The following is a 137,500-nucleotide window of genomic DNA, read 5'->3' on the forward strand; positions in this document are numbered from 1 at the left end:
CCCTAAACCGACCTTTGTAGGGACCCGGAACTTCTTGGATTCGACTTCTAATCCGGCCCCTAAACCAACCTTTATAGGGACCCGGAACTTCTTGGATTCGACTTGTAATACGGCCCCTAAACCGACCTTTGTAGGGACCCGGAACTTCTTGGATTCGACTTCTAATACGGCCCCTAAACCGACCTTTGTAGGAACCCGGAACTTTTTGGATTGGACTTCTAATACGGCCCCTAAACCGACCTTTGTAGGAACCCGGAACTTCTCGGATTCGACTTCTAATACGTCCCCTAGACCTTAAGTTCGTATTCTCAAAAACCTTCGGCTCTCACAGCAAATATGTACCAGGTCAACAAAGGAGATTGGTCAGGTTCTCTTGTGTTTTTCATATTCATAATGCAGAAGCCTGGTCAAATTATCACTAAACTCATCAAACTACTCATGGAAATAGCAACAATCTCCACGAAGCCCTTGTTAAATGTGGAAATACCCTCAACCACGTCTACAAAAGGCCTATCCATCCTCTGACTTTTTCCACTTTTTCCATTCCTCTTAGACTTTTTCCGCCACTTTTCCTTCCCTCCTCCTCCTCCTCTTCCATTTCCTCCTCCAGTCTCTCCCTTCCTCTATAATTATTTCCAAATGAACCATAAAATTGATTCCCTAAAAACTCAGACATGTTAAAATCACTCCCTACCTTTTAAGTCCATAACTATTTTTAACTGAGGTAAAGTTATGATTCCCAAGAAAATTAGTTTGCCCTGTTAAAGAGAGAGAATGAACATAAAAAAAGGTACAAAATAACAGTGGTAACAGAATAGAAGGGCAAGTGGAAAGAAGCGTAAAAAGAGTAAGAAAAGTGATAAAAAGGAATAGAAAGAATATAAGAAAAAACGGAGAGGAAGAAAGAAGAGAAGGGGAGGAGGAAGGAGATAACGAAGGAGAGAAAGAGGGAAGGAGATGAGAAGGAAAAAGATAGAATAAGATAAAAAAGGGAAAAAGTGAGAAAAAGAAGAGAAGAGATAAAGAGGAAGGAAATGAAGAGATGATGGGAATGAAGATAATGGATAACGAAAATGTTTGAAAGAAAAGAAGAAAAGAGAAAAGAAGATGAGGAAGGAAGCAAAGGTAAGAGAGAGAGAGAGAGAGAGAGAGAGAGAACGGAAGGAGTCTATTTCAGGGTTGTGTTACGGTCTGTTCGCCATTAAATCCAGGTTGTGGAGAGGACAGTCAATCTACGCGTCCATATGATTCTCTCTCTCTCTCTCTCTCTCTCTCTCTCTCTCTCTCTCTCTCTCTCTCTCTCTCTCTCTCTCTCTCTCTCTCTCTCTCTCTCTCATATTTCCTGTATCAACGTCTTCCTGTTTTTTTTTCCTTTCCTTTTCCAGTTCATATTTACTTTATTTCCTCTCTCTCTCTCTCTCTCTCTCTCTCTCTCTCTCTCTCTCTCTCTCTCTCTCTCTCTCTCTCTCTCTCTCTCTCTCTCTCGCCCATATTTCCTGTATCAACGTGTCTTCCTTTTTTTTTCCTTTCCCTTTCCTGAGTTTATTTATATTTATTTTATTTCCTATTTTTTTCTTTTTCTCCTTCCTCTGTTCCTCTTTTCGAAATATTTATCTCTTCCTCTTTCCACGATAATTATCTCACCTTTCACTTTTCCCAGTGATTTATCTTCTCTTCCCTCTTTCTCCTCTTCCTTTTTTTTACAGTATTTCTCTCCTCTCCCCTCTTCATCTTTTATTCCAGAATTTCTCTCGTTTTCCCTTTTACCTCCTGCCTTGTCCCCCTTCTTATTTCCTCTTCCTCCTGTCCCTTCTGTCCTTCACTCTCACTTTACCATTTCCCTCTTCACTCTCCTCCTCCTCCTCCTTGTATATCCTTGTATAATTCGCTGGTAAGGCCCCACCTGGAATACGCCGTGCAATTCTGGTCTCCAAATTACAGGAAAGACATTGAATTACTTGAGAGAGTACAGCGCCGCGCCACGAAGATGATACCATCACTGAGGACGAAGCCCTTTGAAGAGCGACTCAAGCGACTCAACCTCTTCACGTTGGAAAAGAGACGACTGCGGGGAGACATGATATAAGTCTTTAAGTACCTGAACAAGCTCAGCAACGTTGATCACTCCAAACTCTTCACGCTACAAACCAACCTGAGAACAAGAAACAACGGAAAAACAATTCAAGCAAAGCGATGCAATACCGACATCGGCAGGAGTTATTTCTCGAATAGAGTTGTTCGCCACTGGAACAGCCTTCCTGCAGAAGTGGTTAGCGCAGAGACCATCAACTCCTTCAAGAAACGCATTGATCGCCACTTTGCTGCATCGGGAGTGAACTGAACGTTCCCAAGAGTAGGTACACAAGTGCTTTAATCCTTCCCTGCAAGCCACTCCTGTGGCAAACGGATTGATTAAATCACTGAACGCAGGCAGCCTAGTAATGAGCCAACAGGCTTTCTGCTGCCTGCTAGTCCATGATTCCATGTTTCCTCCTCCTCCTCCTCCTCCTCCTCCCTCACCTTTCAACCCTTCTAACCTTCCTCTCCCTCTCCTCCTCCTCCATCCTTCTCACCCTTTCTTCCACCCTTTCCCACAGTAGTAGTAGTAGTAGTAGTAGTAGTAGTAGTAGTAGTAGTAATAACAATAATAATAATAATAATAATAATAATAATAATAATAATAATAATAATAATAATAATAATAATAATAATAATAATAATAATAATAATAATAATAATAATAATAATAATAATGGGATTGAAAGCAGCAGTTTGTGGAAAAGATTCTATTAAATATATTCCAAAGTACAGATAACATGGTAATTAAAGCAGGTGTAATTTCCTTATGCAATTAACGTGGATTCATTATTTCCTTTTTCCTCTTTAGCGTCCTTTTTCTCATCTTGTTTTCCTTTTTATCCTTAAGAGTAACATAATTTCTTCCATCTTCCATCCTTCTTCTTCTTCTTATCTTTTATCTCCCTTTTCTCTCTTCCAAAATATACAGATAAAAAAATGGAGACGTGAACCGAAAATAATAATAATAATAATAATAATAATAATAATAATAATAATAATAATAATAATAATAATAATAATAATAATGATGATAATAATAATAATCTTATCCTATGAAAGACGATCTACAATATTCTACAACATCGGGAGTTTTAGCTTAAAAGTACGAGAACACACACACACACACACACACACACACACACACACACACACACACACATACTCACACACACAAACAAACACACACACACAAGACGACAGACAGAACACGAAAAATGATACTCTGATGCGACTTGCTATGTGTGTGTGTGTGAGTGTGGGTGGGTGTGTGTGTGTGTGTATTTGCATGTTAACAAATTATACACACACACACACACACACACACACACACACACACACACACACACACACAACCTTCCTTTCTTATCTCTCATTCTATCCACATTCTATCCACATTCTCTTCCAAGCTTTCTATTTCTAATCAAAAGAAATTTCTCAGCAAGCGAAAGAAGAGACGCATATCCTCCTCCTGCAAGCTCTGGAGACACACTAAACGGAAGCTCAATTAGGCGGTGACATTAAAGTATGAAAAGCACACGAGGACAAAAATAGAGAAGGTAAACAAGACGAGGATGATTATAAAAGTATGAAAAATATACGCGAATTTCTTTGCACTAGGGTATGAGAGGAACGGAAGGACAAAACTGTGGGGGATTGTAAATAAAAAGAAGTTAGGCCATATATAAAAGGTAAGAGAACCACATATAAAAGAGAATGAGAGAAATACGAAGAAACGAAATGAGGCAGAAATGAAAATCAACCGAGAGTATGAAAAGAACAGAAAGACAAAATTTAAGAGGATAATAAAAAGAATCAAAATATACAAATAGAAAAAAGATAAATATGAAATGACGGGGATAGAAAACAGAAATAAACTGAAACACACATAAGAGGTAAAAGATTCAAATACACAAGAGAATGAGAGCAATGGAACGAAACAAAATATAGCAGAAAATAAAAGAAACCGAAAGAGTATGAAAAGAACAGAAAGACAAAATTTAAGGGGATAATAAAAAGAATCAAAATATACAAATAAAAAAGATATATATGAAATGAAGAGGATAGAAAACAGAAATAACCTGAAACACACATAAGAGGTAAGAGATTCAAGTACACAAGAAAACGAGAGAAATGGGACGAAACAAAATATAGAAGAAATTAAAATCAACCGAAAGAGTATGAAAAGAACTAAAGGACAAAATTTAAGGGGATAATAAAAAGAATCAAAATATACAAATAAAAAAGATATATATGAAATGTCACTGTATGAGAAGATAAGGAATAAGAAAGAAAATAATGAAGATTTAATAATTCCAATAAAAAAGTATGAGAAAAACAGAAGGGAAAAATTAAAGAGAATTATTTAAAAGAATCTAAATATACATAAGAAAAAAAGATAGATAGGAAATGTCAATATACGAGAAAAAAACAGAAAAGAAAAATCGAAGAGAATTATTTAAGAGAATCTAAATATACATAAGAAAAAAAAATAGATAGGAAATGTCAATATATGGGAAGGTTAGGAAGAAAAGAAGAAAGAAAATAATAGACACAAAATTCCAATAAAAGGGAGTAAGGGATGAACGAAAGGAAAAAAAGAAGAGGGGAGGAAAAAAAAAAAAACGATAACCAAAATAAAAATATACACATAAAAACATAAACAAAGAGAGTGGAAGAAATACGAGAATAGACAATACAAAAATAGCAAAGTAGTAAACATATATATACACACAAACAAACAAACAAACAAACACAAAAAGAAACTCGTAACGGGCACCGAAGACGAAAACTCCAAAAACCGAAAAATTATTCAAAATCACTCGGGATGAAAAACAGAAAAAAGAAAACAAGAAAAATAATAGTAAAAATAATAACCGGAATTTCAGTATAATGGTTTTTTTTCGGTTATTTTGTTTTTGGCACACACACACACACACACACACACACACACACACACACACACACACAAGGTCCTTCTTCTTCTATACACATTTTTTAATTATGTCACTTTTCCTTCCTTCATTTTCACTCTTACTTCATCTTCTTTTTCCTCCTCCTCCTCCTCCTCTTCTTCTTCCTCCTTCTCCTCCTCTTCCTCTTCCACTCACGATACAGATATCTTTCCTAACACCTTAACGTAACACCATATCCTCCTCCTCTTTCTCCTCCTTCATCACATACCATATCTTCCACATCCTTCTCTCCACTCCACACATCTACTTCCTTCCATTCCTCCACATTCTCCACTCAGCCTCCTCCTCCATAATAATCCTTCACCTTTTCCTTCATTTCTCTTCCTCCTTCTTTCTCTTCATACGAAATTATCTTATTTTCCGATCCTTCTCTTAAAATCCTCTTCCTTCCACTTTTTATAATCCACCTCTTCACTTTTCCTTCATACACTAACCCAGTATTCCAATTCTTTTCTTACGGCTATTTTTCTTCCTCTTCTAATTCCTCCTTTTTTTTCTCTTCATTCGTTCAACTCTTTTTCCACTTCATCCTCTTCTCCCAGTCCAACTCTTCTCCTCATACACTAATCCCATCCTCCACTTCTTTCTCTTAGTCTTCTTCCTTCCTCCTCCTTCTCTAACACTTCTTCCTTCACTCCCTCGCACGCAAACACTCGCCCTCCAAGACACATCCCAGAAGGTCTCAATGCTTCAGTTCTTGCGCCCAAACCGCCTCCGGCCAGCCAGTTCTTCCTCGGCGCTGTTTCTCCATTCCCGTGGCTGCGGCGGCGTCGGCAGGAGTGGTGGTGGGGGCTGCCTGCGTGCTGGGCGTGGTGGAGGTGTTGAGGGTAGCGGTGGTGGTGGTGGAGTGCGCTACGGAGACCCCCCTCTGTTGGTGGAGGCTGGTGGAGTTCGGGGAAGGGTCGGTGTCCATATCGCTGTCGTCCTGGAAATGGGTGGAGTTGTAGTGGTGGTGATGGTGGTGGTGATGGTGATGGTGGTGGTGATGAAAGCAGAAATAGTGAGGATACTGGTGGAGAGAATTAAGTGGTGAGGAAAGAGGTGATGGTGATGATAGTGGAGGGGAAAGTGATGATGAAAATGATGGTGGATGTGGTGATGATGATGGTGGGAGGGGGAAGGGAAAGAGGTATAGTGATGATAGTGGAGGGGAAAGTGATGATGAAAATGATGGTGGATGTTGTGGTGATGATGATGGTGGGAGGGGGAAGGGAAAGAGGTATAGTGATGATAGTGGAGGGGAAAGTGATGATGAAAATGATGGTGGATGTTGTGGTGATGATGATGGTGGGAGGGGGAAGGGAGAGAGGTATAGTGATGAGGGTGATGAGGATGTAAATGCATTATGGTGGAGATGTTGTAATGATGATAGGAATTAGTGGTGATGATAGTGGTGAAGGGGGACAGTAGTTTTTATTTTTTGTTTGTTTGTTTGTTTTTTTACATGGGACAAAAAAAAAAAAAACGCTACTCGCCGCTCCCATAAAAGATAAAATTAATGAGTAGCCAAAAGATAGGTCAATTTCGGGTGATGATGATGGTGGTGGTGAGGTAGGGAGACAGATGGTGATGATAATGGTGATGTGGAAGTAAATGAATTATGATGTGGTGATGATGATAGGAGTTAGTGGTGATGGTGGTGAAGAAGGTGATGATAAGAGATACCAGTTGTCTTAGTGATGATGGTGGTGGTGGTGAGGTTGAGAAAGATGGTGATGATAGTGACTGGGGAAGGTATATGAATCGTGGTAGTATTAGTGGTGATGGTGATGATGGTGACTGGGGAAGGTATATGAATCGTGGTAGTATTAGTGGTGATGGTGATGATGGTGATGAAGGAAAATGAAAGCCGTGACAGTGAGAAAAAAGATAATAGAGTAATGATGATGATGGTGATGATGTCTGTGAGGAAGTGAAAAAAAATGATAGTGAATAAAGGAAGAGTTATATACATGTGATAGTGATATTGAAAGACAGAAAGAGGGAGATAAAAAAAAGAAGAACAAATAACAGAGAACACAGCATAAGAAATATAACATAAAAAAACAAGAGTAAAAAGAAAACAAAGAAAAATAAAAGAACACGAGAGGGTAGAGTTAAAAGGAATTACAGGAAGTGAGAGAGGAAGGGGAGAGAGAGGGAGAGAGGGGGAGAGAGAGAGAGAGAGGAGAGATAAAGTCCAGGAGGATGAAGGTGAGATAAAACAAGAGGGAAGGAAGGGAAGGGATGAGAGAGAGAGAGAGAGAGAGAGAGACGAAGGAACAGATTTGGAAAGAGGTTAGGTTATAGGTTAGGTTAGGTTAGGTTAGGTTGGGTTGTAAATATAAAGAAAGAAAAAAGTTAAAAATATGACTGGAAGATGGATATATATAGAAGGAAGGAAAGAAGGGCATATATAGATAAACAGACGAGAATAAATAATAGATATAAACATAGATAGAAAACAGACTTCCATTGATAGACAGATAGATAGAGATAGATGGATAGATAGAATGACAAATAGATAAACAAAAAGACATGTGCATGGATAGATAAAGTTATATACAAAGACAGATAAAGACATACAGCTCAAGACAGAAAGAAACAGACAGATAGAAAGATTGACAGCTGGATAGATAGACAGATAGATAGACAGGCTTACTGACTAAATATTGCAATTATTCAACTTTACAGGTTAAAAAAAAAAAGTTATATTATACAATGTTGCAAAATTATTACCTAAACAGTTTGGATCAATATAGAAAGCAAACAAATCTGAATCCACACACACACACACACACACACACACACACACACACACACACGGTTTATCTCTGGTCTCGCACCTGCCCCGTTACCTGTAAACACCGAGCAGAAGCATTTATTATTGCTGCCCGACCTGCTGAATGTTACCTGTGTGTGTGTGTGTGTGTGTGTGTGTGTGTGTGTGTGAGTGTATAATACCTCTCTCTTGCTATCTATCTATTTATCTGTGAAAGCAACTACCTACCTGTATATATGTATCTATCCATTATGTTTCTATCTTTGAATTAATGTCTGTGTGTGTGTGTGTGTGTGTGTGTGTGTGTGTGTGTGTGTGTGTGTGTGTGTGTGTATTCGATCTCTTTAACATCAAAATGAACTGTTTACTCCTAGCCTGCCAATTCATTTTCCATACTGTATATAATGTATAAAATGGAAAAATATAGACTTGGATGACGGTGAAAACTTATTATGCTTTTTATTATTATTATTATTATTATTATTACTGTTGTTGTTGTTACTATTATTACTATTATCATTTCCTTTGTATAACAGTCACAAGGGAAATCTACAATGAAACTCTATGGCAGGTAAAAAAATACTTTGCTAACCAGTCATCTTCCGGTGTGTGTGTGTGTGTGTGTGTGTGTGTGTGTGTAGGTAATATGAACGTCATAACAGCTATTAGGCGCGCGCGCAAGCACACACACACACACACACACACACACACACACACACACACACACACACACACACACACTGCACCACCCGCCACACGGGCTCATTCCAATCACCTTGTTTACCTTTCCTTTAAGACCTAGGGAGGATCGATTATGTCCTCTCTCTCTCTCTCTCTCTCTCTCTCTCTCTCTCTCTCTCTCTCTCTCCGCCAATAGTCTTGTGCAGTTTTTCCTCGTCGCCACCATTCAGTGTATAATTGAGTGTCCAAGTGAATTGTTTATTTATGGACACACACACACACACACACACACACACACACACACACACTTGTCACAATATTCTATGCCATTTTTTTCCTGGCTAGTCAACTCACCTTCTCGCCGTGTCCCGCGGCGGGCGTGGCGGTGTTGGTGGCGGCCTGGTGGGCGGAGGAGGCGGCTGCGGGCGGGAAGGGCCCCGGAGGCGGCGGCGGCGCGGGCGCGGCCCCGCCGTCGTCGCCGTGCAGCACCTCCATGAGGTAGGCGATGTAGGAGGTGGCGAGGCGCAGCGTCTTGATCTTGGACAGCTTGGTGTCGGCGGGCACGTTGGGGATGCACTCCCGCAGCTCCGCGAAGGCGTTGTTGATGCTTTGCGTCCGCCGCCGCTCCTTCTTGTTGGCGGAGCTCTTGCGGCGCACCACCCGCCCGCAGCCGTCGTACAGGTTGTCGCCATCCCAGTAGTGCGGCGGGCAGGGCGGCAGCACGGCGCCTGCGTCACCGTAGGACACCAGCGGCGGTGGCGGCGCTGGGGCACTCTGGCCGCCGCAGAAGTCCGGCGGAGTGTGGTGATGGTGGTGGTGGTGAAAGTGATGGTGCGGGTGGTGGTGGTGGTGGTGTGGCGGCCACTGTGGCGGTGGCGGGGGCGGCGGGGGCGGCGGTGCAGGGTAGGCGCAGTAGGGGTAGCCGGGCCAGCCGCCCTCGCACCCTGATGACATTGTCCAGACTCCCGCCGCCGCCACGCACCGCCACACCTGAGCCGCCGCCACCTGGCCCACCCGTGACGTCACGCGGGGCGGAGCGAGTTTCGCGTCACGGCGGGGGTGTGGCTCCCGGGGCGGGGCGGGGCGCTGGGCGGGGCCATGGCGGCGCCGTGGCCACCATGGTGCTGGGGACACACGCCGCCGCCCCCCCACCTGCGTGTCCCCGCCGCGGCCTCCCTGCGGCAGCGGCGGCCTGGGGCGGCTGTGAGCGGCGCGGCGGCAGCCTTCACACGCCGCCAGGCTCCGTGGGTGGCGCCCCCCCCACGTGTGAAGGGCCCCCGGGCACGCTGACTCCCCCAGCGGGCATGTCACCCCCGGGCCGCTACACCTGTCTCCCGCGACACACACACGTCCCCGTAATGACGCCCGCCGCGCCATTACACGCCCGGCCCGTCACGACACGCCTTCCGTAACGACACAGATTCCCTCGCCGAACACTTTACCGTCAACACCTGTCCACTAATTAACAATAAATGGAAACAGCTGTTTATATAGTCTCGATACATCATCCTCCGTAAACAATAAATATATGTATAGTGCTTACCGAACACAAACCAATCCATCAAACGATTAACATTATTCACTGAGCACATGTTCCTTCCCATCTTCCACGCACAGCCTCCACCACTGTACCAGTTTTGTTCCCTGTAACACAACAACCACCCCTGACACACACACACACACACACACACACACACACACACACTAGCGCTATCACCACTATCCGCCATAATTAAGTTCAGGCCTCCCGTGAGTAACTGACTTTATCGACATCCAAACAAACTCTCTCTCTCTCTCTCTCTCTCTCTCTCTCTCTCTCTCTCTCTCTCTCTCTGACCCGCTCTCTTACTCTTCACTTAATCGGTTCTTGTTTGTTTGTTTTGTGGGTTACCAGCTTTGCATCCACCCTGACCTTTGCATCCACCCCCTCACCCTTCCATCCACCCCTCACCCTTCCATCCACTCTGACCCTTCCATCCACCCCTCACCCTTCCATTCACCCCTCACCCTTCCATCCACCCCCCACCCTTCCATCCACCCCCCACCCTTCCATCCACCCCTCACCCTTCCATCCACCCCTCACCCTTCCATCCACTCTGACCCTTCCATCCACCCCTCACCCTTCCATCCACCCCTCACCCTTCCATCCACCCCTCACCCTTCCATCCACCCCTCACCCTTCCATCCACCCCTCACCCTTCCATCCACCCCTCACCCTTCAATCCACTCTGCCCCTTCCATCCACCCTCACCCTTCCATCCACCCTCACCCTTCCATCCACCCCTCACCTTCCCTTCCACTCTGCCCCGTCCATCCACCCCTCACCCTTCCATTCACCCTGACCCTTCCATCCACCCCTCACCCTTCCATCCACCCCTCACCCTTCCATCCACCCCTCACCCTTCCATTCACCCCTCACCCTTCCATCCACTCTTCCATCCACCCTCACCCTTCCATCCACCCCTCACCCTTCCATCCACCCTCACCCTTCCATTCACCCCTCACCCTTCCATTCACCCATCACCCTTCCATCCACCCCTCACCCTTCCATCCACCCTCACCCTTCCATCCACTCTGCCCTTCCATCCACCCTCACCCTTCCATCCACTCTGCTTCCATCCACCCTCACCCTTCTATCCACCCCTCACCTTCCATCCACCCCTCACCCTTCATCCACCCTCACCCTTCCATCCACCCCTCACCCTTCCATCACCCTCACCCTTCCATCCACCCTCACCCTTCCATTCCACCCCTCACCCTTCCATTCACCCCTCACCCTTCCATTCACCCTTCACCCTTCCATCCACCCCTCACCTTCCATCCACCCCTTCACCCTTCAATCCACCCCTCACCTTCCATCCACCCTTCACCCTTCCATCCACCCCTCACCCTTCCATTCACCCCTCACCCTTCCATCCACCCCTCACCCTTCCAACCACCCTCACCTTCCATCCACCTCACCCTTCCATCCACCCTCACCCTTCCATCCACCCTTCACCCTTCCATCCACCCCTCACCTTCCATCCACCCTCACCCTTCAATCCACCCCACCTTCCATCCACCCTCACCCTTCCATCCACCCTCACCCTTCCATCCACCCCTCACCCTTCCATCCACCCCTCACCCTTCCATCCACCCCTCACCCTTCAATCCACCCCTCACCCTTCCATCCACCCTTCACCCTTCCATCCACACCTCCCCCTTCCATTCACCCTCACCCTTCCATCCACCCCTCACCCTTCCATCCACCCCTCACCCTTCCATCCACCCCTCACCCTTCCATCCACCCCTCCCCCTTCCCTCCACCTCACCCTTCCATCCACCCTCACCCTTCCATCCACCCTCACCCTTCCATTCACCCCTCACCCTTCAATCCACCCCTCACCCTTCCATCCACCCCTCACCCTTCCATCCACCCCTCACCCTTCCATCCACCCCTCACCCTTCCATCCACCCCTCACCCTTCCATCCACCCTTCACCCTTCCATCCACCCCTCACCCTTCCATCCACTCTGCCCCTTCCATCCACTCTGACCCTTCCATCCACCCCTCACCCTTCCCTCCACCCCTCACCCTTCTATTCTCCCTGACCCATTCACCCTTACCCTTAAATTCTATCCACCCTTACCCTACCATATTATCTTTCTCCCTTCCACTCTCCCTCTCCCTTCCATTCTACCTTACCCATCCATCCACCCTTCCCTTCCATCAACGCATTTATTTTAGCATGAATTGACCCTATTTCATGATTAGTTTTGCTCTCTCTCTCTCTCTCTCTCTCTCTCTCTCTCTCTCTCTCTCTCTCTCTCTCTCTCTCTCTCTCTCTCTCTCTCTCTCTTGATTTTATCTTAACTATTTTTTTTATTAATTTCTTATCTATACTTTTCTTACTCTTTACCAATCCCCCTTTTCCTCCTCCTTTTCCTCCTCCCATTCTCTTCCTCCTTCTTCTTTTCCTGCTCTCCTCATTTCTGTTCCTCCTTCTTTTCTTGTTTACTCCCGGATCTTTCTCATTCTTCCTTTCCTCTCATTTCTTTCGTCTTACTCTTTCCTCTCCCATTTTCCTCCTCCTCTTATTTATGCTTATTTTCCTCCTCTTCCTCATCCCTCGTTCCCTGCTCCCCTCCCTCTTCGCTTTCTCCTCGTTCTCGGCACTTTTTTCATTTATCTTTTCCTCCTTTCCTTCCTATCCTATTTTCCTCCTCCTCTCCTTTCTGCTCCCTTTACGACTTCTCTTTCTTATCCCTCTTTCCCTCCTTCCCTCATTTATCTACCTCTTTCTCTTCCTCCTTATTCCCGGCTTTTTCTCATCCTTCTTTATCTCCTTTCCTTCCTTTTCTCTTTTTTCTTTCCTACTCTCTTTTCCTCATCCATCCTCTTTCCCAATTCTCCTTATTCATGTATCTCTTTCTTTTCCTCCTCTTCCGTATCCTTCTTTTCCTCCTCTTCCTTTCTTTTCTCTTTTTCTTTCTTACCCTCTTTTCCTCATCCTTCCTCTTTCCGTATTCCTCTTACTCAAGGAACCTCTTTGTTTTCCTCCTCTTTTTCATCCTTCTTTTCCTCCTTTCAGTTCTGCATTTCTGTCTATATAAACCACAAACAAGGTATAAGCAACAAGTATGGACAAATTTACAAACAAAACGGCGCATGCAAAATAAATATAATGTATAGTAATAACAGACTCAGGTGGGTGAATCTTGCTATATATACGTTAAACTTTCAATTGTATCAAGACAAGCCCTTCACTAAAACGTTTTACTTTGTGCCCACCCCAAGAACAAGGAAGGGAAAATAACCTCCTCCTGATACTTTTCTGAATTTCCTTTTAGATATGATTCCCCTCTCAGTGACAACAAGACATTCCTTTTTCTAAAACCTTATATTTGCGCCCACCCCAAGAACAAGGAAGGAAAAATAACCTCCTCCTGATACTTTTCTGAATTTCCTTTTAGATATGATTCCCCTCTCAAGACTTTCCCCTCTCAGTGATAACAAGACATTCCCTTCTCTAAAACCTTATATTTGTGCCCACCCCAAGAACAAGGAAGGAAAAATAACCTCCTCCTGATACTTTTCTGAATTTCCTTTTAGATATGATTCCCCTCTCAGTGACAACAAGACATTCCCTTCTCTAAAACCTTATATTTGTGCTCACCCCAAGAACAAGGAAGGGAAAATAACCTCCTCCTGATACTTTTCTGAATTTCCTTTTAGATATGATTCCCCTCTCAAGACTTTCCCCTCTCAGTGACAACAAGACATTCCCTTTTCTAAAACCTTATATTTGTGCCCAACCCAAGAACAAGGAAGGGAAAATAACCTCCTCCTGATACTTTTCTGAATTTCCTTTTAGATATGATTCCCCTCTCAAGACTTTCCCCTCTCAGTGATAACATGACATTCCCTTCTCTAAAACCTTATATTTGTGCCCACCCCAAGAACAAGGAAGGGAAAATAACCTCCTCCTGATACTTTTCTGAATTTCCTCTTAGATATGATTCCCCTCTCAAGACTTTCCCCTCTCAGTGATATCAAGACATTCCCTTCTCTAAAACCTTATATTTGTGCCCAACCCAAGAACAAGGAAGGGAAAATAACCTGACCTTTTCTCAATTTCCTCTTAGATATTATTCCCCTCTCAAGACTTTCCCCTCTCAGTGATATCAAGACATTCCCTTTTCTAAACCTATTTCTCTGTGCCCACCAAGAAGAATGGAAAAAGAACCTCCTATTAACCCTTTCTTTTACATTTAGTTTTAGACAGTTTCCCCTCTTTCTCTTTTTCTTTCTAACCCTCTTTTCCTCATCCTCCTTCTTTCCCAACTCCTCTTACTCATGAACCTCTTTATTTTCCTCGTCTTTCGCATCCTTCTTTTTCTCCTTTCTTTTCTCATTTTCTTTCCTGCTTTCTTCACTAACCCTTTTCTTTGTGCCCACTGAAAATGAAGTAAAAATAGTCTCCCCTTGACATCCTTTTCGATTGAGTCTCACCTGTCTGACCCCTTTTCAAGACTTCCCCTCTCCGTGATATCAAGACAGCCCCTTCACTAACCCTTTTCTTTGTGCTCACCGAAAATAATGAAGTTAAAAATAGTCTCCCTTTGACCTCCATTTCCATTCAGTCTTAGCTATTTTCCCCTCTTCAAGACTTCCCCTCTCCGTGATATCAAGACAGCCCCTTCACTAACCCTTTTCTTTGTGCCCACCGAAAATAATGAAGTAAATAATAGTCTCCCTTTGACCTCCATTTCGATTTAGTCTTAGCTATTTTCCCCTCTTCAAGACTTCCCCTCTCCGTGATATCAAGACTTTCCCTTTTTACAAACGTTATCTTTGTGCCCATCGAGAACAAGGAAGGGAAAAGAACCTTCCCTTAACCTATTCTCCCTCTCCGCGTTGCCATTTTTCCTCCTCTCTTCTTTATGACTTTATGACTTCTCCCAGTGAATTCTCATTCTTTTCCTCTTTCTCTTTTCCACCTTCCCAAGAAACTGAAAGAAATTTCCCTCTCCCCTTAACCCATTTTCCCTCTCCAAGACACTTTTTTTCCCTCTTCTCCCCTTCCCTTTGATATGATCCCAGTGATATTCAATTCCTTTCTTTCTTCTAAATCGTTAAAAGAAAAGAGGAAGAGGAGAAAGAAAAAGATTTTCAAAGAATCTCTTAACCCATTTTCCTTTCCTCTCACTCCCCTCCCTCTCCCCTCTCCCCTCCCCACTTCTCCCAAGATCTTTCCTTCACTTTCCTTTTCTTTGTGCCTGAGAACGAGAACAAAGAAAAGAACTAATAGATATAACCTTAACCTTTCTTTTCTTTTTTACTTTTTTTCCTTTTTCTTTTTTTCCCTCTCAGATTTTCTCCTCTACTACGTGATATGAAGACATCACCTCTCTCTCTCCTCTTCTTTATGCCATCAAGATCAAAAGGAAGGAAGGAAACCTCCAATTGACCTATTTTTATCGTTTAACTCTTAGCTATTTTTCCTTTCTCAATTAAGACCTTCCCCTCTTCAAGACATTCCCCTCTCTAAAACCTTTTCTTTGAGGCACTGAGAACAAGGAAGGAAAAAGAACCTCTCCTTGACCTTTTATCAATCTCCTCTAAGCTATTTTTCCTTTCTAAATTAAGACCTTCCCCTCTTCAAGACATTCTCCTTTCTAAAACCTGTTCTTTGTGGCACCAAGAAGAAGAAAGGAAAAAGAACCTCTCCTTGACCTTTTATCAATCTCCTCTAAGCTATTTTTCCTTTCTAAATTAAGACCTTCCCCTCATCAAGACATTCTCCTTTCTAAAACCTGTTCTTTGAGGCACTGAGAACAAGGAAGGAAAAAGAACCTCTCCTTGACCTTTTATCAATCTCCTCTAAGCTATTTTTCCTTTCTAAATTAAGACCTTCCCCTCATCAAGACATTCTCCTTTCTAAAACCTGTTCTTTGTGGCACCAAGAAGAAGAAAGGAAAAAGAACCTCTCCTTGACCTTTTATCAATCTCCTCTAAGCTATTTTTCCCCTCTCCGTGATATTAATACATTCTCCTCTCTTCTTTGTGCCCTTCAAGAACAAGGAAGGGAAAAGAACCTCCCCTTGACCTCTCCCCGCCCCGCGCCGTGCCCCAGCTGCGCCGCGGATGACGTCACGTGTCTCCCCCGTCGCCAGCCAATCATAAATAACCTGATAGCGGCCCTTCTGTGACGTCACCGCTATCAGCATTATGGGTGTCGTTGCCAGCGAGGAATTTTTAAAGGGTAATATTCCTTCGGGCGGCGGAGTTATGGTGTCTATTACCAAAGGATGTGATATAGGATGAGGGGTAAGGATGTGTCTGTTAGGGATGCGAGGAGGATGTGAGGAAGGATATGTCTGTTAGGAATAAGAGGAAGGATGTGTCTTTTAGGAATGCGAGGAGGATGTAAAAAAGGATGTGTCTGTTAGGGATGTGAGTAGGATGTGAGGAAGGCTGTGTCTGTTAGGGATGCGAGGAGGATGTGAGGAAGGATATGTCTGTTATAGGGATACGAGAAGGATGGGTGAAAGGATGTGTCTGTTTTAAGGATGTCAGTATAGGATAGGGTGAAAGGATGTGTCTGCTTTAAGGATGCCAGTATAGGATAGGGTGAAGGATGTGTGTTTGTGTTTGTTTTGGGGATGCGAAAAGGATGGGTGGAAGGATGTGTCTGTTTTAGGGATGGGAGAGGATGGGAGGGTGTATGTTTTAAGGGTGCGTGGAGGGCTGTGTGTTTGTATGTCTGTTTTATGTTAGCGTTATTGGTTCAACTAGTTTTTTCCTATGTATCAAAGGAGGAAAGATGTGTTTTGTTCTATATAGCAATCGAGGATGATGTTTTTTCTATATATCAAAGGAGGAAAGAGGAGGGGTTTTTTTCTATACAGCAAAGGAGGAAGGATCTTTTTTTATACAGCAAATGAGGAAGGACTGTTTTTTTCTATACAACAAAGGAGGAAGGATTGTTTTTCCTATACAGCAAAGAGGAAGGATTTTTTTCTATACAGCAAAGGAAGGATTTTTTTCTATACAGCAAAGTGCATGTGTTTTGTATGCCTGATTTAGGATTCCGAGTAGGATGGGAGGAAGCATTTGTTTTTGTATGTCTGTTTTACCCCAGCATTATTAGTTCACTTTTCTTCACATACCAAAGGAGGCCGACAAGAGGCGAGACAAATTAAGGGAAAAAAAAGATAAGCCCGTAACGAGGTCTTCCCACTAAAGGCCAGAAAGGGTTGAAAGAGCAGGATCAATTTAGGCGATGTTGGGTTTCTCTTTAATCTTAAACACACAGCTTTAGTATCATGAATCGTGTTGAAGTGGCGCCGTGTCGTGGGAACTGAGCGAGGTTGTAGCTGTCCCGCGATCTAAGGGTCAGTTTTACAGTCCAGTATAGCAAGTTTGTAAGCTCTCCAACCAAACACAAAATACAATGACCATTCCTTAGTGTTTGGCGTTGATATAAGAAGAAGGAAACTATAGAAAACCACACAGGAAATCTCTTAATAAAGGTCGGTATAATAAGACACTTTGGCCTCTCACATCAGCTATTTCTAAAGGTCAAAGATGGGGTCAGTCGGGTTCTAATGAGTGTTTCTTTAGGTTCACGGTACAGAGGAAGGGTCAAACTACCATCAGGGTCATAAAACTACTCCTGGAAATGCCCACAACTCCTAAGAAAGCCTGGTCAAACGTTTCTTCAGGTTCACGGTACAGAGGAAGGGTCAAACTACCATCAGGGTCATAAAACTACTCCTGGAAATGCTCACAACTCCTAAGAAGGCCTTGTCAAATAGGTGTTCTTGGGCGGCGAAATATCTTACAATACGACCCTAGTGTCTGGTATTGAGTAGAGATTAAGAGCCGATTTCACAGTCCAACACAGTGTCTTCGTAACAGCCCGAACCAAACTATAGAATCCCATACAATCCAAAACGGTAAGGTCTTCCATGCCCCACTAAATACACAAGACTTCCCGTATAGTTTCATCAAATTTGTGAACTTAAATATAAACACCAGACACTATACAAGGAAATTTCGAAGGCTTTGGTATTGGTTTGGGAGCTTACTAACCCATCATGGGGAACTGTGAAACTGGCCTTAAGGATCATTGTGGTGAATATAGTTTGGTTTTGGCGCTTACAATGACTCGGTGTTGGACTGTCGAAGTGGCCCTAAATGTTGGTGGTGAAGCTTCTGTTTTGGACTTTGTGTTGGACTAAATTATATTCCTCGATGTATTTCCTATGTAGTTTTGCAGTTCAGGACTTGCTCTCGTGTTGGGGTATTTTTTTACCTTCGAATGTGTAATGTATTTTTTTTTTTAAATTTGGTGGTGAAGTTTTTGTTTTGGAGTCTGTGTTGGACTAAACTATATTCCTCGATGTATTTCCTATGTAGTTTTGCAGTTCTGGACTTGCTCTCGTGTTGGGGTATTTTTTTATCTTCGAATGTGTAATGTATTTTTTTTATAATGTTGGTGGTGAAGTTTTTGTTTTGGAGTCTGTGTTGGACTAAATTATATTCCTCGATGTATTTCCTATGTAGTTTTGCAGTTCTGGACTTGCTCTCGTGTTGCGCTAATTTTTTCTTCAAATGTGTAATGTATTTTTTTATGTAGTCGATAATCGAACGCACTCCTTCACTCACTATTCATGATTCACTACTCAGCTAATTTATTACGGTGATAAGGTTCGGGATTTCTCTAATGTTAAACTAAACTGTATTCCTCTAATGTATAACGTATTTCCTATGTAGTCGATTATCTAACTCACTCATCCACTCACTATTCATGATTCACTACTCAGCTAATTCATTACGGTGATAAGGTTCAGGATTTCTCTTATGTTAAACTAAACTGTATTCCTCTAATGTATAATGTATTTCCTATGTAGTCAGTAATCTAATTTACTCACTCATTCACTCACTAATCAATGAACTAACTACTTTTCTCTACATGAATGAAGGGCTTCCAAGAGGGTGATGTCAATAGGGTTCTGGTAACGAGAGTAGAAGGGAATGTCACGTAATAAGAACATAAGAACATAAGAACTTAAGGAGTCTGCAAGAGGCCGGTTGGGGATTTAGATAAGTTCAAATCCAACACAGCCGGGAAAGAATCGGCTTACTAATAGAGCGGTGGTGTGGCAGTCATGTGGTGAGTGCCAATGAGATAGACACCTTCAAGAAAAAAGGTTAGGTAAATCCATGTTTGATGAAGCGATAAGTGGTGTTAGGGTTACAGAAGCCGCCCGCTGTGGACCAACTGGCTTCTTGCGGACTCGGAATGCTCTTACGTTTGACCGAACTAACTAACCAGCGAACTAACGCTATCGAAATGAGGTCAGTGTGTGTGTGTGTGTGTGTGTGTGTGTGTGTGTGTGTGTGTCGGGGGGGGGAGGGGGGGGAGGAGGGGGGGGATTCACTTCCTTTCCGTGTTTTTTTATTTTTTTCGTTTTTAAAAATAGATGTTATGTTTGAATGCACATAACGATTTTACTTCTCCATATAGTCCTCCTCCTCCTCCTCCTCCTCGTCGTCCTCCTTATACTCCTTCTCCTCCTCCTCCTTGCCGTCACCCGCGCGTACAATGGGAAGCTTCAACGAATTAGTTTTCTTTTTTTTCCCATGGTAGGATACGTGAGACAGCGAGGAGGGACAAGGCGGCGGGTCTGGTGTTTGTGTGTGTGTGTGTGTGTGTGTGAAGCCGCCACTACCGTATGCCCCTCTACACACACACACACACACACACACACACACACAGAGCAGCCATTCTAATTACAGTGGCCTCGCCTGACACCACCACCACCACCAAAAATACATTGCCACCCCGTCTACCCCGCGTGGGAAATACTTTGCGAGAGAGAGAGAGAGAGAGAGAGAGAGAGAGAGAGAGAGAGAGAGAGAGAGAGAGGGGGGGGAAGGGGAACTGAGAAGGGAGATAGGGAGAGCATAGAGGGAGAAAAGGAAGGGAGGAAGGGGACGTGAGAAAGAGAGATAGAGAGAAAAGAGGGCGAGAGGAGAGATAAAGAGGAGAAAGAGAGAGAAATGAGATAGATGGGAGAGAAGGGAGGGGAGAAGAGTGAGATATGGGGGAGGTAGGAGGGGCGGCAAGAGGGAAGGAGGGAAAGGAGGAGAAGAGAAGGAAGGGAGGAGGAAAGAGGGGAGAGAAACGAGACATGAGAAGGGGGGTGGGGGAGAGGGGAGGTTGGGAAGTAGGTGAGGGAAGGGGGGCGGTAAGAAGGAAGGAGGGATAGGAGAGGGAAGGAAGGGGAAGAAGAGAAGGAAGGGAGGGAAGGAGGAGAGAAACGATACATGAGTGGAGGGAGGGGGGCAGTGGGAGGGGGTGGAAAGGGAGGGAGAAAACGGGGTGGTGGGGGTAACATCCGTGAGGGGGGTGAAAGGAACAGTGTAAAAAAAATATAAAAAAATAAAAATAAAAAAACAAACCACCGCCTCTGCTCGGTGACGCAAGTGGAGAGTAATATTAAACATTGATTGGGTTGTTTGTTACTTCTCCCCCCCCCTCCCCTCCCCCCCCCCTCCTCGTTAACCTCCCCGTATATGGCATTCGGGCTTATAAATAGAAGGTTTGTGTTCTATTTCCGGACTTCCTTGAGCGCTCCCTCTCTCTCTCTCTCTAAATGTCTTACTTGTGATTTAGTGTTATTTTAGTGTAGAGATCTTTGTTTGTTTGTATTTGTGTGTGTGTGTGTGTGTGTGTGTGTGTGTGTGTGTGTGTGTGTGTGTGTGTGTATCAAAAGGCCCATATTCTTACACATTTCGGGTTTTCACACACACACACACACACACACACACACACACACACACACACACACACACACACATTTGATAAGGCCTGCGTAGAGGTTGTGGGTATTTTCATAAGTTAGCTTTCATCATCAACAACAACAACAACAACAACAAATATTATTCACTAACCTCCATATAGCCTCCAAGATAGCCAATAATAAAAAAAATAATAAATAAATAAATAATATGTTGCCTGTTATGGTATTCGATATTTCCGGACTTCCCCGAACGTTACATTATTTTATCTTTCTCAAAACCTCCCAACGCAACGGTCTTATGATGTTTGTGAGTGTCTCAAACAATGGCCTGCTTGTATTCAAACCCGCAATCTAATAAGGGACATCCAACGTTAAAAATAGCCTATCACTATATTTTTAGTTATATATTATGTCTGAACTGTTAAGGAATGTATGGAACAGACTCGGGAATTTTTTTTTTTCTTCTGTTTACATTAATGGGCGCAGCTGCAGGGCATAAAATTAGAAGAAACAAACAGCCCGGCTGGCGCATTCTCTCTAATAAAATTTAAGCTTAATACGATATGATCAAGGTTAAAATAAAGGTTATGATTAATACCTATAACTTTTGAATTTTTAATAGGTCAATAATATGTTAATAACGTGTTTGAAGAAGTGACGCCATGCACTTGTCTTAAAATATATCGTCTATGGTTAAGGTTTAATCAAAATGGCCTCTTACAAGTTGGGTATGATATCTTTTTGATCGAATCTTAATAAATTAAACGATCTTAAGATGATAGTGGGTGTTTTAATGAGTGACTTGCTTGTCTTTAAGAACGTAGCCTAATATATGGTATACAATCAAAATATAAAAATGGCAATACACGTTTTAATTATAATGTTATCCTTCTCGTATACTCATTGAAATCTTGCCTTTACGAACGAACAATCAAGATATAATAATAAATGGCATTACAAGTTTTAATTATAACGTTATCTTTCTCTTGAATCTAGTCTTTGAGGACGTAGCCTAATCTATGGTACAATCAAGATTAGAATTACCATTACAAGTCACTTACAATGTTATCCTTCACGTGAACTCTTACTGCGATAGCCTATTATTTTCAATGTTGGGGGAGTGTGTGAGTGATCTATCATTCAATACAACGCAGCCTATAAAAGGAATACATAATCAGAGTTAAAATAGTATGGTATCCTGTGTGTCAATTCAATATTTCTTAATTGACTGTTAGCGCGTCTGATACAAGGAAGTGGTTGTCTCGGTAACTTAGCCATATTTGGTGTCTCAAGGTTCAAAGATGGCCATTACGAGTTAATTATGCATGCCTTGACTCCGTGTAATCATAATGATGAAGTGTTGTTCATAAAGCCCATCATTATCTCGCTAAATAAACAGAAGGAAGCAACTAATTGGATCACTTTTACTTTTCACACGGATAATATTTGTATAAGCCACTGTTCATTTCATCTTGTTTTCATTCTTGTTTTTTTATTGTTATTGGTGTAGTAGAAGTAGTAGTAGTAGTAGTAGTAGTAGTAGTAGTAGTAGTAGTAGTAGTAGCAGTAATAGTAGTAGTAGTTGTAGAAGTAGTAGTACTAGTAGTAGTAGTAGTAGTAGTAGTAGTAGTAGGAAGAAGAACAACAACAACAACAACAACAACAACAACAACAACAACAACAACAACAGCAACAACAACAACAATAACAACAACAACAGAAAAGGAAGTTATTGCAATAAAAAAAATACCACTTCAACTGTTTTTCAGCTTTCGAATTAACCCAATATAAATCATAAGCATAAGGAAGAGACCAACTTAGCTATCTCCCTTGACAAACACCATTCCGCCCTAGACAAACAAATACTGTAAAAGCTTGTATCAATTTCATTCCATCCCTTCCTTATTTCCTTGTGTTCTGCTTCCACTTTTCCGCATCCGCCTCGAGATAGTTAAAAATCCTGTTTCATTTTATTGTTTTATTCTGTTGTCTATGTTCTATGTTCTATTGTTTTATTCTATCTGTTCTCTATTTCCTTGTGTTCTCCTTCCACCTTTCTACATCCGTCTCAATATAGTTCAGAGTCCTGTTCGCGCGGCGGCTGTCAGAAGTATATGCGAGGTCTTCCCATACTGACAGCCACGCAGCATTATTATCAGTAGAACAAACAGCAGACGCTCTCTCTCTCTCTCTGTTTAACCTCCTCTCCCTCTCCTCTTATTTTCCTTTCCAGTTTATCTTCCTTTCTCCTCTTTTTCTCTTATATAGTCTCTCTCTCTCTCTCTCTCTCTCTCTCTCTCTCTCTCTCTCTCTCTCTCTCTCTCTCTCTCTCTCTCTCTCTTTCTTCTTATATATATCTCTCTCTCTCTCTCTCCTCTCTTATCTCTCTCTCTCTCTCTCTCTCTCTCTCTCTCTCTCTCTCTCTCTCTCTCTCTCTCTCTCTCTCTCTCTCTCTCTCTCTCTCTCTCTCTCTCTCTCATATCAAGTAGCTCATTATACTCTCGTTACAAATCTTGCGTAAATCTGTGCACCTCCACGTCATGTTAAAAGCAAATGGTTAGACATAATATGAAGAGAATAAATAAATATATACAAACAAGCGAAGAAAGAAAGAAAGAGAGAAGAAAGTAAGATATCGATAAATAAAATCATTACCATATAAGTAAATGATATGTTTGCACTAAATATATATAGGCTATGATAAGATAAGTATTTCAGTTATATCTCCTAGTTTTAGTATCATTTGGTAGTTTCACGGCTAATGTCAACTCAAACCTCTTCAATATGGGCCAAAAAAATTTACAGGTACACAAAGAAATATCCATAAAAAATTAAAAAAATAAAAATACGCCACAACTGACAACAAAAAGGAAGAAAAAAATACCATCCCCGCATAATAAGACGCCGAGCATAAATCTTAACTAATGTCTTGCCAAGGCTATAAAGAGCTACACCATCTTTGGCTGTTATGATTACTTATGCATTTACTATACTGAAGCTCATATAATATACCTACACTAAATCACGACTAAAACAACACAGCACCTGATTTAGTGGTGGTGGTTGTGTAGTAGTAATAGTGGTGGTGGTGGTGGTGGTGGTGGTAGTAGTAGTAGTAGTAGTAGTAGTAGTAGTAGTAGTAGTAGTAGTAGTAGTAGTAGTAGTAGTAGTAGTAGTAGTAAGAAGAAGAAGAAGAAGAAGAAGAAGAAGAAGAAGAAGAAGAAGAAGAAGAAGAAGAAGAAGAAGAAGAGAAGAAGAAAAAGAAGAAGAAGAAAGACAAAACTAGTCACACAGCCATAACCTCATACTCTATCGTAGCCTCCTTATTTCTTCTTTTTAATCACAACAGTAACATACCACAAAACACCTCCGCTCAACACACACACACACACACACACACACCAAAACCGGTTCCTTGTAAATTAAATCAACACAATAACAAAACAAAACAACACATCACCTTCGTTCAACACCCTAACCATACAACACAAACACATCATATGTACACAACACACAAATTTAACCCTCATACCAAAACCAAAACGGCTTCCTTACTAATTACATCAAAACAACAAGAAAACAAAACACCACATAATCACCTTCATTCAATACCTTAACCACACAACACATACACATCAGACGTACTACACAACAAATTCAACTCTCACACCAAAACCCAAACCGCATTCTTACTAATTACATCAAAACAACAAGGAAACAAAACAACACATAATCACCTTCATTCAATACCTTAACCACACAACACATACACATCAGACGTACACAACACATTCAACTTTCACACCAAAACCCAAACCGCATTCTTACTAATCAAATCAAAACAACAAGAACACAAAACACCACATAATCACCTTCGTTCAACACCATTACCGAAGCAACACATTAGCGTCAGCGCCGGCGCGGGGCTATTAAGGCAGCAACATTCCGAACTCTCTCATTACAAGGCGGGATCAGCAGGCACCTCACGCCCCGCCAGGCTCAGTGACCAACCCCCTGACGCACCGCAGATCACCCTATTAGCGGCCACAGTGCCCACCCTCACTCTGTTTGTGCCCCGATAGAAAAGGCTCGCCGACTATATGAGCTACTGAGATCGACTGTGAGCAACGTACAGCACTAAATAAAATATATCATAAGGATTTGTTCAGTGTTCTTCCACCTCCTTCCCTCCCTCACCCCTCCTCCTCAAACTCCTCATGAAGATAATTTTATATTCGCCAAAAATGTTTACAGAAGTTCTTAATGTAACAAATTCAGTCTCAACCTGTTTTTGCTCCTGTTTTATATCCCCTGTATGAGTTTCTGGTACCTAGATTCGAGGTAACAACTTAAAGAGGTTTTGACAAGAGACGTTTTGTTTATCTAGTCCCATCCCTTGTCCCTCCCATGTCATAAAACTGAAAAAATCACTATATTTTGATGGTTATTTTGGGTTGCTAATTTGGTAGGGTTGGGTTTTAATTTTGGTGGGGTTAGGTTGCCATTTTGGTGGAGTTACCTTGCTATTATGGTGGGGTTGAGTTTTTATTTTGGTGGGGTTCGGTTGCCATTTGGGTGGGGTTAGCTTGCTATTTTGGCAGGGTTGGGTTGCTAATATGGTTGGGTTGAGTTGGTATTTGGTGGGGTTAGGTTACTATTTTGGTGGCGTTGGGTTGCTAATATGGTTGGGTTTTTATTTTGGTGGGGTTAGGTTGCAAATTGGGTGGGGTTAGGTTACTATTTTGGTGGGTTGCTAATATGGTGGGGTTGAATTGGTATTTGGTGGGGTTGGGTTACTATTATGGTGGGATTAGGATACTATTTTGGTGGAGTTGGGTTACTATTATGGTGGGATTAGGATACTATTTTGGTGGAGTTGGGTTACTATTATGGTGGGATTAGGATACTATTTTGGTGGAGTTGGGTTACTATTTTGTTGGGGTTGGCTAACTATTTTGGTGGAGTTAGGTTGCTCTTTTCTTGGGGTTAGGTTACTATCCACCTCACCCTATTTCGTCTTTTTCTTTTTTATATTTTTTCCTGAGGCAACAGAAGTCCCAGCTAATGTGAACAAGTAATGGTAGTGGGTTAAAAATAAAGGAAATCACTTTTACGTTGAGGTGTTTGTTTCGCGTTAAAATGTAATTCACCCGCCGAACAGTCCTCCCTCACCCTATTACTTCTTTACTTTTTATTTATTTTCTTTGATGCGATGGAAGAGTCCTAGAGCTAATGTGAACCAGAAATACCAATTTTGAGTCACCTAAACTAAAGACAAGTCCCTCACCCTATTCCTTTTTATTTCCTTGACGCAATGGAAGAGTCCCCACTAATCTGAACCAGTAATACCAATTTAGTCACGTAAACTAAAGACAAATCCCTCACCCTATTCCTTTTTATTTCCTTGACGCAATGGGAGAGTCCTTGAGCTAATGTGAACCAGTAATACCAATTCTGAGTCACGTAAACTAAAGACAAGTCCCTCACCCTATTCCTTTTTATTTCCTTGACGCAATGGAAGAGTCCTTGAGCTAATGTGAACCAGTAATACCAATTTTGAGTCACGTAAACTAAAGACAAGTCCCTCACCCTATTCCTTTTTATTTCCTTGACGCAATGGAAGAGTCCTTGAGCTAATGTGAACCAGTAACACCAATTTTGAGTCACGTAAACTAAAGACAATCAAGTCCTTCACCCTATTCCTTTTTATTTCCTTGACGCAATGGAAGAGTCCCTGAGCTAATCTGAACCAGTAATACCAATTTTGAGTCACCTAAACTAAAGACAAGTCCCTCACCCTATTCCTTTTTATTTCCTTGACGCAATGGAAGAGTCCCCACTAATCTAAACCAGTAATACCAATTTTGAATCACGTAAACTAAAGGCAAGTCCCTCACCCTATTCCTATTTTTTTCCCTTAACGCAATGGAAGAGTCCCCACTAATCTGAACCAGTAATACCAATTTTGAGTCACGTAAACTAAAGGCAAGTCCCTCACCCTATTCCTATTTTTTTCCCTTAACGCAATGGAAGAGTCCTTGAGCTAATGTGAACCAGTAATACCAATTTAGTCACGTAAACTAAAAAGTCCCTCACCCTATTCCTTTTTATTTCCTTGACGCAATGGAAGAGTCCAAGAGCTAATGTGAACCAGTAATACCAATTTTGAGTCACCTAAACTAAAGACAAGTCCCTCACCCTATTCCTTTTTTTTTCCTTGACGCAATGGAAGAGTCCAAGAGCTAATGTGAACCAGTAATACCAATTTTGAGTCACCTAAACTAAAGACAAGTCCCTCACCCTATTCCTTTTTATTTCCTTGACGCAATGGAAGAGTCCCCACTAATCTGAACCAGTAATACCAATTTAGTCACGTAAACTAAAGACAATCAAGTCCCTCACCCTATTCCTATTTTTTTCCCTTAACGCAATGGAAGAGTCCCCACTAATCTGAACCAGTAATACCAATTTAGTCACGTAAACTAAAGACAATCAAGTCCCTCACCCTATTCCTATTTTTTTCCCTTAACGCAATGGAAGAGTCCCCACTAATCTGAACCAGTAATACCAATTTAGTCACGTAAACTAAAGACAATCAAGTCCCTCACCCTATTCCTATTTTTTTTCCCTTAACGCAATGGAAGAGTCCCTAATAATCCGAACCAGTAATACCAATTTTGAGTCACGTAAACTAAAGACAAGTCCCTCACCCTATTCTTTTTTTTTCCCTTGACGCAATGGAAGAGTCCCCACTAATCTGAACCAGTAATACCAATATTGAATCACATAAAGCTGTAGACATACACTGCATTTTAAGTTTTGGATCACGTCTACAACAGCTTTTAATCGGTTATTGTTTAGTTAAGCTCCGCCATCATAAGTGCCTACCCTTCATTCTTTTTCTGCAAAGGAAGTTCCCGCTTATTTGAACCAGTAATACCAATTTTGAGTCAGGTAAAGTTTTAGAGGCGAGTTTTGGGTCACGTTTACAAAAGCTAAGTCGGCAATTGTTTGGTTCAGCTCCGCCAATGTTGCTCTTGTCTCGGCGTTGCGGGGATAGGTCAGTATTATATATACACGATATGTTACCAGTTGGCTGTAGGCGGATAATAAATGTCTTATAAAATTAATATTCCTGAACTAATCAAGCAGCGATAGGCTAGTGTTTTGACGATAATATTGGCGAGGCAGAGCGAAAATTTACCCTGAGCGTTTACTCTTCATGCAACTATCCATCAAACTCGTCTAATACTTATAATGCTTAAGTTTTACTAATGCGCCGATATCTCGTCTCCTAATACACTAACTGCTCTTGTGTTGTCATATATGTCTCCTACTAACCCTCAAACCTCAGCAAAACCATAGGAAAGTGTAATATGACCAACAAAACACGTGTGAAGAGCGATAGAAACCGAATTTTTTAAGACAATTTCACATACCGTATCGCCCACGCTTCTCCCAGTCTTTCGTCTTCCTTCCAGTCCCCCATCGGTTCTTGGCACTCCCTTCGTGCGATCACCAGTCACCGATAATCCTTGGCACTCCCTTCGTGTGGTCACCAGTCACCGATAATCCTTGGCACTCCCTTCGTGCGATCACCAGTCACCGATAATCCTTGGCACTCCCTTCGTGCGATCACCAGTCACCGATAATCCTTGGCACTCCCTTCATATAGTCACCAGTCCCCGATAATCCTTGGCACTCCCTTCATATAGTCACCAGTCACCGATAATCCTTGGCACTCCCTTCATATAGTCACCAGTCCCCGATAATCCTTGGCACTCCCTTCATATAGTCACCAGTCCCCGATAATCCTTGGCACTCCCTTCATATAGTCACCAGTCCCCGATAATCCTTGGCACTCCCTTCATATAGTCACCAATCCCGATAATCCTTGGCACTCCTTCATATAGTCACCAGTCCCCGATAATCCTTGGCACTCACTTCTTTTTGTCACCAGTCACCGATAATCCTTGGCACTCCTTCATATAGTCACCATTCCACGATAATCCTTGGCACTCCCTTCATATAGTCACCAGTCACCGATAATCCTTGGCACTCCCTTCATATAGTCACCAGTCCCCGATAATCCTTGGCTCTCCCTTCATATAGTCACCAGTCCCCGATAATCGTTGGCACTCCCTTCATATAGTCACCAGTCCCCGATAAACGTTGGCACTCCCTTCATATAGTCACCAGTCCCCGATAATCCTTGGCACTCCCTTCATATAGTCACCAGTCCCCGATAATCCTTGGCACTCCCTTCATATAGTCACCAGTCCCCGATAATCCTTGGCACTCCCTTCATATAGTCACCAGTCCCCGATAATCCTTGGCACTCCCTTCATATAGTCACCAGTCCCCGATAATCCTAGGCACTCCTTCATATAGTCACCAGTCCCGATAATCCTTGGCTCCCTTCATATAGTCACCAGTCCCCGATAATCCTTGGCACTCCCTTCATATAGTCACCAGTCCCCGATAATCCTTGGCACTCCCTTCATATAGTCACCAGTCCCCGATAATCCTTGGCACTCCCTTCATATAGTCACCAGTCCCCGATAATCCTAGGCACTCCCTTCGTGTAGTCACCAGTCCCCGATAATCCTTGGCACTCCCTTCATATAGTCACCAGTCCCCGATAATCCTTGGCACTCCCTTCGTGTAGTCACCAGTCCCCGACAATCCTTGGCACTCCCTTCATATAGTCACCAGTCCCCGATAATCCTTGGCACTCCCTTCATATAGTCACCAGTCCCCGATAATCCTTGGCACTCCCTTCATATAGTCACCAGTCACCTATAATCCTTGGCACTCCCTTCATATAGTCACCAGTCCCCTATAATCCTTGGCACTCCCTTCATATAGTCACCAGTCCCCGATAATCCTTGGCAATCCCTTCATATAGTCACCAGTCACCGATAATCCTTGGCACTTCCTTCATATAGTCACCAGTCCCCGACAATCCTTGGCAATCCCTTCATATAGTCACCAGTCACCGATAATCCTTGGCACTTCCTTCATATAGTCACCAGTCCCCGATAATCCTTGGCACTCCCTTCATATAGTCACCAGTCACCGATAATCCTTGGCACTCCCTTCATATAGTCACCAGTCACCGATAATCCTTGGCACTCCCTTCATATAGTCACCAGTCACCGATAATCCTTGGCAATCCCTTCGTGTAGTCACCAGTCACCGATAATCCTTGGCACTCCCTTCATATAGTCACCAGTCACCGATAATCCTTGGCACTCCCTTCATATAGTCACCAGTCACCGATAATCCTTGGCACTCCCTTCATATAGTCACCAGTCCCCGATAATCCTTGGCACTCCCTTCATATAGTCACCAGTCCCCGATAATCCTTGGCACTCCCTTCATAGCTATAGTCACCAGTCACCGATAATCCTTGGCACTCCCTTCATATAGTCACCAGTCACCGATAATCCTTGGCACTTCCTTCATATAGTCACCAGTCCCCGATAATCCTTGGCACTCCCTGCATATAGTCACCAGCCACCGATAATCCTTGGCACTCCCTTCGTGCTATCACCAGTCCCCGATAATCCTTGGCACTCCCTTCATATAGTCACCAGTCCCCGATAATCCTTGGCACTCCCTTCATATAGTCACCAGTCCCCGATAATCCTTGGCACTCCCTTCATATAGTCACCAGTCCCCGATAATCCTTGGCACTCCCTTCATATAGTCACCAGTCCCCGATAATCCTTGGCACTCCCTTCATATAGTCACCAGTCACCGATAATCCTTGGCACTCCCTTCATATAGTCACCAGTCCCCGATAATCGTTGGCACTCCCTTCATATAGTCACCAGTCCCCGATAATCCTTGGCACTCCCTTCATATAGTCACCAGTCACCGATAATCCTTGGCACTCCCTGCATATAGTCACCAGCCACCGATAATCCTTGGCACTCCCTTCATATAGTCACCAGTCCCCGATAATCCTTGGCACTCCCTTCATATAGTCACCAGTCCCCGATAATCCTTGGCACTCCCTTCGTGCGATCACCAGTCCCCGATAATCCTTGGCACTCCCTTCATATAGTCACCAGTCACCGATAATCCTTGGCACTCCCTTCATATAGTCACCAGTCCCCGATAATCCTTGGCACTCCCTTCATATAGTCACCAGTCACCGATAGTCTTTGGCACTCCCTTCATATAGTCATCAGTCCCCGATAATCCTTGGCACTCCCTTCGTGCGATCACCAGTCCCCGATAATCCTTGGCACTCCCTTCATATAATCACCAGTCCCCGATAATCCTTGGCACTCCCTTCATATAGTCACCAGTCACCGATAATCCTTGGCACTCCCTTCATATAGTCACCAGTCACCGATAATCCTTGGCACTCCCTTCATATAGTCACCAGTCCCCGATAATCCTTGGCACTCCCTTCATATAGTCACCAGTCACCGATAATCCTTGGCACTCCCTTCATATAGTCACCAGCCCCCGATAATCCTTGGAACTCCTTCATATAGTCACCAGTCCCCGATAATCCTTGGCACTCCCTTCATATAGTCACCAGCCACCGATAATCCTTGGCACTCCCTTCATATAGTCACCAGTCACCGATAATCCTTGGCACTCCCTTCATATAGTCCCTTTCATATAGTCACCAGTCCCCGATAATCCTTGGCACTCCTTTCATATAGTCACCAGTCCCCGATAATCCTTGGCACTCCCTTCATATAGTCACCAGTCCCCGATAATCCTTGGCACTCCCTTCATATAGTCACCAGTCCCCGATAATCCTTGGCACTCCCTTCATATAGTCACCAGCCACCGATAATCCTTGGCACTCCCTTCATATAGTCACCAGTCCCCGATAATCCTTGGCACTCCCTTCATATAGTCACCAGTCCCCGATAATCCTTGGCACTCCCTTCATATAGTCACCAGCCACCGATAATCCTTAATTGGCACTCCCTTCATATAGTCACCAGTCCCCGATAATCCTTAATTGGCACTCCCTTCATATAGTCACCAGTCACCGATAATCCTTGGCACTCCCTTCATATAGTCACCAGTCCCCGATAATCCTTGGCACTCCCTTCATATAGTCACCAGTCCCCGATCTCACTGTGGTATTTTCACCACGCGTGGTTATTTTTTTTTTTTAGAACACGCACCTTTACCTAATACTATACCCGGCCCAAACCTTCACAAAAGCCTTTGGGTATAGGTGCGTGTTCTAAAAAAAAAAAATAACCACGCGTGGTGGACCTGGTCTCACATGCGTGGGCTACTGGCTAACTAAGCGTACCAAAGCTAACCTAGCTTAACACCGCTAACCGGATCGTTGGCAACGCTGCTCACATCGCAATGGCGTCGCCATGTAAACACATCGCGCGTATGTATAATATGCCTTTTCACTACCTTTACCACTTTTTCATTACTTTTAAGTTTTTCCGCCTTCATATTATGGTTAAGGGACATGTATTTCGTCCCTTAAGTACAAAATGGAGGCGTAATATCGTATTTTGGAGGCGGGGGAACAAAGTATCCCAGTCCCCCCAGTGACGCCCCGAGGCGTCCGCAAAAAACTCACTAACTTTTCAAAAATCGCTAGCAGCGATTCTATCAATTTGCGAGGCATATATATGGGGTTCAAAATGCATAGAATTATGAGATCTAACCCATGGTTAGGGTGAGAAGTACCGCAGTGAGATGGGCAACTCTCTGGACATTTACCCTCCCTTCATATAGTCACCAGTCCCCGATAGTCCTTGGCACTCCCTTTATATTGTCACCAGTCCCCGATAATCCTTGGCACTCCCTTTATATAATCTCCAGTCACCGATAATCCTTGGCACTCCCTTCATTTACTCACCAGCCACCGATAATCCTTGGCAGTACCTTTAAATAATCCCCAGTCACCGATAATCCTTGGCAGTACCTTTATATAATCCCCGGTCACCGATAATCACTGAAAACATTAAGACTGACCTCCCTCGGCCGCCCCACGTGGTCGGCAGGTGGTTTGTTTACGTCCGTTCGAGTGAGTGTCCGAGCGAGTGAACCTTCCCGCCCCCTGGTGTAAGCGTCTTGAACTTACTTTTTTAATTATTTTCTTCTCTTGTAACCATATGGTGGTGTTATGGTTGTTCGTATTACCATTATCGTTGTTATATAATTATTTCTTCTTAACCTCCACGTATATGCTGTTTTCCAACACAACTATTTCATGCTATTTTTGCCTTTCGTACTTAATTTTATACGCCAATCAAACTTATACACACATACCACTAATTTCGTTATGTTTTCACCTTTTAACTCGCTTTTATACAAGAATTTAATTTAGCACACACACACACACACACACACAAATACTGTATAACCTGACAGCAAATATGCAAAATAGCCTTTGCATACATTAATTGATGAGGAAATGGTAAAGATAATTCCACTATCAATAATACCGGAATATGCAGCACCAGTATGGGACTTGCACTATGAGAAGCATGTTGAGAGATTGGGAAAGCACAAAGGGCAGCCAAAAGGTGGGTGCCAAGCAAGGAGACTATAGTGATATTATAGTCCCCTTGGTGCCAAGTCTGATGAGAGATTAGACAGAGATATAACCACGATCGACTATTGTAGCCTAGCCTACTTGTTGATGGGTAGACTTCAAGAGAGGGAAGGTTGAGTTGACTGCAATCTTGGTGTCTCCTTGTCCTTGGTACTTATCCAGCAGATCTACAACGATTCCCTGACTCAGTAATGACTTGTTGAAAGTAATGAAAATAAGTTGGAATATGATAAATTGCTGAAATAAATGGAAAATACCTAATCCAATAAACGGCCAGCCAGACGGACTGCGCAGCTACATAAACTTATTTGGTTATGATGTAATTAAAGATCATGACATATTGCGTAAAACTTAACGTCAGGAAGCGTCATGCTATGGGAATAGGAGAGACTAGAAGACCAAGTTGATAAGATTAGATGGCGAATGAAGGAATGAGCAAAACAACAACATAAGACCTGGGAGCAGTAATACAGGAAAACCTATCAAGAGGAAAAAAACATACATAAAATCACAAGGATTAAGAACATGCAAGCTGGTACTGAACATTGAAGTGGTAATGTTATACGGACGAAAATTTGTAAAGAAAAGTGATCAAGGATTCTAGACTCCTTGAAAGTGATAATGTCCAAGGTAAGATCTGAGGTGCAATATACGGCAGAAATTAAGGAGAATCAAGAGTAGCAATACGAATTAAGTCTAGAGAAGCTACCATACAAAGATTGAGGAGACTGAATAGACCAACATATGGGTGGGTGGGTGGGTGAGAGAGAGAGAGAGAGAGAGAGAGAGAGAGAGAGAGAGAGAGAGCATAACAAAATAACAATGCATAAATGAACACATGATTGGGTAGCCATGCAAAACTGAACTAATATTTACGACTTTGAAAAAAAGAAGAGGACACACATTGTTGCAAAAACCTGTCAAAAAATATAGAGGGATTTAGCTTCCCATATAAGTTCCTAATTGAGAGATGTTTCAAGTGAGGAACATTCACAGGTTAAAGAATACACTATTAATATTTATAAGACAAGACAACATAAGCATGACTCAAATCTGAAAGCAACAAGCAAACACAAATATACACATAATATCTCTCTCTCTCTCTCTCTCTCTCTCTCTTGTTTAATGACAGACCGCCAATTTAGTAGCTGGGAATACAGGAGTTAAGTCTGTGTGGTCTGTTTTTGCTTGTAATCTCTCTCTCTCTCTCTCTCTCTCAGGAACTTGGCTGGAAGGACTGTGGAGAGTCTCATAACAAATTTTAACACTCATCTACCATTAACAGGTTTGAGAACACCCTCTTGAGTATCTGTTATCACGATATATTTGCTTTACAACACATCTGGTCACTGGAAAAATATATATATGGGAGTGTTTTACAATGACAATGTGGCATATTTACAATAAAATTTTGTTGGCTTACTACAGCAGACAGATATAATAATAATAATAATAATAATAATAATAATAATAATAATAATAATAATAATAATAATAATAGTAGTAGTAATAATAGTAAATTTTTGAGCTGATAATTAAAAGTTACTCATCATCCAATCCATTGCAAGGCCACTGCTGCCTAGAAAGTGCTGATTGTCTGACTTTCAAATTAATTTCCAGCTATACATAATTCTTTCCTCTATAACGGCACAAACTCTGCGTTACACCAATATATCATAATTTGGGGAGGCGTGTGTGTGTGTGTGTGTGTGTGTGTGTGTGTGTGTGTGTGTGTGTGTGTGTGTGTGTGTGTGTGTGTGTTTGGAAGGTTCCACTAACTAATAAACTAATAAATAATAATTCTTCCTACACATACAGGTGCTTTCTTAATTAAGGGGATGGTAAGGTGCATGTTACAGAACTGTGGCATGTAAAATTTTCTCTTGCATATTTTAATGTTTTTTTTTTTCACTACAAATCAGCCTCCGTGGTGTAGTGGTTAGCATGTCTAGCTACAAATCTGCAAGTCCGGGTTCAAATCTGGCATGATAAGTCAGTGTCCAGTCCACCCAGCTGTTCATCCTTCTATTCAGGCTGAGTAACCCTTAGACGGCAGCAGTATTTGAAGAGCTGCTTCCCCAAAATGAATCGTCTATATATATATAGTCGTTGCCGACCTTAGAACCGTAGCATAAATATAGTTACGCCGCATAATGGATGTTTTAACTATTATCTACATATAGATTCTACCGCAATCTGGAAGTGTTGTTATATTTCTATCATAAAGACTTACTGAATTTTGGACCGTCTATATATAGTTCCACCGACGTCTAAGGGTTGAATTGGTACATACTTGCAGAAATCTGTGGAAGGTAAACTGTGGCAACCTAGATGTCATACTGGCCTGAGTTAATGTTCCAACCAACCACCAGCTCAAGGGTAAATGTGGCTGAGTTGAGCGCGGCCATGTGCAGCTTAGGGAATGCGTTACTTTACTTCTGGATGAACCAGTGACTCCACACCAATCTAAAACCCCTCAAACATGCATCCTCTTCACTGTAATACAAATCAATGTGAACACTTAAATGAAAGATGATTTTTTTATCATTTCTTATTTACGAGAAATGAAAAAAAGAATCAAGTATGACAAATAAATATCACGAGGCTTTTCATGGAACACTAAAACATCAAAGAGTGAATCTACATCATCCTGTGGTCTGTCTGTCCTAGAAATAAGAACTGTTGCTGTGTTCATTCATGTGGACAGCAAGGCAACACATCAGGGGAATAACAATAAAACAAAAGCTATTCAGTACTAACACACAGAAAAACTTATATAACTCGGTAACATTTTATAATTGTTAACAAAAAAGAATATATGGTAACTGTGAAAGTCCTCTGAAATAAATAAAAAAAAAAAGGCCATGGTTTCTTTTTCCCTCCCTCTCTCTCTCTCTCAAAAAATAAAAAAGAGAAGATTTACACTGCAATTGTGTGAAGCGGGACTCAAGTTTTAAAACGGACACAGCTTTGGTTCCGGAGCACACACTGTGAAAAGTACCGGTATCCTGTTTCCTGAAGAGTCCCTAAATGAGAGGTAATGTTCTAGCTGTCTCGTACGGTGTCTTGAAATGTACAGTCACAGAGCAGGCACGGTACAAGACTCCGCTTCTGCTCACACAACACTGTCCTTGAATTCCTTCCTTTTTGCAGTTTCTGTGTTCCCTGATTTGTGGATGTTCTTTTCTACTTCCTTTATTTTTGTTTATTTCCTTTGTTTTGTTGTTCCTTTATTTTCCTTTGCTTTGTTTTTCCTTTATTTTGTTTATTTCCTTTGTGTGTGCATATCACTTTTATCAACTTGAAAACTCTCTATGGGTTATATTTTTCACATATTTGTTCCAGTCTTTTTGGTAAATGTTTCCTGGCTTCTGTTTCTTTCTGTTGCTATGTCAGTGTTAAGTGGATATGTACATTTTACTGTTACTAGGTCAGTGTTCGTTGTAAATGTATGGGGGGTTGTTACCTGTTGTAATGTCCATATCAAATTGAAATGGACACCTTGTTACAGTGTTAGTATTTGGTTAAAATGTCCATCTTTCTATTGCAATGTCATGTCAGGTAGAAATGTAAACTGTCCTGTTGCAATGTCATGTCAGGTAGAAATGTAAACTGTCCTGTTGTAATGTCATGTCAGGCAGAAATGTAAACGTCCTGTTGTAATGTTATGTCAAGTAGAAATGTAAACTGTCCTGTTGTAATGTCATGTCAGGCAGAAATGTAAACGTCCTGTTGCAATGTCATGTCAGGTAGAAATATAAACTGTCCTGTTGTAATGTCATATCAGGTAGAAATGTAAACTGTCCTGTTGTAATGTCATGTCAGGTAGAAATGTAAACTGTCCTGTTGTAATGTCATGTCAGGTAGAAATGTAAACTGTCCTGTTGTAATGTCATGTCAGGTAGAAATGTAAACTGTCCTGTTGTAATGTCATGTCAGGTAGAAATGTAAACTGTCCTGTTGTAATGTCATGTCAGGTAGCAATGTACACCTGCTGCAATGTCATGTTGTAGAAATGTAAAGTGTCTTGTTGTAATGTCATGTCAGGTAGAAATACACACCATCCTGTTACAATCATGTCATGTAGAAGTTTCCTTGTTAACAATGCATGTCTTCATTTCCCATCCTGCGTGCCGCCAGGACAGACAAGGAGGGCCATGCATGTGGTGGAGACAGCCCACTACCGGCATATCACAGGGCGTTACAATATACATATAAACTATGTAAAGGAAAGCTAACAGCAAACACAACCAAAGTAGCCAAGGCAAAGCCATACACAAAAAAAGCCAGTAATTATGACTCACAAGCAATGTAAAAGCAATTCATCCTGACTCAGATAATATGGGGACTCATAAAGATATGCTTCAAATTAGGAAAAAATAATATGACAGAGCATACTGTATCAGGGCAGTGTGGGTAATATTCTGACTACAAACCAACGGAAAGTGTGAAGAGTGCAAAGGTTAAATATAAATAAGGCTATTCTATTACCAGTAACACAATGGTGCATGAAGAGAGACCAGGTGGTGTGGTGAAGGCAGAGCATTGGCTTATCACCTAAAACTGACACACACACTCGAGAGAACACATGTTGGGCTCCTCATGTTACTAACGGAACCTGTGCATCCGCCCCAGCCAGGACCTGCTGCCACCGCTGCTCCCTCACTACACAAGTGCTTTACAATGTCCCAAAGGCTGTGGCTACCCGAACTCAACACCCATCTACAAAAGGTGCAAATGGAAGACTAAATGAGTATTAATTTCTTCTGTGAGATATTTTTTTTTTTTTTTTTACTTTTCCATTTCTCAAGACTTGAAAGCTAAAAACTCATATACAATTTCTTGGAAGGGGTCCAGATTTAATGCTTACTCCTTGTAGTGCACATTAACCCGGTAGCAGCAGGGATCATGTTTCTTAATGGTCCCTCCAAGCGAGAAAAATGAGAAAAAATCACCCCTCACACAAACCATTTCATAATATATATCAAAGCATTTGTGATCAGATTATGTATCGTCTATATTTGGGGGTATAAATCATGGTACAAATTTGGCTCGTCGCTGCTACACGGTAAAGCCACAAATTTGGCCCGTCGCTGCTACACGATAAAGCCACAAATTTGGCCCATTGCTGCTACCGGGTTAATGGAAAAGTAAGAAATAAATTGCATGAATGGAAGATGTAGAAGTTCAAGAGGGGAGTGTCAAGATGCCTCCCCATACAAAATTGACCTCTATTCTGGCCACTCCTGTTTGCTTATATATGAGCAGCGATTAGTGGACCTTTCTGTTTTCTTCTTTGTTCATTGCCCTTAAGCTGTTTACTATAAAAAAAAAAAGTTGGGTACTCCTCCCTCCTGATCAACCTCGCTGGATCAGTCACATCTGGCAATCTGTTAAGGGTTGGCGTCACTGCCCGTAGATTTGTGTCATGCTCCAGAGACGAGGCTTCACTGGTAGGATATGTCCACTAATTAATATGCACAATTCTAATTCATACTCATCAAAAATAAATGTGCTCTGGAAAATGGAGCTAAGGTATGAAAATGAACTTGTTTAGCAATTTCTATGTAGACGAATGCTCACTTTCAAAACTTTGCTCAACTCACCACGGCAGTTTTGTTTCCTTGATATGAGTATTAATAATTGGAGTGGTGCACACCGATGCCAAATTATCGTACTCAGAACATCGTACAGTCATCCCTCAAATAGTACGGTTTCCAATGGTTCGGTTTTGGTTTTATGTGGATTTTCTAAGAAGATTTTTTAGGATTTTTAAATTTCCCGACGAGCGGGAAATTTAAAAATCCTTAAAAGATCTTCTATGACAATCCGTATAAAACCGAAACCAAACTATTGGAAACCGTACTATTTGAGAGACGATTGTATTTACCAGTTTCTGACCCAAGACTAATGCAAAAAAACACCAACAACTAACCATTTCAATGATAACTATAAATGAATCTAGTTATCGGGGTGGAGGTGACAGTTTTGGGGTCGGAAATCAGCAAATATAAAAGCTTGAGTACGACAATCTGGCAACGTTGGCGGTGCATAACAATTGGTGGACATAGGGTCGCATTATAAGACATTTCGACGCTCAAGAACGCATATCTGACAAGGCTTTCGTAGGAGTTGTGGGCATTTCCAGGAATAGTTTTATGACCCTGGTGGTAGTGTGACCCTTCTCCTGTACCATGAACCTGAAGAAACACTCACTAGAACCTGACTGACCCCCTCTTCAGCCTTTAGAAATAGCTCATGTGAGAAACCAAAGTGTCTATGCAAAAGCCAACCAACAGGGCAGGACTTTTTTTTACAGCAAGGGAGGCAGCTCAAGGGCAAAAAATCAAACAAAACAAAAAGACAGTCCACTAGGCACTGCTCAAATAAACGAAGAAAAGGTTAAGTAGCCAGATAAGAGGTCAATTTCAGTGGAACAGGTGTCTTGGTGCTTTCCTCTATAGCTCACTGGAAACACTAACACCTCCCCCTGCCCTTTTGCCTAACTACCTGAGGCAATACGCTGTTACCCCCACACACCCTTTGACACAATGGGCCAGTTTTACACTCCAATACAGCACGTTCGTAAGCTCCCCGGCCGAACAAAATACAACAAAAAAGCCTTGTAGCTCTAGTGTTTGGCGTTGATATAAAAAGAAGGGGGAACTTTTAGGAAACAACAACGGAAATCACTTTATTAGTATCTGGTATTGAGAAGTAACATTTCATTGTGGGGAATATAGTCTGGTATAAGCCAACATTGCCAGATTGTCGTACTCTGCTTCTTATGTTTTCCGATTTCTGCCCCATAAATTGCTTTCAACACCCAAATAACTGCCTTCGTATATGGTTATCGTTTAAATGGTTAATTATTGGTGCTTCTTGGCAACAGTTATGGGCCAGAAACCAGTAAATACGCAGCTCTGAGCACGATAATCTGGAAGCTGTGGTTTGAGCGCTGACCATAGCTCTGTGTTGGACCGTCGAACTGGCCCAATCTCAGGCTTCCTCACACCATGACACTATCCCGTTCCCAAACACCAGCTGACAAATTCCTCGTCTGGCAACCTTCCCAGTTATCTCGCCACAACAATCAACTTAGCTCTCTCACCCCAGCTGCTCGTCTTCCCTTCCTTCAAACCTTCCCAGCTGGCGATCATCCTATTTTTTTTCTTCTTTTTTTCAGTTTATTAATATCTGGTATCGAGTAGAAGTAATGGGTTATTGTGGAGAATACAGTCTGGTTTGAGCGCTGACCATAACTCTGTGTTGGACTGTCGAACTGCCCCAATCTCAGGCTTCCTCACACCATGACACTATCCCGTTCCCAGACAACAGCTGACAAATTCCTCGCCTTCCACCCTTCCCAGTTCTCTCGCCCCAACAATCAACTTAGCTCCCTCTCCCCAGCTGCTCATCTTCCCTGCAACGTTGCCAGATTGTCGTACTCAGCCGATTATATTTCCCGACTTCCTACCCCTAAACTGTCTTCTGGGCTCCAATAACGAAACTCATTTATAGTTATCGTTAAAAGAGATAGATCCTGGTGTTTCTTGGCAATAGATAGGCGTCAGAAACCGGTAAATACTGTGCTCTGAGTACGATGACCTGGCAATGGTGCTTCCCTGCCTTGAAACCTTCCCAGTTGGTGATCTTCATAGTTTTTTTTTTCTCCCCAACTAGTAACCTTCCCAGTTCTCTCACCCCAACAATCAAATTATCTCCCTCTCCCCAGCTGGTCATCTTCCTTGACTTGAAACCTTCCCAGCTCTCTCTCCCCAGTTGGTGATCTTCCTAGTTTTTTTTTTTTTTCTCCCCAACTAGTAACCTTCCCAGTTCTCTCACCCCAACAATCAAATTATCTCCCTCTCCCCAGCTGGTCATCTTCCTTGACTTGAAACCTTCCCAGCTCTCTCTCTCCCCAGCTGGTGATCTTCCTGTTTTTTTTTCTTCTCCCCAGCTTGTAACCTTCCCAGATCTCTCACCCATGTTGGCAACCTTTCCAGTCCTCTCTCCCCAGCTAACAATGTTTCTAGTTCTTTCTCCCCTGCTGGTAACCTTCCCAGCTATAACTCCCCAGCTAGTATACCTCCTCTCCCCCACACTGGGCCTCATTAAAGCTCATTCCCACTCACACTAACTCATTCTGCTTCTTGCCATCACTATCAAGCCAGCGCCAACCCACTCTCTATCTGGCATAATTTTTTTCCCTTGCACTTCACTTGAAACACTCACTAGTCCTCATTAAAGCTGGATTTGTCCCACTAACACTACCTGGCTCTCTGCTTAGCTTTAGGTATGCAAAACAATATGCTCTTCAACTTTCTAACACTACCTGGTACTCTCCACGACTCTCCCACCTTTTACGTACCCCAAATGATACCCTCAAACCCAAGTCTCACATGCCAACCCACCCCTCTTACAAACACTACCTGGCCCTCTGCTTGGGTAAATATATGCAAATCAAGATTCTCCTTAACTTTCTAACACTAGCTGACATCCTCAAAGACTTTTATAACGCTTACCCCAGATGGTGCTCACTAACCTAACTCTCACACGCCAACCCACCCCTCTTACAAACACTACCTGGCTCTCCGCTTGGGTAAATATATGCAAATCAAGACTCTCCTCAACTACCAGACTCTCTCTCCTATCTAGTTTTCATGTGCCAGGCAGCTCCTCCCCCTGACCCTCTCCTCATCAGCTGAGTACACCAATTAACAGCCTCCTTCTCCCTCCCGTTCCTTCACACCAGCTGGTCCTCTGTACAACCCAGCAGATTCTGGCCGGTAAAAGGCACAGAGTAAGCATATTGTTGTTGTTATTGATGTTTTTGTAATGTTATTATTGTTGTTGTTGTTATAGTTATTGTATTGAAGTCTCTCTCCCCTTCTCTCTCAAATACATACACCCTCTTACAAAACAATAATGATAACTATGACAAACTTGCTGTATGATGATGACAACATTGATGATAATAATAATAATAATAATAATAATAATAATAATAATAATAATAATAATAATAATAATAATGATAAGCTACAGCAAAGAACTAATGACAAAGAATGAAATATAGAATAAAAGAGGTTCAAACTTCTTGCTCACAGAAAGCAAACATACATATATCGCATAAGACTTGATAGATGTGTGTGTGTGTGTGTGTGTGTGTGTGTGTGTGTGAAAATTTTAAATGAGAAGGATGGGCTCTGCAGGCTAATAATTCTACTTTCTATACCAGTGTTGTCCAAAGTGGGTGGCGCAGTAATATCCAAGGGGAACGTGAAAAGGTAATGATCAAATAGAATATATATTTCCCACCATTATGTCATCTGGCTTTTTTAATCAGCAACTTAACTATAGTGAAGAGCTGTACACACTCAATGGTCTCCAAAAACTGCAAGAAGTTCAAGAGTTTATAGTTAGGTTTTGGAGTTGCCTAAAGGTGGCTTTACACAGGGCAACTTGCGGCAACTTTTGCAACCGGCTACCATTTTAGGTCTCGGTCTTGGGCAAAAATGGCACTGTTGTCGCTCCATCCGGCAAGTTCAAAATGCTGGTCTTCACCGGCAATACTGGCAATTTTTATTACCGCGTCAACACATTGTTCAGCCTGTGTGCCACATCCTCACCTGTTATCACTGGCCAAATGGAAGTATTATGAATATTCAATTTTTACAATGAGTTGAAGTAGTCAGATGCTGCAGGAGGAACATATCAGTGTGCGCATATTAAAAATAGGGGAAAATGGGCCGCCCAAAACTGCCCAAGGCCTCGACTTGGTGATTCCCTTCTCTGGCATCTCCGTAGTGAGCAGACAAAGGGCACACGTCAGTAAGCTTAAATAAGTTAGGCACAAAAGGAGTTATTGCAGATTTGTTGTAGAGGTAAATACTGTATACTCAGGAACAGCCTGCCTCAGTCATTGGCACTGATGGTCCTCACCGAACATCAAAAATGTATCTCATTCGGTAAAAAATTGACCCTAGGAGTAAGATCGCTGACTGCTGCCTGTCATGAGGGGTGGATGCCTGCTGCCGCCAGCAGTGTGAACAAGTCAATGGTGGTTATGTCTAGGGAGAGGAGTTGGGTGCACAAAGGCACTCGGTGGGAGTGGAAGCGTGGGCAGTGCAGCAGGAGGTGCTCAATGGTCTTGACGGTCCTGCACCAGGGGCAGTGAGGGTCAGGGGACAGACATGAGCGGTGAAGGTGAGCGCTGAGTGTTGTGTGGCCCAGGCGGAGGCGCAAGAGAGCTTCTAAAAAACGATGTGGTTTGTTTGGTTATTCTGGCAAGACCCAGACTAAGACTACCCAGATGCCTTCCCATGAAAATACATTGGCAATATAATTGCCAAAAACTCTAGCCAACTACCTATTGCCAGTGTTTCCAGCTGGAAAAAGTGCCCCATGTAAAGCCACCTTAAGATGAGGACACTGACCAAGGAGACAAAGACTGGAACATCATAATCCTTTTGGATCAGCCTATTTCTGTGGGGCCCAACTCTTTGAAATGTGATATCAAGTCACAGCAGAGCCTGGCACAAAACTTAACACTTGCAGTTGTCACTACCTTCTAGAGCGGCGGAGTTGATCAGTGAATATCAATCTTGCTTTTAAAAGTGAGTTTCAAGAAAGCTTCATACATTTTGTTTGGGTTTATTAGCTCAGTACTGAATCCTTTATTTTCTAGTATGTAACTATATAGTAGAATATCCTTTTCTTTTCTTGACTGGCTCTTCAATCTTTAGTTTACTGATCAAAGGAAAACTTGAAGGTAAAATAAGTTGAGGTGTACAGAAGGGGAAAAAAGTTTGGACAACACTGTTCTATACCGCGAGGGCCGGGCAGGGAAGGGCAGGGATGTGCTGTGAGACAAGGAGGCGACTGTGATGACTACAACTCTAGGGTGGTGACTGGTCCAGTTATTGAGAAGCAGCACTACCACCACCACCACCACCACCACTACCAGCTTTACATTGTCCCCACACACAAAATTCAGATAATTTAATGAAACAAAACTAATAATTGGCTCACCACTAAAGAAACAACTCAAATTAACTCTTCGGACTGCTATCTTTAAGCAACAACTAAAAAGAAACCCTCAGCAATTTTGAACTCTCCAGAACATTGATGTAGTAATTTTTTAAAACCTCTGGAATGGTAACTCAAATAGCATTCACTGGACCAAGAGCTTTCCAAAGTAACCAAACTAAACACTTGGATTTCTTCTCCCACGCCCCGGTGCAGCTCCGGCCACAGCGAGGGAAGTACGTATGGGACGCGGCAACACACACGACACTAGCCATCGCCTTGCTCACCACCCGATGGCAGTTCAACGCATCGTCAACACAATCACCCTGTACAACGGGTTAACCTAAAATATTTTGTAGGGAAGCAGTACTCTTCATTTTTTTTACATCCTCTCCTTCACTCGAATTAATGACCTTTAACTTTACTCTTGCTGCGCGTCATGTATTTGGTGTTGGAACTGCTGCCGTTCTTCTCTGGGGCAGCGACGTGCCCTGAGCATGAGGGTGGGTGAGGAACGATGGTGAAGAGCATGATGTTAAGGTGTTGGCAGATCTCTAGACACACCTGCCGGCAGTACTTGATGAGGTCGTAGATCACGTACACCTGAAAGACAAACACACTCACTGAAAACAGGATTGCCATAGAAAAATAATCCTTACTTCTATAGTTTGAACCGAACCATTTACAAATCCTGGGCCAGAGCTGAAAGGCCGCTGAAGACAGTGAAATATATAGCCGACGTTCGGAGATGAATACCAGCACTACAGACAAATGTTCTCCTGTGTTTTCCTAATGAAGTGTCAACATCTTAACATTTACAATGGTGCAAGCACAGATAAGTATCACACATCTTGCAGTACTTACACACACGACATAGAGCAAGGCTTTCTCTGGGATGGGGCAGTTGAAATATTGGTTGAGGAAGAGAGCACCAGGGCCCAGCAGGGAGGCATCGCTGTACGCCATTTCACTCTTCGTCATGTGAGCCACCTGCACACACACACGAGTAGGAGTAAATTATTACATTAGTGTCACATCATCAGGAAATAGTCCTATTTTTCCACAGCCCAGGTGAGAAGTCAAAATGTCCTCCTTGACAAGCTGTACTGTCAGAGCCTATGAAGGGAAGGAGGAGTCTCACTACACGATGCTCAGGTCACATGCTCACCATTTCACAGCAAAGCAAATTAAACATATCATTCTAAGTTCCTAAATGAGGGTCCTGCCAAGGGTACCATATTATTAACTTGTATTATCTATTTTAATAAGTAATATAAAAATGACAAGTTTGGTATGATAGCATTATGATGGGCTCTGAATTCCTTTGAAAAAAAAAACTATGATATATGTAGGTCAAAGTATATCACTAATGCAACCATGGCATCACCATCAGTGCCTTTGTGGTGCAGTGGTTAGGCTTCCTAACTACAAATCTGTGGGCCTGTGTTTGAATCCCAGGCTGGGGAGTCAGTAAGCAGACAACCCAGCTGTTCATCCTTCTTTTGGGGATGGTCGAAAAATGGGTACCTGGGAAAACCTGGGGCAGGTACACTGTGGTAATCTTTTTTTTTTTTTTTTTTTTTTTTTACAACAAAGGAGGCAGCTCAAGGGCACAAAAAAAGAAAACAATAATAAAAAAAAAGCCCGCTACTTGCTGCTCCCAAAACCTGGACATCACACTGGTTCACAGGCTCAAGGCACAAGGGTGTGGAGACGAGCACTGCCACCACTCCCAGCTACAGCGATGCTCCCAACTTTATCATCACAGTATACATATTTGGGTGATACATTGTGTGCAGTGTACTACTGAGAGACTGTGCCTATATTTATTGTTGAAAAAATGTACTGAAAAATGTAATGCTGTACAACCCATTACAGTCCCCCTACTACTGACGGAGAAAAGCAAAATCTAGGTAGTTATGAGATACTGGCCTTAAAAAGAAAAAATATCCTCTTATATTATACACCTAATGAGTAACTCTAATATGTGGGTATCAATTATAAAGGTAACAATGGGTGCATACACTATAGCTATGTGTGGCTGTGGTGATCATCTCAGATCCGTGGGCCCTTTGAGCCTGTGCTAGGGAAGAACCAGTTACCCCGGGACAAAGGCCAATGTGAGATCCAGAATTGACACCCAGGTAACTATTTATCAACCAGCCCAAAAGGGAGGATGAACTGCTGGGTGAGTTGTACGCCGACTGCCCGGGTCAGGATTCACACCCAAGCCCACAGACTCTTCACCTACCTTTAACAGAACTAAGGAAAATCTCTATATGCAGTTATCAACTAATTATATATAAAAATTGCCACCCATACCGACGTTGCCAGATTGTCGTACTCAGCCGCTTATATTTTCCGACTTCCTACCCCAAAATTGTCTTCTGGGCTCCAATAACGAAACTCATTTATAGTTATCGTTAAAAGTTAGATCCTGCTGTTTCTTGGCAATAGTTAGGCGTCAGAAACCAGTAAATACTATGCTCTGAGTACGACAATCTGGCAACGGTGATCCATACCTTAATATACTCTTTCAAAACCCTTCTCTCAAACCACCACTCCAAAGAATCATCTAAAGGCACACCATACGACCCCCTCACCACACCAAACAACCCCTTCACCACACCAAACAACCCCCTCACCACACCAAACAACCCCCTCACCACACCAAACAACCCCCTCACCACACCAAACAACCCCCTCACCACACCAAACAACCCCCTCACCACACCAAACAACCCCCTCACCACACCAAACAACTCCCTCACCACACCAAACAACTCCCTCACCACACCAAACGACCCCCTCACAACACCAAACAACTCCCTCACCACACCAAACGACTCCCTCACCACACCAAACAACCCCCTCACCGCACCAAACAACCCCCTCACCACGCCAAACTCGCCCCGTTGACTCACCACAAGACGGTTGGTGACCCGGGCCGAGACACAGCCAAAGGTGAGCAAGTAGACGATGGGGTTTTGCAGGTAGAGGTTCTCAGGGCTCTTCCAGGCAATGAGAATAGCTGGTGCCAGGATGTATATGAGAGGCACCACTGGCGACAACACACTGGTGCCCTGCAATGGGGACTCCGCTGATTACTCCGATCACTCGTGTTTATACTCAACTTTGCACTATAGGTCACAGGGATACAAACTCACTCATGCATTACAGGGATATACTTAGTCATATTATAGGGATACACACTCATATATTACAAGGATATATTCAGTCATACATAAGATACATACTCAATCATATGTTACTGGGATACATACTCAATCATATATTACAGGGATACATACTTAATCATACATTACAGATACTTACTCAATCATACAGTACAGGGATACATACTCAGTCATACATTACAGATACATACTCAGTCATACATTACTGGGATACATACTCATTCATACATTACTGGGATACATACTCATTCATACATTACAGGGATACATACTCAATCATACATTACAGATACATACTCAGTCATACATTACTGGGATACATACTCAATCATACATTACAGGGATACATACTCAATCATACATTACTGGGATACATACTCAATCATACATTACAGGGATACATACTCAATCATACATTACAGGGACATACTCAGTCATACATTACAGATACATACTAAATCACATGTTACTGGGATACATAGTCATATATTACAGGGATATATTCAGTCATATGAAAGACACATACTAAATCATACATTACTGGGATACATACTCAATCATACAGTACAGGTATACATACTCAGTCATACTTATTGAATTAACATACATATGCTAACACACACACACACTTTGAAGGATGCATACTCAGATATTTGGACACCTTTGTACTGATATTCAAACATAAATATACTTCAAAAATGTGAACTTCAATATTGTCTTCATCAATGACACATTTATCCTTTCATTCATTCATCTTTAACGCCTGCTCCAAGGGGCTCCCACCACGGGATGGCCACGGCAGAAGAGTTTCCATCTCTCTCTATCCAGACACTCCCTCCTTGCCTGCTCAAAGTTTCTCAAGGACCTTTCAACACTCTGCTTGCACCCTATCTCTCCATTTCACTGGAGGTCGTCCTCTAGCATTCCCTCCCTCTATCTCACTCACATACACCTTTCTGGTCATCTTACTCTCCTCCATTTGCTCCATGTGGCCAAACCACTTTAAAGTCTGTCGCTTCACTTCTTCCACCATTCCACACTTCTTCCCTTCACCCATGAGACATATTCCAAAACACTTGTACACACTTTCATTACTCATTCCATCCATTCTACTCACACCACAAGCACTCCTCAAATAACTCATTACCACTGCCTGCACTCTAGACCTCTGACTTTCATTCCAGGCCCACGCTTCAATTGCATATGTGAGGGTTGGTATTATTATTGTATTTCTCAAATCCCACTTCTGCCATTCATGATTCATCCCAAAGACCCTACCACCCTTCTTCCTTGCAATGCCCTTTCTCTTGTCTCTCCTTCTGTACCACCTTACACACATTTACACACATCCAAAATAAAAATAAAAATAACATACGCTAGTAGGGAGAAAAATTATTACATCCATACAACATACTATTTACGCAATCATTCACTCTATTCCCAAACATACAACATACTCCCATACATACTCATTCAACATATTCTCAAACATACTCATTCACTCTTCCCAAAACATTCCCAAATATACAACATTCTCCTATACATACTCACTCAACATATCCTCAAACATACTCATTCACTCTTCCCAAAACATTCCCAAACATACAACATACTCCTATACATACTCACTCAACATATTCTCAAACATACTCATTCACTCTACTTCCAAAACATTCCCAAACATACAACATACTCCCATACATACTCATTCAATATATTCTCAAACACTCATTCACTCTTCCCAAAACATTCCCAAACATACAACATATTCCCATACATACTTATTCATTCTATTCCCAAACATACAACATACATACAGTCTTCACCATACGCCAAAACACATTCACTATAACCTTCACCATATACCCAAACATAACACAACATACTCTCCCCATCATTCATCACATCCTCAAACACACAATATACAACATACTCTCAACACAACATTTCAACATACTTTCCAAACCATCACCACATACACTTAACTGCACACTCACAATAACTAAAGCAACATATCCCTCATTACACCATGCACACACCAATGCTTACCACTCTACAATCAACAGACAGCACTGAGGAGTCATATACAATTACTGGTACAATCAACAACCACAACAATACAAGCAGGTCTTTACAAATGCCATCACCACACTGCCACAAATGCAATATACACTACACACAACACAAGGCAGATATCATTACACAGTTACTAGAACCAGCCATTCAGGGACACACATACGCTACTGGATAGAAACAGAAGCTAGTCAGGTATCGCACACACGCACACACACACACACTCCCCCCCCTCACACACACACACACACACACGTTACAAAAGACATGCTATTAAACAACATATGAATATGCTCCATGCACAAATAATCTCAGGCATAGTGAAGCAGTATTTCCAAGTGACAACCACCACATGCAAAATTTAAGCATCCACAACCACCAATCTTGTGTGCACTATGAGCAGTAGTAAAAGCAGACTAATTACAAGCAAGAGGAGAAGTAACAAGAAGCGAAAGAGTTCCCAATGTTTCCAAAAAATATTTCCCAAAGTCATGATGTTGCTGTCTTCCTTATGTTGCTCCCTAACAGGCGGCAAAGTCCTCTCCGATGCATCAACAAGCTGCTTGGTCTACGGTTTAGTACATTATAAGCCTCTGATCAAACCTCTGTCCAGCCCTGTAACAGTACTTCAAGGCTTGGGGAATAAGAAAACCAACCCTACTCAAGAGTGAAACCTGTGGCGAGGAAAAGGGCCAAGCCTACTCAGTACACCTTGCATGTGAGGGCCGCTAGGAAGCCCAGACTCACAGCGACAGTGGAGCCGTTCTTGCCTGCTCCCGAGTAGGGGACACCGGACATGTAGGAGTAACCCAAGAGCAGCTGACACACCAGGATTCCATACACTATTACGTATTGTACCGAGACTTCCAGCAGCTGCAAAACACCAAACGGAAGGGGTGGCATTGCGCTCCTGGGACTGACAAGAGCACATGGCTCACTCAGCACATAGGAGACACATTATTGGTGGGGCCAGGGGGGGGTAATACAGAAAACAGGACAATACATGGAGGGAAAAGTTGGAAAGTTTTGTTGAGTCGGCGCAACATCTCTGGTCATATGCCAGAGAGAGACAGAAGGGGAAGGAATTATAGGAGAAGGGAACAGATCCCAGGAGATGGGACACAACCCCCGATTAATACCTGGTACCCATTCACTGCTGGGTGGACAGGGGCGTAGGGTATCGGAAAAGCCACCCAAATTTTTCCACTCCGCCTGGGAATCGAACCCAGGCTCTCTCGGTTGTGAGCCGAGTGCCCCCATAACATATACATGGAGGGAACATTTCTTATAGCCTCTCAGAACCACACCTCTTATAACTTCTTAATACCACACCTATTGAAACCTTTTAGCACCAGATGAAGCACCCTTTTGTAGCTAGCATTCCCCACATAGCTCCTTCATCACACACCAGGTACATTATTGGTGGGTTCAAGGGTGGGTAAGACTCAACATAAGGCCAACACATGGAGGCTACAGAGCACCATATGATAGCATCCCTCTGTAGCCTGCATTTCACGCCTCCATCAACACGCAAGACACATTATTCCTGGGTTCAGAGGGGAGTAAGATTGGACGTGAGGACAACACAGGGATGGAACACCTTAACACAAAATGCCATCCTTCAGCACCCAAGACTGAGACACAGGACAGAGGAAGTCACTTACCCAAAACATACCAATGCAAACTGTTAGCGTAGGGACACTCCACCGAGAGGCTTTAATTCTAATTACACAATGGGTGAGAGTGGAAGCTTTTCGCATCAAAACTGTTACTCTTCCACTATACATGGGAAGAGAAAGGCACTCTCAACATTATACTTTTTCTGTATCTGCCCTTTTTTCCTTAGCGACTGACCCTCTCACACGAAGCAACACACATATGGCCAAACTAAAAAAGATCTTACAGCACCTCATAAGAAAACCCCAAAAGAATTAGAGCTTATTGAATTGAGCTGAACTGAATCATCGTACATCCCAGAACTTACTGAAAAGAACAAGTACACACAGACACACACATACACTCACACACACACACACATATAGAGTGATAGATGTGTGGAATGGGCTAATGGAAGATGTTGTGAGGGAAAAAAGTGTCAAACAGTTTAATGAAAGACTGGACGATTATAGACATGGAGACGAGACCACATGAATGCAGCCCAGGCCCTGTAGTTTTTGTCTTTTTACAGTAAAGGAAGCAGCTGTATACTAGAACCAGGTAAACACACACACACACACACACACACACACACACACACAAGATGCTCCCCACAGGCCTCTACTCCCCACCACAGCCACAGGTGCCGGGTGTCGCTGCCTGCCACTTACAGCAATGGTGGACCCGTTCCTGCCAGCACCCCCCCAGAGGATGATGGGGATGTTGAACCACAATTGGGTGCCCACTTGCAAGAGACCAAAGATTACATAGATCACGATAAATTCAAGCCCTGTACCTGGAATCTAATACAAAAATGCACACTGTTACTGATGGGTTTTAGAGGCATGAAAAAAAAAGAATGGGTTAGGAGGAAGATTATGTGTGACTCTGCAGGCAAGTTTAGCAAAGAAAGATCAAGTGTTGAGAAGCAGTTTGTGGTGAAGCTGAGCAAGATCACACAGGTGAGGGGCCCAGCCTTGCCCTCAGTCAGCGGCCAGCAGTACTCCTGGCCACACAAGCATGGGAAGGTGAGGGACACACGTGCTCACTCAGTGTCATGCGGTCACCAGGAAATCACATGCCAGGGGTCAAGTGCAAATTAATAAAAAGAAAAAAACATAATGCATTAAATAATAGGCTGGAGTGAGGCAAGATGCAGTTCAGCAGCCATGCGGTGAGGCGGTGGTGATCAGCAACGTCGTCTGTGAGAACAGGAAACTTACGGCAACTGTGGAGCCATTGCGGCCCGCGCCTCTCTCGACGAGAATTATCTTAAAATTATTATAGAGAGCCACGGCCGCTGCCACGACCCCGATCAGCGTCGGGACACACTTGAGGGGCAGCCACAGCACAGGCACCTGGGGGCCACACAGCACAGGACTCAGCTCATGGGGAAACACTTGTGAAACACTTCCAATCTTGCACGACCGACTCTACCACACCTTCCTTCCTGCCTCTACTTTATGTACAGCTGCAGACAAAAACACTGATCCAGAAGGTATAACAACTGAGGCATGGAGGTGAAACAGTGGGATGGCTGTTAAAGGGCTAAAGACTCTACAAATAGGCTGGTGCACTCCTAAAAGATGGTAGTGTAGTAGTAAAGAGGAGCGATTGGATTAGTGTGGAGTGAGACAGAGCTGTGTGATGACTCCTTTGCTTCTTGATATATACATGGATGGGTGTATGAGACAGGTGCAAGTGAGGGTAAGGGGTAGTGGTGGAAAACTGAGCATGAATGGTGTGGTGTAGACACTAGTAGCATGTGGAGTGGTGGAATGAGTTAAGTTCATTGAAATATTTAGATATGTTATGAGAATGCAGGGTATGGACTTTGTGGCAAGGGCTTGTGAGTGAAATGGGAAGGTGGGGAGAACCGCTGCCAGATTATCGTACACAGAGCTGCGTGTTTACCGGTTTCTCGCCCATAACTGTTGGCAAGAAGTATAATTAACCATTTAAACGATAACCATATATGAAGTCAGTTATTTGCGTGATGAAAGCAGTTTTTGGGTCGTAAATCAGCAAACATAAGAGGCAGAGTACGACAATCCGGCAATGTTGGTGGAGAGTGGCAGGGAGAGCACTATAGTCAGTTCCACGAGAGCTGGCACAGATTTTCCTTCAGGGGTGGACTCACGGACTTGGTATCATTGCATGGGTGATGGTACTGCGCGCTCATTGGCCAACTCTTAATTTGTTCTGATGCGCATAAAATTGACTTTGTATTCCTACCAAAACCCTTTGTGAGTTGTAAGGTAACAGATTGCACCGATAAAAACTAATGCAATAATGTCTTTATTGATAAGTATGTGCCTTTTGAAGTATTACAAATTAATCTGAAACAACATTCATAACAAAACTATGTCAGAACTGCACATAAACAGACAATGTCCAGCGACTGAAGTTAACTGTTGAGGCTAGACTTATTTTACTACTACAAAGTGCTAGGCTACAGTCCAATTAACTCATTTATTGTAAGATTTCTTGGTATATTTTTAGGCCTAGCTTAGTCATAATGTGCAGTGATGCTATGGAGTCACAACGGAAACATTGGCCCAAAGCCCCGACCACACTGGGCGTCAGGTTGTGGGATGTGTTGCGCAACTCAATTTTGTGCGGAGTAGCCAACCGTATTGTGAGTCAGCCACCACCACCAGGCCCCAAGTTGTGCAATGTTACGCCTCGAGCACCCCTTGCAGAATTGCTGACCCCCAATGACTTGCTAAAAACTCCTAATACTTTATGTTTTGCTCTGATTCAGTTAAATTACGCTACTGCTTTACAAACAAAAAATGAGGCTGAATTACACTACGATTGGCTCAGATCTAGTAAAAAACAGCCAATGAGCGGTGCGGAGACCGTCACTCAAGCATTGACGCCAAGTCCACGAGTTCACCCATGAAGGAAAATCTCCGCCAGCTCTCGTGGAACCAATTACAGTAAAGGGCATCGACAGGAGTGAGGAATATCTTAAGGAGGGAAATGGGGAGGTGTGTGAGTGCTACAAGTGTCTGGACAGGAAGAACTGGAGACTATTCTACAGTGGCCATCCATTGAAGTATGTAGTAAGTTTTTTATTTGTTTTTTTTATATAGGGAAGGAGGCAGCTCAAGGGGAAACAAAAAGAGTCTGCTGATGCTGCTCCTGCAAAAGAGTAGAGGTAGAACAAGAAGAACAAGAACAAGAAGAGGAAGAAGAAGAAAAGCAAGAACAAGAACAAGAAAAAGAAGAGGAAGAAGAAGAAGAAAAGCAAGAAAAACAAGAACAAAAAAAGAAGAGGAAGAAGAAGAAAAGCAAGAAGAACAAGAACAAGAATTAGAAAAAGAACAAGACCAGAACATGAAAAAGGAGAGCAAATAATGATCCACTTTTCTCTAGGCTCATTGTGACTTAGTACCTCCTTTCCACACGGCAAGTCACACAGGGTAGGAGGAGAAAGGAGGGTAAGGGAGGGAGCAAGGGGAGAGGGGGGTGAACTGGCACGGTACAAACATGGGCTGCAAACTCAAGAATATATAAAGTAAGGCAGCTTGATGTTTCTATCCACACAAGGACCTAATTTAACCCGGTAGAAGCGACGGGCCAAATTTGTGGCTTTACCGTGTAGCAGCGACGGGCCAAATTTGTGCCATGATTTAACCCCCCCAAAATAGATGATACATAAACTGATCACAAATGCGTTGATATGTATTATGAAATGGTTTGTGTGAGTGATGATTTTTTCTCATTTTTCTCGCTTAGAGGGACCATTAAGAAACATGATCCCTGCTGCTACTGGGTTAAGACCTACGTTCCTGCTTCTATTATCAGATTTTTGCTCCATTTCTGTTGCATTGAGTCACTATGAGTAATCTTCCACAAGCCTGCTTCTGACAATCACCTGTCTTCTAATCTTCACTATCACCAGACAAATCTATGTTATGCACCCCAGACAGTGCATTGCCTCACAACAACCTTCCAATCCACCCCGAGAGATTCCTTATCACACACTAGATCCCGAGGGAGTGTCACGCCACACCTGCTCGCTATCTTAAAACCACATGCTCAGGTTTTAGGTGAGTGTTTTTGTCCCAGTGAAGGGAGCGGCTCAAGGACACAGAAAAGGATCACTAGTCACTGCTTCTGTAATACATGATAAAACTCTCTTCTTGCCGCTCAGAAAAGAGTTAAAAACTAAAAATGTAATTATGCAATTTTTGGATTCTTTAAAATATTGCATACACTCATGTAATAGATAATCACAAGTAAAAGTCAACCTCCCAAGGGTTTAATATTTTCAGTTGAGGAATAAATTCAATGACAGAAAAGCAGAATCCATGTAAAAGTCAAGCCTATATATCATTTATTTAATGATATATAGATATGTAGATGCCATTCTTGTTTCTATGAGTCAGAGGACTGGCTGTATGTCTTTTTGGTCTCTGCCTGGTGTTGCCATCCTGCTGCTCAACACGATGGCAACACCAGGCAGGCCAATAAGACATACAGCCGGTCCTCTGACTCAGGGAAACAAAAGTGGCAAATACAAGCCAGATTAGGAGAGGCAACAGCACTCACACTTTTTTTAATCATACCAAAAATTCAGATTCTTGCATTTTTCAAGCAACACCTTCCCCTTATGATTGGCAAAATTGAGGGTCCACTGTATTTCAATGATTATGACAGTATTAACAGGAAATGCAATTTACTAATAAACTAATAAAACACTAATAAAGAAAATCATGTGTTGGTTGCAGCAGCAGCAGCCTTACCGTGAGTGACCAGAAATCGGAGCCAAATATGACAGAGATGGCGTGGATGATCATCACGCCAAACTGGGCCTCCGTCACATCCACCAGGCCGAAGCGCAGCGTGCCTGGAACACAACAGATGCATAAATTAATTAATAATCACAAAATAGTAATGGTGAAAACTAAGATAGATAGATAAACAGATAGAGCAGAGGTTCTCAGTCTTTTTTCAGTGCTGGCACCCTGAACTTATATAAACCCTTTGTGGCACCCCTTTCTCCCCCCCCCCTCCTCACATGAATTAACTTCTTATACATAATTGTACCTGTTTTAAATTACTTTGAATAATGAATTAAAATTATTATCCATACTCAAACCAAAATTAACATACGGTGCAGTACATGCCCAAACAGAACTCATCAGTAGAATTAGATTAACTTAAGAGTCATAAATGCAGACTAACATAAAAAGAAGAAAAAAAATGATTCAAAGTTTATGATGGTCTTGTGGCACCCCTAGGCACTGTCCATGGCACCCCTAGGCACTGTCCGTGGCACCCAATTTGAGAACCTCTGAGATAGACCAACACAAAGCTGAGAGATAAATCCACTAACAGGAGCCACAGGGAGATGGATAAATAACAGTACCTCAGACTGCCAACCCAAAGATGAAACAAACTTCCTTCAGTAACCACAAGGAAGTAATTAAACATAAACACTCAAATGACTCCTGCAATACAAGGCTGAGAAACAAACAAATACTTCACTGGCTACTGTAATACAAAGTTGAGAGGCAATACTTTAATGAACACTGTAATATTAAGCTGAAAGAGAAACAAATACTTCACTAACTACTGATGGCTACGAAAAAGATGAGACAAGCAGAAATATGCCACTGATTACAGCAATTCAGACCCGAAAGACAAACCCCTCTCACAGTACGGTAACCACAATCAACACAGAAGCCTTGTCATCCCTGCCCCCCAACACAATGCCCCAGCCCAAACCCCTCTCACAGGAACCATAAGCAACACAGAAGCCTTGCCGTCCCTGCCCCCTCCCCTCGTGCTGCCCCGGCCACTCACCCGACACGTAGGTTTGCCAGTGGGCGCAGTAGAAGAGGGACACCGCCATCATGCACTGGAAGAACATCCAGTACGGCAGCGTCCCCAGTCTCACCGAGCAGCACACGCCCAGCGACACAAACACTGTGGAGACAATCATGATATATCTTGTTAGTGGAGCGGTTTTTTTTATCACGAATTTGTGTTGCTTTCTTTAACCCGGTAGCAGCGGGGATCATGTTTCTTAATGGTCCCTCTAAGCGAAAAAAATGAGAAAAAATCACCCCTCACACAAACCATTTCATAATATGTATCAAAGCATTTGTGATCAGATTATGTATCATCTATTTTTGGGGGTTTATATCATGGCACAAATTTGGCCCGTCGCTGCTGCACGGTAAAGCCACAAATTTGGCCTGTCGCTGCTACACGGTAAAGCCACAAATTTGGCCCATCGCTGCTACACGGTAAAGCCACAAATTTGGCCTGTCGCTGCTACACGGTAAAGCCACAAATTTGGCCCATCGCTGCTACACGGTAAAGCCACAAATTTGGCCCATCGCTGCTACCGGGTTAACTTAATGACTGCAAAACAAACACAAACTATACCTTTAAAATCTACGACTCATACCCCACACTAACACTAATAAACACTAATTATCTTCGGGCCACTCATTCTTTTTTCTATCGGAGCAGTGACTAGCGGGCTTTTTTTTCCCCTTGAACTGCCTCCCTTGCTGTATAAACAAAACAAGACAAAAAAAAAAGTAAGGAGATGAGGATGTGTCTTGTTGGTGCAGCTTCTGTACTTTCCCTCTAGTTTACTGCCATGTTTACCAGCTCATCATTTCAATCAAGTAGTATTTTGTGCTACTTAATTTTGATTTCTATTTTTGTCTGGACACAAAGATTCTTGGTGCAATATTGTACTTGATTATCATAGCTCTTCATTATTTGTTTTTATTTTAATGCATGTGTAAATTATGGAATCTATGGAAACCAAATTAGAAGCTGTACTAAACAATTTTGATAATGAATTCCATATTTCCTGCAGAACTAACAAACAAATGAACCAAGACATCTGTTTAAAAGAATAATGAGAACTTTAGGAAATACAACAGTGTGGGGACCCTCCCTGGCCCTCTCACCACGCCAACATCGGAGTGCAAGACAAGGTGAGCGCCAGCAAGGATGAGGCATGGTTTGGAGCACCACTATTGACAGGTGGTAATTGGGGAGTAAGGCAACACCACTGGCAGGTGTGACAGAGTAGAAATATTTGGCACAGGTTCAGGAATTGGCTGATCACCTCAGTGCCAGCAACATGCGTCAGGGAGGGTGTCATAATGTGTTGCAAAGTTATGTCATCATTAGTGGCACGTGGCAGCCTCAGTGTTGTGAATGGGGAGACATGACTGTGTCCTGGCTATAGACACATTAAAAATTTTAATTTAAATTTAATCTAATAATTTCAAGATTATATACATAGTAACCTCATACGTATTTTCAATGTCTTAAAACCTAAGCACACTCCATTATAACTTGTTTCCCCCACCTCTACAAAAGCTTTCAATTACCAGGCTGTGGTTATGCTTAGCCATTTTGTTTAGTATTTCCAGACACTAGACACTATCATGAGAAGTAAACTAAATTTGCTATAACAAATATATAACTCCAATGTACACTAAACTGTTATGCTACAGAAACTAGTATTCCCCCCTGTACTAGAGGATGAAGGACTGAGAGAGGCCAGGGATGCCTCCCCAAGCCTCTGGCCCAGCAGTGGGGGGTGTGGTGTGGGCCTCACCTGTGGACAGAGAGTCACAGCCATGGTCAAACAGCTCCCCCAGGGGGCCGTCTGTGCCAGTGCGGCGCGCCTGCTTGCCGTCAATGGCATCAAGACTCTGGTAGATGAAGAGCCCCAAGGCACACAGGAAGCACGCCCATCGCGGCACCTGTGTGTGACACCAGTGGTGAGATGAGGGTGATTGTGGTGGGCACCTATGTGTGTGTGTGACACAAGTGTAGGGTGGAGGTGGTGGGCACCTATGTGTGTGTGTGTGACACAAGCGTGAGTTGATAATGATGGGAATAATAAAAACATAAGGAGTCTGCAAGAATTAAGCAAATAGGCCTATAGCAAGGCAGCTCCTGTAAACCTAACTCCACCTAATTGCACTATTTATGAATTTATCTGCTAATTTCTTCTTAAATGTATCTATTGCATACTGGCACTCACAAGGTGGGGTGTTGGTGGTGGGTACCTGTGTGTGACCAGTGGTGGGGTGATGGTAAAGGGAAATGTGAGTGTGACAATCAGTGGTGGGGTGATGGTGATGGCCAGCACAGGTGTGACACAGGGGTGGGGTGATGGTGATGGCCAGCACAGGTGTGACACAGTGGTGGGGTGATGGTGATGGCCAGCACAGGTGTGACACAGTGGTGGGGTGATGGTGATGGACAACACAGGTGTGACACAGTGGTGGATGTGGTGATGACCCAGCAGGTGTGACACAGTGGTGGGGTGATGGTGATGGACAACACAGGTGTGACACAGTGGTGGGGTGATGGTGATGGCCAGCACAGGTGTGACACAGTGGTGGGGTGATGGTGATGGACAACACAGGTGTGACACAGTGGTGGGGTGATGGTGATGGCCAGCACAGGTGTGACACAGTGGTGGGGTGATGGTGATGGCCAGCACAGGTGTGACACAGTGGTGGGGTGATGGTTTATATGACAGTATTTGCTACAATTACATTTCAAGTATAATAAAACTTTTATTTATTTCCATAACTTGTGATGTCTAATTTACTAGTTTCATTTGTTTAAAATACACACACACACACACACACACACACATTTGGTCCCAGCCTATAGTCTGTTTCAGTAGGATATTACAGGCAGCCACACCCCCTCATGTACTTCATTTCTGACTGGCCAAGTGGCAGCCAATCACTGCGCTGGAAAGGTTAATTAAGTTTGTTTGGCCAGGGAAGCTTGCTCTGCGCTCACACTGCTTCATAGTGCTATGGGATCCATCAAACATTAACTTAACGCAATTTCACTATTGAACATGTATAGTGCCTCAAGGATTATGGTGATACCCCCCCAAAAATAGTCATAAGTACACTGTCAGCTTGAATACAAACAGAAACATAAAGTGGCTTTTATCATATATAAAAAAAAATCTCCATTCATCACGTGACATCTACGAGAAAAAATAATGTGTCAATTTGTGTTATAGAATGAATGTTATAGATAATGACTCAAGGATGGTAATCCTACTAAGAAAACACAGATAGGCCTTGTAGTATTCCAGATATCATTAAACTAAAGACATGGTGCTGGGGTTGGTGTGGTGGTGGGTGGTGGTGTGGTGGTGCTAGGGTTGGTGTGGTGGTGGTGCTGGGGTTGGGGTGGTGGTGGGTGGTGGTGCTGGGGTTGGGGTGGTGGTGGGTGGTGGTGCTGGGGTTGGGGTGGTGGAGGGTGGTGGTGCTGGGGTTGGGGTGGTGGTGGTGGTGGTGGGGCTGGTGTGGTGGTGGGGCTGGTGGGGCTGGTGTAGTGGTGGTGCTGGGGTTGGTGTGGTGGTGGGTGGTGGTGGTGAGGGAGGGGTGGTGGTGGTGCTGGGGTTGGTGTGGTGGTGGGTGGTGGTGCTGGGGTTGGTGTGGTGGTGGGTGGTGGTGCTGGGGTTGGTGTGGTGGTGGGTGGTGGTGGTGGGGGTGGTGGTGGGTGGTGGTGGTGAGGGTGGTGGTGGTGGTGTGGTGGTGGGTGGTGGTGGTGGTGGTGTTCGGGTGGTGGTGGTGGTAGGGTGGGGGTGGTGGTAGGGTTGGGGTGGTGGTGGTGGTGGGGTTCAGGTGGTGGTGGTGGTGAGGGAGGGGTGGTGGTGGTGGTGCTGTGGTTGGTGTGGTGGTGGTGGTGAGGGAGGGGTGGTGGTGGGTGGTGGTGCTGGGGTTGGTGTGGTGGTGGGTGGTGGTGCTGAGTGGTGGTGCTGAGGTGGGGGTGGTGGTGCTGGGGTTGGGGTGGTGGTGGGTGGTGGGGTGGTAGGTGGTGGTGGTGGTGGTGCTAGGGAGGTTAGGGGCATGATGACTGATTGATGAGTACCAAGTTGAGAAGCTTTCATACTTGTATCATTAACAAACAGTAATATACCAGTGATCTGTAACATTACTTGGAGCATTCCATAGATCAGTTAAGTGCACCATACACTCTGATAATAGAGATAACATACTGAACTATACCAACAGTTAGACCATTCATAACTTCTCTAGTTGAGTTAAATACGCAGTACCCCAAAATTAAAGGTACTAACCATTGTAAGTAATAGCAACACAATTCCGAACATCATGTAAGACTTGCCTCATGGGTGCCTAGACAAAAAGCAACCACCCGTTATCTTGCAAGCCACAGTGACTCATCAAGCTGAGTGAAATACAGCCAGCTGAGTCAGGGACTAGGTAATGAGGCCTGGAGATAAAATGTTCGATCTCTGGCATACCTATCAAAGCCTGTGATAAGCCTGGCCACCCTACATCAGCTCTACAAGGTCACCTCACCCCACACCTTGGCCCAGGCACGGCTAATCCAAGCCTCACTGACTATTTTATTGCAGTAAAGCTGACAATCCAGCAGGCTTTTTTTTAGTTTTCTCATTTATTTATGCTTTTGAGCTCCTTCCTTTACAGTAAAAAATAAACATTCAAGGATTGAAAAATAAACAAAAAAAATGCAGTTTCTAAAAAATAGAGGATGGCTTTGCTGATAACGTGAATATATTAGTGAAAATACTGCTACTGTAGATACATGCAGTCATCCTTGCTAACCTGGTTCATAAGGTTATCACTGACATACTTTGATAACCAGTACAAACAACAAACAGGACCTTTACACACACACACACACACACACACACACACACACACACACACACAAAGGTTATAGGAAATGGACCTACCAACACTAGAACAAAGAAGAGAAAGGGGAGACCTAACAAAAATTTATAAATTACTGATTAAAATGGAAGAAGTAAATAATTAGGAGTTATTACTAAGAGAAGGAATAAACTCCAGGAATACAAGAGGACACAGTAAAAAAATGAGGAAGGGGAGATGCTTGAGAGACATAGAAATATAGAGGTTTGGAACAGACCAAGTGAGGATGTAGTATTGCCGAGGAGTGTGCAAAACTTTAAGAAAAAGTTGGACAAATACAGATAAGGAGACAGGACCACGTGAGCGTAAGCCGAGGCCCTGTAAAACTACAACTATGTAAACACACACACATACACACACACACACACACACACACAGGTATATAGAGAGGACTTGATGGAGAGAGAGCAAAGGAGAGGATTGAGAGGACAGAACAAGAAGCTGAGAAAGGGAACATGTTTGAGTGACAAGAAGTATAGCTTTCCTCATAGATGTGGACTTGTGGAACAGTTTAGAGGAGGAAGTGGTGGAGGCGAAGAGTGTCCACCAAATGAAAGAAAGATTAGATAAAAATAGACAAGGAGACAGGACTATCCAAGGCTAGATCAGGCCCTGTATGCTACAACTAGGTAAATACACACACACACACACACACACACACACACAAGAAACTCAGCTTTCAATATAGAGCAGTAGATGCATGGAATGGACTGAAGGAAGATGTTGTGATGGCAAAAAATGTCAAACAGTTTAACCTGGTAGCCGCGGGGATCATGTTTCTTAACGGTCCCTCAAAGCGAGAAAATTGAGAAAAAATCATCCCTCACACAAACCATTTCATAATATATATCAAAGCATTTGTGATCAGATTATGCATCATCTATTTTGGGGGGTTTATATCATGGCACAAATTTGGCCCGTCGCTGTTACCAGGTTAGGGAAGGACTGGACAATTATAGATATGACCAGTGATAGGATCAAACAAGAGTAACTCAGACCCTGTATACTACACACACACACACACACACACACACCAGCTCCCCCTCACCTCTTGCTTGGCATCCGGGCTGTAGTAGCAGAGGATCAGGGAGGTGATGATGTTGATGATGAGGCCGGTGATGGTGATGAGGTTGGGGGCGAGGGTGAGGGGGCACTGCTCCACCAGCCAGCGCCACCACTTCTGCATGAGGGGGTCGAAGAGGGAGCTGGAGGAGCAGGAGTACTTGTGCTCCTCCAGTCGCCTAAGTTGTGTCGCCGTCAACTGGCCCATTTTGGCTCTGTTCGCACTTCTCTCCGTCAACTATCACAAACTCCTGAAGAGACACTCCCCTTGGCGTTCCTTGTGTGTTTGTTTGTGTGTGTGTGTGTGTGTATGTGTTTGTGTGCACCAGTGTCTCGTCTGTCTTGTACTCTCCGGTTTTGATCTTAGGAGTCACATGTAAGGGATCAGATGCTCTTTTCCAGCAATGTTTCGGTGGTTTCCGTGGCTTCCAGAGGCATCACCTGCACCTCCCCGCCGGCACCTACAGTCCCCACACCTTCATTTCCTCGGCCACAGTCTTTGTTTTGCTTTTTTTCAACGCACGTACACTCAAAACAACGCGTAAAGAAAAGTATCTGAAATTTCACAGATATCATTATTATTATTACTTATTTCATCACAGAATATATTGGTGGAGAAAAATCCTATATATTCTTTTTTACTTACTTTCAAGGTGAAGTTTTAACCCACTGTGAACTAGACAAATGACTGGAAAGTGACGGGAGAAAAATGAAACAGTACGCAAGTCACCACCAGCGCCAGCAAACAAAGAGGAAATAATCAAAGGATACAAGAGAGAGAGAGAGAGAGAGAGAGAGAGAGAGAGAGAAAGGAAGCGATACAAAGTGCCACAGGTCTACAGAAGAAGAAGAAGACTAACGCAAGGGACGACTTAACACACGGAGATCTACTCTTTAATAACACCGCCGTACATGAATCAAAAATAAGAGAAAAGGTAATGAAAGAGGAAAATAATAATAACAATCAGTGAAAAGTACAACACATATCCTAGACAGCGAGAACACATCAGGGAGTGCCGTTAAAAGGCTATACTCCCAACCTACAACTGAACTAAACCAAGGACTCCCCGTAAGCCCTGAAGCACACTATACTGAGCTGGTAACCTGAAGAAGAAGAAGAAGAAGAAGAAGAAGAAGAAGAAGAAGAAGGAGAAGAAGACTACCAAAGTTGTCTCAAGGGGAATATATGAGAGATGAAGAGGGAGAGGCGAAGGGCACAAGTATGAGCTCATCACCTCACTAAGCACACCTGCCACACCTGCCCATCCCACACCTGTCGAAAATGTCCTGAAGGTGAATAAATGAAATGACTGAATGGGAATAAATGAAGGATGAAGAGGGAGAGGTGAAAAGGATGAGTATGTGCTGATCACCTCACTAAGCACACCTGCCCTTCCCACACCTGCTCATAATGAATAATTAATAAATAAAGGATGAAAAGGGAGAGGTGAAGGGGACGAGTATCAGCTGATCACCTCACTAAGCACACCTGCCCGCCCCACACCTCCCAGACTTGACACACCTGCCCTTCCCAAACCTGCCCTCCCCACACCTGCCTAAGATAATGAATAAACGAATAAATAAAGGATGAAAAGGGAGAGGTGATGGGCACGAGTATCAGGTGATCACCTCACTAAGCACACCTGCCCGCCCCACACCTGACACACCTGCCCTCCCCACACCTCCCACACCTGCCTCACACACCACATACGAGGGGGAGCGAGCTATATGGCAGCCACCCTCACGCCAGCACAGGTCCGCCACACTAACGCTGCTCAGCTGATAAACAACAACGAAAATATGGCCGAACGACTACCGACGTGTTGCGTAGTTCAGACTCTCCAACGGGGTCACTAAACGGCGCCATCAACGTCATTATATGGGGATTATGGTGCGATTGTGTGTTATGGTGAGGCAGGATAGTGTTACGCCGTTAAAGAGTATAGTGTGAGGATAAGTGGATGAGAGGATTAAGAGGAGGAGGGCTCATGAAGCGATACACAGCGATACAGGTCAAAAGAAGAGGAAGAAGAAGATATTTTTTTTATTATCAAGATGAGGAAATAGATCAAATAATTAGGGAATGGATGCATGAAACTCTGGAAAGAAAGAAGAATATACGAGAAATACCAGGTATAATCAGAACGAATGAAGGAGAAAATAGTGAATTCGTTATCAAGGCCAAATTACCTATAAACAGATCTAGTCTTATCTCCACGCACGTACGGGAAGCATGATCCAAAGACATGATTAAGCTTATTATATCAGTTTCATGTCTAAATGGTACGATATATATGCAAAGTACAACAACCTCGATCAACACGCATATATCACCATTCTTCCGTGACGTACCTGCAATCCTTTCTTCCACTCATCCAACCATTCCTTTGTTTCCATACTTTAGAGCCATACATACAGCTGAAGCACAGAACGTCGTAGCAATTGGGTTATGTAAGGCAGGAAATACGCGCCTTGTTCCTCTCAGCTGTTGGCAGGAAGAGTACCTGACTACCTGACTAAAATAGGACAGACAACGGTAGGCTTTAGGCTTGATCCGGCTCCCTCCCCTCCCCTCCCATCCCCTGAGGCCGCATGGTGGAAGATTATACAGCGAGCAAAGATGAATACTGTAACGCCACTAAAAAGAGTAAGTATATGAGTGAACAGAAGAGACAAGAGGAGCTCAACTAAAATAGGACAGAGAGCGGTATAGGCTTCACCCTCCCCTGATGGCCGCATGGTGGAAAATGATATAGTGAGGAAAGATGAATGCTGTAACGCCATTAAAAGAATAAGTATGAGTAAGCAGAAGAGAGGATCAAGAGGAGGAGGACCTACGAAGCGATATACAAAGCGAGACAGGTCAAAAGAAGTAGTATAAGAAGAAGAAGAGGAAGAGAAGTCAAGTGTTCTCTACCTTCCTCTCGCCCTTCGATCCTCTACACCTGACAAAGCTGTTTATTATTTCCTATGCAGTTACATCCATCCACTCGACATTCACCTTAATTGCCCTGTCATGAACCGTGGCATTAATTCTTATCTACTCGGCAAGTTCAGAGGCATTCCTACAAACATTGAGGGCAGCCCGTTGCACACATTCGATAAGGCTTTCGTAGGAGTTTTGGGCATTTGCAGAGGTGGTTTTATGGCCCTTCTGATAGTCTGACTCTTCCTCTGTACCAGGAACGTAAAAACCACTCATAAGAACCCAATTAGTGTACGTCCTTTTCAGCCTTTATATAGAAATAGTTGCGTTAGAGAATATACAGACTCATTAATTTTCTTCTCGATCATGTCCTCATAAATAACTATAGTGCCTCTTGTTTTCCATTAACCATACTCGGTCCATCTACCTTATTATGTGATCCTTATGCTATGCTTAAGTCAAAGCAGCTTACAAAGTTAAATGAAGGAAACGAAAGGATATCGTTACTACCTTCTCCCTATCTTCATTACCACAAGACAAAATGGCTTATGAAGTTTTATGTTGGAGACGAAAGAAAATTATCAGTAGCATATCTTTTCCTTATCTTCATATATTACGTAACAACCGGGTTCTGAGAGCACGTGTGTCTTACCTGGGCAGGTGTGAGGGACTGGAAGCGGCCTGTTGACGTATGTTGCTCTGTTGAGTCCATGACATTAACCTGGTAGCTGCAGGGATCATGTTTCTTAAAGGCCCCTCTAAGCGAGAAAAACGAGAAAAAATCATCACTCACGCAACCTGTTTCATAATATGTATCAACGCATTTGTGATCAGTTTATGCATCATCTATTTTTGTGGGTTTATATCATGGCAAAAATGTGGCCCGTCGCTGCTACACGGTAAAGCCACAAATCTGGCCCGTCGCTGCTACCGGGGTAGCATATTTACGAAAGGTTGTTAGGATTATGTCGCGCGGAGCTTAGCCCCACCCCATGCATTGACGTCACGCGTTGATATCTCCTGATTGCCTGCTGCCTCCCTCCTTCTCTCCTCTCCCCCCCCCCATCCTTGCCCCTCTCTCTGCCTCTCTCTGCCTTTGTCTCTGCCTCTCTGCCTCTTGTCTCTGCCTCAGTCTCTGCTTCTGTCTGCCTCTGCTTCTGTCTCTGTCTCTCTCTCTGCATCTCTTTCTGCCTCGCTCTGCCTCTCTCTCTGCCTTTGTCTCTGCCTCTCGATCGCTGCCTCTGTCTCTGTCTGTCTCTGCCTCTCTCTCTGCCTTTGTCTCTGCCTCTGTCTCTGTCTGTCTCTGCCTCTCTCTGCCTTTGTCTCTGCCTCTGTCTCTGTCTGTCTCTGCCTCTCTCTGCCTTTGTCTCTGCCTCTCTCTACCTCTGCCTCTCTGCCTCTTGTCTCTGCCTCAGTCTCTGCTTCTGTCTGCCTCTTCCTCTGTCTCTGTCTCTCTCTCAGCATCTCTTTCTGCCTCTCTCTGCCTCTCTCTCTGCCTTTGTCTCTGCCTCTCGCTGCCTCTGTCTCTGTCTGTCTCTGCCTCTGTCTCTGCCTCTCGCTGCCTCTGTCTCTGTCTGTCTCTGCCTCTCTCTCTGCCTCTGTCTCTGTCTGTCTCTGCCTCTATCTCTGCCTTTGTCTCTGCCTCTGTCTGCCTCTCTCTACCTTTGTCTCTGCCTGTCTCTGCCTCTCTCTCTCTGCCTTTGTCTCTGCCTCTCTCTACCTTTGTCTCTGCCTGTCTCTGCCTCTCTCTCTTGCTTTCCCAGCAAACAATATCACGTTGCAACAACTTTGTCAAAACGTTACGAATAGGTTCCAGATACGTTGTGTGGGACTTTGTGAAAACGTTGTGGGAACAGAACTTTGTCCACTTCCAGAAAGGTTGTCACAACGTTGTGAAACAACGTACCCATGACCTTTTGAGGACCTTCTTGCTACCTTATTGCAACGTCCTTGCTACCTTTGCAGGACATGCTCTTCACTTTTTAGGACCCTGTACTCACCTGTCCAGAGTATTCCAAACACCAGATTAGGATACTTAACATGTAGTATCTATTTACTGAATATTTCTGAACAATTTCATTAGGATATATTTAAATCTTCTAAATATATATGTCTCTATAGTCTGTTCAGAGCATGAAGTCGGTTCAGGGTGGAGCTGGTATCGTCGTTTACTTCTAGCCATGCTGCCAAATTAACCTTCGTACATGCGTCTCTCTCTTATTTCCCATCCATGTGCTATTTGAAAATGATATTTTATATATTCTGTATATAGTAAAGGAAGTTACATAGTACAACGGGTGTCGATGTTTAGGATTATAACAACGATTTGTACAAATTCTATGACATGTGGCAGCGATTTTTTCCCATGCTGCCACGTTTTGGTGGTGGTGGTGGTGGTGGTCGGCGTGTCCCCTTAGGTCCCTCCCCCGGGTAGAGAGGGAGAGAGAGGGAGAGAGAGATAAACAGGTGGGTTGTGGGTGGGTAGGTAGGGAGACGGTGCTAATCTGATAATTGGCGGTCGAACTGGCAGCGCCGCACCCATGGGAATTCAGGAATCTGCCACACCTTGAACCGACTTCATGCTCTGAACAGACTATAATGAGCCTTAAAACTAGATATATGTAATATACACTGATAATGAAGACTGTCACATAAGCTTTTATATCGACATTGGATTATTAGGAAAGAATAAATTGCACAGTTTTTTTGTTTAAAGTAAGTATAGGCTACGGAATTATTGGAAAAGAATGAAATGCACAGTTCTTGTTTAAAGTAAGTAGGCTACGGAATTATTGGGAAAGAATGAATTGCACAGTTTTTGTTTAAAGTAGGCTACAGATACAAAGGTTATATATTATACAGTAGCCACAAACACTATGATAAATCTTGCTAACTGAAAGAAAAAGAAAAGCCAATTCCCTTGAACAGAGATCCATTGCGCGAAGGGATTGGTTTCTTGCTTACATTTAGTGGATGGCGTGACACCAGGCGCCTGCAGCAAAAGGTTAAGACTATTTGACTTATAAAAGAGGTTAAGGTTATTTGGTATATAAAATTAAACTTTATTAGCATTTATCCATGAAAGTCAAATCACTTATAATAAATAAGTATACAATTTTACATAATTTTTACAATTATATAATCATGAGTTTGGTCAGAAAATCACCAAGAACCTACGTCCCGTAAACGCCACAGTTTGGTCAGAAAATCACAACACAATTATTACGTGCTGACGGCGGAACCCTTAGCTCTCTGCCTCTGCCTGTCTCTGCCTCTCTCTCTGTCTCTGCCGGTCTCTGCCTATCTCTCTCTCTCTACCTCTGTCTCTGCCTCCCTGCCTCTGTCTCTGCCTCTCTCTCTGTCTCTGCCGGTCTCTGCCTATCTCTCTCTCTCTACCTCTGTCTCTGCCTCCCTGCCTCTGTCTCTGCCTCTCTCTCTGGCTCTGCCGGTCTCTGCCTATCTCTCTCTCTCTGCTTCTGTTTCTGCCTCTGTCTCTGCCTCTCTCTCTGTCTCTGCCTGTCTCTGCCTCTCTCTCTGCCCCTGTCTCTGCCTCTGTCTCTGCCTCTCTCTCTGTCTCTGCCTGTCTCTGCCTCTCTCTGCCTCTGTCTCTGCCTCTCTCTGTGCCTCTCTCTCTGCCTCTGTCTCTGCCTCATTCTCTGCCCCTGTCTCTGCCTCTGTCTCTGCCTCTCTCTGTGCCTCTCTCTCTGCCTCTGTCTCTGCTTCTCTCTCTGCCCCTGTCTCTGCCTCTGTCTCTGCCTCTCTCTCTGTCTCTGCCTGTCTCTGCCTCTCTCTCTGCCCCTGTCTCTGCCTCTCTCTCTGTCTCTGCCTGTCTCTGCCTCTCTCTGCCTCTGTCTCTGCCTCTCTCTCTCTCTGCCTCTGTCTCTGCCTCTCTCTGTGCCTCTCTCTCTGCCTCTGTCTCTGCCTCTCTCTCTGCCCCTGTCTCTGCCTCTGTCTCTGCCTCTCTCTCTGCCCCTGTCTCTGCCTCTGTCTCTGCCTCTCTCTCTGTCTCTGCCTGTCTCTGCCCCTGTCTCTGCCTCTGTCTCTGCCTCTCTCTCTCTCTCTCTGCCTCTGTCTCTGCCTCTCTCTCTCTCTCTCTCTCTCTCTCTCTCTCTCTCTCTCTCTCTCTCTCTCTCTCTCTCTCTCTCTCTCTCTCTCTCTCTCTCTCTCTCTTACTAGTGGCGTCCCTCAGGGCTCGGTTCTTGGCCCAATGCTCTTCATTATTTACATCAACGACGTGGATGTTGGACTCAATAACCGCATCAGTAAATTTGCAGACGACACAAAGATTGGTAACTCGGTTCTCACTGACGAAGACAGGCAAAGCCTCCAAGAGGATTTGCACAAAATTTCAGCTTGGTCGGATAGATGGGAGATGCCCTTTAACGTAGACAAGTGCCAGGTCCTTCAAGTTGGAACGAGGAATAAGAAGTTCGATTACGAAATGCGCGGCTTTAAACTCAAAAGCGTTCAATGCGTCAAGGACTTGGGGGTCAAAATCGCGTCAAACCTCAAATTCTCACAGCAATGCATCGATGCAGTAAATAAAGCGAACAGAATGTTGGGCTTCATTAAAAGAAACTTTGTATTCAAGAATAAAGATGTAATACTCCCGCTCTACAACAGTTTAGTCAGACCCCACTTGGAATATGCGGTACAGTTTTGGTCTCCCCACCATGCAAAGGATATAGCTAAATTAGAAGGTGTTCAGCGTCGGGCAACGAAAATGATCCCTTCCTTGCGCAACAAATCCTACGAAGAAAGGCTTTCACCCTTAACATGTTCTCTCTGAGAAACGTCGCCTGAGGAAAACTGATCGAATGTTTTAAAATACTTAATGGTTTCACGAATGTAGACAGATCAACATTGTTTCTGATCGATGACACTTTGCGCACGAGGAACAATGGCGTAAAACTCAGATGTAGACAAGTAAATTCAGACTGCACTAAATTTTTCTTCACCAACGTTGTAGTGCAAGAATGGAATAAGCTTCCACCATCAGTGGTCCAGTGCAACACGATTGACTCCTTCAAAAATAAGCTCGACCGTCACTTCCTTCAACGTAATATTAACTAGAGTAGAAATGCAACGTTTTGGAGTCTTCTGATTAATGTAAAATCACTTAGGTTTAACGACAGACCACCAAGTCTGGACCATGGGGTCTGTGTGGTCTGATTTTCTATGTAAATCTATGTAAATCTCTCTCCCTCTCTCTCTCTCTCTCTCTCTCTCTCTCTCTCTCTCTCTCTCTCTCTCTCTCTCTCTCTCTCTCTCTCTCTCTCTCTCTGCTCTCTCTCTCTCTCTCTCTCTGCCTCTGTCTCTCTCTCTCTCTCTCTCTCTCTCTCTCTCTCTCTCTCTCTCTCTCTCTCTCTCTCTCTCTCTCTCTCTCTCTCTCTCTCTCTCTCTCTGCCTGTCTCTGCCTCTCTCTCTGCGTCTCTCTCTGCCTCTGTCTCTGCCTCTCTCTCTCTCTCTGCCTCTGTCTCTCTCTCTCTCTCTCTCTCTCTCTCTCTCTCTCTCTCTCTCTCTCTCTCTCTCTCTCTCTCTCTCTCTCTCGAATATGCGGTACAGTTTTGGTCTCCCCACCATGTAAAGGATATTGCTAAATTAGAAGGTGTTCAGCGTCGGGCAACGAAAATGATCCCTTCCTTGCGCAACAAATCCTACGAAGAAAGGCTTTCCACCCTTAACATGTTCTCTCTTGAGAAACGTCGCCTCCGAGGAAAACTGATCGAATGTTTTAAAATACTTAATGGTTTCACGAATGTAGACAGAACAAAATTGTTTATGATCGATGACACTTTGCGAACGAGGAACAATGGCACAAAACTCAAATGTAGACAAGTAAATTCAGACTGCACCAAATTTTTCTTCACCAACGTTGTAGTGCGAGAATGGAATAAGCTCCCACCATCAGTGGTCCAGTGTAACACGATTGACTCCTTTAAAAACAAGCTCGACCGTCACTGCCTTGAACTTAATATTAACTAGAGTAGATAAAGCAATGTTTTGGATCCATCTGATTAATGTAAAATCACTTAGGTTTAAGGACAGACCACCTAGTCTGGACCATGGGGTCTGTGTGGTCTGATTTTCTTCTCTCTCTCTCTCTCTCTCTCTCTCTCTCTCTCTCTCTCTCTCTCTCTCTCTATTAGATGCAGAGAGAGAGAGAGAGAGGAGGGGGGGTCATAGGAAAAGGAAAAAGACGGAGGAAATACTTGCTGAATAACAAGCGGGAGGAGGGAAGGAGAGAACGAGAGAGCGAGGTAGAGGGAGAGAGGCAAGGAGGGGGGCTGAGAGGGGAAGGAGGGAGGTAGCCGCCAATCAGGAGATATTAACGAGTGACGTCACTGCAGGGGGTGGGGCTAGGTTCCGCGCGACAAAATCCTAACAACCTTTCGTAAATATGCTACCGGGTTAAGCACTGCAGCGTCTTCAGGTCCATATCATTAATCGTACCGAGCTCTTTTTATTAGTTTCCCAAGTCCACAGAGAAGACGAACCTGGTTTTAATGTGTGACTTTTCCCGTTGAAGGTGCAGAGGCCGTGTAAAACTACCACTATAGGATCACAAAACTAGCCCATGAGAATTCCTGCAACTTCCACGAGAGGCTATTTAAATAGGCGAACTTTTTTTTTTTACAGCAGAGAAGGCAGTTCAAGGGGGTAAAAAAAAAAAAAAATAATGAAAAAAAAAGGCCCGTACTTACTGAGGTGCCGATATATTTTTCCGAAGACCACATAGATTAGTCGGTTTTCATAGGATTGATTGATTGATTGATTGATAGTTTATTGTTGCAAGTAAACAACAAAAGAGAAGGCAGGAGCATGCCATCCCAACCCCCAGGCAGTACAGAGTGTGATTATACAACTAATTAAGGATACATGTGGAAGTAGCACCAGGAAACTAAAAAGATACAATGGTAGGGGATTTCAAAGATGTTATTGTTCATATACATAGTGCAGAAGCCTTGTCGAACTATCCCTAGGCTCGTAAAACTACCCATGGAAATACTAACACAGCCTCTACGAAAGCCTTATCGAATGCGAGTGTGTGAGCTCCGAAATGTGGGCTTTACTATGTTACCTTGCTATTTTTTTACAACAAAGGAGACAGCTCAGGGGAACAAAAAAAAAGGGAAACAATAATATAAAAAAAAAGCCCGCTACTCGTTGCTCCTAAAAATAATCCAAGGAGGTGGCCGAAAGAGCTTAGGGTCAATTTCGGGAGGAGAGGTGTCCTGATATGCCACCCCAATTAACCCCGTGCTCATTCTCTCTCTCTTACTCACTCGCCTCAACGAACCATTTCCTCATGTGTTTGTGCGTTTCCTTTTACCACACTCGTTCTCCTCGCTCACAGTACATACAGGCAGCCACACCGGGCGAAATAAATACAGCAGGTCACAGGGAATAAAAGATTGATTGATTGATAGTTTAGTGTTGCAAGTAAACAAGAAAGGAGAAGGGAGGAGCATGTCATCCCAACCCCCAGGCCAGTACAGTGTGATTATAAAAGAGCAACATATTCGATCACTACCACTCTCCCTCTCTTTCTTTGTCTCTCTTATCTCGGCCAGTTCATCGACCACAGCTATTCGTCTGTTTACCGTTCGAAAGATAATGGCAGTGAAATACGCAATGGTGGCAGTGAATTAATTAACCTTCTTCTATATAATTTTTCCCTACTGGTGTCAGGGTGTAGGTAAGTGCATGTTAGGTAGATGAAAGTTGGAAAGTTTCGTTTAGTCGGCGCAACATCTGAGGTTAGGTAGATGAAAGAGACTGATTGGCTGCACAGTAAACGGGTTTGTATGAACGTACGAACTTAAAAAAATATATAGGATTCAAACAACTTTCGTGTGTGTGTGTGTGTGTGTGTGTAGTTGTGGTATACGGGAGATCAGAGGAGCTTTTTAATCATGAATCGTCTTTACATGGACCGCATATTTTTCCAGGCCGTTCCAGCCCTCTACCGCTCTTTGTGGGAAGCTATTCTTCTTTATGTCTTCTACAGGCTTCATTTTTCATATTCCTTCCATAACCTCTTGATTCTCTCGTATCCCACACTATTACATCTTCTTTGTCCACTTTCTCCATCCCACTCATCACCCTATATACTGTAATCGATCATCTCCTCTCTCCCTCCTCCGTTTTAGTGTCGGTGGGTTCATCTGCTTCAGTCTCCCTTCGTATGTTAAGTCTTCAGTCATATTTGTTGCTGCCCTCTGAATCCTCTCTCCCAACGATGCCAGATTGTCGTACTCTGCCTCTTATGTTTGGCGATTTCCGAACCAAAACTGCTTTCATCACCCAAATAACTGCCTTCGTATATGGTTAGCGTTTAAATGGTGAATTATTGGTGCTTCTTGGCAACAGATATGGGGCAGAAACCAGTAAATACGTGGCTCTGAGTACGATAATCTGGCAACGGTGCTCTCTGCTGACCTTGTACTCGCCAACCGTACTATTGCTGCGTATTCCAACCTTGGACGCACCATCGTTACAATCAGTTTGTTTCAGCATTTCCTCATCCAGATATTGAAGAGAGAGAGAGAGAGAGAGAGAGAGAGAGAGAGAGAGAGAGAGAGAGAGAGAGAGAGAGAGAGAGAGAGAGAGATTCAGTTGCAATATGTCAGATGTAAAAATAAAGAAAGAAGAGAGAGAGAGAGAGAGATGTATTCAATTGCACATGTAAGATGTAAGAATAAAGAGAGAGAGAGAGAGAGAGAGAGAGATTCAGTTGCAATATGTCAGATGTAAAAATAAAGAAAGAAGAGAGAGAGAGAGAGAGAGAGAGAGAGAGAGAGAGAGAGAGAGAGAGAGAGAGAGAGAGAGAGAGAGAGAGAGAGAGAGAGAGATGTATTCAATTGCAATATGTAAGATGTAAAAATAAAGAAATAAATAAGAGAGAGAGAGAGAGAGAGAGAGAGAGAGAGAGAGAGAGAGAGAGAGAGATGGATGATCCGACCTGACAAAAAAAGAACACTTCACCATTTCATAGAGCCGGAAAACATTTATTACTGCGTACATGAATTAAGCCTCGACCGTATCACCGCCACGCCACGCCACGGAGGGACACAAACACAAGCCTCCCCTGATAGCAAAGCGAGGGACGACACTTGGTCAGCGTCTGCGAGCGAGGGGCGAAGGGCAAGGTGATGAGCTGGGTATAGGTGAGTCTAGCGTCCGTAGCCGCCACTGGAAGAATAATGACAAATTGGAAATGATGACAGTAGTAGTAGTAGTAGTAGTAGTAGTAATAATAATAATAATAATAATAATAATAATAATAATAATAATAATAATGCTACTGATAATAACAATAATGAGTACAAGCGCCATAGTGTTGCTTACGAGTTACAAGCAGTCACTAACGATCCTTCACAAAGCAAAACAAATTGGCAGATCATAATACAGACGATAACGCTTCCATAAATGTCAATAGTTCCTTAATGGTAACCTCATGCCCTTCACTTTTATCGTGCGCCAGTCAGCTTGTCCCCAGGGTTGCTTTCCTATGTGGTATTTTGGGCCGCAAGACCTCCCACGGAACAATATATCGTCACCCTCATAAAATAACTGCCCAAGTCATTTTTCAGTGATTTCCAGGTTTTTGTTTACATCAATTTTTCATCAAGTGACGCCCATTTTTGTATAGTTGCCTTCGTCATTCAGGGTTTGAGCGTTCTAGAATTGACCTTTACATTTCTGCATAAATCTTAATCTTTTTTCTTCTTTTTTTTACGTCTATGCCTAGAGCGCCGGTAGGCTTGCTTGAGGGGCCTGGATGGTATTCGACCCCAGCCCGTCGTGGCGCAGGCAAGTGTTTATAGTGGCGCCATCTTCTCCTGGCTCATGCTGCCCCCCGGAACTCCTTTTTGATTCACTTGGACGGTTTTCTCTAGAGTTCCGGGTTGATGGGTGGTCTACAGGACAGCATGTGGGTAGTTTTAAGCCACTCGGCGGTGACTGAAAAATCCGAGGTGGTAGCGTGGGGATTCGAACTTGTGTCGTCCATCACGCGGTGAATGTGGGCCCAGCACGCTACCACTCAGCCACCCCCTACCCCTACTACTGGATCATGAGGAACTGTTGCTTATAGACCCATCCAACAGGAAATACTCGCGTGTAACAAAAGGATCGTGAAGATATGTCGTTTTTAGATCAATCTTATACAAAATTCGGTGATAACCAAGCCATCGTGTGGATATGTTCCTCATACACCCACATGGAAACAAATGTTCGATTAAAACTCTTGCACCGTGAGGAAACATTAGGTTTAATCCCACCAACGACAAATTTAAGATGAGAAACACCGAAGATTGAAAAGTGGTATTTCGGACCCTCAGACTCTAAAAATAAGACGAAGAAATATTTTGGCGTCAAACCACACATATTTGGCAAAGCTTTCGTAGGAGGTGTTAACATTTCCAGGGGTAGTTTTATGGCCCTGGTGGTAGTTTGACCCTTCTTCTGTGCCACGAACCTAGAAACCACTCATTAGAACCCGATTGATCCCATTTTTGGCCTTTGGGAATAGCTGCTGTGAGGGCTGGAAGCGTTTAAAAGAATACCAGTGTTTGATCCAAGGTTTGATCCGCCTACTTATAGCGTCTTCCATTTAGTGTAACCCGTTTCTGGGTCGTGATCTGCAGAGTCCCTTATAGAGTCCCGACAACCTAAGATTTGGACGCCATTATTGGCCCTGTTTTCGCCGCCCTTTTCAAACGCGGCGAAAACAGGGCCAATAATGGCGTCCAAGTCTTAAGTTGTCGGGACTCTATCTATCAAGGGACTCTACAGATCACGACTCAGAAACAGGTTACGCTAAATGGAAGACGCTATTAGAATGCCACCTAATGCTGTTCTTAGAGAAAACATGTCAACTCTTTACGAAATATTGTTTTAACACCCGTCTACCAGACAGAAGATGACAACTGTTGACTTTTGTATAAAAATATGCAATTTCCTCTGTAAACTCGCACTTTACAAACGGAGAACGACTGTTGACTGTTAGTTCTTGAAGTAATAATTATAAATTGGTATTCTTAAGACTCTTCCACCTCTCACCAACTATTTTCAAAGGCCAACAAAGCGATCAATCAGGTTTTCATGAGTACTTTTTTTAGGTTCTTGGTACATAAAGGTTAAACTACCAACAGGGTCATTAAACTACCACTGGAAATGCCCAAAACGGGTCAAATATGTGTGCTTGGGCGCCGAAATGTTTAAGAATACGCCCATACTATCGTGCCCCATACCCGGTTACTATAGATATATGAGCATTATGTTTCCTTACAGCAGAGGAGGGTTATCTAAGAAAGAGAACGGAGAAAAAAGTTGCCTGCTTACCCGTAGTATAGCTGGGGAGCGGAGTAATCAGAGCCGCCGCCCCCATGGCCAAAGCCACTGCCAAAGCCGCTGCCACCGCCATTTCCGTGTCCACCGCCACCGCCACCACCGCCGCCGCCGCCGCTGCCATTGCCACTACCACTGCCAAAGCCGCTGCCAAAGCCGCTGCCACCGCCGTTCCCGTGGCCAAAACCGCCTCCACCGCCGCCGCCGCCGCCGCCCCCGTTGCCATTGCCACTACCGCTGCCAAAGCCACTACCGCTGCCAAAGCCGCCGCCGTTGTAGGGCTGGTAGGCGACGGGGGCCGGGGCGCCGTGCACGGCACCCATACACACCAGTGCCAGCAGCGGCGCCACCACCAGCTGCAGGGGGAGAGAAGAGCACCGTGGCTGAGGGGCGGTTGTTGGCGTGACCGGTGACGAGTAGTAAAGACAAAGCATAATAGCTTTACTGATTGCTCTCAATGCTTTACGCTCGGAAAAAATGTATATATGCATCTACCTATCTAATTATCGATCTATATCTATCAGAGAGAGAGAGAACATTCACAAGGCAATGATAAAAATGCTTACGACAGAGCGAAGGGAGTTCATGGTTCTCCCTGCACGCTGTGGCGAATCTTCTTTCGGCTGAGTTCCTTCTTTTCCTTTTCTTCTGCCTTCCGCTTCGTCTTGGCTGGCAGTGATGCTTCGTGGTCCCGCCGCAGCCTTTTATACCTTCCAGGCAGACGACCCGACGCAGCCTTCAGCGGGGTTGCCAAGGGACTTCCAGGAAACAGGCGCGGATCCAAGAAAAACGTTTGGGGGGAGGGGGGGCCGATTGTTGAAGTGTCTGACGAAATTGCCTACCACACAATTTGGAATATCCCGCGAGTTTTGTTGTTAGCCGCAGCGCGCTTTTGAGCTAGTTTTTCTGTATCCGCTCAGGACCATGGGGGGAGGGGGGTCTTGCCCCCCCCCTTGGATCCGCCAATGCCCTGGCAGCACTAAGCAATCATTCAATTCAATTCAATTCGTATTGGGTATCAGTTCGCAACGGGCCGTTTCACCCTTTGTTTACAATTTTACAGTTTCGGTGTTGCCTACCGCCGCACCGCGCGTGTAAAGGGCTTATTCGAAGACCAGATGCCGAAATAACCACATCTTTTGAAGCAATACCCCTCTAATATTAAATTAAATTATACTAGAGATGCTAGAAAGCAAAATACAGCCATGAACGAAATATTCATGCAAGAGACGAAACATCTCATGTTGCCTCTAGCCAGTGTATGTGGCTTTCAACGAAGTAGATACGGGCCCGCGTATATTTGGCACTCGGTGGCCATATATGACGCAAACCTTAAAACCTTAAATGGGTAAAATACGTTTTTATCGGCGTCGCAGACGCCGATCAACAGATAGTCCATCTTCCTGTTGTTGTTGTTCTCTTCAAATTGTTTTCCTGGCTTACCCATGCATTGTAGACACGACATTGTATAATAACATTTGTTAGCCCTGATGAACCCTACAACTTGGCTTTATAAACAAAGTCAGCTTTTTTTTTTTACGTCTTGGCCTGTGGCGCCGGTAGGCCTTCATAGTAGGGCCTGATGGTCGGCCCCAGCCCGTTGTGGCGCAGGCAAGTTTTTATAGTGGCGCCATCTTTACTTTTCAGCATTTTCCATTTTAGACCCCTAGTTGCATAATATAAATTGTTGGGGGGGTGTTGGAGGGTCATGCGACGCCGATCTAGCAGTTTTTGTGCTATTAACACTTGTTTCCCCACCAACAGGTACCGTGTTTGGACATTTGGCACCAAACAATGACTTGTATTCCGAAATCACAAGTGAAAAAAAGAACCGAGTTCACTAGAAAAAGAACCTCTTTGACAGTTCCCCGAGTGGCCGCCTGTGGTGCTGCATGTACAATCGTGGGCCACAAGTGATGACACACTGTCCACTGAGTTTCGTTCACCGGCCCCGACTTTAGAATATATACACCGCATGGAAAGAGGCTAATGTTCAGATATGTCACTACATATACACTCTCCATAATTTCTTAGATATGAATTTGACAGTTGTGCACACTGATAACAACTTTTAAATTCGCGGACGAAAATGTCTTTTTACATTTCGTTCAGATTTAGTCAGGGACGGCTAAAGTTGTTTACAACGCTAGTATGCATTTGAATAAATGTTATATTCATTCCTGCAACGTCCTCACTAAGAAAATACGAAGAAAACATTGATAACGTGCACAAAAATTCTGAAATGGTTTAAAAATATATAATGATACCAACATTTAACTCTCGCTTGACAATGTTATGCAATGCCGTCATCGACCATGCCAGCCGGCACATTTAAGAAACTAGTAGGTTAAAATGAATTGAAATGAATTACAAAGCTATTACTTTGCATTTGAGAATACTAAGCGACTCGTTTGGATTTATGAAACTAGGCTATTACTTTGCATTTACGAATACCAAGTTATTATTATGCAGTAGGCTATTATTTTGCAGTAACTTTTTTTCTTAAGAGAAATTAATCTCTCTCTCTCTCTCTCTCTCTCTCTCTCTCTCTCTCTCTCTCTCTCTCTCTCTCTCTCTCTCTCTCCAGAATGCACACTGACGACCAAAGCCAAGCAAGTATTTAGCTTATGGAATACAGAAAATCTTATACAGATCGTGCACTAGTGGAAACAAGAGCATTCATAACAGATTTTTTAAAGAAACATAATCGTCGTGCAGTTGATACTCTCAGTTTCGTAAGAAAAATCCTTAAATAATATATCTCTCACACCCACACACGCTCTTTGGTCCTTGCACACACACACACATACGTCACATATAACTCGAATGTAGCACTGCTGGATAGTTGTCGTCTTTCGCTATCGCGTCCGAAACATTTTGGAAACTGTGTCAACACTTATGTCCCACGACTGTACGACCAATACCGTCTATTATAACAATGTTCTGAGATACTATGTTAATACAGAAGCCAATTAATGGTGCCTGTTTAATTCCGGCGGCGTTCGTCCTGCAGCTCACTAACACAAACATCCCGAGCAATCTCTAGAATCCTAACCACCAGCCAGGGATTCACAAGACGCCACAGCCAGCTCCCTACTTGTTAAGTCATGCAACACAGAAAATAACCACAGAAGGACAATGTGCGAGGGGGATGGAAGGGGGAGATGTAAAAGAGGAAAGGGAAGAAGGGGAAGGAGTGAGAAGGGAATGAGGAGAGGGATGGGACTGGGAGGTGGGGAAGGGGAAAGAAGGGGGAAGGAGTGAGAAGAAAAGAAATGAGGAGGGGAGGGATGAGGAAGGGATGAACTGGGGGGGCAAAGACGTGGTCGATGTAGTAATAGACATCAACCCCGAGAAAGGCCTGGCTATACTGTGTGGTGCATTTATTAATCATGACCCTCACCAAAGACCCCGACAACGTGACGAGGGTTGGTTGCTATGTTCACTGACGCCACTCCGTTCATAGCTGACCTTATTTGTGACATGTTGTACAATTAGGACATAGGATCGGCTTAGCATTGCCGCGCCTCCATGACATGCATGATTCAGTGGTTAGCTACGAATTCGAGGGTCTGGGTTCGAATCCCGGCCTGGAAAGTCGGCGCGTAGCCCACCCAGTGTTTAGCAAGGTAAAGAGAAGGGGAGGTAGGTTCACACCGGCCTCTACTCTACTACAACTTTATTTCACGTGACGTCACACCCTGCGCGGAGAGGACGGTGTGAACCTACCTCCCCTTCTCTTTACCTTGGTGTTTAGGTTGGTATTCTCAGACGATACCGCCTCTCGTGTCTACACTTTCCAAAGGTCGAAGAGTAATTGAGTTCTAATGAGTCTTTTTTGAGGTTCATGGTACAGAAAAAGGGTCAGACTACCACCAGGATCATAAAAGCAACCATGGAAATACCCAGAAATCCTACTAAAGGCTTGTAAAATGTGTGTGCTTGGGCGCCGGTACGCTTAATGAATATGGCCCTTAGAGACAAATGTCGTGGCTTCGTGAGTGAATGCATGTGTGTATGTGGTGGCATGATCTAAGAAGTATATACCTCCTTAGACCATTTATGCTGGTACTCGGGAAGGCGTGCGTACCAGGTTTTCATACATCCACCCTTCCCCTCGCTTTCCAGGATCTTTCCTCTCTTACAGCTTCACGTATTATATTACATCCAATTATTACTTAACAAACCTTATATTTCACTTGTTTAGCTTCTCTTGTAGTTCGCAGAGCACGCTATACACTACTATCATTCCGTTTCATTCATTAGTATTTTACATGAGCCTTGCCAGAGCGCTTAACCCTTTGACTACGGATTTCCTACAGTCAGACCTCACCGAGCTACAGAAATGGAACAAAAAGTGTCTGCTACAATTCAATGAAGAGAAATGTAAAGTCATGCACCTTGGGAGGGGATATCCAGCACACCAATACCACATGGGAAACACTCCACTATCCACCAGAGGCAGAGAAAGACCTGGAGTATAGTTACCAGGCTACCAGTGAAAGCCAAATCCGTGCCAATCGCAGCGGATGGGTTAAATGAAAGTGAACGACCTGAAAGATAAGATAAAGCTGGAGCATACACTATAGCTACGTGTGACCTCGGTGCTCATCTCCTTCTCATTGGCTATTGAACCCATCACCCCGGAACACAGGGCAAGTATGACATCCGGGTTACCACAGTTTACCTTCCTCAGGTTTCCCAAGGTATACCCATTTCCTGACCGGCCCGAAAGGGAGGATGAACAGCCACTGCAAGAATACTAGGAAATGTTTGGCCCTCAAAAGTTTTCATGCATGAGTGGGTTATTTTCCTCATTCTAATTCCCTCAAAGTCTGACTGTCCGTTTGTGTTGCTTGTTTGCTTGTTGATTTGCATATTCGTGTGTGTGTGTGTGTGTGTGTGTGTGTGTGTGTGTGTGTGTGTGTGTGTGTGTGTGTGTGTGTGTGTGTAGTACTTGGCCTCTTCTCTTTACTGTATCTAACATATTCGTGTGTGTGTGTGTGTAGTACTTGGCCTCTTCTCCTTACTGTATCTAACATATTCGTGTGTGTGTGTGTGTGTGTGTGTGTGTGTGTGTGTGTGTGTGTGTGTGTGTGTGTAGTATTTGGCCTCTTCTCCTTACTGTATCTAACATCAATATCCTGGCAATAATCCGTCACAGCATTCAGCATCTCTTGTAACTAACTCCCAGCGGTCTTCAGCAAGGACTATTACGCCACGCTGCCTCAAGGTCCAGGCAGGGCTACAACACCGTGCTGCGCCAACTCATACGTGCCTGGGGTGCTTTATTCACCTACACACAAAGAAAAGAAACCAGACTACCCATCGTCGGACACGTGTAGCCTAGGCCAGCGCACGCGAGTCATGGAGGAAAAGAGGAAAAGTAGAGGGAAAGAGGGAACGAGAGAGTAAAAGTAGAGGGAGGGAGAAAGGAAGGGAAGGAAGGAGAGTAGAAGTAGATAGGAGGAAGGAAGGGAGAGAGAGGAAAATATTTAGAGGAGAGAGGGAAAGGAGGAATAAATAGAGGGAAGGAAGGAAGGAAGGAGAGGAAAAAGAGGAAGAAAGAGAGGGAGAGGAGAGGAAAATAGATAAGTAAGGAATAAGAGAGAGAGAGAGAGAGAGAGAGAGAGAGAGAGAGAGAGAGAGAGAGAGAGAGAGAGAGAGAGAGAGAGAGAGAGATTCTTAAACATTTCGGGGTCCGATATGCATTTAACAAGGCTTTCGTAGGATTTGTGGGCATTTTCTTCTACTTCCTCTACTCTGTTCCCTCCTACTATCTCTATCCTAAATTTCAATCCAAAGCTGGATGTTGCGCCTACGTGCGCAACGACATCACTTGCTCTCGTGCCCACGACCTTGACTCTTCTGAATTTTCCACCATCTGGCTAAGACTTCATTGTCATTCTATTACTAAATACATCTGTGCTGTTTATCTCTCACCTAACTCTACTAACTATGTAAAATTCTTTGACTATTTGAATTCTAAAGTGGAGCACATCTTGACTCACTCTCCCTTCGCTGAAATCTCCATCTTGGGAGATTTCAATGTTCACCACCAGCTTTGGCTTTCATCCTCTTTCACTGACCAGCCTGGTGAACAAGCCTACAACTTTGCTCTCCTCAACGACCTAGAGCAGTTGGTTCAGCACCCTACACGTATTCCCGACCGTCTTGGAGACAGGCCCAACATCTAGACCTCTTCCTTACCTCTAATCCTTCTGTTTACTCTGTCAAACTGTTCTCTCCGTTGGGCTCCTCCGATCATAACCTTATTTCTGTTTCCTGTCCTATCGCTGTACATCCTCTGGACCCACCGAAGAGGCGATGCTTTTGGCATTTTGCTTCAGCTCGTTGGGACGACCTGAGGATGTACTTTTCCGATTTCCCGTGGAATGATTACTGCTTCCAGGAGAGAGACCCCTTTGTGTGTGCCCAGCGCATCTCAGAGGTGATTGTCTCTGGAATGGAGGCATACATTCCCATAGCTGGGCACGATAACAGAAAATCTTATTCCCGATAACCGATAACTGATAATGGAAAACCTTATCGGTGATAACCAATATTCGTTAACTGGAGACACAAATAGAGGCGATAACCGATACCGATATAAATCCACAATTTCGATACTAGCTAGCGATAAGTCCGGTAGGCGAAAACGATACAATATTGATATTTCAAATAAAAACATAGATGAATTCAAATTTTCATTATCTGTATTTTAGAAAACTTACAAAACCTGAAAACCACACGTTGACACGTACCTATGGACGGTAATACTAGAAACACCTGAACCGGTGTTGTGTTATTTGGCGTCCCCACCATCAAAAGCTGGCGCTTTTGTTTACAAACACTGGTCTCTCGTGAACTGCGCATGCCTAGACCAGCAAGCGTAGACCTGTACAGTCTCACAAAGCTTTTTAACCATAATTAAGAGTTACTGGAAGGCTGAATCAGACATACAGTACCACTACCACCATCCCCGCTGTTTCTAGACCGACATTCTGCACGAGTTGTATTTATATGTACAGTGTCGTTCTAGAAACAGCAAGGATGGTGGTACTGTTTGTCTGATTCAGCCTTCCAGCAACTCTTGATGTGTTAAAAAGCTTTTTGAGACTGGGCTACACTTACTGGTCTGAACATGCACAGTTCACGAGAGACCAGTGTTTGTAAACAAAAGCGCCAGCTGTTGAAGATGGGACACCAAATAACACAACACCGGGTGCCTTCAATACCATGGCATGCTCACAAACGAATATGGAATATCAAATTTGAAGCAGTGAATAATCATTTCGGGGGCAAAGTTAAATGATTTTTCTCTTTGATATATTGATTTTTGAGTATAACATAAAAAAGTAGCCTAGTATTTAATGTTGATGATCTAAGTATGAAATCTCTTCACCGAAGATATTTCATACCCCAAAGTTTTTTCATACAACACAGGGCGCCCGGGCCACGCATGCGCAATTGGGAGGAGACAGAGCCTTCGAACTCCCGCTAACTATGACCTTTACATTTCAGCACGGAATCGTGCCAAATCTATTCTCCGATTTACCAAAATTTCTTTTATCAATAGAAAATGTCAACACCTTGCTTCTTCTAATTCTTCCCGTGACTTCTGGCATCTAGCCAAAAATATTTCCTCCAATTTCACTTCTTCCTCTTTCCCTCCTCTCCTTAACCCAGACGGCAGCACTGCCGTCTCATCTGTCTCTAAGGCTGAACTCTTCGCTCAAACTTTCTGAAAGAACTCCACCCTGGACGATTCTGGGCATATTCCTCCTACTCATCCCCCCTCTGACTCCTTTATGCCTGTTATTAATATTCTTCCAAATGATGTTTTCTATGCCCTCTCTGGCCTCAACTCTCAGAAGGCTTATGGACCTGATGGAATGCCTCCTATTGTCCTTAAAAACTGTGCTTCCGTGCTGACACCCTGCCTGGTCAAACTCTTTCGTCTCTGCCAATCAACATCTACCTTTCCTTCCTGCTGAAAGTATGCCTTTGTACAGCCTGTGCCTAAGAAGGGTGACCGTTCCAATCCCTCAAACTACCGTCCTACAGCTTTACTTTCCTGTCTATCTAAAGTTTTTGAATCAATCCTTAACCGGAAGATTCAAAAGCACCTTTCCACTTCTAACCTTCTATCTGATCGCCAGTATGGGTTCCGCAAGGGGCGTTCTACTGGCGATCTTCTTGCTCTCTTAACTGACTCTTGGTCATCCTCTCTTAGCCGTTTCGGTGAAACTTTCTCTGTTGCGCTAGACATATCGAAAGCCTTCGATAGAGTCTGGCACAAGTCTTTGCTTTCTAAACTGCCCTCTTTCGGATTCTATCCCTTTCTCTGTTCCTTTATCTCCAGTTTCCTTTCCGGCCGTTCTATCTCTGCAGTGGTAGACGGTCACTGTTCTTCCCCTAAACCTATCAACAGTGGTGTTCCACAGGGCTCTGTCCTATCACCCACTCTCTTCCTGTTATTCATCAGTGATCTTCTTTCCATAACAAACTGTCCTGTCCACTCATACGCCGACGACTCCACTGTGCATTATTCAACTTCTTTCAATAGAAGACCATCACAACAGGAAGTACATGACTCCAGACTGGGGGCTGCAGAACGCTTAACCTCAGACCTTGCTATCATTTCCGATTGGGGCCGAAGGAACCTTGTGTCCTTCAATGCTTCAAAAACTCAATTTCTCCACCTATCAACTTGACACAATCTTCCAAACACCTATCCCCTATTCTTCGACAACACTCAGCTATCACCTTCTTCAACACTAAACATCCTCGGTCTATCCTTAACTCAAAATATCAACTGGAAACTTCACATCTCCTCTCTCGCTAAATCAGCTTCCTCGAGGTTGGGCGTTCTGTATCGTCTCCGCCACTTCTTCTCCCCCGCGCAGTTGCTATCCATATACAGGGGCCTTGTCCGTCCTCGTATGGAGTATGCATCTCACGTGTGGGGGGGCTCCACTCACACAGCTCTTCTGGACAGAGTGGAGTCTAAGGCTCTTCGTCTCATCAGCTCTCCTCCTCCTACTGATAGTCTTCTACCTCTTAAATTCCGTCGCGATGTTGCCTCACTTTCTATCTTCTATCGATATTTCCACGCTGACTGCTCTTCTGAACTTGCTAACTGCATGCCTCCTCCCCTCCCGCGGCCCCGATGCACACGACTTTCTACTCATGCTCATCCCTATACAGTCCAAACCCCTTATGCAAGAGTTAACCAGCATCTTCACTCTTTCATCCCTCACGCTGGTAAACTCTGGAACAATCTTCCTTCATCTGTATTTCCTCCTGCCTACGACTTGAACTCTTTCAAGAGAAGGGTATCAGGACACCTCTCCTCCCGAAATTGACCTCTCTTTCGGCCACCTCTTTTGATTCTTTTTCTTGAATTCCAAACATTTACCTTTACCACTTGTTAGCGTCGGTCTATAACATCCACTTATTCATTCTTACTTACTCGTATTTTAGCAGCGTTGTTCATTCACTTTCTTATTATTTACTTATGTATTTGATATTTCTTTACTTTAATCTCAATTTTTTAAACTGCTTATTTCATCTTTATTTATTTATTTACTTATCGCTATCATTATTATTTTACTTATTTATTTAGGCTATTTATTTTTTTGTTGTTGTTGCTCGCAAGTATGTGAAGACCAGAGGGAACCAATCAGCGACTCATAGGGGATTCCAGACAGTAAATTATAAGTGTTGTAAGATACTTCTTTTTTACAGCAAAGGGGGCAGCTCAAGGGGAAAACACAAAACAACAACAACAAAAAAGCCTGCTAGACGCTGTTCCAATAAAAAATAAAAAAAAGAATGAGTGGCCAGAAGAGAGGTCAATTTCGGAACAAGATGAAGAGGTGTCTTAATATTCTTACTGAAAGAGTTCAGGTCGTAGGCAAGAGGAAATACAGATGGAGGAAGGCTGTTCCAGAGTTTACCAGAGGAAGGGATAAAAGAATGAAGATGCTGGTTAACTCTTGCATTGGATTGAATAGGGATGAGAGAGCAGAAAGTCGTGTGCATCGGGGCCGTGCATGAGAAGGGGGAAGGTATGCAGTTAGCAAGTAAATTATATTGATACCGAGAGCCCTACTTATGATGCCTATTTAATTGATTCCGGCGGCGTTCGTACTGCAGTTCACTTCACACACGACCATCATCCCAAGCAATCTCGCCACGCCCAGCTAAAGCGGCTGCTCTTAACTTTACCTTTAGTCTCTATAATCCTTAATAGACAACCAGAGATCCAAAAGACGCAGCGTATGGATGTAAATGCACAAGAGAGGCATGATTTTTATAAACGTATCGAGTCCCAGGGAATGAGTGAATACAAGAGTTGTGTATTCGAATACAAGTACTTCATATACCCTACGAATTGAACTCTTTCAAGTGGAGAGTATCACGTCATCTCTCCTCCCGAAATTGACCTCTCTTTTGGCCACTCCTCTTAACTCTTTTATCGGAGCAGTGATTTGCGGGTTTTTTTATTTATTTATTATTGTTTTGTTTTTTTTACCTTGAGCTGTTTCCTTCATTGTAAGAAAAAAATATTCTAACGAATACGAATATGAATTCGAATACTCTGACGTGGCTTTAATTCGAATACAAAGTGGCCTGAGACTACCCACGTGCTGTCCAGAAGACCACCCATCAACCCGAACTCTAGATTCAAGGATTAAAGATGAACTCCGGGGGGGGCAGCATGAGCCAATGCAAGATGGCGCCACTATAAACACTTGCCTGCGCCACAACGGGCTGGGCCATACCATCAGGCCCCTCTAAAACAAGCCTACAGGCGCCATAGGCGAAGATGTAAAAATAATAAGTTTTCAAAGGAGAATGGGCCCTTCCAAACAAGCAATGTAGGTACAGCAGTAGCATTGAAGGCGATAGTAGGCTACCTATAAAGTAATGCACACTGTCCGTCATTATTTCCTACATAGCTCATTCACATAGGCATACTAAATATAATCACATAAAAGTATCTTCTACAGTAACTTCATACAGGTAGGAATCACTGTATTAAGAAATAAGTTTTGTATCTGTGGCTTGGAGGGACGGGTGTGTACGGTTGGCGGAAGAGCGGGTGACGGATTCCTTATTACAATGATTCCTACCTGTATGAATTAAGTTACTGTAGAAGATACTCTTCATGTGATTATATTTAGTATGCCTATGTGAATGAGCTATGTAGGAAATAATGACGGAAAGTGTGCATTACTTTATAGGTCCCCGGACTCTCACACGCTCCCCTTACGGGTGGATCAGGCCGTGGGGGAGGAGGGCATTGCCACCATGTGGGGTGACCACTACGAGGGTACTATCCCCCTGGCTAAGTGGGTTATGGGAGGCTCGCCCATCAGGCAAGTCAGCACTACACGGAACCCCATTCCTATTTAGATTAATTTTTGTGAGTTGAGTTCCCATTTTCTATGAACTTCGGAGAGCATGGGCCATCACTCAACCTGTTACCCCTTCGGGGAGACACAAAAGAACCACAGGCGAGGATGCCACTGCCTTGCCGCCAGTGAAATTCCAGAATTTACTCTTTACTATACTCCAACACGATCTCTTCGTTTAAAGAAACAAACGAGAAATTAATCCAGACAAGGAAAGGTTTGCCGGTGCCGGGGATCAAACCCGCGACCAGCGAGACGGGAGAGCCAAAGAGGTACCCCCCTGGCTAAGTGGGTTATGGGAGGCTCGCCCATCAGGCAAGTCAGCACTACATTTGCACCCTCTCTATTATGACTTTTCCATATACCTTTCCGGGTATACTCAGGAGACTTATACCTCTATAGCTCCCACATTCCCCTCTCCTGCCCTTCCCCTTGTACACTGAGACAATGATGGCTTTCGTCCAGTCTGCTGGCACCCCTCCCATGCTACTTCACATATCTTAATTGACCATCCATTTAACAACTACATCTCATTCTACTACAACTACATTCTACTTCCTCCTTAGCAATATTTCACTTTCTTCCCTAAATGCAAGCATACTATAGCTACTTCTTCACAATGGCCGGCTAACAACAACAACAACAACAGGGAAACTCACCCCATGACGCCCCACACAAAGAATTTCCGAAAGATTCCAACGCCCGCCGCCCGCCGCCGCCCGCCATGCACCGACAACAAAAAATAACGGTGCAGCGCGAGGCGTATCACGTACTGACGAAGAGGAGAGGCAAAGGCTAATGTAGCACCCTTGGTAGAGATAATTGGGGAAGAGGAATGGAACAACAAATTGGAGGAGGAAGGCGGGGGGATAAGTACTACTGTGTTAGGACTGCATGGCTGTAAGGAGGAAGCAGTGAAGATAGTAGCCTACCATTCACAATAAATATTTCTGACGCAATGTTGGGAAAAAAGAACTCGGCAATAAATAAGACGAGCAAAAAGAAAAGTATAACAGGAAAATAAACAAAAGGACAGAAAAGGTAAATGCAATAAAGAAAGACCAAAGTAAGCTCAATATTGATGATTGATTGATAGTTTATTGTTGCAAGTAAACAACAAATTAAGGAGAAGGGAGGAGCATAAGTGAATAAAACAAAGGAAAATACAATAGTAAAGCAAAAGTCAGTGGAAGCAAAGACGTGTACTACAGACAAACAGAAATCAATGCAAACTTCAAAGTAAAGTATATAAGTGTGCGTAGTGAAGTATCTGAAATGTGAGGAACCAAGGAGTACCTATAAGAAGCGATACAAAGCGGAACACCTTCCTGACCTCTGTACTCCACTGCCAAAATACGATAAACGGAAATAAATCCCTCGGTATCGTATTTTTAACCCGTTATAAGGAGCGACGGGCCAAATTTGTGGCCTTACCATGTACTGTAGCAGCGACGGGCCAAATTTGTGGCCTTACCATGTACTGTAGCAGCGACGGGCCAAATTTGTGCTATGATAAAGATCCTCCAAAATAGATAATGCATAAACTGATCACAAATACGTTGATACATATTATGAAATGGTTTGCGTGAGTGATGATTTTTTTCTCATTTTTCTTGCTTCTCACCTTTAAGAAACATATGGTCCCCGGCCGCAGCTACCGCGTTAAACTTCTCGGCATCTCAGTTCGCCTGTTTGAAAAGCCTCTCGTGGAAGTTGCTGGGATTTCCATGGAGTGTTTTGTGATCCCATTGATAGTTTTACACGGCCTCTGCACCATGAACGGGATAATCACCCATGGGCCATGACAACCCGGTTAATCTTCTCTGTGGCCTTGAAAAAGACGTAATGGGAGCCGGTAATTGTGGAGATTCACTACGCGCCTCCAAAATACAATATTACGCCTCCATATTATACTTAAGGGACGAAATACATGTCCCTTAACCATAATATGAAGGCGGAAAAAAAATAAAAGTAAAGAAAGTGGTAGAGGTAGTGAAAAGGCACATGTATTTCGTCCCTTAAGTATAATATATGGAGGCGTAATATCGTATTTTGGAGGCGCGTAGTGAATCTCCACAATTACCCCAGATACGTTTAAGAATATACCTAAATCCTTCGAATTCCCCCCCCCCCCCAGTCCCACACACACCTTGCAGACCAATTTCATTCGCCAGCAAAACGTGCGGCAGTGCGTTGTATGCGCAGCGAGACGGGAATTTTTCCAGGATGGTGGCCTCCCAGTGCCCTTGAAGAGCAATGCAGGCGCGGCCCTTATCTGTTGTTCAGCCTCATCAACGGCGTTGTATTCAGGGAGGAGCCCCTGTGAATAAAGATATGGAGGCGGGGGCACACGGGGCGGGCAGAGACGTGGGTCGAGTAGCAACAACACGCGTGGAAACTTCCTGCACGTGTGCCGCCAAGAGACGTCTTCTTGGGGGATTACCAAGTCACCTCTCAGGTTTGTTGCTAAGTTGTAATAGGATGCAAAATAATCAGCAAAGTGTAGAAGAGGAAAGAGTGGATGGTATATGCAAGATGGCGCCACTGTAAACACTTGCCTGCGTCACAACGGGCTGGGGCCGACTTTAACAGAGACCCTAGGGCCGACCATCAGGCCCCACTACGAAGGCCTACCGGTGTAAAAAAAAAATAATAAAAAATATAAAATGGCTACCTTGACAGAAACTTTTACCGGTATGTACAGTAATAATAGCAATCATCTATTTACTGGAATGGGTTTTTTTTTTTTTGACAAGCAAATTTCTCAATGATTTCATCAAAGCTGATCTTGTGACATCATAGATACTGAAATAGCACAAAATGTACTCAATTATAGTACTGTACTCAAGGTTTGGAAAGCTACTTCCAACCCATATTGATCAAGAAAGCAAAGAGGGTCTTCAGATGTTGAAATGATCATTCATCGATCAATGCAACTCTGCAATCTGTAATTTGCTTGCATGATTTCAAGCCGTCCATAACCAGCTATAACATGAAATCTCTGTTGGTCCAGAAGGAAAAAAAACGGCCCATTTCTTTTGTATCCTCTCCATTGGTTAAGTTGTAACAAATAAATAAACTCAAATCCAGTAACCACAAATTAATAAGGTAGGGGAGAGCGGTGATGATTCGGACGGCGGGAAGGTCCGGTGTGGCGAGATATTGTGACCGATTAAGGCTGTTAATAAGTGTGTGGGAGTGAGTGCCGCGAGATTTTGTGTGAATATGCAAAACTTTGTTGCCTTGGCCCACAAAGGGACAACCACGCCCTCAGAGCTGTTATTTTCGATGCAAGTCCGATTTTATGTTTTTTTGCATCTCGTATGTAATATTTTCAGGGTGTATCGTAAGCTCTCACTTCAAAACCATGGCAAGCAGCGAAATGTTAAAAAAAAATATATTTCGGTGACGCAGCGATGCCCGGGGAAGGTGTTGCCGCATAACACGATCACCACCGAGGCTCTCGTGCTGGAAAAGGAGCGTGACCACACATTTTCTTTTTTATAGTCGTGATGATTCGGACACTTGATTTTTTCATGATTTTTATTAAATTTATATCAATTTAAACACTATAGGTGTTGCAACGGTTATAAAAAGGTTGATCTGGTTGATTTATATTTGGATATTATGCTTGTGAGAAAAGAAGGAAGCCATAATACCAAAATTTTTGAGATATTTCTTATAGTTCTCCTTTAATTTTTTTTCCTATAAATATTGAGAGGATACTTTTGTGGTTATACAAATGTCTTGTAGCAGATATATTCTTGTTTATTAGCCAATCAAACGAGTTATATTAATATTATGGCGAGTATTATGGTGTCCGTACCATCCCACCTCCCTGGCTGAACCATCACGATCGGACGATTTAGAAACTAGCCTTTTATCACCTACATCTGAAAACTGGAAATAGCTACGGGTGTCATAAGCCTAAAGAGCCAAATGATGGAGGAACATTTTGAGATCAACAAGATTACACTACTTCTTAAAAAAAAAATTCTAAAAATATTTTTCTAAAAAGTGGCCGAATCATCACCGCTCTCCCCTATAAAGCAGGCGTAAATTCAAGGAGAAAGGGAAAGGTTTATGAATGAGAAACGCCCCAATTTTCTTGCAGTCAGGCTGAAGAGTTTAGAGTAAAAATTCAGAACAAAGTCTCGAATCTACTTGATGAGGCTGAAAGGGATTGGAAGCAAATGACCTATTAATTAAAGACTTAAATGGAGGCAGCGCTAGAGGTAGGAGGAGAGGCATCATGACAGTAAATTGAAAAAGTTAAAAGGTATGAAAGCAAGATCTCATCTTACTAATAAAACGGGATGAGAGAGTTGGCTGAACCGACAAAACTTGTCAACAGCAGGAGAGTCAATGATTATATGTAAATTCAACATGGACAAGATCAAAGAAAGATTGGCAGATCATGAAATACAGCAAGAGGAGACTGGGCCCATTTGGAGACATCAGGTGTTTCCTCTAAAAGGTGGAAATGGCAATGTCACAAATAATATGGAGGATGTAATATACGAATAATATTGTCAGGTGGGCGCGGTACCGAAAAGTCAGTAGTGCGGTTGCGGTAGTGCAGTACTTTTTCCGGAGTAGTGCGGTTGCGGTAGTGTGGTACCATTTTTATCTTTCCCAGTGCGGTACGCGGTGTGCGGTACTGTGGTAGCAGTAGTCAAAATAAAAAAAAATACTTCAGTGCCTATCCTGGCTATCCAAACAAAGGAAACATGCTTTAAATAGTACAATTGCCTTAATTTACAATAGATTTTCTCAAAATGAAAAATCGGCCGGCACCACGGACGGGTCTGGGGTTGAAATGGCCGGCACCGCGCGGGTTAGAGAAGACTGGCAGTGTAGTAGTTTAGTCTGTCTATTTAGTATTTAATTTTGAACAATAACTGAAAAGTCAGAATGATTGAATCACTGATTCTGATGACTGATACCGATTGACTGATTGAGTCCGATTCACTAAAAATAAAAATAAATAAGAATAAAAAAATTAAAAAAATCTGTGAGCATGCCGCACTGCAAATGTCGTCTTCAATAGTTTTCAAAGTACCGCAAAAAAGTACTGCAGGATTTTTTAGTGCGGTATTTTCAGAAATTTTGCGGTAGTGCAGTACTTTTTTTTGTGATGCGGTACTACCGCACAACCACACTAATTGTAGTGCAGCGACAGCCTGATGAGCGAGCCTCCCATAACCCATTCAGCGAATGGGGTGCCTCTTTGGCCGACTCGGTAAGGAGTGGCTCTCCCGTCACGCTGGTCACAGGTTCAATCCCAGGCAGCCGGGAAATACCCTCTCCTTGTTGTGATTAATTTCTCATGTGTTTTGATGCATGCAAGAGGACGTGTGGGACCAAGAGAGTAATAGAAAAAGAGAATAGAAAATCTCTTCATGACATAAGTACTGCACTTACCCACCACTGAATATTGTGTGAAAATTCTACAGTGGGTCGTAGAGTGATCAAGGTAGGCAGGAAATTGATGGCAAGGAGGATAATTCATTGCACTGGAAGTTCTCAGTGTGACCAAGGATGAAATAAGGAAAGCTTTAAAAGAAATGAGTCAGGTAAAGGAGATACTCTAACTCTGTTTCATGCATGAAAAACTAGCTCAAATATATATATATATATATATATATATATATATATATATATATATATATATATATATATATATATATATATATATATATATATATATATATATATATATATATATATATATATATATATATATATATATATATATATATATATATATATATATATATATATATATATATATATATATATATATATATATATAAAACATGCTTGCAGAGACAGTCTTGAAAGAATGAAAAAAATGGCACCACATAAATTCACAAAGGTGACAAAGATTTCAAGAACTACCGACCAGTTCATCTTCTTTCTGTAACCTACAAACTTCCCATAAGATCATGACAAGTAGATAAGTGCAATACTACAGAAGACCAAACCTGCCAAGAGAACAAGCTGGATTTCGCAGTGGATACATACTCAACAACTGACCACATCCATGTCATTACCAAGTTGTTGAAAAATCTGCCAATTACAACAAACCACTATGCATGGCTTTCTTAGGTTATGAGAAAGCATTGAACTCTGCTAGAACTTTATCAGTCACACAGGCACTCTGGAGGCAGGCCATGGATGAGCCATACATAAAGGTGTTAGAAGTACATAAGGAGACAGCACAGCGACCATTAAGCTCCACAGGAAAAGTTACAATACACATAGTACTGTAATAGTTGTTCTTGAGGCGATGTGAAACAAATCATATGTGCAGTTTGTATTTGTATCTGCTGAGCTTGACTCAGATAAAATATCTATGGATAGTCAACTTGTAAGAGAGACTAGTAAAACATTGCAAAATTTACCATCTTGAAGTTGGTGCAAAAACTGCTATTTAACTGCACAGAGGTTAGTGAGGCTCCCATTTCAAATTTTCATGATGTGTTTCGGTTCACATACTCTGTTTATCAGCAAAAAGTGTGAAGCTCATATTTCTGTGGATGGAAACCACAAAAAATGACATACATTATAAATACGTTTGGTCTGGTAGGTTTTTGATATCCTCCAATTTTATTCTATAGTAAAACCAAATTGTTGAGCCCGTTTGGGCGGAGGCTCCCGCGGGTCCACTTCTCCCCTCTGCTCTGCCACACAGTCCCAACACCTATCTCTTCCTCTCATATGTAAGGTAAAGGTAACATATGATAGGAAAAAATAGGTGTTTTGCCTGTGTGGCAGAGCAGAGGGGAGAAATGGACCCGTGGGAGCCTCCACCCAAACGGACTAGACAGTTTGGTTGGACTATAGTAGCCTGCTAACTTACCTTCTTATTCCTGTGCACTTTTTGGCAGTGAAACAATAAAATAAATAAACTAACTTGTGTATAACCAAATAACCACAAGTGCACTTCTGGCTGTCTCTTCTTCCCTGTCCTTGTTTGTAGCTTGCTAAGTGTACTAAGGGACGGTGAAAAGGAATATGAACAAAATAACTACAAGTATATTTATATTTAATTTGGTATTTAAAATTTTGTTACTGGTAATCTGGATGGACAAGTCACTGCTTCTCCCAAACTTATCATCATGGTCAACATATTGGGAGATGGACCTTTTACAGATTCATAAAAAAAGAAGAAAAAAAAGACCCTCCTAATAGGCTTCATATAGGCTCAAAAAATATCTGTAACTCCCGATAGTAAAAGTAAAGTCCTTTATAAATAACAACAAGTGGAGACTGATGGTTTAGCAAATGACGTCTTTGATTATAAAATATAGATAACAACTTGTGTGTGGCTTAGGGGATAGCTCAAACCACCTTCCACTCCTTACAGGTTCAGGTTACACGGGAGAACGAGGAAAGGTTATGAACTGCTGAGAAGGAGTTATCACATTAAAATGGTTTCAATGACTAGAGAGTAAGATAAACAGTGTGGTCAGCCAGCCAGTTCAAGGGTAATGAGATAGATAAAAATAATAGTGGACTGAAAGCAATAAGTAAGTAGAACGTGATGAGTGTAAATGGTTAATGGAAAAGAACATTAATTTTTTGTAGTTTTAGTAATGGTAAGTAGTCATTATAGTAGTAGTAGTAGTAGTCTAGTGATAGTAGTGTAGTTTGTCTAGTAGTGTAAATTGTCTGATGTTAGTAAAAGTAGTAGTAGTAGTAGTCGTAGTAGTAGTAGTAGTAGTAGTAGTAGTAGTAGTAGTAGAGACTAACCATCTTCAGTATAGTAGTATAAGTAGTCTGATGTTAGTAATGATAGTAACAGTAGTGGTAGTAGTAGTAGTAGTAGTAGTAGTAGTAGTAGTAGTAGTAGTAGTAGTATCAGAGACTAAACATCTTCCGTAGTAGCAGTGGTAGCAGTGAGTAGTCATGGTGAGAGTGGTAGCTGTAGTCTAGTCAAACTTTAGCAGTACACACATAATTGTGCCATGTTGGAACTTAAATATGAATACATTATTAAAGCAACTTAAGATGAGCTATTATTTACATTACGAGCTTCCTTGACATAACATCTTTGGTACAAATATTAATTACAAAACGACATTATGACACCTTACCCTCCTCATGACCTCCCGACCCTCCCTCAACCATCCTGGGTAGGGGCTGAGCCTATACGCAGAGCAGCCTGGCAACGATACTCCTGGGGACAAGTTTCTGTGCACCTCAGGGTCTGTGGCGGCCCAGTTCAGAAATGTTGTGTTAATATGACAATAGTTTAGTCCTCCTAATGCCAGTACTTATGAATGACTTAATGGTCAGTTGTGTTTCCTGTTTTACATGAAACACAAGAAAGGTCTGCATCTATCATGAGTATTATCAGCCTTTGGCATGTTTAGTGTGTGTGCTGGGACCTCGCCACAGGCCCCAGCAAGGTGTCCAGCTCCTACTGACTTCTGGTGACCCTGAGACTTGCTGTTGCTGCTGCTGCTACTGCCCCTGACCTCTTACTTAAGTAGGCTTTTGGTTACAGGATCACTTAAGTTGCCTCTTATTAAGTAGGTGATTTTTAAGGCAAATATCTTTAAAAGTGCATGTAAAATAATTAACATATACATATGGCATTATTAACACATGTACACAAAAATGTAATCTGTAACTTCAAAAATATTTCAACAACCTTTTAAACTTTAATTAGGGAAGTCACACTCCTTAAGTAATGCTAAAACACACATCTGTGTTATTCCTGTGCCTTGGCCAGAGGCAGGCTGTCCCTGACCCCGGCAGGAATGTGTCGTGTGGCCTCAACAAGGAAGGCATTGCTGCACACTCCCTGGCAGTCAGTGTTTACACCAGCATGTTATCATGAGTCCTCATCCTGACATGATGCAGCCTTCATACAAGCTAGAGTGACAGCCACAGCAGGTCATTATTGATATGAGTACAACCTTGTCTTGGTTAACATTGTGACCATGCAATTTGAGCTATAATGCACAGCAAACTTATTCACTTTAATATTTGCAAAACTTAAGTCTCACAGAGACTGTGCAAAGGCTTTCCTTACTACTAATTCATTTATTTCTTCATATATATATATATATATATATATATATATATATATATATATATATATATATATATATATATATATATATATATATATATATATATATATATATATATATTAAGTGGATAAAGTGGAGTGTCCCTCATGTGTTTAACCAGTGGTGTGCCCGCCACAGTAAGCAGTACATGGCCCGCTGAGCTGTGGGTTCAGGCTGGGCTGACCTGGGCATGGGTGCATAGCGGCCCAGCAGGTTGCGGTAACCCTTGCCTATCGTGGCCAGCAGAGGTGTGGGGCTCGGCACACCATCCTCGTCCATGCCAAGCCCATCCAGATGGTCTTCAGAGCCGCCCTGATCCAGCACCACAAGAGACGGAGGAAGAGGAACTATCGCACGCACCTCATTTTCGTAGGGTCTGAACACAGTTATGGGACGCATGGACTCTGCCTCCGCCACCACCACACAGCCCCACGTGGTGCCCACGTACACCTCACTCCCACAAACAGCCATGGCTGTCACCTGTCAAGTGATGTTGTCCATTATTTGCTGGGTCATGCTGCTACACATGCTCAGGATTAGCCCACTGACTGGTTTTATTTTATATGACAGCCAATGTATGCAGCAGTAATGATTGGTATTACTAATAAAGTGTTTACTTCTCACCTGGCAGTGTGACGGGGATAGGTGCTCCTCAATGCTGATGGACTGGAGGCTTTCAGAGCACGGCACCAGCTTGGAGCAGTCCAGCCGGTTCACCACCTTCTGCTCCTTGGCGTCCCAGTGGTACACAACACACCCTAACACAACACAATGTTACTCAGACTCATCTCTTTTGCAGTTTCCGTTGTGACACACTCCACATTGTCCCCTATTATTAACCACAACTGTGTAACATTTTTATTATCAGTGCATTCAAAACCTGCTGACTGCGGCTCTATTAGTGAAATATTTTTGCCAAGCCTGGGGTCAGATATGGCAGAAGCTTCATTAGCTGTGTCTGAATGGGACCTCAAACAACTTTCTCTGCAATCATTCGCTCTTACCTGGATAAACATAGGACCAGATGGAGCTTCTGAGGTGAGGAGACACAGTGGAGAGATTCTGTGGGGCGTGGAGAATTAGCACATCGGCAGAGTCACTTGGGGGTGGCGTGGAGGTGGAGGTGAAGTGAGTCACAGCATCTTGGCTCAACACCAAACCATCGTCCCTCAGGCAGAAGACACTCATGGTGCCCTGGCTTCCCCCACACCACAGCGACCTGCAGGGAAGGCACACATATGGTAAGCTAATAGGAGATGCACACACAACAAAAAGCAGAAGACTCTTGAAACAAAAGAAACTCAAGAACAAGCTGGGCCTCAACCTTCAACCAAACTATGACCAAAGACTCAGTGATGGGAATGCAGTCATCTTTACCAGTTGGTGTCGGTCTGGGTGACTGCAAGGCAATGTATTTCCTGCGTGGAGCCGGCCAGCTCAGTCATGACAAAGCTGCCCTCGCCCAGCACCGGGGATGTGGGGGTGACGTCAGAACTACACAAAAACAGGCGGCCGTTGAGGAGGGCCACGGCTACCCGGCCCAGGGCATAGAGGCTGCAGAGGGAGCGCACCGGGGAGGACTGAGGGGCGTCAGGCTCCAGGCAGTAGCTGAACACCCGGCTGTAGTCCACCATGCTGGGGCAGGAAAGGTTAGATTGTATGGCGTCTGCACAGTGTCACCAAGTATTGTTTTTTCCTCATAAGAATCTATATATGATGCTTAAAATACATCTCCTTTGTGTTATCAGTTAATGTGACATGTTTCAGTGTGTATTATTTATCAATAAGGCCGGGTAGATTCTGGGGAGTCTTCACGGTAAAGAATTCACACTCACACATGTAAAGGTACTGATGAAACTTGCAGGAAATGTGTTTTAACCATTATGAATTATTTAACATTCCTAGTAAAAAAAATGCTTCCAAAACAACAGTAAAAAAGTAAGTAGCAAGAAGTAAGTAGTAAAAGTAATAAAAAAAAAAAAAAAATGCTTCCAAAACAACAGTAAAAAAAGTAAGTAGTAAGAAGTAAGTAGTAAAAGTAATAAAAAAAATAAATAAATGCTTCCAAAACAACAGTAAAAAAAAGTAAGTAGTAAGAAGTAAGTAGTAAAAGTAATAAAAAAAATAAATAAATGCTTCCAAAACAACCGTAAAAAAAAGTAAGTAGTAAAAGTAATAAAAAAAAAAATGCTTCCAAAACAACAGTAAAAAAGTAAGTAGCAAGAAGTAAGTAGTAAAAGTAATAAAAAAAAAAAAAATGCTTCCAAAACAACAGTAAAAAAAGTAAGTAGTAAGAAGTAAGTACTAAAAGTAATAAAAAAAAAAAAATGCTTCCAAAACAACAGTAAAAAAGTAAGTAGCAAGAAGTAAGTACTAAAAGTAATAAAAAAAATGCTTCCAAAACAACAGTAATAAAGTAAGTAGCAAAAAGTAAGTAGTAAAAGTAATAAAAAAAAATGCTTCCAAAACAACAGTAATAAAGTAAGTAGCAAAAAGTAAGTACTAAAAGTAATAAAAAAAATGCTTCCAAAACAACAGTAATAAAGTAAGTAGCAAAAAGTAAGTACTAAAAGTAATAAAAAAAATGCTTCCAAAACAACAGTAATAAAGTAAGTAGCAAAAAGTAAGTACTAAAAGTAATAAAAAAAAAAAAATGCTTCCAAAACAACAGTAATAAAGTAAGTAGCAAAAAGTAAGTAGTAAAAGTAATAAAAAAAAATGCTTCCAAAACAACAGTTAAAAAAGTAAGTAGCAAAAAGTAAGTACTAAAAGTAATAAAAAAAATGCTTCCAAAACAACAGTAATAAAGTAAGTAGCAAGAAGTAAGTACTAAAAGTAATAAAAAAAAAAAATGCTTCCAAAACAACAGTAATAAAGTAAGTAGCAAAAAGTAAGTAGTAAAAGGAATAAAAAAAAATGCTTCCAAAACAACAGTTAAAAAAGTAAGTAGCAAAAAGTAAGTACTAAAAGTAATAAAAAAAATGCTTCCAAAACAACAGTAATAAAGTAAGTAGCAAGAAGTAAGTACTAAAAGTAATAAAAAAAAAAAAAATGCTTCCAAAACAACAGTAAAAAAGTAAGTAGCAAAAATTAAGTACTAATAAAAGTAATAAAAAAAAAAATTGCTTCCAAGACAACACACCACCATGAGAGTGACATTTCAAACACCACTGTCTATTCTACACACACCACAACGAGTAACAGTCTCAGAACAGGAGTTGTTTGAGTGTCAGTCAGCAGTAGTCTGTTCTAAAAAAAAAAAAGTAAGGCAAATAAAAATAAATAAATAAAATAAAATAAAAATAAATCAGCAAAGGTATCAAGAACCAGTAGCTACAAAATAAAGGTAACTGATAATGATGGCGATTATGATGATGATGATTGAAATAATGATAATGATGATAGAATACATAAACTGTTTGAGATGTTAGATTTATTTATTTATTTATTTATTTATTTTTTTTTCAGCAAAGGAGGCAGCTCAAAGGCGCACACACACACACACACACACAAAAAAAAAAAAAAATAATAATAATAATAAAAATAAAAATAATGAAAAAAAAAGCCCGCTACTTGCTGCTCCTAAAAAGATTACAAAGTGGGCAAAAAATAGGTCAATTCCGGTAGCTGTGATGTTGATATTAATAATGACAATGGCTAATAACTTTATTGATGATGGTAATGACTGATAATATTACTAACGATATTGACGGCGATTATCTTTTGGATGATACTAATTAGCGACTTACTTGTAGCCGTGAATGTTGCCGGCGTTGTCTCCCAGCCAGACGTGCTCCCCCACACAACACATGGCGGTGATGGTGTCCGGCAGCCCCTCGATGCTGGTGTAGCCCGCCCAGCCCCACTCCCCCGCCCCAACCATGTCCAGCTGCGGGGACGTGCGGCTCACCCAGATGTTCCCAAGCTCACGCATTACCAACTCTCCATCTGGAACGGAACATCATTATAAGGCCGCATCAATGTGTTTCAACTTTTATGATGATGATGATGATAGTGGTGATTTGCATGAAAACTCTCTCTCTCTCTCTCTCTCTCCTCCTTCTTGTTTTTCTCCTCCTCCTTGTTATTCTCTTTCTTGATCTTTTCCTTCTCCTCTTCTTCCTTATTTTTCCTGTTCTTTACTCTTTCCCCTCATCTCCACCATTATCTCATTGCTCTCTTTTCATTGCACCTTCTTTTGACATCTTTCCCTTCTTCTTTTCCTGTTCTTCTTCTTCCTCCTCGTCTCCTCCTCTCTCAGCAACAACTTCAGACTCTTCCCTACTTGCAACAGGTTTGGTTCAGAGTGGTGGTTTGTAAGTTCATTTGTAAGTCTAACATATGAATACAGTATTGTACAGTAGTGTAGCATATATATGTACGTGTGCGTATTCAATAACCAAGAAGTTTACTTTTTCTTCACTTAACTCTTGTGGAAATGGAAGCAGATCAAAGGCTGGAAAATAAATACAAACAATGACTATCCATCCATCCGAAAGTGACCTCTTTTTGGGCCACTCATTTCTACTTTCTTTATAGGAGCAGTGGTTATTGGGCTTTTTTATATTTATTTATTTATTTTTGCCTTGAGCTGCTTCCTGTACTGTAAAAATAAATAAATAAATGTCTCACAACAACACTACAACCACAGAGAAAGGCACTGAGGCTCCGAACACCCTACATCATCTTTAACATCAGCTAGAAAATAAAAACAAACCCAGAACGATGCCCCACACCAGCACTACAGGCAGGGAGAAAGGCAGTGAAAGTTGGAAAGTTTGGTTTAGTCGGCGCAACATCTGTGGTCATATGCCGGAGAGAGACAGGAGGGGGAAGGAATTATAGAAGGGAACAGACCCCAGGAGACGGGACACAACCCCCGATTAATACCTGGTACCCATTCACTGCTGGGTGGACAGGGGCGTAGGGTATTGGAAAAGCCGGCCAAATTTTTCCACTCCGCCTGGGAATTGAACCCGGGCTCTCTTGATTGTGAGCCAAGTGTGCTAACCACTGCATCACGAAGCCCCCTAGAAAGGCAGTGAGGCCCCCCCATTAACCATACCTTCATCTTTAACATAGGCTGGAGGCACTCGTATGGCATCTGTAATATTGAGGGAATGGTCCAGGGAGGCAACATCCAGCAGGTGGGTGAACTCAGGTGCGGAAGCGATGGAGACGATCTGTGAGGCGGAGGGTCGGAAGCGCGGCTGCTGGGACCAACACATCACCATCAGGTCCAGCACATACACCGGGTACTCAGTTTCCTGCCAGAGAGAGGGAGGCACGTCAAGCAGGAGGTTAGAGTGTTAATAAACCTTTGTATTTCCATGTTCCCTGCCCCCCCGAAAAAAGACGTGCATGAATCGGGGGGTTGGGTGATTCATAGGTCTTTGTCTAGCTGTTTTCTGTCAGGGTGAGAGAGGAAGAGGAGGAAGAGCAGGAAGATAAAGAGAAGAAAAAGATGTCAATAGAGAAGGTGCAAGGGAAAGAGAATAATGAGATAATGGTGGAGAAACAGGGAAAGAGGAAAGAGCAGGAAAAGAAGGAGAAGGGAAAGATGTCAAAAGAGAAGGTGCAAGGGAAAGAGAATGATGGGATAATGGCGGAGAAATAAGGAAAGAGGAAAGAGCAGACAGAATAAGGAAGAGGAGAAGGAAAAGACCAAGAAGGAGAAGGCGAAAGACGAGGAGAAAAACAAGGAGAAGAACGAGAAGGAGGAAAGAGAGAAAGAGAAGGATGGTGTTTTCATGCAAGTCATCAATATCATCATCATAAGAGTTGACACTGTGCTGTTACCCTGTGAGTGAGTGCCGGCCGTCCTCCCTCCAACACATGCTCCTTCACATTATCACAGTGTTCGTAGGGCTGATGCGTGGTCAGCAGCTCGTACATGAACATCCCGAAGGAGAAACAGTCCACCTGCGACACAAACACAGAAATCAACAATATAGCGTGCACAAATATTTCAAGGGAGAAACAACCTGCCAGCAACAAAAACAAACACAAAATACATCTTCACTCCTAGGATATCAATTACCAGTGTGATTTTATAGACATTAGCTTTTACACAATGTCCTGATGTTAGTTTTCATCTTGTTGCATTAGTTTTAACCCGGTAGCAGCGGGGACCATGTTTCTTAATGGTCCCTCTAAGCGAGAAAAATGAGAAAAAATCATCACTCACACAAACCATTTCATAATATATATCAAAGCATTTGTGATCAGTTTATGCATCATCTATTTTGGGAGGTTTATATCATGGCACAAATTTGGCCCGTCGCTGCTACACGGTAAAGCCACAAATTTGGCCAGTCGCTGCTACACGGTAAAGCCACAAATCTGGCCCGTCGCTGCTACACGGTAAAGCCACAAATCTGGCCCGTCACTGCTACACGGTAAAGCCACAAATTTGGCCCGTCACTGCTACCGGGTTAACATTGAAGCCACAGGGATGACCACCTTCCAAGTCTAGCTGTTAATCTATCACCTCATCTGAAGTAGTTACTATCCTGCCATCTTTTTACTATTGCTTCTGCACTGTCATATTTTTGTTGTTGTTGTTGTTGTAACTATTAATCAGCCTTTTTTTTGGGGGGAGAGAGAGAGAGAGAGAGAGAGAGAGAGAGAGAGAGAGAGAGAGAGAGAGAGAGAGAGAGAGAGAGAGAGAGAGAGAGAGAGAGAGAGAGAGTTGTAGTAGTTAGTTGTCCTGTCACCTCCCCTAGTTGTAGATTTGGGTCTCTTGTCTTTCTATTTTGTATCCGTTATCTTGTCAATTATTTAGGTTATAGATTTGGTTCTTTCTCATCATTTTCTTGCAGCTTTTGCCAAACAGTTTCTTTTTGTAATGGCTATTGTCCTGTCACTTTTTTATTGTCGACTGTCTTTTTACCTTTATTTCTTTAAGTCCCTGACCGTTTGAGTGAGTGATCTCTTACTTAATACTGAAATCAAGGGTCAGTGTAGCCAGAACAAGCGGGCAACCAGCTACATAATACTGATATCATACAACAGTATAGCAGCCCAGGGTTGGGTCCAAGTACGGGTGATTGTACTTAAGTCCAAGTCCAAGTACCTGGATATTTTTTAAGTACAAATACAAGTACAAGTACAGTCACTTTGCTATGTACTTGAGTCCAAGTCCAAGTACATGTCATTGTACTTAGGTACAAATACTTTTATGTGATAAAAAAGTTCCTGTGAGGTTTGTAAAGCAAGAAAGTTGGTACTTTTCGAATATAGACATTAATGATGCATTGTATTACACTACAATATCATAACACTCAATGTACGTATTTACCCAATAGTATCATCACAAAGTTCACTAGAATATATATACAGTATTGGGTCGGTATTTACGTACGTCGATACTACCGGTACTACCGATCATTACACTAATCGGTATCATTATTACATTTTGAAGAAACATTCGACCAATCGGTATCGGTAGATTGTCGAAGAAAAGCGGTAGATTGAAAAGAGGACGAGACTTTTTTGAAGAAGAGAAAAGGACAACCCGGCAAAAAAACGGACAAGTTTCAACACTGCAAGCAGAAATTCAGTTGGCAGGAAATTCGCCAATTCGCTTAGCCAATCACCGGCCGCTCTGGGCGTCACCGGCCGTTCTGGGCATTCTCCTCAATCAGAGGCAAGCACGACTTAAAGCAGATTCTCGCTTTCCCGCCTAAAGTCCCCCCCGGGTTCTTAGCTGCCCGGCCTAGCTCATACAGCCGCCTAGCCACGCCCGCTCTCAACACAACGTGCTCCCGCCTCATCGCCTAGTGTTTAAGTGGGTGTTTTTGTTTCCACCCACGTAGCAGCAACATTAACGTTTTGTGCTTTAACTTTTTTGATTTTTTTTTTTTTTAAACTTTTTTTACAAAAAGTTTTGAATCAAGTCAGTGAACATAACTTTTGATTAAATACAATGTACTTGTTTGTACTTGAAAGTACTTGGTATTTTTCAAGTACTTTGGGTCTAAGTACAAAAACAAGTACAAGTACAACTGCATTTTTAAACTCCAAGTACAAGCACAACTACATGAATATATGGACTTAAGTCCAAGTCCAAGTCCATGTACTTGGACCCAACCCTGCTATAGCCAGAACAAGTGGGGAACCTCTTACATAATACTTTAATCAAGGGACAGTATAGCCAGAATGAGTGAGTGTCCTTTACCTTCTCCGTGTACTCCTCCTCCCCGTTGTGTCTCATCATCTCGGGGGCCATGAAGCCTTCCGTTCCACCGAAGCCCTTGGTGCCCGTGGGTAGGCTTGACCTGCTGATCCCTGGACACAAAGAAATCATCTCATTAGCAACACAGTCAGATTGTAAACTGCACTCTCATTCCTCTACTGAACTCACTAGTAACACAGCCAGATCTTGAGACACATCACTGCACCCTCTCATTACTCTGCCTAACTCACTAGTAACACAGCCAGATCTTAAGACACATCACTGCACCCTCTCATTACTCTGCCTAACTCACTAGTAACACAGCCAGATCTTAAGGCACATCACTGCACTCTTTCATTACTCTGCCTAACTCACTAGTAACACAGCCAGATCTTAAGACACATCACTGCACTCTTTCATTACTCTGCCTAACTCACTAGTAACACTGCCAGATCTTAAGACACATCACTGCACCCTCTCATTACTCTGCCTAACTCACTAGTAACACTGCCAGATCTTAAGACACATCACTGCACTCTTTCATTACTCTGCCTAACTCACTAGTAACACTGCCAGATCTTAAGACACATCACTGCACCCTCTCATTACTCTGCCTAACTCACTAGTAACACAGCCAGATCTTAAGGCACATCACTGCACCCTCTCATTACTCTGCCTAACTCACTAGTAACACAGCCAGATCTTAAGGCACATCACTGCACCCTCTCATTACTCTGCCTAACTCACTAGTAACACAGCCAGATCTTAAGACACATCACTGCCACATCACTGCACCCTCTCATTACTCTGCAGATCTTAAGACACATCACTGCACCCTCTCATTACTCTGCCACATCACTGCACCTTCTCATTACTCTGCCTAACTCACTAGTAACACTGCCAGATCTTAAGACACATCACTGCACTCTTTCATTACTCTGCCTAACTCACTAGCAACACTGCCAGATCTTAAGACACATCACTGCACTCTTTCATTACTCTGCCTAACTCATTTGTAATACCGCCAGATTACAGACACATCACTGCACATTCTCATTAATTAATCTACTGTACCCTTCAAGGACATTTCGTTGAAGACACAGTGAGTTAATCACTAATACAAAATCAGCACATAAAATGAAAGCAATTCAACAACACTGAACAAGAATACAGAGCTTAGTGGATTAGTGAACCCACTGTGGAGACAACATGACCATCGCCGGCAAAGATGACGCATTAGCATGAGACAAGCGATTACGAAGTATTAGTGTGAAGGCACTGCGCTTTTTCATCAGCATCCTTCAGGTAATTATCAAGAAAGAGTGACGATTGTGAGGACATTCATGCAAGTTAATTTAGTATTGTCTGGTGAAGCTTTTTCTACGTGCTGTTTATACGAGTGAAAAGTTATGTTAAGCAACCATGAAGCATTACTGTTAAGGGATAATTATAAACACATTCATTAAGTACAGTTTACGATGGAGGAGCGACGATAAACCAAACTTTTGTTGTGTTAATATTCATAAGGTGAGAGTTGCACTAATAATTCAATGAGGAGGTTGCTGTGTGCTTCCTTTAAGGGTAGCAAGAGCCCACAAACCATAGTCTGCCAGTCGGACGTCAACCCTGGGGTGTGGCTGGTGGTGGAAGGGCGGCGGCAGCTCCCACACCAGGACATTCTCACTCTTGAGGTCTCGGTAGATTATATGTTGGCCATGAAGGTACTCCAGGGCCTTTGCTACCTGTGGGGGCAGCAAGATTTCAGTGGGAACAAGTAGATTCATGGACACTGAAAGAACTAACCTGATTCTATTCAGCAGTTTCTTAAGTCTAGTAAATATTAACTTTGCCACTAACATTATACCATTGAGAACAGTTATTTTTGTCATCTATGGTCAGGTGTGCTTCAAGGGCAGGCAATTCTAGTAAAAATAATGCTCTAAGGGTGCGGCTACACAGCACGCGGTTTGCCGGGAGGGTAGAGGGTAGCGGGACACCTAGCGGGTCAGAGGTGAGAACAAACACGTTATCTAATACGAGTGGCCATACAGGACGCGGGTAGCGGGTTTCCTCCAAGCTTACCCGCTACCCACGTCCGGTATGGCCATTCCTATTAAATAACGTGTTTGTTCTTGCCGCTGACCCGCTAGGCGTCCCGCTACCCTCCACCCTCCCAGCAACCCGCGAGCAGTGTGGCCGCACCCTTAGAGAGATGACCAAGACAAAGCTGCAGATCAAGACACATGCAGACCAGGATGACCCTCATGAAGTCCCACACAACCAAGACTGACCTGCAGGATAACAGTCTGCAGGGTGGGGAGTGACAGTCTGGCTCCTGACCGCTGGTAATGCTTGAGGCACTGGTCCAAGGCTCCCTGGGGTGCCAGCTCCAGGACCAAGGCCAAGGGGCGGGGACACACTCCTACCAATGGCACGATGTGGGGGTGGCGCAGGGCCAGCAGAATGTTGACCTCCTGCCGGGCTGAACAGTAGGCTTTGCAGGCATACTGCAGGGGGTCCCTCTCCCACTTGCTCTGGGCAGCCTGGAAGGAAGTTTCTGGTGTTTATTTGAAATTTTCCTTCCAAAGACAGCATTACACTGAACTAAGGAATATGAGGCAGATTCAAGTTTAATAGGTTTTTCTCTCTACATTTAAAAGTATATAATGACATTCTGGAGTGGTGTTGAGACATTGCCACGACCACCACCCTGGCACCACACACCTTGAAGGCCACGATGGCACTCTGCCGGGCGTTGGGCCCCGGGTCAACGGGCTGCAGCATCTTGAGGGCCACGTCCATGGGGCCTCCGTTCAGGCGGTTGCGGCAGGAGCCCTGGAAGACAAACCCAAAACCGCCCCGGCCCAGAAGCTTGCCCTGCTTGATGACCTCCGGCCGCACTAGGTAACGATCACCCAGATCCAGGAACACCTGCAGCACACACTCTCTGAGACAAGCTTGGCCACTCCACAAATACATCATCACATGCAAACATAGTACAGTACAGTTTCCTATTTCTGACTCAAATGAACAAATCTCAATCTACTTTATGCATCCTAAAATCCAAAACTTACATCAAAGAGGAGCAAGTGCTTCAAAAATCATTATAAGTACCTGAATGTTCGAGTGAGTGATCTTTTACCTAATACTGAAATCAAGGGTCAGTGTAGCCAGAACAAGTGGGCAACCAGTTACCTAATACTGATAACAAACAACAGTATAGCCAGAACAAGTGGGCAGCCTCTTACATAATACTATAATCAAGGGACAGTATAGCCAGAATGAGTGAGTGTCCTTCACCTCTTCTGTGTACTCCTCCTCCCTGTTGTGTAAGAATGTAATATCTAATAATGTAATACTATGGAACAGACAGAGGCCAGAGCCATCGGTACATACTGTGTCGGGGGCAATCTGGGCCAAGAGTAGGTCAGCGTGGAGAGGACAGGGCACAGAGCGGGCGGTGTAGGCGGCCAGGATGCATTCTTCCACCATGAAGGAGTAGACCACCGGCGTCACCTCCTGGGCCCCAGAACTCTCGCTCTCATTGTTGGCACTGTTGTCTAGGTCTGGCCGACCCTCCGCTGAGGCTTTGCGGCTGGACGGGGCAGGTGAGGCAGCAATGAGAGGCAGCCTTGGCCACTGCCTTGTGCTATACAGAAAATGCTTGGTGCAGCGATAGAAAGCTATGGCCGAGTGCTACATGAAAATGCTAAGAAATACAGAAAGTTTCATGCTAGCTTTCCCTTTTGATATGCTTCCAGTGAATGACATTGTTTAGATGCTTCAGGTTCTTGGGTTTGTTCTGGCATGCATTATATCCATTAACACCATCACTAACTGCAACCTGATTATGTACACTGAACAAAACAAGTTACCAGTAAGACCCAACAGAGTACTATAGAGGGCAAGAGTATTTTTTGGTGTGTGTTCAGAGGAAAATGTGGATCTAGAAATTGCATGACTACAACTATTTCATGCTGTGCTGACCTTGTGAATATCGGTCCTTGAAGGCTAAACAAAACCAACAAAGAACGAAAGATTAACTGAGGTCGTGACATGATAAAACAAATAAAAAAACACATATCATCATATTTTACACATTCAGGAAGACAGGAAGAAAGAAAATAAAGACAGAGGAAGTCTCAAAAACCTATCATGCAATACAACAACAACCAAACAACGACAACAACATGAAATGAGGATGAGAGGCGAGAGCAAGGAGGACACACTCACCTTGACGTAGTGGACTCGGCCCCAACACCGCTGTCCCCGTCTGAGGTGTAGGACTCTCGGGACCCCCAACTGCGCCTTGGAAGCTGGGGCGACATGTTCCCTCCCCCGCCTGCCGCTGCACCTGCCGGGGAGATGCCACCACCGCCACCCCCGGCAGGATTGGTGGTGGAGGAGTTGCGGCCCCCAGGGTGAGAGGACGACACACTACCGAAGGGCATTGTTGCAGGATGGCCCTAGGTGGTAAAGGATCATGTGAGGTGACTTGCATTATTATTTGGGGTATTTTTTAGCCATTTCCTCAAGATTTAGGAGTTAACCCGGTAGCAGCGACGGGCCAAATTTGTGGCTTGACCATGTAGCAACGACGGGCCAAATTTGTGCCATGAAATAAACCCCCCAAAATAGATGATACATAATCTGATCACAAATGCTTTGATATATATTATGAAATGGTTTGTGTGAGGGGTGATTTTTTTAATTTTTCTCACTTGGAGGGACCATTAAGAAACATGATCCCCGCTGCTACTAGGTTAATAAGACCTATCTATGGGACTACACCTCAATATACACCCTTCAAATTACACACACACACACTATAATCAGTCTCTCATTAACCATTTTCTCAAGATTGAATAGTTATGAACACCTATCTCTTGGACTGCACCTCAATATATACCATTCAACTTACACACAAACACACACACACTATACTCAATCTCTCATTAACCATTTCCTCAATATTAAATACACCCTTCAAGTTACACACACACACACACACTATACTCAATCTCTCATTAACCATTTCCTTAATATTAAATAGTTATGAACACCTATCTCTGGGACGGCACCTCAGTTCACACCTTCTGACTTCAGACACACATATTCAGACTCTCATTACTGTCTTGATCCTCCTCCATAAACTGTTTTGTACGGTTTGGGGTTCAACCAAAGGCCAAACTCCACATCTGGTTGTCTTAAGTTCAGTGTAAGAATGACGTTTTTTTAAGTCTGCCTTTTCAAAGCTTATACTGTTCATTCTACCTCTCAAATACCAGTTACATAGCCTCACATAAGCTAACTCTTGACACACTTGCATGCACAGTGGAAAATATCAACTCAATCTCCAAGGGCTGGATTTATCAAACTATTTATGAGCCTTCTTTTTGGTAATTCTTCAGGTAACGCTGTGCACTACAAACGCTCTTGACCTTTACGCAGCTCCCATGGCGATGACTGAACCAACTTCCTGAGTGTTAGTTCTTTCATCGCCGTCAGAGCTGCCTAGACACAAGGAGCGTTTATAGTGGACGGGGTTACCAAAGACTCACCAACAAGAGGTTTCATAAATGGATTGATGAATCTGGCCCTAATGTTCCCAGCACCTGCCCCATGCTCTCATTATGCTTTATGTTACCTGCTGGGACGGAGCCAGACTTCCCAGGAGACTGTTAGTTAGGAGTGAGCGCTCAAGAGAGGAGCTGTGGGATGCAGTCAGGTCCTGGTGGGGTGCCGTGCATGTTAGTCCAGTAAGTTGTGGTAAACAGAGAGTTTTTGAAATAGGCGGAGCATATTGGTCAGAAGCAAAGCAGCAGAAGCATTGATGTGTGGGGTTATATAAGCAAAGTTAAAATACATGTTAGTTAATTCTTATAATGTCTGTACAGAATAAACTTTGAAGCAAGCCTTTGTTAACATTAAATTTCAAGAGCTGACATCATTCTTAAACAGTTTATGCTCCTCTCAGTGAAGCTGCCAATCTTGAACTTAATGAGGCAAGAGAGAAAGCAAGAGCAGCTGATGTACCCGCACCGTGCTTACCCACCACTGCACACCTCTGTACACCCTCACAGGCAGGGAATAGCCACCAGCCTGCCCCTGTGGCCCCCATGACTCACCTGGGAGATCTGTGAGGCTGTCATGGAGCAGTAGAGGGGGTTCATCTCCACGAAGGAGCCCCAGTTGTCAGGAAGGTGGCGGGCCTGGGGGTGGTTGCCCGGCCCCTCATGCTGCCCGTGACACTCCAGACACACCGGACAAGGCACCAGGCGGGTCACTAGGAACTTTCCTTCACTGGTGTGCACAAAGCGTGTGCCCAGGGTAGGATACCTGTAATGACCCAAGACGCCGATAAGACTCCAAATGGTCTTAACCCGGTAGTAGCGACGGGCCAAATTTGTGGCACAAAATAAACCCCCAAAAAAGATGATACATAATCTGATCACAAATGCTTTGATATATATATTATGAAATGGTTTGTGTGAGGGGTGATTTTTTCTCATTTTTCTCACTTAGAGGGACCATTAAGAAACAGGATCCCCACTACTACTGGGTTAAGTCTTTTTTACTTTTTCTTTACCCGTGAGCTGCTTCCTGTACTGTAAAAAAAAATAATAAATAAATAAAATAAATAAAAAATCTGAATTCCCTCTTTCTCATTGACTACATAACCCCACTGACAAGAAAAGCAACTTCCGTAACAGAGTCTCAGGCTGTTTGGCCGAGCAGCGTGCCACCCACCAGTCCTCCAGCAGCGTGTCTATGTGGTCCACGGCCAGGGAGAGCAGCTTGGCCACACACTCCGGCGCCGGGTCCAACACAACGCTCTGGATCCCGTTGGCCAGGATGTCTGAGGCGGGGTTGGAAAGGTTGCTGTCCTGGAAGGGTCTCTTGATCACCACAGCCTCGTTGGGAAGGCAGATTTCCAAGACAGCTGAATTGTTCACCTGTAAAAAAGTTACCAAAGAAACAGTCAGGTCAACAGAACTTTACTAACCCATTAACTGCAGATTTCCTACAAGAAGACATCACCAAGCTACAGGAATGGAACAAAAAGTGGCTGCTACAATTCAATGAAGAAAAATGTTAAGTCATGCACCTTGGGAGGGGATATCCAGCATAGTGCTGTCTCATTCCACATAAGCTGGAGAACCGGATGGGTAGGCATTCCATTTTTGGATATGTGTTGATTGTGTGTTTGGCATGTCTGGTGTCGTGTTTGCTTTGTGAGTACTGTGATTGATAAGGGGATCACTAGTGTTGCAGACTCATGTTTTTAGTTTTGAGTAACGCCTACAGATGTTTTTGACCATCACATCTCAGCAGCGTTGCCAAATTGTCGTACTCTGAACATTGCATTTATCATTTTTAGGCTCGATGACTGCCGCAACCACACAAACAACCATAGAATATTAAAGTTAGCATTAAAACTGTTATTTATTGATGCTTTTTGTGTTTTTTGCTATAGTTATCGGTCAGAAACTGCGACAATGCAATGCAATGAGTATGATACTTTGGCGACGCTGCATCTCAGTCACCCCTGAAGCCTTAAGAGGTTATTACACTGGGCAAATTTTTCGTGGATCTTCAGTCAAACCACGATTTCCGCTGGCATGGTTCTCATATTTCCGTGGTTTTCTGACGTGTCCACGATCTTCCAAAGCTACGGTCGATTTCACCGAAGGACGGCGGTATTACTCACCATCATCATCATCAGCAATAACAAGAAACAAATGAGAACCACGCCAGCGGAAATCGTGGTTTGACTGAAGATCCACGGAAAATTTGCCCAGTGCAATAGCCCCTTTACATCTGGATATCATGCTACTTCACCTCCTTACCTCAACGTCTGACCACATTCCCTCCTGGCGGACAAGGAATCGCATGCTCTTGTAGTCATAGAACAAGTGATTGGTCTGTGTGGAGGCTAGAGAGGAGTTAGGGGAGGGGCCGCCATGTCCGTGGTGCATCTGTGCGTTGTGTGAGAAGCAGGGGATCACCTCCCTCATGCGGAAGAGTGTGGTGTGGGCGTAGTGGAGCTCCATCCCTGTCTGCCAGCACATCCACTCCGCCTGACCCCCCAGCACTGATGACAGCCCTCGGTCATTTAAAACCTGGAAGGGACAAGAAAGCCTGGCATGGAGATTAAGTGTGGTTTATTTTTTTATTTCCACATTATGAATTACCAGCAAAACATTAGAGAAACTGCAATAACACAGTGAAAATATCCGTAATGAACACCAGCAAAACATTAGAGAAACTGCAATAACACAGTGAAAATATCCGTAATGAACACCAGCAAAACATTAGAGAAACTGCAATAACACAGTGAAAATATCCATAATGAACACCAGCAAAACATTAGAGAAACTGCAATAACACAGTGAAAATATCCATAATGAACACCAGCAAAACATTAGAGAAACTGCAATAACACAGTGAAAATATCCATAATGAACACCAGCAAAACATTAGAGAAACTGCAATAACACAGTGAAAATATCCGTAATGAACACCAGCAAAACATTAGAGAAACTGCAATAACACAGTGAAAATATCCATAATGAACACCAGCAAAACATTAGAGAAACTGCAATAACACAGTGAAAATATCCATAATGAACACCAGCAAAACATTAGAGAAACTGCAATAACACAGTGAAAATATCCGTAATGAACACCAGCAAAACATTAAAAAAAACATACTTCTCCATCATTTGTCTTGAATAAACAAAAGCTGAGAACGTGAAGATATAACACGAAAAAACACTTTAATATGTGCCATAACAGAAAAAGTGAGATAAGACAACCTATATTGGAATACAGAAGCAGTGAGTAGCGGGCTTTTTTTTCACATTTGTTTTCTTTTTTTATGCCCTTGAACTGACTTCTCTGCTGTAAAAAAAATAAATAAATAAATAAATAATTAATAACAGACAGCATGAGAGAAATCAGACAAGTTTTCGACGACCTCCATGAAGAATTTTCCTCTATATTCAAACCTTATCAGAAAGTGTATATAGACAGAAGTTTGGTACAGTGGCATTGAAAAGAGAACGAGACACTTATTCAGTAAAGGCAATATAAGGGTGACAGGGACACCAGGAAGGCCAAGGAAGACATGGAGAAAGGTGGTGGAGGAAGACATGAGGAGGCTGAACATTACGAAAGAAATGGCTGTGGACCGGCAACAGTGGAGGAGGCTCATAAGAAATGGCTATGGACCGGCAACAGTGGAGGAGGCTCATATCCCGTCCAACCCCACCATAGGGAATAAATGGACGTTAAACGATGATGATGATGATGATGATGATGATAACTATTTTGGAGGAAGATATGAGGAGGTTGAACGTCACGGAAGAAATGGCTATGGACCGGCAACAGTGGAGGAGGCTCATATCCTGTCCAACCCCACCATAGGGTATAAATGGATGTTAAATGATGATGATGATGATGATGATGAGGGACAGCAACAAGTTAGGCAGTGTGGTCACCTCTCGTGGCATGACAAAGTAGTTTCTGACGATGTCCACCACGGCGTCGTCTGCAAGGATGCGGGTGATGAGGCGCGACCAGAAGCCAGAGGGGAAGTAGGACATGAGGAGGAGGCGGCGGATGGCGGCGTGAGGGGCCGAGCGATGCGTCACCTGGACCTGCGGAGGCTCAGGGCACGGGACTGGACTCCCATCAGCTCCTTCTTTCTTGGGGCTCCCTGAAGGACGGAATGAAGGACACACACTAAGTCATTCCATCCTAAGCCATGACCATGTATCTTATGCTTTCAGAAGGAGGAAATAAGGGACACACAGTAAGTTATTCCATTGTAAGCTATGACCCTGTTTTCAATGTTTTCAGAAGGACAGAATAAAAAAATACAATCCACTCTAAGCCATGACCCTAATCTAATGCTATCTGATGGAAGGGAAGAATACCATGGCAACATATCAAACGCTGAACAACGGAAGTGGCTGAAACTCATGCAATTCTGCCTATGATGTAATTAAATCTACAAAAGGGATAAGCTGATGGGTGTAGGGCCTCACTGTGTAGCCAGAGCTGAGGAAGGGGAGAAACAGGTAAGTAAGATATTTCATGGTTTTAGAATGTAATTTAGAGCATGACTGGAGTTGGGAATGGACAGAGGAGGGTGAGTATAGAGTTGTGAATGGACAGAGGAGGGTGAGTAAAGGGAATGGGAATGGGAATGGGCAAGGAGTGAGTAACTATGGCCTGTGTTAGGGTTATGAATGGACAGAGGGAGTGGGTCAGGAGTTAGTACCTATGGCCTCTGTTAGTGTTATGAATGGACAGAGGGGTGGGTAAGAAGTACTTTTGGTCTCTGTTAGGGTTGTGAGTGGACAGAGGGAATGGGTAAGGAGTGGGTACCTATGACCTCTGTTAGGGTTATGAATGGACAGAGGGATGGGTAAGGAGTACTTTTGGTCTCTGTTAGGGTTGTGAGTGGACAGAGGGAATGGGTAAGGAGTGGGTACCTATGGCCTCAGTGGTAAGCCCATGAGAGGAGAGGGGACGTTGTTTTCGCTCCTCGGTGCTGCTCATGTAGAAGGAGGAGTTGCCGACGATGGTGGACCCGGTGGAGCTGGAAAACTTCTTGTTCCTGATGGCCCAGCCTCTTGACCGCACCGGGATCTGTCGGGGAGAGTGACTGTGCTTAAACATCTACCACTGAACGTCCTTTACCACACAACATGAATCACTTAAAGCATGAGGATTTGTAGCAGGGACCAATTGTGCTTTGCCTTATTCAGTTTAACCCGGTAGCAGTGAGGATCATGCTCTTCATGGTCCCTCTAAGGCCTAAGCGAGAAAAATGAGAAAAAATCACCCCTCACACAAACCATTTCATAATACATATCAAAGTATTTATGATTAGTTTATGCATCATCTATTTTGGGGGTTTATATCATGGCACAAATTTGGCCCATCGCTGCCACACGGTAGAGCCACAAATTTGGCCCGTCGCTGCTACACGGTAAAGCCACAAATTTGGCTCGTCCCTGGTACACGGTAAAGCCACAAATTTGGCTCGTTGCTGCTACACGGTAAAGCCACAAATTTGGCCCATCGCTGCTACCGGGTTAATATCCATACCCCACACAACATGAATCACTTAAAGCACCATGATCTGTAGGAAAGAGATTGACCGTGTTTCATCTTTTGCCATTTATCATCCATCTCTACACATCACCTAAGCATGGGGATCTGCAGAAAGGAGCGACTGTACTTTACCTTCTACAGTTTAACATCCAGCCCCACACAACATGAAGCATCTACATCAACATCCATAGTAACAAAACATGGAGGCTGTGCTATGAATCATTTACATCAATAACGGTGAACATGGGCAAATTTTAGTACCTGTCTTGCGTTAAGTATTGTGTTCATATAAGTGTTGACCCTTTTGACTTGACCCTTACAAATAATTCAAAATCAAGAAGCTGAAAGAGTATATACAGTTTGTTATCTGAAGAGAACAAGCGTCTTTAGGTCGCTATTTTTACATGCTTCTGCGTCTCACATCAACTAACGTATTTCCCGCCATATAACACGCACTTTAAAAAAAAAAAAAAAGATGATTCAAATATCACCCTGCATCTTATACCCCGATGGTTAGGTTTTGGTAGGCCTAGGGATTATTGTTACTGGTACGAAACCAAAACCCAAAACACTTCCGTTTGACACAATAGTTCCCAGATGTCCCCAGAAAGAAATATATTGTAGTATTTTGCAGCGTATAACGCGCACCTTTTTTACTTGGAAAATGTCAAAAAGTTATTCCTGCACGGTGTACGCCAAGGGTACAAATTTTGATTGATTTAAATAATGAATAGTGTGATGCAACAGAAAAGGAAAGTGTGAATAAGTAGAAGAGAGGAAGAGGACATGTGGAACAATAAAACCACACAGGTTGTGAAAAATTAAATGAGCATCACAGACAGAATATGAATTAGTGAGCTGGATATAGATAATTGTCTTGACCAAGAATGAAATTGAACACTCCTAACACCAACCAGGGTCAAGGCTCACAAGGTCCGAATGGGATGGGCCGACGCAGCCATACATTGAACTAATTTCCTATATCACAGATCCACGGCACTTACGGGAAACTCGGAAATGCATTAATTGTCCAAGTAACACACAGGAAATTGGTTTAAATGCACTCAGCTGGAGCGGGTGAGTGCTGAGGCAGGACGATGTGGCGGGCAAGGTGTGGTGAATGATAATCTTCCCCGGGTGGCTTGGCCAGCCATGGACAGTGTATATATCTGCTTATGCTACACTGAGCATTGCCAGTCTATGTACACGTGTACAAAGAAAAAATAATAAAAAACGCGGTGGTGAAGGAGAGACGGTAACCCGCCCGTAACACCGTCTAAGGTATGATCAGGACGAGGGCTGAGTAAGGAAAGCTGGACTTTGTGCCTCAAGTATACCTGTCGTGAGTTATGGTGAAGCTTTGAAGCTTCAACACATCACGTCACTTATCTGGCACGTCAGTCAATACACCAGCCTTGAATCGCTGGTATAAAGATTAATTCTCCCATTTATTGGTTCAACTGTCTCTAATTTAAATAATAATTTTCTTATCTACATAATACCCCAAGTGCAATTACCCACATAGTGCTTAATTTTTCCCTATTGAAAATTAGATTTAACAGGAGGTAATTTTGTACAGAAATTTCCGACACAGGTCATAAGAAGAAGGAGACGCGTCACATGGGAGCTGAGGCGCGGCGTGAACACAAAACACAAAACACATCATCGCCGTGGCCCGCCAGTTACCAGTGTGCCGGGTATCTTGGCGAAGATGGTTAAAGCGGCTACTACACGGGAACCACTTTGGTGGATCAGGGTGCTGCCTGACGTGACTCTGCTCGGCGACCGTGGGGCGGACTTGTGTGGATTAGTCTGGAGGTATTTCTGCCGTGCAGTGGCCCAGCCAGCTGACATTTTCTGTGATACATATTCGAAAGAATGGATATCCGTGGATGACTAAACTGTAAATTGTAAACGCATTTTTGTTTCTCATTGTGAAAATAACTATATCAAAACATATGACTGACAGAAATTAATCAACAGCTATTTCTATTTGAAAGTCAAGATCAAGACCAAGATTGGTCATTGAGCATAGCATCCCTGTGTGATTAGTTCCCTCAGTAGCTTGGCGAAAGTTACTGCCAGCACATTGCCAGGTGAGTGACTCTACCAACCAACCCTTTTGTTTACCATTTCAAAAGTCACAGCTGCTTGAGGGAAGAACACAGTAATTCTTCAACCAACAGTGGAACACTTTGAACAGAGAAGGGCACAAAGCAACATAAGGTATCACAGTCATAACTGTAGGTAAGGTGGCCAAATGTAATACTGAATATACATTAAGCTCAGGGAAAATGTTATTTTTTAATTTTTTCTAAATATATCTTCCCAAATAATAGGTGCGTCTTATACTCCAGTGTGTCTTATATAGCAGGAAATACGGTAATTCCAAAATCTGAAAAGGAGATCAAACGCATTCTCATGAGCGTTTTTCACTTTCACAACAGAGGCCTCGACAGACTACCACCGGTTATAAAAGTACATATGGAAAGGCACAAAACTCATATGAAGGGCTTGTGTGATGTATGTGCTTGGGTGAAGAAACATTTAAGAGTACGGCCCTTACCCTCACGTCCGTCCCCGGCAGGCCACTCCGCAGATGTTCCTCGGAGGGCAGCAGCGAGGGGATGAGCAGCGTGCGGTTGTCCCAGGTGAGCGCCACTTCAAACTTGTTCAGGAGATTCAAGATGTAGGACTTGGCATCCAGCGGGGCACACGTGGAGGACTTGAACACATGCTTGAGGTCGTCCAGCTTCATGATGCCTGGGAGGAGTGGTGGACATGTGTTTAAGGTGACAGATGGAAATGTTAGACAATTGGTATAGTACTGAATTTTATGTATCTTTTTTTCTCTCTCTCAAACTCTCACTCACTTTCAGTTTTCTCTCTTTCTCTCACTACTTTCTCTCTCTCAGTAGTATTTTTCTCTTTCTCTCATTACTTTCTTTCTTTCACTAGTCTCTCTCTCTCTCTCTCTCTCTCTCTCTCTCTCTCTCTCTCTCTCTCTCTCTCTCTCTCTCTCTCTCTCTCTCTCTCTCTCTCTCTCTCTCTCTCTCTCTCTCTCTCTCTCTCTCTCTCTCTCTCTCTCTCTCTCTCTCTCTCTCTCTCTCTCTCTCTCTCTCTCTCTCTCTCTCTCTCTCTCTCTCTCTCTCTCTCTCTCACAACTCTCTTTCACTACTTTCTCTCTTTCTCTTTCTCTTACTACTCTCTCTCTTTTCCATCACTACTTTCACCATACACTTTCTCTCTCCCTCTATCTCTCTCCGTTCCGCCCCTCTTACCGTTGCGGGCGAAGGGGTTGATCTCCCTGATGGTGACCACGTGGGCCAGCATGTCACACAGCCACTGGGGGTCCAAAAAGTACAGGTCCTTCAGGGTGGCATCCTCGTAATGCAGCATCACACCTGTGCCGGAAGGAGGGAGTCTAGCTTAACTCTAACATAACAAACAGCTTTTCATCAGATTTTGTTCATTGTGGTCGATAGCTTGCACTAACTGAGACCTGTTTTTAACTCTACATAACAAACATAACAGCTTTTCATCAGATTTTGTTCATTGTGGTCGATAGCTTGCACTAACTGAGACCTGTTTTTAACTCTACGTAACAAACATAACAGCTTTTCATCAGATTTGTTCACTGTGGTTGATAGCTTGCATTAACTGAGACCTGTTTTTAACTCTACATAACAGCTTTTCATCAGATTTTGTTCATTGTGGTTGATAGCTTGCACTAACTGAGACCTGTTTTTAACTCTACATAACAAACAGCTTTTCATCAGATTTTGTTCATTGTGGTTGATAGCTTGCACTAACTGAGACCTGTTTTTAACTCTAACATAACAAACATAACAGCTTTTCATCAGATTTTGTTCATTGTGGTCGATAGCTTGCATTAACCGAGACCTGTTTTTAACTCTACATAACAAACATAACAGCTTTTCATCAGATTTGTTCATTGTGTTTGATAGCTTGCATTAACCGAGACCTGTTTTTAACTCTACATAACAAACATAACAGCTTTTCATCAGATTTGTTCATTGTGGTTGATAGCTTGCATTAACTGAGACCTGTATGCCCCCAATAAATTTTTTTTCCTTTTACGGTAAAGGAGGCAGATCAATGGCACAATAAAAGCTTGCATCTGATTCATTTACGAGTGGCGCTCACTTGATTCAGGTGAGTAAAGCCACACCAAACACACACCAGAATACCAAAATGAGGAGCCTGTTATCAATGGATTCGTCCTTGGTGTCAGTCTGCATTGTAATGAATGTGCAACGATACTTATTTGAGTGTGTGTGCAAGTCCTCCAGACGGTCACCAGCACCACTCACCATTCTCGTGCAGGAAGGTGGTGCCCTGGTTGAGCTCCGCCACATCCCTGAAGGGTCGGTGGCCCCGGCTGGACATCTCCTGCGTCACCAACGTCTGGTACTTGTCAGCCATCAGTACTGGGTCGCGGCCTTGAACCCTCCGCTCCAGGGCCAGCACCCCCACCACGTCCTCCAGTGCCAGGTAGGAGGCCGGGATTCTCTGCTCCAGAAGCCGCTCTTTGCTCCCTGTCAGGTGTCGGAAGGTACGTTACACCCCACACCATGGACATTTATTTATTTATTTTTACACCTAAGGAAGCAGCTCAAGGGCAACAAAAAGAAAATGTAGAAAAAAAGCCCACTAATCGCTGCTCCTACAAGAGAAAGAAGTGAAGAATGGCCAAAAGAGAGGCCATTTTGGGGTGGAGAGTGTCTTGTTCTAGATAGTTGGGTGTTGAAAAGTGCATGAAAATTACAGGCCAATTTTGGGTGAAGAGGTGTCTTGTTCTTGAGAGTTGGGTGTTGAAAAGTGCATGAAAATTACAGGCCAATTTTGGGTGAAGAGGTGTCTTGTTCTAGAGAGTTGGGTGTTGAAAAGTCCATGAAAATTACAGGCCAATTTCGGGGTGGAGAGGTGTCTTGTTCTAGATAGTCGGGTGTTGAAAAGTCCATGAAAATTACAGGCCAATTTCAGGTGGAGAGGTGTCTTGTTCTAGAGAGTCGGGTGTTGAAATGGGGCGGGAAAATCACAAACTCTTCACACGCTATCATATTCTAATCATCACAGTCTCACCATATTTTGCCCGACACATGTTTTTCTCTCACTCAGGTGTTGAAGGACTCATCACACTCATCATCCTAGACTCATCACATCCTGGGCATCACACTTTTCTCTCTCTCAGGTGTTGAAGGAAACATCACACTCATCATCCTAGACTCATCACATCCTGGGCACCACACTTTTCTCTCTCTCAGGTGTTGAAGGACACATCACACTCATCATCCTAGACTCATCACATCCTGGGCATCACACTTTTCTCTCTCTCTTAGGTGTTGAAGGATACATCACACTCACCATCCTAGACTCATCACATCCTGGGCATCACACTTTTCTCTCAGGTGTTGAAAAGTGCAAGCCAATCACCACAAACTCATCACACTTCATCTTATTTTAATCCTCACACTCTCCTTTACAAATTTTTAGCCGTGAATGGAAAAGTTTGGAAAGTTTCATTTAGTCGGCGCAACATCTGTGGTCGTATGCCGGGAGAGACAGAAGGGGAAGGAATTATAGGAGAAGGGAACAGATCACAGGAGACGGGACACAACCCCCGATTAATACCTGGTACCCATTCACTACTGGGTGGACAGGGGCGTAGGGTATCGGAAAAGCCGCCCAAACTTTTCCACTCTGCCCGGGAATCGAACCCAGGCTCTCTCGGTTGTGAGCCAAGTGTGCTAACCACTGCACCACGAAGTCCCCCAGCCGTGAATGGAATAAGTCTGTACTGTAACATGCAAGTCATACATCTTTATTTCCCACACACACTTTATTTCACTCGCTAGACTCACCTGGTGTCTTGAGGCTGAACACAGTGTCGTAGATCAAGTTGCACAGCAGCTTGACGTTGTGTCTTGTTTTGCAGCTCACCTGTACGGAAGATCACAAAATACCACCAAATAAAACATAAGTTGTTGCCTCATATGTACCAACAGAAGTAAAGTATTTTGTCCACCGAGAACATCACAGCATCATGACAGTAGTGCAACATGACCCTCCCTGTCCCCTTACCTCTATCGTGTCCAAGACCCTCGGAAGGCCCAGCTTGTCGGCATCTATCACATTGATGAACTTGTCCCTGATGATCTGCTGCAGGTCTTCACTCCAGGAGGGCGGGAACTTCTCCTTCACCAGGTCGTAGTGAGTGCCCACGATTAGGACGGGAGAGTTGGGGGCTCGTGCCTGTGTGCCGAGGAAGAGGACGATGGTAAAGGCATGTCAGTGATGGGAGTTGGAACCTTACTGCTTTAAGATAACACTATTTTACTTGTCTGGATTAGGGCAAACATCCAGACAAATGCAACACCCCATTTCCTAGTAATAACAAATACAAACAGTGGAAGTGAGCCTTATATGAGGTGCATCCAGTCATGACAGAATGCAGAGAGGATTGAAAGCATGTATGAGATTTTATATAAGTGTTACAGCAAAAGTAGATGATTTAATTGTGGTTGAATGGGTTGAACGGGAAGGAATAACCCTTACGTAATTACACATTATATAACACAGGACTTGACCACTCCACATGATCAACTCACCTGGATGTTGACGAGCCACTGGAGGATCTCGGCCACTCCACGCTCTCCGTCGCTGATCTTCCACACCACCAGGTACAGGGAGCGCTTGGACAGGAAGTACTGGTGGGTGGCGTAGTACTCCTTCTGGCCCCCAAAGTCCCAGGTCCTAGGAAGAGGCGAGGAAGGATAATCAGAAACAGAAAAAAATGAGGAAAGGAGTATGAGAAAGAAAAGGGATATACACTCAGAATACTACACTTCCCAACATTGACTTCCATCTGCCATTTCTCCGCCCAATCATATAGTCTGTCAAGCTCATCCTGGAAAAATCTAGCGTCCCTGTCTGAGTCTGCAATACATGAGTGATGCTGCAGACCCTCAACAGCACTACAAACCACTGTCATGGCTGCAAAGAATAATGGGAGGAGGAGTCTTACCCATTTATTGCATTGTAGTTATCATTATTATTATCATTATAAGGACGAAACAGGTAGAGAGGGAGGACTGTAGACATGATAACCTACCTGTTCACCAACCCCCAAACACCTGAGATGCCACAAAGAGGAAAATGAGAGTGAAGTGATGAGAGAGGAGGAGGAGGACAAGAGAATATGAATAGAAGTATGTATAAAATATGTATAGAAATGGAGGGAGAGAAGGGTAGGGTAGTTGTGGCTCACTTGACGGGAATCACAAGAAGCATTATCCTCCCAACTCAGCCATGCATCAGTGATATGAAAGTGAAATGTAGTGGACTTTTTTTTTAGCGGGCTTTTTTTTTTCATTGTTTTTGTTTTGTTTTATGCCCTTGAACTGTCTCCTCTGCTGTAAAAAAAAAAAAAAAAACAAAAAAAAAAAGAAGCAATCACGAATATATGCAGTGGAAGTGAGCTGTATAGGAGATGCATGTGGTTAGGACAGGCTGGGGGGGGGTGAATGTAAGTGTGTGTGAGGGGCTTGGTATTGGAGTTACCGTGAAGGGAGTGGACTGTGGAGTGGCTGAATGGGTTAACCGTGGGGCTATGAGAACTTTATAAGAGGTGCATGTGGTCTGGACAGGCTGCGGGGGGAATGAAACTGCATGTGAGGGGCTTGATATGGGTGTTTCCGTGAAGGGAGTGGACTGTGGAGTGGCTGAATGGGTTAACCGTGGGGCTATGAGAACTTTATAAGAGGTGCATGTGGTCTGGACAGGCTGCGGGGGGAATGAAACTGCATGTGAGGGGCTTGATATGGGTGTTACCGTGAAGGGAGTGGACTGTGGAGTGGCTGAATGGGTTAAGCGTGGGGCTCTGAGATAGTTTGGACATGTGGTGAGGATGAATGAGGATGACTTTGTGAAGAGGGTATACAAGGGCAGGATTGAGGGGGAGGTTAGCAGGGGGAAATCACGAATGAAATGGGTCAGTACAGAAGACATGTATTGTAGAGAGAGAGTTGGTAGGTGAGGGACTGAATGGATTGAGAGGGAATGATGCAACAGAGAAAGCTTGACATCCTTCTACCCTCACCACCCCATTGAAGGAAGTATAGTGAAGCAACAGGGCATCAGAGGTATAGACATAGATAGATATAGATAGCGTACACATATAGATATAGATAGATATAAACAGAGGTATAGATAAAGATATAGATAGAGTTATAGATATAGATAGGATAGATTTACATAGGCTCAATAGATACTGCTTCTATATACACTACTGCAGAAGGTACAAGATGGTCTTCCACACACCTGAAAACCACCGGGCCATAATTGCTGTGACCCCGAATTTTCTTCTCAAATATCCAGTCGCCGATGTCCACCCCGACCGTGGACATGCTGGTGCCACGGGAGGTGCGTGTGTTGATGTTCTTGTTGCCCATCCTCTTGGCCCAGTGCTGAGGTAAAGATTTAACTATGTACCGATACTAGAACACAATGGCAGGTATTACAAGACACTTTGCTATATCACATCAGCTATTTCTAAAGGTCAAAGAGGGGAATCGGGTTCTAATGAGTGTTTCTTTAGGTTCACGGTACAGAGGAAGGGTCAGACTACCACCAGGGCCATAAAACTACTCCTGGAAATGCCCACAACTCCTACGAAAGCCTTGTCAAATATGTGTTCAAAGAGGGGATCAATCGGGTTCTAATGAGTGTTTCTTTAGGTTCACGGTACAGAGGAAGGGTCAGACTACCGCCAGGGTCATAAAACTACTCCTGGAAATGCCCACAACTCCTACGAAAGCCTTGTCAAATATGTGTTCAAAGAGGGGATCAATCGGGTTCTAATGAGTGTTTCTTTAGGTTCACGGTACAGAGGAAGGGTCACACTACCGCCAGGGTCATAAAACTACTCCTGGAAATGCCCACAACTCCTACGAAAGCCTTGTCAAATATGTGTTCAAAGAGGGGATCAATCGGGTTCTAATGAGTGTTTCTTTAGGTTCACGGTACAGAGGAAGGGTCACACTACCACCAGGGCCATAAAACTACCCCTGGAAATGCCCACAACTCCTATGAAAGCCTTGTCAAATATGTGTTCTTGGGCCGCGAAATGTCTCATAATACAACCCAATATCACTACTATTAAATCCTGTATTCTCAGAACCTTTCGACTCACAGCAAATGTTTACAAATGATGAAAAGGAGATTAGATGGGTTCTCATGAGGGTTTTTGTCATGGTCAAGGTGGAGAAGCTTTATATAAACTACCACTATAGTGAAACCTAATTGTCAAGTCCGTTTTGGTGTTGGCTCCCACGGGTCCATTTCTCCCCTCTGCTCTGCCACACAGTCCCAACACCTATTTTTTCCTCTCATATGATACCTATAGCTTACATATGAGAGGAAGAGATAGGTGTTGGGACTGTGTGGCAGAGCAGAGGGGAGGAAAGGACCAGCGGGAGCCTACGCCAGACTAGCCTCGACATATTTGAAAGACTATAGGCTCATGAAACTACCCATGGAAATACCCACAATTTCTATGAAAGTCTTATCAAATGGTGTGTAAGCCCTGAAATGAGTGAGAAAATGGGCCTGTGTCTCTTTATATCAAGTCCTTTCTCTGTTGTCAGGCTCAGAGTCACACTAAAGATGTAATTTTACTTTAGTGTTCAGGAAATCAAAACATCATTTCAGTCAGTCATCTGATTGAGTCTTTCACAGAATACTTAACCGTGTAGCAGCAACGGGCCAAATTTGTGCCATGATTTTAACCCCCAAAATAGATGACACATAAAGTGATCACAAATGCCTTGATATATATTATGAAATGGTTTGTGTGAGGGGTGACTTTTTCTCATTTTTCTCGCTTGGAGGGGCCATTAAGAATCATGATCCCCGCTGCTACCGGGTTAAAATGATATTTTTTTTCTGCCACATCGCTCTTCCTCCTCACCTCCACTGGCTTCTTCCTGTAGGAGCCGGTCCCTTCCTGCCGCAGCTGCTCCAGGAGAGACGTCTTCCCAATGCCTTGAACGCCCACGATCATCAGCTTCATCCTTGCGTAGGGCCGGGCATCCTCTAATATACTCTGGGGGCGTAAACAGCAAATTTATGTGTAAATAAAAATTACAGTCTCCCTTTGCATAAACAATAGCCAGCTGCACAGGATAATGGTTCTTTTACTGTTATGTGGCAGTAACTAACCTTTAGGTAGCCAATGACATCCATGGTTTTGTATTTTTTGCTTTCAATCATGGACTTGAGGGGCTCCTGCAGGGAACAGCCTCTGGTGTTGAGGTTCCAGAGGCGGGAGAGGAGACCCATCTCAGGCGGGAGCTCTGTGATGTCCTCGTTGCCGGAGATGTTCAGGACCTGCCAACACATCACCGTCACCACCCTCATCACCATCACCACTCATCATCATCCTCATTACTCTATCTATTACACTCTCTCCCAATTGAAGCAAAAGTTTGGACATTTAACCCAGTAGCGGCGACGGGTCAAATTTGTGGCTTTACCGTGTAGCAGCGACGGGCCAAATTTGTGCCATGATATCAACCCCCCAAAATAGATGATACATAATCTGATCATAAAAGCTTTGATATACATTATGAAATGGTTTGTGTGAGGGGTGATTTTTTCTCATTTTTCTCACTCGGAAGGACCATTAAGAAACAAGATCCCCGCTGCTACTGGGTTAATGAAGTATAAATGACAGATTAGTGAATAAAAAGATCACACAAGTAACCATTCACCACTGGGCCAGAAAACACTACCCCTATGCACCTACAGGGTCTTGATGGCTGGGAATGATAGAGAATAGGAAGATCTACTCAACACCCTTAGACTGACACTGCTACCCTAAACAGCTAGAGATCATTAGGTATTTTTCTCTCCGGAACCTTGACTATGGACTGACCGAGAGGTTGGTCAACTCGTGGAGGGTGGTGGGCAGGTCCCTGAGTTGGTTGTTGCTCACGTCCAGCATTGAGAGGTTGGGGAAGAGCAGCCAGGACTTTCGGGGAGTGTTGGTGCGGACGGGACTCGCCTGAAACATGACAACTTAATACCTGTTTTTCCCCTGGATGAATAACAGGGACGTTTCTGCCAAAATATCTCTTACTGAACACCTAAAGAGACTTGTAAATATAGTTTGATATGTGCAACGTAATATTTTGTTCACTTAAAATAAAAATCACCCACCTATCAATTTCATCCAACACTTCAGTATGGATGAATTTGAGTTCATCCATACTGACTCACTCACTCTTATTTTTCCTTCACCAACTTGAACTTCATATCATAAATTTACATCAATCGGAGAATAATACAACATTAAAAACATCCTCAAAGCTTTGCGTGCACACAGCCAGGGACCAAATTACTGCCACTCAGAACCACTCACTTCATTTTCATCAACTTCAGTCACCAGCGAGAAGTCGTTCTCATCCAGATAGAGGGTGAGACGGGTGAGCTTGTTGTCAGCCAGGATGAGGGTGCGCAAGGACTCCAGGCGCATGTGGCGGCGGTGGATGCAACTGCCGGGGGTCGGGGAGCTGCCCATCGGGGAGTTTGTTCCCCCCCGGGCCCGGGCAACACTCAAGTTCTGGCCATACTTGCGGCCTCCTGCGTATATGTAAAATGGAGGGAAGGAAAAGGATGGGTGTTTATTGGATCTAGCTACTTGAAAAACAAGGGGGGGGAGGAAGAATTGTCTTTTGTAGTAACCAGTGAGTACAATTCCGTTCAAATGCAAACATTACTCTAAAACACACTCAAGATTATCATGATAGAAATGAGTATAGACTTTTTTCTTCACAGTAAAGTTAAAGCAAAGAATGTTTTGTGTAGTCAAAGTATCTACTTCTTCCCGTCATGGGTGGCACGATCTCAGTACCTGGACACAAGAACTTGTTGCTCTTGTTGAGCTCCGCCAGGGCGTAGCAGGAGGACACTGTGGACTCAAGGCTCTCCAGGGACTCACTGCGGGACACAGTGGGCCAGGCTCGGATTCGGTTGTGAGAGAGGTCCAGCTGCTTCAGACCCACAGGGTAACAGCTTGCTGCACCCATCTCTGTCAGCCTGATCATTACAGTCTTGTTAATCACTAAACAGGGCATTACTCTCCCTGAAGTTTTATGATACATTTATGCATTAAAAAAGATTCCCACTTGTAATATCAGTACAGCACTAGCTACTTGCCTCTACACTTTCAATAAATTTAATACTAACTTATTTCCCAGCTCACAGCCTCCTTACCTGTTGTAGCTCAGGTTGAGGCGGTTGAGGGAGAGGGCAAGGCAGGCCAGGCCGTTGGGAACAGACATGAAGGAGTTGTGGGACAGGTTAAGAGACTGTAGGTTGGACAGAGTCTCCTCCTGCGTCTCCCTCACCCCCACCAGCGACTCCTGGATCTCCACGGTGCTGGACCAGAGGCTGTGGTGCTTCAGCTCACGGCGCCGGCAGCAGGTCACCACGTTGCCATGCTTCCCCAGGGACAGCACTCCCCTGAGGGTGGACGGTTCAGACTTTTAGTGAAATGAACATCAGTGCAGAAGGTTGGTGTGAGGTCTTTGGTATTGTTGGTTTTCTTTGTAAGTCCCCCATGCAAAAAATAGCCAACACCAAGCTCATACTCTTTGTTAACTTTTGATATTTTAACCCGGCAGCAGCGACGGGCCAAATTTGTGGCTTTACCGTGTAGCAGCGACGGGCCAAATTTATGCCATGATATAAACCCAAAAAATAGATGATACATAAACTGATCACAAATGCTTTGATATATATTATGAAATGGTTTGTGTGAGTGATGATTTTTTCTCATTTTTCTCGCTCAGAAGGACCATTAAGAAACATGATCCCCGCTGCTACCAGGTTAAATTCCCACACATAGAAGAGAACCAACACCAAGCTCATCCCCACTCATGAACAGAGGGAAGCATGAAATCTCTTGAAGCAAAAGATCACCTGGGGTCTGGGGTCTTGCGGCGAGCTGGAGACTCTTCTGTGAGGTCGTCTGGGAGGCTGAGGTGAAGGTCATTCAAGGAGGACACACTGTCTTCGTCGCTGACTTCACTCATGGCGTCAGAACCCATGCCTGGGGAGTTATACCACAACCATTATCCAGATACCCTTTTACCTAATTTGAGAGGCACGGAACTTCATATTTAACCCCTTGACTGCAGATTTCCTACAGTCAGACCTCACCAAACTACAGAAATGGAACAAAAAGTGGCTGCTACAATTCAATGAAGAAAAATGTATAGTCCTGTCCCTTGGGAGGAGATATCCAGCATACCAATACCACATGGGAAACACTTCACTATCCACGACAGAGGCAGAGAAAGACCTGGGGCTATGTGTTATCAGGCTACTGGTGAAAGCCAAATCCGTTCCAATCGTAGCGGACGGGTTAAGGAAAAGAACTTAGAAATTACAGAAAAATTACATGATGGTTCAACAAAAGCAAATTATACACCAGCGTTTCCAGATACTCCTGTACAATGACATCCCTTGTCTTAGTGAGCTCTGATTTAGGGGTCTTAGTGAGCTCTGATCTCCGTCCAAGGGCACAATGCATTCAAGCTAGAAATCGAGCTAATAGGGTACTGGGATTTATTTCAAGGAGCGTAAGCAACAGAAGCCCCGAAGTCTTCCTCAAACTATATTTAGCATTAGTTAGACCTCATCTTGACTATGCGGTTCAGTTCTGGTCACCCTACTATAGAATGGATATCAAAATGTTAGAATCGGTGCAGAGGAGGATGACTAAGATGATTCAGGGGTTGAGAAACTTGCCATACGAGGAAAGACTCAAACAGTTAAACTTGCATTCTCTAGAAAGGCGAAGGGTGCGTGGAGACATGATCGAGGTTTATAAATGGATGAAGGGCTTTAATAAGGGAGACATTCATAAGGTTTTGTTGGTAAGAGAACCGGGTAGGACACGAAGTAACGGGTTTAAACTGGATAAATTCAGATTCAACAGGGACATAGGCAAAAATTGGTTTACTAACAGGGTGGTGGATGAGTGGAATAGGCTTAGCAGTCATGTGGTGAGTGCCAATACAATTGTCACATTCAAAAATAGACTAGATAAATTCATGGACAGCGATAATAGGTGGGGTTAGATACACGGGAGCTTAGGGTCAAAGGAGCTGCCTCGTACAGGCCTACCGGCCTCTTGCAGACTCCTGCGTTCTTATGTTCTTATGTTCTTATGTTCTCTTCTCTTCTCTTCTCGCTGCTCCTCTTGGCATTTCTCTTTCCCATCTCTCCTTTATCCCCCATGTTTTATACCCTCTTTCTCCTCTTCCCTCTTCTTCAGCCTCTTTATTATCTCTTGGCTTCGTTCTTTACCCTCTCTCCTTATCCACTGTCTCATACCCTCTTTCTCCTCTTCCCTCTTCTTGACTCTCTTTATCATCTCTTTTAGCTTCTCCATTTGCCTCCTCACCCCTTTCTCCTTACCCCTCATGTCTTATACCCATTTCTCCTCTTCCCTCTTCTTAACCCTCTTTACCATATCCTCTTTTGGCTTCCCTCTTAACCCTCAATTCTCTCCTTCCCTTGAATTTATGACGAGGACTAACATATCGTAAAAGAATATATAAGAAACCACCCAACATTGAACACAGGCACGGGTCAGATATTTCCGTTCACAACCCAGCAACCCACCAGAGTCATGCCCATGCCCCTCAGGCCGGACAGGGAGGTCGTGCAGCAGGTTGAGGGACACGTTGAGCTCCCGGAGTTTGGGCGCCGTCCATATCTTGTAGGGGAGCGAGGACAGCTTGTTGTTGGACACGTCGAGGAGCTGCAGGGCCGGCAGGGTGAAGATTCCGTCCGGCAGGTGGTCCAGTCGGTTGTCCTGCGGTGAAGCACAAAGAACGCAGACACTATAGCAATGACCTTGTTAGAAATACACCACATTTTATTTTATTATATATATTTTTTTTTTTACAGGGAAAGGAGCAGCTCAAGGGCAACAAAAAAAAAAGTGCAGAGAAAAAAAGCCCAACAAACTCTGTAACAATCTTCCTTCATCTGTATTTCCTCCTGCCTACGACTTGAACTCTTTCAAGAGGAGGGTATCAGGACACCTCTCCTCCCGAAATTGACTTCTCTTTCGGCCACTCCTCTAATCTTTTTAGGGGCAGTAAGAAGCGGGCTTTTTTTTTCATTATTGTTTTTCTTTTTTTTAAGCCCTTGAGCTGTCTCCTTTGCTGTAAAAAAAAAAAAAAAAAAAAAAAAAAAAAAAAATCGCTGCTTCCCCCAAAAGATAAAAGCAATGAGTGGGCAAAAGAGAGGTCAGTTTCAGGTGGAGAGGTGCCTTGATACACTCTCCTCTTGGATTAACCTTTTATTTTTACATCAAGGGAAGCACCTCAAGGGCAACAAACACAGGAAACAAACAAGCCCAGAACTGCCAACAACTTAAAATCGTTAATTACTGACAACTTCTTTGCAATAGTTATGGTTCAAAAACAGGAATATACAAATATCTGAGTACGATAGTCTGGTAACTCTGCTCCTCACCTGTATGTGGACCTCCTCCAGGACAGACAGCGGCCCCTGGAACAAATCCTTCTTCGAGCCTTTCCTGGGGAGGGTCACCGTGCCGTCAACAAACTGGCCGATGGAGGGAGGAAGCTTCTCGATTTTGTTCTGGGCTGCGTTGAGGGTCTGGAATGATTGGAATTGGAGATTAGAGTTAATATGTGAGACAGAGCAAGTCCTCCACTCTGTTTATTGATCTTTTTGCTTCACCACATTCCCATTACCCTCCTTCCTCTTCTCTCTCATTGCTTTATTTCACTTTAATGTTCTTTCTCAGTGTCTAAACAGGAAGCCTATAACATCCACACTCCTCCCTCTCTACCAGTTTCACCTCTAAAAATAATAATAATGATGATGATGATGATGATGATAATAATAATAATAATAATAATAATAATAATAATAATAATAATAATAATAATAATAATAATAATAATAATAATAATAATAATAATAATAATAATAATAATAATAATAATAATGTCTTTATCTCTAAATTTTGCTTTGTTGTATTTAAGAGGCTGACAAAAAATGTATAATATCGAAAAGCACGACCACAATAAATGATGCTTCATATTGTACAAAGAGCAAAATGTCTCACAGGTATCATACACGTAAGGAAATATGGAGGAACATATTTTAAGTCCTATAAACACATGTTGCGTCAATCATCACATCATAATGAGCACAGAACAATGAAGCCTCAGTGCACATCACTCCCCCCGCACCTTGAGGCTCGGCAGCTGGAAGATCATGTCCGGCAGCTCGGTGAGGGCATTGTTGGAGATGTCGAGGCGGGTGATGGCGTAGAGGGCGATGACCTGGTTACGGGGACTCAGCCGCAGCTTGGGGTTGAGGTTCACTGAGGCGTCCACCAACCACTGGTCCTGCAGACACACACAAGCACACACACACACAAATAGTATTACTTAAATTCTTTTAGCTCCACTAAGAGAATAACATAAATAAGGTAGAACATGGATATAGTATATATTACAAAATTCTACATACAATAAGAACGTATATCTGACTTTTTAGTACATGCAAAACAGTGAAGATACTCCTCTATATGGTTACATATGTCATAGGAAACTCAACCTTTAAAATAGAAAGAATACTCGTACCATTATTAAGTAAGAATTTTATAAACTTCATTCATGGCCTAACTCACCTTGATGTAGGAGAGGCAGCGCTGCCCATGCCAGTTGATCATGACGGGTGTGGAGGGCGCCAGGGAGGAGTACACGCCCCCGGCATTGCTGACATTGAGGGAGCTGAACTGCTGGCTCGGCTTGATGTCCAGCGCTCGTTTGTTGACCTTGAACTCAGGGTCCGGGTGAGCCTGCAGGGGACCAGAAAATTGTATAAATTGTTATGGGAAAAGCAGTTATGTCCACCTCACGACAATCTGTACCACATCAACCTGTCTCTTACTTTCTGTGAATATTTCTCAACATCAAGGTGAGTAAACTCTATAAAACTGAGTTGATCAAAATGTAAAGATGTCTGTTTCAAGAGGAAGGACAGTGTATTTTAGGACATAAACATTAATGGAGAAATATTCCCTCTTCCGTCTGTAAAATGTAAAGATGTCTGTTTCAAGAGGAAGGACAGTGTATTTTAGGACATAAACATTAATGGAGAAATATTCCCTCTTCTGTCTGTAAAATGTAAAGATGTCTGTTTCAAGAGGAAGGACAGTGTATTTTAGGACATAAACATTAATGGAGAAACTGATTATTCCTTTTAATGAGAATATTCTTCGGGCCTGGTCTTCCCCTTGCACAGATAACGATGTTGCAGTGTCAGAGAATGTATATCTGACCTTCAGGGCGAGAAGCTTGGAGACGATGACTTCATCCTTGGCGTGAGCAGCGATGAAGAGCGCCTTGCACTCGTCGTCCCGGGCGTGGCTCTTCAGCAGCAGGTCCAGCATGCCCAAGTCTCTGTTGCGGCAGGCCTCCACGAGAGCAGTTGACCCTGGGGATGGATTTGATATAATCATTTACACGAATGCTGAAGAAATAAAACAAGATATCAAAATGTACTAGTTCCAAGAAGTTGTGGACATTAACCCCTTGACTGTGGATTTCCTACAAGACATCACCAAGCTACAAGATTGGAACAAAAAGTGGCTGCTACAATTCAATGAAGAAAAATGTAAAGTCATGCACCTTGGGAGGGGATATCCAGCATACCAATACCACATGGGAAACACTCCACTATCCACAGGCAGAGAAAGACCTGGGAGTATATGTTACCAGGCTACCAGTGAAAGCCAAATCTGTGCCAATTGCAGCGGACGGGTTAATTGCTAGATGAAGAAGACTCACCTGTGAAAATGTACTCGTCCTCTGCCAGCCTGGCCATCTCATCGTCAGGCAGGTACACCCGCAGGTTGGGGTTTGCTCCCGCCATGAGGAGCATTGACACGATGATGTGGTGCTTGTTCTTGACAGCAATGTGGAGTGCCGTCTCTGTGGGCAGACAACAGTGACTTCATGAACAGGAAAAATTATCATATAAGAAATGGAAGCTAAACCCAGATATCTTTGGGTCAGTTCCTAGTTCAGGGTACATCAGGTTTGATTATAGCTACACAGCATGGCATATCCTAATCAGAATCAAGGCATTTAGAGTCACTGCGTCCCTTACCAGTGTTGCTGTTACAATACATGTCAATATCAAGAGGGGAAAGCATGTTGTCCTTGTGGGAGTTGTCCGTCTTCACCAGGTTCAGCTTGGACATGAGCGCCTGGATGCCCCCGGAGATGCGGTGTTTGGTGGGGCTCGTCACCTCCTCCGTCTTCTCCACTGAATCTGTGTTGGCGTTGAGGCTGCTCTTGGTGTTCTCTCGGCTACTGGACTTGGAGTCGTTGCTGCTGGTCTCCTGGTCCTTCAAATTTGCCTCCTCAATTTCTTCTTTGGTCTGCAAGGAAAACACTTGAATATTCAGCATCCTGTATGCCATCACCTATACTTCAAAAGCTTAGAATTTAATTTTGTCTATAAGAAGAACAAGACCAAAAACAATAAAATATAAAACAGGCTCTAACATTACCCTGCACTGAATTTAAACCTCTATCTGTTTAGGATTTCAGAATTTAAGTTTCCTGTGCTCAACCCAAATTACACTGCTGTCAGCATATGACTTAGATCTCTCAAGGTTCCCCGGTTTCTCTGACCCATGAAGGCTAAGGGTGTCTGGTGTCTGCCTACCTTCACTCTGTGCCCCTGGACGCGGTGCTTCAGTAACAGGTCCACCAGCTTCTGGTTGCCCACGTAACAGGCTAGGTAGAGTGCACTCTGGCCGGTCACATCCTTCATGTTGATGTCAAAGGCCATGTCATACTCAAACTGCCCTGTCTTGTCCCTGAAAGGGGCAAAGAAGAACAGGTAAGAAATGTAGAATTAAGAACAATGAAGTTATTACACAAGGTTTTGAGACATGGCTGGATGCATTCCTTTTACCAGTCTTAATAAATGGTGCAGGGTGACTAACCAGTACTTATGGAGAGCCTCTTCTGGGTAGGGGAACTTGAGCAGCAGGTCAAGCACAGACACATGGCTGTTGATGATGCACGCGTGGAGGGGCAGCCAGCGCTCCACGGTGGACACACACGCCAGGCACGGGAACTTCTGCAGCATGGAAGAACACATTTGAGTGCACCTTACATTATAACACACAGACACATTATTGCAACAAGTTAATACAGGATAATTATTGCATTCTGAGTGTAGGCATATAATAAAAACAGACTGATTGATGTTTGCCTTGATCTTGTAATAGCATATGGATAAAACAAGTCAATACAAAACATTTAAATTGTAGAAAAATAACTAAAGCAAGTCTAATTTTTCGTCTTGGTTCCATAAATCACACTCAGGCATCAATAACTGAACTAGAACCCCTCAACTACGGCTGAGGAGGAGGAGGAGCATCAGCAGGAGTCACCTTGAGCAGCATCTCCGCAATGTCTCGCCGGCCGTAGTAACAAGCAATGTAGAGCGGCGAGTACTTGGTGACGGGGTGGATCCTGCCGTCAGCCCCGTGGTCCAGGAGGAGGCGCACCATCTCCCTCTGACCCTCCTCACACGCCCTGTCAATGGATTAGGTTGGTATTCACAGATCCTTTTTAGTCTCCTGGTGCTACTTCCACATGTATCCTTAGTTGTATAATCACACTCTGTACTGCCTGGGGGTTGAGATGGCATGCTCCTCCCTTCTTTGTTGTTTACTTGCAACAATAAACTATAAATCAATCAATCAATCAATCCATTCATTACATCAACTATTTCCAAAGCCCAAAAAGTAGATCAATCCAGTTCTCATGAGTGTTTTTTTAGGTTAACAGTACAGAACAAGAGTCATAAAACTACCCCTGGAAATGCTCGAAACTCCTATGAAAGCGTTATTAAGTATGTGTGCTTAGATGGTGAAATGAAATAGGTAGTCAGTGGTATTAATGTGTTTTTGTATGTGTGTGTTATTTACAGGACCAAGTTGTTATTTTACGGTAAAGGAGGCAGTTCAATGTGAAAAAAATGTCTGGTGTCAATGCCGTCAGTCCTGAGCAATCGTCATCTTCGTAAACAAACCGCTTAAGTCATTATTTTCTACTTTACAGGAAATCAGAAAAGAACCGTCATTATCTCATTTGTCTTAAGATTTAGGCAGAAATGAAAAGGCCAATTCTATAACACTCAAACCCTGAA

General features: G+C 43.4%; 4 protein-coding genes and 1 long non-coding RNA gene across 41 annotated transcripts in view; 1 reads left to right on the forward strand and 4 right to left on the reverse strand.

The window, feature by feature from the left end:
- Positions 1-2,771: 2,771 nt before the first annotated feature.
- Positions 2,772-32,769, reverse strand: LOC126983204 (SH3 and multiple ankyrin repeat domains protein 1-like). 3 transcript variants are annotated; one of them, XR_007735620.1, is made up of 3 exons: positions 8,848-10,128; positions 4,158-5,976; positions 2,772-3,953 (listed from the first exon to the last, which is right to left on the reverse strand). XR_007735620.1 is itself a non-coding variant. In XM_050835789.1 (3 exons), the coding sequence occupies exons 2-3, from the start codon at positions 9,868-9,870 to the stop codon at positions 5,734-5,736; spliced, it is 1,266 nt and encodes a 421-aa protein (XP_050691746.1). In that variant the 5' UTR covers positions 9,871-9,944; positions 32,716-32,769; the 3' UTR covers positions 2,772-5,733. The 3 variants fall into 3 exon arrangements, 2 of the variants coding, with proteins under 2 accessions (XP_050691746.1, XP_050691744.1); XM_050835789.1 differs by adding an exon at positions 32,716-32,769 and having other exon boundaries at positions 2,772-5,976; positions 8,848-9,944; XM_050835787.1 differs by having other exon boundaries at positions 2,772-5,976.
- Positions 32,770-36,216: 3,447 nt separating this feature from the next.
- On the reverse strand, positions 36,217-64,922 carry LOC126983205 (cholinephosphotransferase 1-like). Of its 25 annotated transcripts, none has more exons than XM_050835800.1 (12): positions 64,786-64,805; positions 63,081-63,649; positions 58,909-59,056; positions 57,123-57,245; positions 56,060-56,163; positions 52,529-52,663; positions 47,304-47,462; positions 45,244-45,369; positions 41,935-44,982; positions 41,177-41,780; positions 37,112-41,108; positions 36,217-36,960 (listed from the first exon to the last, which is right to left on the reverse strand). In XM_050835800.1, exons 2-9 carry the CDS (start codon positions 63,300-63,302, stop codon positions 44,785-44,787), a joined length of 1,215 nt encoding a protein of 404 aa, XP_050691757.1. In that variant the 5' UTR covers positions 63,303-63,649; positions 64,786-64,805; the 3' UTR covers positions 36,217-36,960; positions 37,112-41,108; positions 41,177-41,780; positions 41,935-44,784. The 25 variants fall into 25 exon arrangements, with proteins under 25 accessions (XP_050691757.1, XP_050691771.1, XP_050691769.1 ...); XM_050835814.1 differs by having other exon boundaries at positions 36,217-36,922; positions 37,150-37,224; positions 37,302-41,108; positions 41,177-44,982; XM_050835812.1 differs by having other exon boundaries at positions 37,150-37,224; positions 37,302-41,108; positions 41,177-44,982.
- LOC126983210 (uncharacterized) lies at positions 59,079-60,459 on the forward strand. Of its 2 annotated transcripts, XR_007735622.1 has the most exons (4): positions 59,079-59,450; positions 59,491-59,530; positions 59,648-59,687; positions 59,728-60,459. It is a non-coding gene; the product is annotated as an uncharacterized LOC126983210 (long non-coding RNA). The 2 variants fall into 2 exon arrangements; XR_007735623.1 differs by having other exon boundaries at positions 59,648-60,459.
- A 10,088-nt stretch (positions 64,923-75,010) lies between the features above and the next one.
- On the reverse strand, positions 75,011-78,115 carry LOC126983207 (uncharacterized). The gene is made up of 3 exons (XM_050835818.1): positions 77,942-78,115; positions 77,370-77,731; positions 75,011-75,215 (listed from the first exon to the last, which is right to left on the reverse strand). The coding sequence occupies exons 1-3, from the start codon at positions 77,960-77,962 to the stop codon at positions 75,197-75,199; spliced, it is 402 nt and encodes a 133-aa protein (XP_050691775.1). The 5' UTR covers positions 77,963-78,115; the 3' UTR covers positions 75,011-75,196.
- A 17,721-nt stretch (positions 78,116-95,836) lies between these two features.
- LOC126983203 (leucine-rich repeat serine/threonine-protein kinase 1-like) overlaps positions 95,837-137,500 on the reverse strand; it is a 111,212-nt gene continuing 69,548 nt past the window's right edge. For 6 of the 10 annotated variants that reach the window (XM_050835785.1, XM_050835786.1, XM_050835782.1 and 3 more), the window contains 43 exons: positions 136,740-136,884; positions 136,287-136,423; positions 136,004-136,157; positions 135,440-135,713; positions 135,118-135,261; positions 134,610-134,764; positions 133,956-134,126; positions 133,513-133,671; positions 132,764-132,910; positions 131,903-132,095; positions 130,193-130,322; positions 129,485-129,733; positions 129,123-129,307; positions 128,631-128,905; positions 128,145-128,273; positions 127,430-127,597; positions 127,179-127,313; positions 125,531-125,676; positions 123,820-123,964; positions 123,293-123,463; positions 123,073-123,151; positions 121,522-121,746; positions 120,469-120,591; positions 119,754-119,950; positions 116,563-116,719; positions 115,564-115,781; positions 113,911-114,183; positions 112,811-113,016; positions 112,189-112,399; positions 111,708-111,791; positions 110,294-110,526; positions 109,457-109,709; positions 108,785-108,991; positions 108,352-108,603; positions 107,661-107,802; positions 106,064-106,173; positions 103,684-103,806; positions 102,950-103,151; positions 101,634-101,832; positions 99,262-99,519; positions 98,889-99,103; positions 98,509-98,642; positions 95,837-98,364 (listed from right to left, as the gene is read on the reverse strand). In XM_050835785.1, the coding sequence (XP_050691742.1) occupies positions 97,990-98,364; positions 98,509-98,642; positions 98,889-99,103; positions 99,262-99,519; positions 101,634-101,832; positions 102,950-103,151; positions 103,684-103,806; positions 106,064-106,173; positions 107,661-107,802; positions 108,352-108,603; positions 108,785-108,991; positions 109,457-109,709; positions 110,294-110,526; positions 111,708-111,791; positions 112,189-112,399; positions 112,811-113,016; positions 113,911-114,183; positions 115,564-115,781; positions 116,563-116,719; positions 119,754-119,950; positions 120,469-120,591; positions 121,522-121,746; positions 123,073-123,151; positions 123,293-123,463; positions 123,820-123,964; positions 125,531-125,676; positions 127,179-127,313; positions 127,430-127,597; positions 128,145-128,273; positions 128,631-128,905; positions 129,123-129,307; positions 129,485-129,733; positions 130,193-130,322; positions 131,903-132,095; positions 132,764-132,910; positions 133,513-133,671; positions 133,956-134,126; positions 134,610-134,764; positions 135,118-135,261; positions 135,440-135,713; positions 136,004-136,157; positions 136,287-136,423; positions 136,740-136,884 (7,888 nt within the window). In that variant the 3' untranslated portion in view covers positions 95,837-97,989. Of the gene's footprint in view, positions 98,365-98,508; positions 98,643-98,888; positions 99,104-99,261; positions 99,520-101,633; positions 101,833-102,949; positions 103,152-103,683; positions 103,807-106,063; positions 106,174-107,660; positions 107,803-108,351; positions 108,604-108,784; positions 108,992-109,456; positions 109,710-110,047; positions 110,072-110,293; positions 110,527-111,707; positions 111,792-112,188; positions 112,400-112,810; positions 113,017-113,910; positions 114,184-115,563; positions 115,782-116,562; positions 116,720-119,753; positions 119,951-120,468; positions 120,592-121,521; positions 121,747-123,072; positions 123,152-123,292; positions 123,464-123,819; positions 123,965-125,530; positions 125,677-127,178; positions 127,314-127,429; positions 127,598-128,144; positions 128,274-128,630; positions 128,906-129,122; positions 129,308-129,484; positions 129,734-130,192; positions 130,323-131,902; positions 132,096-132,763; positions 132,911-133,512; positions 133,672-133,955; positions 134,127-134,609; positions 134,765-135,117; positions 135,262-135,439; positions 135,714-136,003; positions 136,158-136,286; positions 136,424-136,739; positions 136,885-137,500 lie in introns of all 10 variants that reach the window. The other 4 variants (XM_050835778.1, XM_050835779.1, XM_050835780.1 and 1 more) reach the window with 4 other exon arrangements.

Source organism: Eriocheir sinensis, chromosome 53 (genome assembly GCF_024679095.1).
Source record: "Eriocheir sinensis breed Jianghai 21 chromosome 53, ASM2467909v1, whole genome shotgun sequence".
In the NCBI taxonomy this organism is placed as follows: domain Eukaryota; kingdom Metazoa; phylum Arthropoda; class Malacostraca; order Decapoda; family Varunidae; genus Eriocheir; species Eriocheir sinensis.

Excerpts from the sequence above, each read along its gene's own strand:
- LOC126983204 (XM_050835789.1), bottom strand. The coding sequence starts at position 9,870 with ATGGCGCGGCGGGCGTCATTACGGGGACGTGTGTGTGTCGCGGGAGAC. Across the intron at positions 5,977-8,847 it reads CCGCGGGACACGGCGAGAAG|GACGACAGCGATATGGACAC; the intron begins GTGAGTTGACTA and ends ACCCATTTCCAG.
- LOC126983205 (XM_050835793.1), bottom strand. The coding sequence starts at position 63,302 with ATGGGCCAGTTGACGGCGACACAACTTAGGCGACTGGAGGAGCACAAG. Across the intron at positions 57,246-58,908 it reads CTGTGACTCTCTGTCCACAG|TGTTTGTGTCGCTGGGCGTG; the intron begins GTGAGGCCCACA and ends TTGTCTCCACAG. Across the intron at positions 44,983-45,243 it reads CCTTGCTCTATGTCGTGTGT|GTGTACGTGATCTACGACCT; the intron begins GTAAGTACTGCA and ends TTTGTCTTTCAG.
- LOC126983207 (XM_050835818.1), bottom strand. The coding sequence starts at position 77,962 with ATGAACTCCCTTCGCTCTGTC. Across the intron at positions 77,732-77,941 it reads TGAACTCCCTTCGCTCTGTC|CTGGTGGTGGCGCCGCTGCT; the intron begins GTAAGCATTTTT and ends CTCCCCCTGCAG.